General features: G+C 31.3%; 16 protein-coding genes and 5 non-coding genes across 27 annotated transcripts; 17 read left to right on the top strand and 4 right to left on the bottom strand.

The window, feature by feature from the left end:
* Window positions 1–17,490: 17,490 nt before the first annotated feature.
* Window positions 17,491–20,787, top strand: LOC107008575 (probable protein phosphatase 2C 34). The gene is made up of 6 exons (XM_015207673.2): window positions 17,491–17,735; window positions 18,458–18,746; window positions 19,000–19,296; window positions 19,790–19,907; window positions 20,021–20,244; window positions 20,487–20,787. Exons 2-6 carry the CDS (start codon window positions 18,495–18,497, stop codon window positions 20,697–20,699), a joined length of 1,104 nt encoding a protein of 367 aa, XP_015063159.1. The 5' UTR covers window positions 17,491–17,735; window positions 18,458–18,494; the 3' UTR covers window positions 20,700–20,787.
* A 1,050-nt stretch (window positions 20,788–21,837) lies between these two features.
* LOC107010612 (deoxyuridine 5'-triphosphate nucleotidohydrolase) lies at window positions 21,838–23,020 on the bottom strand. Its single transcript, XM_015209893.2, has 3 exons — window positions 22,681–23,020; window positions 22,498–22,589; window positions 21,838–22,311 (listed from the first exon to the last, which is right to left on the bottom strand). Exons 1-3 carry the CDS (start codon window positions 23,013–23,015, stop codon window positions 22,067–22,069), a joined length of 672 nt encoding a protein of 223 aa, XP_015065379.1. The 5' UTR covers window positions 23,016–23,020; the 3' UTR covers window positions 21,838–22,066.
* Window positions 23,021–23,855: 835 nt separating this feature from the next.
* On the bottom strand, window positions 23,856–35,077 carry LOC107012162 (phospholipase D zeta 1-like). Its single transcript, XM_015211931.2, is given in 21 exon segments — window positions 23,856–24,210; window positions 24,346–24,407; window positions 24,750–24,815; window positions 24,916–25,047; window positions 25,716–25,817; window positions 26,187–26,384; window positions 26,465–26,611; window positions 26,846–26,956; window positions 27,452–27,603; window positions 27,606–27,918; window positions 27,990–28,146; window positions 28,902–29,051; window positions 29,197–29,336; window positions 29,715–29,831; window positions 29,910–30,152; window positions 31,015–31,188; window positions 32,026–32,196; window positions 32,706–32,847; window positions 32,953–33,065; window positions 33,195–33,296; window positions 34,630–35,077. Coding segments are annotated over 21 exon segments (3,237 nt in total). The 5' UTR covers window positions 34,825–35,077; the 3' UTR covers window positions 23,856–23,960.
* Window positions 35,078–41,604: 6,527 nt separating this feature from the next.
* LOC107027555 (F-box protein PP2-B15-like) lies at window positions 41,605–43,619 on the top strand. The gene is made up of 3 exons (XM_015228693.2): window positions 41,605–41,985; window positions 42,055–42,173; window positions 43,019–43,619. The coding sequence occupies exons 1-3, from the start codon at window positions 41,728–41,730 to the stop codon at window positions 43,476–43,478; spliced, it is 837 nt and encodes a 278-aa protein (XP_015084179.1). The 5' UTR covers window positions 41,605–41,727; the 3' UTR covers window positions 43,479–43,619.
* A 1,708-nt stretch (window positions 43,620–45,327) lies between these two features.
* LOC107010981 (F-box protein PP2-B15-like) lies at window positions 45,328–46,682 on the top strand. The gene is made up of 3 exons (XM_015210271.2): window positions 45,328–45,734; window positions 45,817–45,935; window positions 46,088–46,682. Exons 1-3 carry the CDS (start codon window positions 45,468–45,470, stop codon window positions 46,512–46,514), a joined length of 813 nt encoding a protein of 270 aa, XP_015065757.1. The 5' UTR covers window positions 45,328–45,467; the 3' UTR covers window positions 46,515–46,682.
* Window positions 46,683–51,840: 5,158 nt separating this feature from the next.
* Window positions 51,841–53,674, top strand: LOC107028960 (F-box protein PP2-B15-like). The gene is made up of 3 exons (XM_015230218.2): window positions 51,841–52,240; window positions 52,377–52,495; window positions 53,089–53,674. Exons 1-3 carry the CDS (start codon window positions 51,968–51,970, stop codon window positions 53,564–53,566), a joined length of 870 nt encoding a protein of 289 aa, XP_015085704.1. The 5' UTR covers window positions 51,841–51,967; the 3' UTR covers window positions 53,567–53,674.
* Window positions 53,675–56,567: 2,893 nt separating this feature from the next.
* On the top strand, window positions 56,568–56,668 carry LOC114075798. Its single transcript, XR_003576186.1, has one exon. It is a non-coding gene; the product is annotated as a small nucleolar RNA snoR69Y (small nucleolar RNA).
* A 103-nt stretch (window positions 56,669–56,771) lies between these two features.
* Window positions 56,772–56,866, top strand: LOC114075799. The gene has a single exon (XR_003576187.1). It is a non-coding gene; the product is annotated as a small nucleolar RNA snoR69Y (small nucleolar RNA).
* An 86-nt stretch (window positions 56,867–56,952) lies between these two features.
* On the top strand, window positions 56,953–57,052 carry LOC114075797. Its single transcript, XR_003576185.1, has one exon. It is a non-coding gene; the product is annotated as a small nucleolar RNA snoR69Y (small nucleolar RNA).
* An 87-nt stretch (window positions 57,053–57,139) lies between these two features.
* Window positions 57,140–57,243, top strand: LOC114075800. The gene has a single exon (XR_003576188.1). It is a non-coding gene; the product is annotated as a small nucleolar RNA snoR69Y (small nucleolar RNA).
* A 94-nt stretch (window positions 57,244–57,337) lies between these two features.
* On the top strand, window positions 57,338–57,420 carry LOC114075805. Its single transcript, XR_003576194.1, has one exon. It is a non-coding gene; the product is annotated as a small nucleolar RNA snoR53Y (small nucleolar RNA).
* A 3,760-nt stretch (window positions 57,421–61,180) lies between these two features.
* LOC107008592 (glycine-rich domain-containing protein 2) lies at window positions 61,181–67,807 on the top strand. Of its 3 annotated transcripts, none has more exons than XM_027917400.1 (9): window positions 61,181–61,457; window positions 62,155–62,288; window positions 62,378–62,492; window positions 62,630–63,019; window positions 63,678–63,941; window positions 65,535–66,055; window positions 66,142–66,266; window positions 66,449–66,618; window positions 66,701–67,807. In XM_027917400.1, exons 1-9 carry the CDS (start codon window positions 61,416–61,418, stop codon window positions 67,241–67,243), a joined length of 2,304 nt encoding a protein of 767 aa, XP_027773201.1. In that variant the 5' UTR covers window positions 61,181–61,415; the 3' UTR covers window positions 67,244–67,807. The 3 variants fall into 3 exon arrangements, with proteins under 3 accessions (XP_027773201.1, XP_027773204.1, XP_015063181.1); XM_027917403.1 differs by having other exon boundaries at window positions 61,183–61,457; window positions 66,449–66,609; XM_015207695.2 differs by lacking the exon at window positions 61,181–61,457 and having other exon boundaries at window positions 62,113–62,288.
* Window positions 67,808–71,121: 3,314 nt separating this feature from the next.
* On the top strand, window positions 71,122–77,808 carry LOC107007469 (F-box/LRR-repeat protein 3). 3 transcript variants are annotated; one of them, XR_001455107.2, is made up of 8 exons: window positions 71,122–72,229; window positions 72,324–72,449; window positions 73,639–73,743; window positions 73,842–74,241; window positions 74,664–74,793; window positions 74,872–75,166; window positions 76,244–76,367; window positions 77,280–77,417. XR_001455107.2 is itself a non-coding variant. In XM_015206098.2 (7 exons), exons 1-7 carry the CDS (start codon window positions 71,600–71,602, stop codon window positions 77,523–77,525), a joined length of 1,932 nt encoding a protein of 643 aa, XP_015061584.1. In that variant the 5' UTR covers window positions 71,122–71,599; the 3' UTR covers window positions 77,526–77,808. The 3 variants fall into 3 exon arrangements, 1 of the variants encoding a protein (XP_015061584.1); XR_001455106.2 differs by having other exon boundaries at window positions 76,244–76,378; window positions 77,280–77,413; XM_015206098.2 differs by lacking the exon at window positions 76,244–76,367 and having other exon boundaries at window positions 77,280–77,808.
* A 251-nt stretch (window positions 77,809–78,059) lies between these two features.
* LOC107007481 (putative pectinesterase/pectinesterase inhibitor 22) lies at window positions 78,060–80,362 on the top strand. Its single transcript, XM_015206117.2, has 2 exons — window positions 78,060–79,333; window positions 79,476–80,362. Exons 1-2 carry the CDS (start codon window positions 78,376–78,378, stop codon window positions 80,144–80,146), a joined length of 1,629 nt encoding a protein of 542 aa, XP_015061603.1. The 5' UTR covers window positions 78,060–78,375; the 3' UTR covers window positions 80,147–80,362.
* A 3,100-nt stretch (window positions 80,363–83,462) lies between these two features.
* LOC107030253 (probable pectinesterase/pectinesterase inhibitor 20) lies at window positions 83,463–86,446 on the top strand. The gene is made up of 3 exons (XM_015231606.2): window positions 83,463–84,003; window positions 84,116–84,475; window positions 85,441–86,446. Exons 1-3 carry the CDS (start codon window positions 83,463–83,465, stop codon window positions 86,142–86,144), a joined length of 1,605 nt encoding a protein of 534 aa, XP_015087092.1. The 3' UTR covers window positions 86,145–86,446.
* Window positions 86,447–86,564: 118 nt separating this feature from the next.
* Window positions 86,565–89,767, top strand: LOC107014365 (pectinesterase). Its single transcript, XM_015214247.2, has 3 exons — window positions 86,565–87,794; window positions 88,001–88,765; window positions 89,124–89,767. The coding sequence occupies exons 1-3, from the start codon at window positions 86,786–86,788 to the stop codon at window positions 89,384–89,386; spliced, it is 2,037 nt and encodes a 678-aa protein (XP_015069733.1). The 5' UTR covers window positions 86,565–86,785; the 3' UTR covers window positions 89,387–89,767.
* A 1,651-nt stretch (window positions 89,768–91,418) lies between these two features.
* LOC107008542 (protein FAM133) lies at window positions 91,419–94,461 on the top strand. Of its 3 annotated transcripts, none has more exons than XR_003578725.1 (6): window positions 91,419–91,782; window positions 92,908–92,977; window positions 93,072–93,134; window positions 93,382–93,510; window positions 93,598–93,654; window positions 93,787–93,813. XR_003578725.1 is itself a non-coding variant. In XM_015207628.2 (6 exons), exons 1-6 carry the CDS (start codon window positions 91,577–91,579, stop codon window positions 93,877–93,879), a joined length of 531 nt encoding a protein of 176 aa, XP_015063114.1. In that variant the 5' UTR covers window positions 91,435–91,576; the 3' UTR covers window positions 93,880–94,461. The 3 variants fall into 3 exon arrangements, 1 of the variants encoding a protein (XP_015063114.1); XM_015207628.2 differs by having other exon boundaries at window positions 91,435–91,782; window positions 93,469–93,510; window positions 93,787–94,461; XR_003578723.1 differs by having other exon boundaries at window positions 91,584–91,782; window positions 93,056–93,510.
* A 1,104-nt stretch (window positions 94,462–95,565) lies between these two features.
* Window positions 95,566–97,086, top strand: LOC107029319. Its single transcript, XM_015230712.2, has 3 exons — window positions 95,566–95,725; window positions 95,987–96,319; window positions 96,543–97,086. Exons 1-3 carry the CDS (start codon window positions 95,620–95,622, stop codon window positions 96,842–96,844), a joined length of 741 nt encoding a protein of 246 aa, XP_015086198.1. The 5' UTR covers window positions 95,566–95,619; the 3' UTR covers window positions 96,845–97,086.
* Window positions 97,087–105,319: 8,233 nt separating this feature from the next.
* On the top strand, window positions 105,320–108,367 carry LOC107010644 (epoxide hydrolase A). Its single transcript, XM_015209931.2, has 3 exons — window positions 105,320–105,854; window positions 107,640–107,872; window positions 107,955–108,367. The coding sequence occupies exons 1-3, from the start codon at window positions 105,390–105,392 to the stop codon at window positions 108,199–108,201; spliced, it is 945 nt and encodes a 314-aa protein (XP_015065417.1). The 5' UTR covers window positions 105,320–105,389; the 3' UTR covers window positions 108,202–108,367.
* A 1,423-nt stretch (window positions 108,368–109,790) lies between these two features.
* On the bottom strand, window positions 109,791–112,461 carry LOC107006365 (60S ribosomal protein L18-2). Its single transcript, XM_015204940.2, has 4 exons — window positions 112,298–112,461; window positions 112,084–112,212; window positions 111,807–111,989; window positions 109,791–110,161 (listed from the first exon to the last, which is right to left on the bottom strand). The coding sequence occupies exons 1-4, from the start codon at window positions 112,388–112,390 to the stop codon at window positions 110,003–110,005; spliced, it is 564 nt and encodes a 187-aa protein (XP_015060426.1). The 5' UTR covers window positions 112,391–112,461; the 3' UTR covers window positions 109,791–110,002.
* A 1,502-nt stretch (window positions 112,462–113,963) lies between these two features.
* LOC107006374 (malignant T-cell-amplified sequence 1 homolog) lies at window positions 113,964–120,179 on the bottom strand. Its single transcript, XM_015204945.2, has 8 exons — window positions 120,001–120,179; window positions 118,140–118,221; window positions 117,955–118,022; window positions 117,768–117,865; window positions 116,150–116,286; window positions 115,993–116,060; window positions 114,419–114,482; window positions 113,964–114,276 (listed from the first exon to the last, which is right to left on the bottom strand). Exons 1-8 carry the CDS (start codon window positions 120,009–120,011, stop codon window positions 114,259–114,261), a joined length of 546 nt encoding a protein of 181 aa, XP_015060431.1. The 5' UTR covers window positions 120,012–120,179; the 3' UTR covers window positions 113,964–114,258.
* Between the last annotated feature and the right edge of the window lie 4,245 nt (window positions 120,180–124,424).

Below are 124,424 nucleotides of genomic sequence, written 5' to 3'. Positions count from 1 at the left end.
TATATAAACTTAATATATACTAACTTCAATAATTTGTATATAACTACTAAAATATACAAATTATAATCATATATGAAATTTTCCCATCTGTATAACTAAATCCAATTACTTTTTATATATGTATACAAAAACAAAAATAATAAGGAGCCTTTAATATACAATCCGCTACTACCACTATTAAAACTTAATATATTATTTATCATACATAACTTAAAGTATGTATAAAGTAATCAAATCCACAGACACATACAATAATTAAAGGAATATACAACTATATAACTAAAACATGTGTGTACTAAACATCCAATATACTATATACAATTACGTGAATACAAAATTTACTTAAACAAATAATTTTTTGTATATTGACACCTAAGTAACAAAAAATTGTATCTAAAGTTGTGTNATTATGATGTTCTTCAGATCCGTCAATTTCATATGCATTTTCCTCTGAATCAATGTTTACTGCTTTCCTCTTTCTTCCTCCTTGTACAATTTTAATGCCTCTAGCTTTGGCATTGTTAAGAACTTTCTTGAAATGCCGTAGGGTCATATTTTTTCTTTGATCTCAATTCCATTGTTTGTTCATGTTGAACTTGTTTTGATTTTACCATAGACCCTACATCAACCCCAAAATCTTGAGTTAAACCCATTGAAAACGATGGTAAATTGTCAACAAAATTGACATGCAATGGAATACCTCTGGTAATCCTCATAGATGAAGATGATTCATTCATTGTGTGACCAATTTGAGATCTAATATGAACAAACAATCGATTATTTCATCAAAAAATATGAAAAAACATAAGAAACACAATACATATAAAAATGTTGAATAAGGAAAAAAAAAGGAAAACGACTAAAATTTAGGAGTACTTACGAAAATTGAATTCAACTTCGGGAGGGAGTAATTGAATTTTGGACAATTTGAAATTTAAATCGGATAGAACTATTAATTGTAGGAGAAAAAGTTGGAATATGAATAGGAGAGAGAATATTGTTTTGTAAAATTATATACAAAATTAAAAAAAAAGGTTTTTATACTATTAGTTATATATTAGGTAGTGGACCCCATTAATTATAGCAAAAAAAAAATTATAATTATTGAAAGTAAATAAATTAAACTATACCCCTATTGTATAATTACTTATGAATGTTTGTCATTCCATATAATTTTCCCTAATTATTATAGTATCTTTTAATTGTAAACCTAGTAAATTAAAAGTCTAACTGAAGCGTAAGAACCCAAAGTAACCAGATTAAACCTAATTATTTTATATTTGAATCCTATTAAATTTAACATATACACAGTTATACACTTCAATATATAAGAAACAGAGGATCCTAGCAATAGTAGAGAATTTATTCGTTTTGCATTTGATTTGTGGGCCCTCAAAAAATTGAGAGCTTCCAAAAATTGGCGGGCAAGCCCACCAAAGTAGGGCGGGCCTACTCGCCTAGAAAATGTGTGTTCGTTTCGTGGGTGTTGGCACGATCCGCCGGTCTCTATACGATCATAAGCGAATCGCCTAAGCACCCCCGACAGGACGAGTTGAACGGCACTTTACATACGTCTCCAGTTAAATAATTAAAGTTCACACTGCCAATTCGTCCTTTTCTCGATGTGGGATGAAAAAGGAACTATATATCCAAATTCCATTTTCCAAATATTCATCACTTATGTTGTTGTATATATAGTAACAAAACCTTAACGAGAGGACTTTAATTACGACTATCAATTCAAATAGAGAAGTTGAGTAGAGCATATCACAATTTATCATCCAATATTTCTCAGTTGTTGACATCTCTTTCCAAGATTAGCTTAACTTTAAAAGACTATTTTTGCATTTTCTAGTCCAACAATTTCAACAGAGGTGGAGTTAGGTAGGATTTATGGGTTCGGACGAATTTACTAGCTTTTTAGTAGATTCTATTTGTATTAAAAAAATAATTTTATTTTCTGCATATTAACTTATGAACTCCCGAACAAATTGATTTAGAACCCCCAAACTCCTAATCTTGGCTCTTCATATGATAGTTTGTTGTACTTATTCCCAAGTATAAAACTTAACCAAAATAAACCAATTTGACATTTCTTGTTCGACTATTTCTTTTTATCTTTAAGAGTTATTTACTGTATTTTCGTACATACTATTGTGGTCCATCTTCCAGTTAGTAACTTAGACTAATGGAAAATCATTCAGTGACAAATCATTATTTGCCTGTGAATGATGTTCGTTTACCATGGAAGGGGAAAGGATGTGGTGGGATGGATGGGGCTTGTGGTTTTTCATGATAATATCTATCTTGATTAGGTTCGAGTCCTAAAAATAAAAAGTCAATATATACATTTAAATTGATTTTATGAACATAATTCAAGAACGGAATAAATAAAGGAAAAAACAACAATATATTTACGGTGCAATACTCTCTCTCTGTTTCTTTTCCCTATTAGACAATGGTGTATGTAATGACCAGTCAAATACCTTTTACGAAATATTAGCTTATACATGAGACTTACTTACAAAATAAATTAAATTAGTTTTTATTATTATTTGACTTTCCTTAATACATACTATGTATTTATGCATATATAATTAAGTATCGTTATCCTTTTCGATCTTTGAATGTCATCTATATACAAATTAAATAACACCTATTATTGAATAATTTATAAAAAACACATGAGACTAATATATATTGCGATCCTTTTCTTTGAAAATATATAATTGATATTATACCATGTTAAATAACATCTATTATTGAGAATAATATATATAAATTAAATTGGTTGTTTTTCTTTGACTTTCGTTGATGTGTTGTGACTTGTGTTCATGTATGTCTACCGTTATCGTTTAATAACATCTATTATTGAGATGTTTTTATTTATCATATATTATTAAAAGTGTGAAGCTCCTAATCTCAAAGTTGAATTACCATTTTGTCCTTCATTTAAATAACTTTTTTAATGTACAAAATGTAAAAATGTATTTTAATAACTAATTAAATAATCAATGTTAAGTATTCAATTTAAATAATTGTAATTAAGATATAATGGAAGATTAAAGGTCATTCAACTGAATGAAATAGGTTATATTAATTTGCTAGGAGGAAGTTCAAACATTTCAAATGAAAAGAAACTGTTATATATTACAATCCTCAATTCTTCATCCCTAATTTGTATGTTTTCTCTTTCAGGTTTTCTTTTACCGACAATATTGTGTAGTTGAATTTGGTTTAGACAATGTAAGACTCTCATCTTCCTCTCCTTTTTTACATAAAATTCTATGGTATGTTCTTTCTTATTTTGTATTCCGTCTAATGTTTTAATTTTTTATTTATCATATAAATCATGCTCAATTCTTTAATTGTTGTCTAAGGATTTGATCTTTCACATGAAAATAAACCATTAAAATTTTGTTGTCACCATTTATGAGGTAGATTTTTAATTTCAGGGATAAATATATGATGTTTTTGCAGGCAGTTGAATCACTTTTTTGCTTCAATCTTTCATGATAAGTATTGGATATGTCTTCTTTATTTGCTAAATAGATATTTAGTGTTTACCTTCATTACTGTTAGGAACTTGAATTTATTATTTTAATAATTGAAGAATTTTTTATAATGTCTTTGTGGATTTTAAGAAGTTTATATTTGCTTCGTAAGAGTAACATACGCTTAAAAGTCAAAAGAATGTTAGACAAAATATAGATGACCGTTTTACTTCTATATTAAATTAAAATGTTTAACTATTTAATAAATTCGATATTAAATAGTAACTCATCACATTAGTCATGAATCAACCACCATAATGTCTATGAAATATATTTGTATTGATTTCATGTTGGAGTAAATTATGAAATTTTTTTGTTCTTTTTGTATTCCAATTGAAAATATGAATGGTTGTGTTTGTCCTCCAAAAAGAAAAAAATTGGATCTATATTATATATAGTTTTTATATATAAAAATATTTGTATTAATGTTCCACTAACTCTCCTTTATGTAAATATAATAACTTTCGCTAATTATTTTCATTATGATTTTTACTCCTACCTCTCATTCATGATCTCATATGAGTTAATGTCATATACATGAGCCATGACAACTCTTGTGTTCTTCGATCCTATCTATAAATAGTGACATTTGACACAAGATTGTACACACTCAAAATAGTTGAAAAAACTGTATAACTCTCTATGCTCTCTTCTGTTTATCTCTTTTTATTTGTTTTGTTTAATGTTTCGGTTTCTTTATTGTTTTCATTGCATAACATTCTATGTATATATATATATATATATATATATAAACTAAACATGGAAAGCTTCAAAATAAAAAGTTAAATTATCATTTTATCCCTAGACTTAATTAAAGTATCAAAAAATATATTTAAAAAATCTATTTAATTATTCCTTTAAAATCCAAAAATGATGAAGTTGAGTAAATTAAATTAATTATAGTCCAGTTTCATTTGACTAATAGTTCATTTACTTTTAATATGATAATGTTTTAGGCTTTTAGCATTCTCTTTGGATGTAGGTATAATGCATTAAGTTTAGAACTTAAATCTCTGTTTTAAATAATGAAAAAAAGACCATCTCATAATAATTTAGGTCTTTTCAACTACTCCAAACATCTTATAATAATGTGAATCTCTTTTATTTCTCCTAACATCTCATAATAAATTGTCTTTTCTACTATTCTTAAAATCATGTTATAAATAAGTCTTTTTACTATTTCATTTGGTTAAAATATTCACAGTTTCTTGAGTCTTTTTCTCCACCATCTTCGGCTTCATGTACTTATCAACCCCATCCCTTACACCCACCCCACCTTCTTTTTTCTTTTTTTGCTTACTTTCTTAATTTCCATATATTTGAATCAATACAAGGTTCTATGACTTTTAACCACATTTGGATTGGTCATGATGCGATCCTATATATCCAAGATAAATAATTTTTCATTACAATATGTATTTATCTTTAAATTAGAGTACTATATATATGTCAGAAAAGTACTATCGAATTTGCAAGAATTTCTAATCTCAACTTATGGACTTGTTATTTTTGTTTTCTATTGTATTTGATTTTTTTTTTTGGTAGCACATAAGAAGTCTATAGTAATATGTATATGTCATTAAATTTTATCATTTGTCATAAAAGAATTATTTTAAGTATTTTGGGATAAACGTGCGATGCACGTTCCCAATAACATATATGAGACGACTAATTACAAATAACTTAAATTGGTACTTTTGTTTATATTTGACCTTCCTTAACATTAATTTTGTATGTCCATGTTTATCCTTCGATTAGACAACATCTATAATTTGGGAGGGCAATCACTTAGCTCCATATTATTTTTTAAATTTCCAGAATATTTTATAGTAACAAAGTTTGATATGAATATTAGTTCAAGTCAACCTCCACATGGTTATTCTTTATTTAGCAGGGTTTAATTTTATTCATGCATGTACAAACTATATAGTTTCTTTTTATTTTGTTAACATACCATAAAATAAATATTGGTCCTTTTCATATCAATTGTTTGAAATTGTATATAATAAGTTGGTCACAAGGTAATTGTTGCAATAAATGTTATCTCTAGCTGCTCTCTTGCATAGTGTAGCTAGAAAAACATTAAAGAAGAAAAATAATTATTTGATGAGAAAATTACACCACTTAAGATAACGTGATTTTTAAAAATATTTAATTAATTATAGAAAGCTCATTTTCTTTCTCTCTTTACATCTAGATACGTCATTTCAACTCTATTAGATATGTTATACTTTGTTTGTGTATAATATATATGATATAAATATTATTGTTGATACATAAATCAATTAAATCAATCATAAATCAATATAAATCTGATGTATATTTATGTATTTGGTACATATAACTCAGATATATATTTTTTATATACAGGGTGAAGGAGCAATGTATTTGCGAGTTGTAAAAATTTTGATATTATTATAGTTCAGAAAACTTTTGTAATTACCATCCAAATTATTAGGGTTTTGGTACTTTTTACTTATTTAATTGCTTCAATTTCTTTCACATCACCAGCAAAGTAGGCCAATAATTATTCCCTCTAGCTAATGTGTCTAAGAGAGAAATATTGGATAGTAGTATATGAACTAAAAAGCTTCCATAAAAAGGACAAACATCTCGAACTTTCTTATAATATATAATAATAAATAATTAGTATATGTGCTATACATATTAATCTCCACCGTAAATCGTAATTGTTTCGTCAACTAGTCATCATCCAATTAAAAAACTTTATGAATACTTTGTCTTTGTTTTACGTTTTAGCACTTGTTTGTAATCATTATCTTTCTTCGTTCCGTTGCTATTAGCCTATTATGAATGCCATTAACAATAAAAAATATTTAAAGTAACTTTTTGAGCCAGCATACAGCCAATGACAAAAAATTCAGTACTCCGTGACATGTCAAGTATAAATAAAATATAGTAGTATGTTACTAAATCCATTTATTTGATTCCCAAGTCCCCACCTATTTATCTCATAAAATTTAGTGCTTTAGTACTCATTATACAAAATTATTTTACAGAAAAAGAATGGAAACTTTGTTCTCATGTACATAAAATATTTCTAGAAAGACCTAATCAGTCGAGAATTTACATTAAGATTTGATTATATTATTCGCTATTAATTTTGTCATATTATAAATCTCATTTCCTTAAAGACCGAAGAGTAGTCAACTTTAATTTAGAGTCGATTTACTAAAATTTTTATCACTTTATAGATCTTACAGTGGCCTAAGAAGCTAAATAGAATTTAATTTATTGAAAAAATTAAATCATCATCTTTGAACAACTTGACATTGAAAAGAATATTAATTCCTATTCACTTGGTTGTAATGAAGGGGTATTAGCTCTTGTCCAATCCAGCCATTTGGAAGAGAAATTCAACGAGTACAATTTTTCTAAACTATTGATTGGATAAATATAAATGCGAATTTCAATATTTAAACATTATAAATTTCATATATAATTTATTTAATTTTAACTTTTAATTTATTATTTGTATTAACTAAAATAATGAATTCAGATGAACCCAAAAATTTACTTTCGCTTTTGAGTTTGAGATGACCGTGATTGGTGGCTAATGCACACAGATAGTGAGGTAGGAATAATGGAATTTTAGAGACTGACTTGGTCCAATATGACCATAATGCATGGTATATGGGTGCACACACGAGGGACAATTTATTTATGATGATTGAACATTATAAATTCGAACTCACAACTTAATCTACTAGTTCAAATTTATTATATTAATTTTTATATATTTAATAAATTTTGAATACTTGCCTAAAATACAAAATTCAAATCAAAACTAATACTGTAATTCAGAAGATAATTCAAAAGTTGTACGCTATTGATCTGTCCTGGGACCCCCATAACCCATTAATTTATTTTAAGAAAGTATGGCAAAGGCTTCACAGGTGCATTGGCTTGGGTCATATATGTTCATGTCAGTCACGTCCTACTCCTACACTAAATTAAATTTATTTATTTTATATTTTGCGATAGTTGTGTGAAACTTCTTTTTATCTGCGAAATCAACATTCGGTGGCCGGTCAGAGGCTCGTGTCCAATCAGCTACAATGAAATGAGGGGCTTCAAGAATTTTCTTGTGTCTTATTATGTATCTATTGATACAGAAATTCAACCAATAAGTTATCAACTACCATGAATCGATAATTCCAATTATTGAGATCTCTGAGTCCTTTTTTCACCAAAAAAAAAAAGGGGGCTAATGGACAAAATATATTCAAAGTGCCATCACCTAATATTTACGTGTCATCATCTCATTTGTCCAAATTCCAAAATTCTATCACTACTTTGCACCGACATCAATTTTTTCTTTTGTTTTGGCTAATATTTTTATTAGAATCGAAATAAGCAGGTGTAAACGCGGAAGCTAGCAAAGCAAATTTCGAAAGACTACGAGTAAGAAGACAACGAGAAATATATCAAAAGACACAAAAATTTAACGTGGTTCGGTCAATCGACTTACGTCTACAAAGGAAATGAACAATCCACTATAAATATGAGAGTACAAAATACAGAGAGAAACAACCTCTACCAATTCACTCAGAATATATGAGAGGTTCACACAAGTAATAACATACCAAACTTGTGACCCATAAATTCTCCCCTAACTAAAACTCTCAAAGCCCTTAAAGAATACATTGTGAATGCTGATTAAGTTAGAAGGAACATTCCTCTATTTATACAGTCCTAAACCTTTTCCTACAAGAAAAGGACTAATCAATCCAAAACCTTTCCATAAAAGGAAAATCTATTTATGGTAAGAAATCAGGACAAATAAAACCCAACAATTTTTCCAATATTGACTCTGTTTTCTGTACTATTAATACAATTATCATTAAATATTTTTTTATAGGAATAAACATTTTGGCTGAAAATTTTTTATTACTAGGAAATGTTTTGTTATAGTGAAGAAATCTACCTTTAATTTGGGACAAGATGACTAAGAAAGTAGGTGGTCATGTGAGTCATTTTTAATAGCAATAATAATATCATTCTCTTTCTCTTAATAAAAAATAATCATTGATTAATTGCATGGGAGAAAAAGTGTGTACCATATCATTCACCTTTTTCTTCAGTTGCTTTGACACTGTTCTCCAGCTAGTGAAATTAAGTATATATATTTAAGCAACCATAATAACATTTGCAAACATAAGATTTGGTTTTAATTAATTAATTTATGAGATATTCGATCAGATCAGATCACGTTCGATGGTTACTTTGGGAGGAACTTGTTGACTGTTGTCTTTTCCATAAAAATATCAAAGATTGTGTAGCTTAAAGTCTTGCAAGTGGTTGTTTATTAACATACTAAAATACACATGAAACATTGCAATTTGTATTGAGTTTTTGTCTAATTTAGGTCCTAATAATAATATTATGTGCTAAAAGTGAATAACAATAATATCGTCGTTACTTTACGTTTCCACTCTTTTTTCATCACTGACTTTTCTTAACTTAAATGCTATTTTTCCTCAAGAAAAAAATACCTTGTGAACCATAGCATAGACTAATTTTTATACGAAAATCAGATATAGACTTACTGTTTTATTTTTTAAAATTGGTATACATAGATTATAATACTTCTTATACACGATCATACATATATTATACGTCCGCTGATTATTTTTATTCTAATCAGTTAAGTGAATAATTATTTAAGTTAATTATTATTTAAAAAATGCCTCACTAAATCTATTTGATTTCCAAGTTCCCCACACACTAGCTTGTTCAGTTTATTACCTTGCTATTAGGGAATTGTTTAAGAAAAAAAGGATGAATTTTTTGGTCATATAGTAACATATATAGTACTTAATTATGTATGTTCCATATAAAATTTGCGTGTGAGTTATAAGCAATCATTTCACCCCAATCTAACCAAATCTTTAAGCATTGTAATCAATTATGTAATCGGTGGAGGTATATAATTTTTAGTGTCCACTAGTTCATGATAATAGAATTTTTGTCACCGTCGAGACTCAAGGACTTAAAGAGTCAAAATATTCATGATTCCCCTTAAAAATTCTCCTACTTTACTCAAAAGTTATCTAAATTTGTATTTATGTTATTGCTCTTAGAAGCTAGCTAGGAATTTAATAATTTCAACAACTTTTAGCGTCATCTTTAATTAGATCAACTTGCAATTTTGAAGAAGAAGAATAATCACTTGGTTGTAAATGAGGGGTAGCTTTTTGATGATTATATAGTACTACTCCCTCTTTTGTAGTCTCATAAGTCATTAATTTTTTGACAATTAGTGTGAGAACTGTGGAGGCGTCTTTGAAATTTTTGAACCATATACGGTATACCTTAGAAAATTTAAAACCATATATAGAGAGAGACACTTGCTAGAAAATATGGAATTAATTACGGAATTTGTTGATTGGCCTCTCTTAGTTCATCGCTAAATGAAATAGATATAAAAATTTTTATATTTCGATAAAAATATTTATCTGTCATTAATTTCTTATTTTATAATAATAATACGGTGAATGATATAAAATAGAAGGGTCAAATTAAATCACACTTGCCATGATTTCACTTATTGTTTCATGCCTGCTCCCTTTACAAGAATTATGATGTGCGCGCATTATCATACATATAATGTGCTCTATTACATTTTTCTCATTGGCAATGATATATATAAGGGAATGGACCCTCTTTGACTAAAATTTCAAAAAGAAACTTTTAATGAATGAACAAATTAATTAAGATGGATCTAAGGTGGGGCTTACAGACTAAATTGATAACACGCACTATATTGCGGTGCTTATAACAACTTCAATTAATCTCGTCAAAATCAAATCAAAGAAGATTGAAAATAGAGAAAAAAGGGGCTTAGTCTCCGTGTTAGTCATATTTATCACCGTCCAAATTCCAGCAAGTTTTCGGTTGTGAATTGATCGATCGATGACTAATTGTTGTTGTCTCTAATAAATGGTACTGCATTGGTGGCCCAATTCATGGGGACAAGTCCCATCTCCATCGTCTTGGGAACACACTGGTTAACCATAGTTTATCTGTTCATTTTTATTTGTCCTTAATAATTCTTTCTTTATATTTTCTTTTTTAAATTAGGTCTTAAGCTTAACTANACACACTGGTTAACCATAGTTTATCTGTTCATTTTTATTTGTCCTTAATAATTCTTTCTTTATATTTTCTTTTTTAAATTAGGTCTTAAGCTTAACTAACACTCCAAAAGGTAGTTCAAAGAGAGATTGCTCAAGCCTTATAAGGAGTCCGCCCATCTCATTAACTACCGATGTGAGACTTCTGTCATTCTTTAACACCCCACCTCACGCCTAGTGCTTAGCATCTGCTGCGTGGGATATTTTTGTTTTTGGGGACCCCAACATTGGGTGAGACAGGTTCTGCTCTGATACCATGTGAAATTAGGTTTTGCGCCTAACTCACACCCCAAAAGCTAGCTCAAATGGAGAAGGATTGCTCAAGCCTTATAAGGAGTCCCCCCATCTCATTAACCACCGATGCAGGACTTTGTCATTCTTTAAGAATCGTGGTTAATGAGATCTGGATGGACTCCTTATAAGACTTGGACAATGCTCCTCCTTTTGAGCTAGTTTTTGAGATGTGAGTTAGGTTCAATACCTAATTTCACATTAACTAACATGAATATTGTGGTAAAAATAATACTCATACTGATTATTGGTTAAGTACGTGTAAAATCTAAAGTGGATAAATAAATGTGATAAAAGAAAGATGTAACTAGTATTATCTCAAAATAAATTATTCTATAACTGAAGTTTAGTAATTTCAATTGTTTTTTAATTTTATTATACTAAAAGAGCGTTGGAATACGTCGTTGGCAAAATGTATTTTAAGTATATTGTTTTTACATGCACGCGTCAAGGCGCTTCACACATTATTTTGATTATCCAACCCATAGTACGCACAATTAATTGCAACTCCTATCGCCGTGGCAGAAATTAAGTGTGAACTTTTGTCTTGGTCCAATAATGTGGGTGCATGCAAGGACCACCAACACACACAAAATAAAACTTTTTTGCTTTGGAGGACTCGTGATAATGAAAAAGAAAAAGTTAGTCGATGAAGGTTGAATCATGTATCCGAGTGATAGAGTAACTTATCGTAATTATACTATTTAAATTGAATTAGATAAAATATTGAGATTTAATTCACATCTCAAAAATTAGTTGAAATACAAGAGAATAAATCAAGCCTTTTAAAGAGATCACACATATATACTCATCAACAACCACCGTAAGACATCGATCTTTTCATTCTTCAACCTACATATATTAGAATTTTTGTACATATAAATTTTACATGTGTTGTAAAAGAAAGTATGGGTACTATATTACGTTGTCATTGTCTCTATTGTCTTTGATCCATATTGTGAGTCATTACTGCAGACGTATGGCCTTAGTATGGATAATATCCTTTAATTTCAATTTTGAGTCAAGTTCAACTTATATACTACATTCCGTGTCCATATATTCTTCTTCACTTTTAGGATATTTCACTTTATTAATTCCCTTTCATGTGGAAGTGATTGATGACCAAATAATGATCATTATCACTCCTATATAACTGACAAAATTAAAATTGTTGTACATTTTGCATTGGACCAATTTTTTTGCTTTATCATGAGGGCATCTTTTTGACTAAATTACGATTTTAGGTAACAATGTTGGAGGTGGTTTAGATATGATTTTTACTTCTTTTAGATTTGGTCATCCTAATGTGGACGAATTAAAATGAAAAGCTAATTAAAATCAAACAGACGAGTTATGAACAGATCAACTTAAGTTTGCGTTTAATTAGCACAATTATACTAATTAGAGATTTTTTTCTTTTTGGATACAATGTATCGTCGTACATTTGCGGTTGAGGAAAGCCTAATATTAGGCGTGGAAAGACCATGACATGGAATAAATAATCACAAAGAAAATGGAATTTTTAATTGAAAATTGATTTTTATCACTTTGTCCTTGTTTTGTTATTATATACCGTATTGATATGAAAAAGAGAAAAGGTGGTAACTCTACTAGGTAGAGTGAAAATTAATTTCTTGAGGTTTGAAACTTAATCTGTTACCATAAAAAAAAAATCTCATAAAAGTACTTATACACGAAAAACTTTTTAAATTATTGAAGTTGATACCTTTCTCGTAGTTTCATGATTCAACATATATAGTTTTTTCAATTGTCACGTGTTACTAACTGCACCAAGAAAAATGAGGCCTTAATTTTATTCTTAGATACGTGACATTGAAGGAAAAGATGAACAAAAATATGTCTAGAGATTAGGAAAAATGTTTAGAGTATGAAGCCAAATACTTAGTAGGAGCATTGAAGGGTCAATTTTGCAGTATTTTTTTTCTAAAGAGAGAAGTCAATAACTTTTCAGTGCCACTGCCGACCCACATTTGATTGTTGCAAATTTACTTTTCACACTCTCATATTTTCCTTTTCAAACTCTATTATTTACTACACCGACATCTATCAAATTTAACAATAAAGTTTATTTATAAATAATGTCATAACACTGGTAAAAATAATACTTAATAATCAAAGCTGTATATGATAACCAAATTAAGAGGAGAACCATACTATCATGAAAACACCAGCTTTATTATAGTGACAACTTGAACTGAATTATTAATTCGTTTTCACTCCTGATCACTTATATATTAATAAAATACCTTTATTAAATATTTTTAATTCAAGTTTTAGTTTATATTCTCAAGTGTATGTTACATAGCTAATTTAGCCTCGTAAAATATCAAATTTGTACAAATTAAGGCTGATAAATAAAATAAAAGATTAATTTAAAGTGATTAACTTATTTATATAATAATAAAATTTAAACAAATTTATTTAATGGGAACAATTGATGGTGTATTTATGTGATCAATTGAAACATATTATTGATTCTTAGGATTATTCTGGAAACACTTGTCATTATGATTAAGTAGAAAGTATAGTAAGCTAAGTGGGGTGATAATAATTTGTATTGGATTGTTACCGACCCAGAGAATCTAGTGAGCAATTAATTATAGGGTCCACCATAAAAGTATTAAATCATTGATAGGTGAGTGTGACCATCTAACCCAAATAAAATGGAATTAAATTTTCTAAGCTAAAAAAAATCTTTAATTGGTCGTCAAAGGAACACAAATATTTAATTAATTAATTAATAACTACTACTTACATACATTACATATATTGAAGAATTTAGGTAAAGTAAACACAATAGAAGGGACCCTCACTCCGACATTTCTATTTCCTCCACATATTTCTTAGCTGATTGGCATCACACTTTATATTTTAATTTAGTAATAATGTTTCAATGCCACACATTTTATATTTTCCCATTTGGTAACTAAAGTATATTTGTCCCTTTCTACTTATTTTATATATATTCTTCAAGAAATCATGTATATGGAAGTATCCTATTTAGGAAATACCTAATTATGAGTTCGTAGTGCAAATTTAGATTAAATGCCATCTCTCACCTTTTTGACACGAAACTTTCTTCTTCGATTAAAACTACTTATTCACCTTTGATTTATAAATTTGTGGTTTAAAATATTAGGTTCTTTCTTTATTATATAGTGATTTGAAGTTGCATAGTTGTTGTCAATTTACACTCTCAATTGATGATAGTATTGAAAACATAAAGACGAAATCTGATCTAAAGTCTTTATTTTTCATTTTCATTGAGACTAGCAAACTTTTAACTCGAGAAATATACATTTTTTGAATTTTATAGATTATTTATAATATCTTTAATATTGAAGTCTGCTTTTATGAAATTTGGATAATAGTCAAACATCATATATGGTGCATCTTCTAACATTATTGGTCCAAAATCACATGCTCAAAATAAAAGCACATTGAAAATCAAATCAATAATTACTAGAAAAAGAAAAAAGAATAATAATTAAGATGATTCAAGAAGAGGGTCCTATATGTTATTCTTGGATCTTATCCCCACACCATATCAAAGTTCAATCTACACCATGTGGGGATTAAATACATTTCAGTCCATAGACTGCCATTGTCACGTTTTTATTTTTTTTTAAATAATTTTTATAATTTTTTTTTACCCTATTTTGTTTTCTATTACTAATTATCTCCGTCTTTCTTGGCAGCCAAATAACTGGGATTTGAGGATAAGATTCTTTTTTTAATCTCTCAGCTGCTGTTTCGGATCCATTTTGAGATTTTGGCTTATTTAAATTTATGTTATCTTTTAAAAATCTTTTTTTTTTATCTGTTATCAAAATTTCAAAAGATCTAAACTGTGATGCTACTATTTAATTAGGATCAATTTTAGAAACTTTCTTTTAAATACTATCCTTATTTTAATTCTTATGTAACCGGATATGAAACTTATGATATTAATGTACGACAACTAACTACAGTTTGATGCCATTGATAATTGGATGCTTACATATTTTACAAGTCAAACCTCACTTTATATTATCCTTACCTATAAAATTGGCATAAAATGCTCAAGTATGCTGGATTATTAAGGTCTTAATCATATTTTATCCTACTTAACATGGAAGTTTATACATGAAGATAATGTATACTATCCTTTTGTCTTCTCATTAATTAACACAATTCAATTTTCTTTTCCCTAATTAATACATGTATTACTTGTATATATCAGAAACCTATACCAACCAAAGAGTTGACTGGTACTAACTTAGTTGTAAAAATATACAAGTTAATTACGGCTTTGTAATTGGACACAAAGAAGTTTACTTCTTAGTAGTAACGTACGTTATTTGCGAACTTAATAACTTTAGTTTAAATCCTATTCAATACGTATTATTTTAATTTAGAATCTTATAATTTAAAAATTAAAATTGAAAATGCACCGCCTCCGGTTAGTCGAGAATTTTTTCTCCTACCTATAGTAACTTTTACCTTTAATTCATCAAATAGTATTAGCCAACATTTTAATTATCTCTACGGATGGCATCTGGAGACAAACTGTACGTTTGTGTTTTAAATAATTAAAAGTTACTAAACCAAGAACTAATAATTAATCATATCAACATAATTGCGTTATCTAGGAACTATAATATATATAAATAAAATGTTATAAAAAATACTTCGCACAGCGATGTGGACCGCCTAGTTATTTAATTAATTAACTCAATGTTGTTCAACCTTCCAAATATATCCACGTCTTTAGTTTACTCAAATATTTTAATCATTATATTAGTTAGACATATCATTTTATTTTAATTAAGAGAAAAAAAAGAACTGTATAGTTTGACAGCTTACAATGTTTCAAAGAAAATGTATTTTCAGAGCTTACCTCACATGGTTAGTTGAATAACAAATTAATTAATATTTAGATAAATAATTCATCTTCATTAACTCTCTGAACACAAAAATATTTGACAACCAACATGATTCAATTATGTTATTAATTTAAAAATGAGATTTCCATTATTGTAAATGAGAATATTAAGTAAAACACAATAAAACATAATCTTCCAAAAGGCATCAGCTGTTCATACATGCACGATGCATGTCATATTTTGTCGTTAAATTTATTTAAAGAGGGTAAATTATTTTACTAATGATTGCACCAATTATTTTTAGTATTCTCACATAATTATGAAATCAATCAAACTATTCAATTATATGACATTATTATTCTTTGAAATTAATTAAATAACTCTCAAGATCTCAAATTCATTAAACTCTTCAAATTTAAACTTTCTATATACATAACCTTTTTCAATCTAATACTCCATATTAAATCAAATATATATCATCATGAAAAGGGGTAAATTAGTTGTTCATTACGTAAATTTTTGGAAAATGACCTAAAAACGTATAGGTTATAATAAGTTGTAACCATAATCAAGATTAATCTTACCTTTTCTGTCATTATGCTTTTTAAAATATACATTTGAACATCCATTTTAGCTAATAACAAAAGTTCCAAGTTTCTAATGACGTAAAAAAATGAAATTCCATAAGTCTACCAGGGGAGGAACTACCTTGTATGAAGGGATCCGAACCTCATTTGGCGGAAAATTATATTATTTATATATGGTTAAAATAAGTTATATGTATATATAGTAGATATTGAACCTCTTTCGGTTATCTCTTTTCACATTTTAAACCCCTTTATTAAAAATTCTGGCTCCACATCTACTTCTATCAATGCATGATATGAATCATGAGTATCTCCTTTTTCTATTTATAGCTTTTTGTTGGTTTGATTGAGAAGATCCACAACTTTATATATATATATATATTTGAAAGTTTTTTTTTTAACATTTTTGCTTTATTATTGAATATATGTTACAATACGAATTGATACGACATGTCGAAAACCACTAAATACTAAAGTTATTTTTGATATGTAGTTTCATGTATATGCCCTTAGTCAGTTTATGCGGTTGATTTTTATTTTTTTTTAAAAATGTCTTATATTTAAATACCATATTATATAAAACAAAATATAGGGAATAATAAATTTTGGAAACTTAATATGTATTCCTTCTGTTTCAGTTGTTTGTCAGGTTTTGATTTGAAATGAAATTTAAGAAAGTAGAATTTTTTTTGAATATTTTTATAAAAAGTTAAAATTAAATAATTAAATAAAATAAATTTTACTTCAATTTTGTAAAAAATTTATTGACTTCGCTTATTAGTACATGCAATTGTACTATTTCGTTCGAGTATCAACAAAATTTCCAGCTAAAAGATTCGAATTTAGAAATTGGTTGTTAAAAAAATAATAATTGCAAATTAATGCATGGCCAAAAAAATATCTCGACGAAATGGAGGGTAATATAGACATTTCGATATTTGAGCATATTTTCAGAAAATAATTAATACAGGTACAAAGGAAGTTGCACACCACATGTTTATTAATGTACGCACCGTGTATGTTAGTAATGTCACTGTACAAAAATAAAACCAAACTCTGTTTGTCTCCTTTTCTCTTTCCCTTTAAAGGATCATAAACCAACGTAATCTTTTTAATGGATTCTCTTCTTTTCTCTCGATTTCTCAGCTCACCCCCTTCGAGTTTCCTCATTTGCCGGCAATCTTTTTCTGATTTTCCGACCTGTTAATAACTCTCCGGCCATTTCTCCGACCATATTCCACCGGAAAGTTAAAACCAAAGGTGGTTCATTTAGTTCTTTTCCTTTTTACCCCGTTTCAGTAACATAAGGGTGTTATTTGGTTAAGCAAGTTGTGTTCTTTTTTTGGGACTTTTTTTTTACCAAGAAAATCAAGAAAAAGAGATATGGAGTAGTAAAGTTTTAAACTCTTTAGTGAATCTTGATAGGTTGTTTGACTATCTGAACTTTCGCCCCGTGGACGAGGGTTCAATTTTTGAATAATCTGTTGCAAAAGTTACTTGGGTTTTTTTGTTCTCAGCTAAATAAACTGTGTTTGGTAATTGAGAAAAATGGTAAAAAAGGGACAAGGTTTTTCAAGTGTAAAGAAGTTGTCTTTCTATGTTTATGTTTAAAAAATAGATGGTGGGAATTGTCTAGTGTTAATGGATTAATGGGTATCTGTTCATTCTTCTGACATTTTTTATGTTGTTGGAATTCCGAGTTGGAGTTTGTATATTCTCTGCTTTTCTTGTATAGTTAAAAGGTTCTTTAATCCTTCTTCAGATTCATCATTTTTGGATATTTCTGAATTTTTAAATCTGTTGATTCTTAACTTTCTGACTCGGATCACATCCCTTTTTACCTCAGCTAAGTATATCTAATTACTTGATTCATGTCATGGTGTGTGTGTGTGTGTGTTTCAGTTTATTACTAAATATGATATGCATATTTTTGGGGTTGTTGTACCTATAAATCTCAAGATTATCTTGCCTTTCTTCTGCAGGAGGGTATTTGGGTAGTTAAATTAAAGAAAGGTTGAAATGGGGCATTTTTCTTCAATGTTTAATGGATTAGCAAGGTCTTTCTCTTTGAAGAAAAGAAAGAACAGTTCTGGAAATGGGAAATATGATGGTAGAGATGCTGTTGAAGCTATGGCTAAAGAAGCCAAGAGAAATGACTTGATATTAAGGTCTTCAGGGACTGTAAATGTTGATGGTTCTAAGAATTTCGCTTCATTATTCTCAAGGAGGGGTGAAAAAGGCGTAAATCAAGACTGCTTCATTGTTTGGGAGGTATATTTCAATTACTTCCCTATTTGTGATCAATACTAAGTCACTAGTCTGTTGATCGTCTCTTTTGTTTTGAGCTATGTGATCAACGACGGATCTAGAGGGGCGTCGACAAAAATTTACACTGTATATATAGGGTAGATTTTCATCATTCTTAGGGATGGCATCATTTTTTACATTTTTATTTTTTGAACCCCATGAGTGAAATCCTAGATCCGGCATTGTATATGATGATGGATTCTTTGTTCCATTACAGGAATTTGGATGCCAAGAAGACATGACATTCTGTGGTATATTTGATGGGCATGGTCCTTGGGGTCATTTTGTGTCAAAGAAGGTTCGAGAATCGATAGTATCATCGTTGCTTTGCGTTTGGCAGGAGAGTATAGCTGAGGCTTCAGCTGATCCAGATTTGGATAAAAAGGCTCAAAGGTTTAACATATGGAAGGAGTCCTTCTTAAAGGCATGTGCAACTGTGGATCAGGAGCTGGAACACCATCCCAAAATTGATACATTTTACAGTGGAACCACTGCTTTGACAATAGTCAGACAGGTAATTTGCTTCAGCTATCTGGTAATTCTTGTCTTGTCATCCAATTTTTGCCAACTTGGCTTTGTAAAAAGTGTTCCATCCGTTTCAATTTGTTTGTGTGGTTTCATCTTGGCACAGAGTTTGTGAAAGTATTCCTTTTTTGAATCTGTTATCTTAAACTAAAAATACGTAGAATGTACAAAAATGCAACGTAAGATGAACAAATTAAAATGTAGTAGTAGACTAAACCTTGTTGTGTAAAGCCATATTGTGATTTTGAGTGTCCCCTTCAGTTTAATAGTTAACAGATTATAAGTAAAACTCAATGTAAGAAAAGTATGCTAAATTATTGAATGTTTAAAATGGAGTGAGTAAACTAAACCTTGGGTGAAGTAGAAGTTTGAAGCCTAAACTTTCTTTAAGTTTATCTTTTATATCTCTACAGAAATATGAAGTTCATAGTTCCCTTATCATCGAAATTTGCTTTATTATCTTAATGTTAAATGTGTTGCAGGGTGAAGTTTTATTTATAGCAAATGTTGGCGACTCACGTGCAGTATTAGCTACCACATGCGATGATGGCAACTTGGTACCAGTTCAGCTCACTGTTGATTTCAAACCTAATCTACCTCGTGAGTCCGTTATATACCTCTATCTTCCTCTCTGTGCTCCCCGCTGTACATGACACTCCAATATAATGGATATATATACGTGTATTTTAGTTTGATGTTTCTTTTTCTTGCAGAGGAAACTGAGAGAATACTTCAGTGTAATGGTAGAGTATTTTGCTTAGATGATGAATCTGGGGTGCACCGATTATGGCTGCCCGACGAATCCTCCCCTGGATTGGCAATGTCTAGAGCCTTTGGGGACTATTGCGTGAAAGATTTTGGTCTAATTTCAGTGCCTGACGTGACACAAAGGCATATCACAAGCAAAGACCAATTTGTTGTGCTGGCAACAGATGGGGTATGTTTAGCCTTCTGGATTGTCCCCAAATATAGTACTCTAAGATATTTCTAAATTATGCACATAAGAACAAAAGTAGGTACATCTAAAATGATAAGCATATGTAATTGATTAATGATTCATCGGTTCAACAGAAGGGGCCATGGCCACAACAATATTGTATTACATAGACTTTGAGAAATCTTCATTTTAAGTGTAATTTCCTTGATGATGACTACTAAAGTATAGTTTCTTAAATGCAGGTATGGGATGTTATATCGAATGAAGAGGCTGTAGAAATTGTATCTGAAACTCCAGATAGGGCAAAAGCAGCCAAGCATCTTGTTCAATGTGCTGTTCGTGCTTGGAAACGCAAGAGGAGAGGGATAGCTGTAGATGATATTTCAGCCATTGTACTCTTCTTTCATTCTAAGCATTTCTGTCAGCATATTTACCCTGTAACTACTCCAAAATAACACTTGATAGAAAACGCAAGTTTCTGTCACATGTTCTCCATCTACCTGCTTTTAGTTAGTTTATTGTTTCACAAATTATTCACGAAAATGGATTGGTATTAGTTTAGATACAAAAAAGGTTATTCTATTAAGATCAAACAAATCTTAGAACTAGGTGTTCTTTAAAGTACGCCTCAGTCCCAAACAAGTAGGAATCGACTATATGAATAGTCACTAACAATATTTCTCCATTAGAGAATACTTCCAAGTGGTGCAAAAATGACAAACTGTAGTAGGTAAAGTTCAATGAATGAAGCCTAGCTGCAATTGAAGGAGAAGTGTTGAATTTTCTGCTCCAGAAATTGTGGAGAAGTTTCCCTAACTTAGGACCGGAACTAAACAATGAGTTAAATGTACGTGTGGCTAAAAAGTCAGCCCAAGAAAATAAGATAGCAAAGGCCACTTTGCTGCTACATGTCAACAAGGAAATTAAGGCTTATAATTGTACAACTCAAGAAACCATTTCAAACGGCTATGAAAGTGATAGTATTTGACTTACCCCATTAACATAGACATTATTATATCGATGCATATTATCATGATTGTGAATTTAGAAAACTGAGATCTAAATATCACTACAATGAAAAATGCTATAATCATTTAACAACATTACATAAACGTCTAATGACATAACTGAAATCAAAACTCCATCAAAATGACATAATAATTTACAAAATTATAACAACTTAATAATACTTGTAGGTTGATTCCAAATGCATCATCATCAAAATAGAGTTGTGAGTTGAACATAAGACTGTTATGGTTTAATTTTTGTTCTTTGTCGAATAGATTCACGAACAGAGGGTTCACTAACAGAATCTAAATTACACAATATCATTATATTTTCTTTAAATTCCATTCATTTCAAAGCTCTTTATCTTTTCTCTCCATATTGAGTTGCCTCTCTGCAATTAACTTTGCCAACAACTCAATAAGCTAATTCCATTTGAAAATAATTTTCTCATAACAGATAATAAACCTTCATTGATCGTTGATGATGACATTGCATCATCTACAACATCCTCAATTCATGAAAATGAGACAAGTTTGGAGATGACCCTCATAAGCTGAAGTTAGTAACAAATAAAAACGTAGTGTTGCTAACAATAAGTTAGAAAAATATATTCATTAAGTACTTAAATATAGATCAACATGCACCGAGGCATTTAAAGATCAGTGAGATATACATTTGATCCAAAATACATTTCCAAAATCTCCCACTGCTTAATCTATAAACCAAGTACTAGGATTTTAGTAATACCATATATTAGTCAAAACCTACTAGATAATATTTTGATACTGCAATGTTAAAACTGATTTATTTTTTTTCACACACCGGTGGATCCAAAGCCACCATAGCCTCTGACAGTTGAGTCAAGATCATCAACTTGCTCAACCTCTGGTGTCACAATTTTCTGAACAATAAGCTGAGCTATCCTATCACCAGCCTTAACTTCAAAATCAACTTCAGAGTGGTTGAACAATACTACCCCAACAGGCCCTCTATAATCAGCATCTATGACTCCAGCTCCAACATCTATAGAATACTTCCATGCCAAACCAGATCGAGGTGCTATAACCAAATGAAAAAAACACCCCAAAATATAGCAATCATGAGATAACATAATCAATATGGACTAACACTTGTGTAACTTGCTTTTCTTACCCTAAAAAACTTATTTTCCCCAAAATATTTAAAATCATAGGGAACATACCCTAAGAAAAATCTTTTGATTTCGAAAAGTAAGAAAGAAATTACCAATACGAGCATAGGTTCCTTGAGGAACAGCAATACTGAGATCTGTGGGTACAAGAGCCTTGCCTCTGGCGGGAACTTTAGTCTCTGCAGCACTGTACACCAAAACAAAACAAACAATTTAGAAAAAAAAAATCGATCTTCCAAATAGATTTAACTAAAAAAAAACCTTAGTGAAAGTCTGACCTTGATAGATCATAACCAGCAGAAAGAGAAGAGGCTCTTGAGGGCAAAACAGCGTTTTCAGAGAGCTTCTTCACTCGGAGAAAGGGGACATTGCCGTTTTCAGGGTGGTCCAGTTTCTGAACCTTGGGAGAAGGTTCTGTGATCTCAGGAGAGTTGATCTGATTTTCTGCCATTTTTGGAAGAAGGAATATTGAAGACAAGTTTATGAGAATGTTAGGGTTTGTAGAGTGAGTGGGAGGTTTATGTAGAGGGGAACTTTCACTGTCAAAACTGAAATGGCGCCAAAAATTCCCGCCTTGTTCTGTATTGGGAAATGGGATATGGAAAATTCTCATTCTTTCCGAGGTTGCATTAAATGGCTAGTACATCAAAATATCTTTTAATAGTATTGTTTGAATATATCATGTCAAAATTAAAAAGCTATTAAAAAAATAAATAAGGAAATGATCATTCTTTTAAAAAGTAGATCAAATAAATTAAAAGAGAGAAAGTAATAAGGCTATGCTCAAGTCACTTATAATTTTATTACTAGTGTAACATAAATAGGTAAATAGAAGATCTGAACAGCAATATATTATTTTCAGGAAACACAAGGATATATTTGGACAAACTCAGGTAGTTCCAGAAAGAATAAGGTTGGTCTCTAAAATACCCAGGAGAGGCTCGGGAAGAATTGCAGTTTGGTATCTTCAAACACAACAATGTTTTAAAAAAGACGAGAGCGTGAAGCAAGACGTTTTATACCATATAGAGCGAGGCATAAGTCTCGAGACATGAGCATAATTCCATGGATCTACCGGGCATAGTCTCATGTATATTCAATTTTATAGTTTTATTACAACTAAAATAATCAAAAGTAAACCTTTCAATAATTTATGATTTTTATTTAAAATAAATATTAATAATCAATAACAAAGAAAAAAAGTATTATAATTACCATATGATAAATATTGTTGCACCAATTATAAAAATATGATGTAAAGCAAAAAGGGTTAAAAAACTAAATTAAAAATATCCGGGCATATGTTTTTACACCCAAACTTACGCTTTTATGCTCGGGAGTTACGCCTCAAATTTTAAAACTTACATCTTATAGATCTACGTCTTTAATTTACGCCCGAAACATTTTTAAAACTCGCCCAAAAACGTTTTTGAAAACATTAAAACACAAAAAGTTTCAGTCCTAAAATGCATTCCAACATATATACATAATAAGAACATATGCACACTTTCTCAAACACAGAGCCTAGATATATACATATCACAACTTAATTTGTAGCTTAATGGAACACTTGAGGAGAAGTATAAAACTCGGTCTCCATAAACGCCGGTCTCAAATCTTCCTCACGCATGAACTCCAAGGGGAAAGAAACAAGATGTCCTTTGACTGACTTTAACTTCTCTTTCGTATTCACTACATCTACTTCCCCATCAACCTGAGATTCAAGTTTATCAGGAGCAACACCTAGATCAATAGTAGTGTGCCCAAGCTTATCTTTCCAATGGTTCATACATTGTCGAAGTTCAGACCTGCATTCATTTCCAGGATGACATTAGATAACATAAGCAACTGAGCATGATCAAAAACTTTGCGCTACTGACTACTCTCCCCCTCCTCTATAAAAGAGAAAAACATGGTGGAAAGTCGATGTGATGGTCACGTACCTTGAGTGAATAACATCATTTGGGATGCAAGAGAATACGTCTTGGTAAATCGTGGCATTTGACTGAAACATAAGAGATACAAAGAGTTATTGATGCTCTGAGATGAAAATCTAAGTGACCAGATTGTGCAGTTTGAACAAGATTTCAGGCATGGCTACTAAATAGAAATGATATATATTTCTGTCAATGGACAGTTACATAAAGGCAATTAAATAACTAAACAAACAGATAGAGTGATAATGGAATTGCTGTGGAAGCTTTCTTTCTATGTTTGTGTAGTATCATCACCAAAACATGGGCATACGGCAGAATTATTTTGTGCTTCTTTCGAGAATTAGTATTATCATATTTTCGTATTGCTTTTCTTTGAAGGCAATCAACTAAATTAAGAACACCAATCTCACCTCTGCAGTTGCCATCCATATATCTTTGTAAGTAGAGTCCGCCACTGGATCTTTGATTTGACAAGTCTGGAAAAAAAGGATGGTCTTTAGTTGCTGTATTTTAAAACATATGTATAAATCCATGAGAGGAAATCTTATGCCATTGGAAGTTCGAAGCATCACTGACCTCTTCAGCATGCAAACCAAGGTGCTCTGCCCACAAAGAAACCCGAAGGCTAAAAGCAAACTTTCCAGCCTTCCAAGGTTTTCCATCCATGGTTGAATCAATGAAATCTTTATCTTCAATGACTACACAAATCTGGAACCACCAATTTTCTGTCAGTTCTTTTTTTGTAGTTTTTTTTAATCTATTGTTTAAAAGTATCTGCAGAACAAGATACTGCTTTTGGAGATGCGTAGCTGAAAGAATTCAATTGCAGATATCCAATGTAGAAACTGAAATGTGAAGCCTCATGATGTTGAAAAGCTAAAAAGTCATACATTTATCTTTCGACTGAGGACAGCTCTCATTCACAAGCAGCAGTGTGGTATAAGCAAGGAATACATGAACCAACTTATGAATCGACAGACAGAACTTGAAGGTGAAAATGGTATGAATCAACTGTTTCCTGTGGTAGATGAACCAATTCACTGACAAAAGCAAGATTTATCCAGATAAGTGCTGGATGTGTTTCTTTTTCTAATTTTTGTGCAGTGTTTGGAGTTTTGGTTCTACTAATATGTTTCCTTGAAAGAAGAAAAAAGGTCCACAGACTCACGAGCGACGGTTCTAGCAATACAACATAAGAATGTTTGCAAAACAGAAGTCCACAATGGTTCTAAATTTATTTGTATTACCATGTGAAAATAAATGAGCTATTCTCAGAAAGTAATGGCTGTGTCTCTTCTTCTCCGAAGAGAAAGAGACTTTCTTATAGGCAGAAGATTTCATGTTCTTCACATGCTAAAAGCCTAGAACAGATTTACCTCAGAGTCGCGAGATCCAAGCAAACTTCTGTCATTTATATTAGATGATCCAACCATGGCTATACGGTCATCCACTATCATCACTTTACTGTGTACATAGACCTATGTTAAAATTGCAGAACTTTTAGTGCAATAGAAAGCCAAATTTTCGATTAATCAACATCAAGTAAACTTGTGTAGATACAGGTTGCATGTTAGAGAAAGAAGAGCAAATATTGAGAGAAGATGATACGTTACATACTAAACAGTAGAATGAATTAACCCTTCAAGGCTTGGGAAAAGAATTTTCATTTTCAAACTACCGCCTAGTATATACATCAATTTTCTTGGAGGCTAAAGTTGATCATACAAATATTAGATTGACTGCTTCTTAGCCATTCAAAGACGGTCCATGCCAATGTATGGACCTATCTTACTAGTTAAGTGAGTTTCAGTTAATTGATTTATACTGTTAGATCTTCAAAAAATTACCTGACTCGTGAACATAGGGCCAACATCAGAAAGCTGTCCATACGTCCTGAGACCATAGAAAGATATGTAATCACAAGTTTTTGAACCCAATAGAGCATTAAGATTGTGCAGTATTGAAGTGTTGCCCTTGCTAATAGTCCGATATTGCCAGTGCATTAAGGCTCTCACAGTTGCTGCCCCAATGTCATCCAGGCCTCCCTGTAATTTTGAAGCTAGATATGAAACATGAAAACTCAAAAACCAACTTACAGTCTCCAACGTGAAGAGAAGACACCTACCTGAAAACCAGGTAATAGTGGGATGACTATTATAACTCTGAAACACTTATTTTCTTTGTGTGCTCGCCTTATACGTCTGTATATAGCATCAGCTACACGATTCTGTATAATATCATCTCCAGCAAGACCCGAGATGAAAAATTGATTCTGAAAGTTTTGCAAATAAAAGCATGAGTTTTCATTTGATAAGTGAGCTTTTTTACTATATTTTTGCTCATAACCGTCATAAAACAAATCAGAACTAAAAAAAAAAAAAACATTCAGAATTCAGAACAAGAAGAGTACACTTGTAACAGGACATTAACAACAATAAACCCGCTGAGCCACTGGTGGCAGTCAATGAACGCAAAGCTCTGACAATCAATTGTAATTAGTTCACACCTCAATGAACACAAAATGTTCTGCTTCCTCAATAAGAGAACAATAAGCTTTGTGAATGCTGTCTTCAGTTTGAGTTGTTCCAGCAGACCACTGGCTGACACTTCTAATGACCTATGACAAGTTAACCTTAAGAAATGTCAATGGCAGTAGAGAATTAACTGAAACATATGTGAAACTGAGTAAACAAGAAAATGAATTAAATTTTCAGGTCACCTAGGAAGTAGTTTAAAGGAATATTATGAACCTAAACAATATCAGCAGAAAGTATAAAATGTTTCAAGTATTGTTTGACTGGATGGCTGCAACTAATCCCTACCTTTATTAGTTCAATATCTTTATCCTCTAATGGTGCACCTAAAGGGGGAGGGGGTCCAACCGATACTTTCTCCTCCAGATTTATATTTAGAATTTCTTCAAGTTGTCTACTTTAATGGTTCTAATACCAACTCAAATGAACATTAATTTTCTCCTTGTTTTTATCCTTGAGCAATAAAGCCTAGATACTAAACAATGTCAATAATCATTATACTTTTATAAGCAGAATGTAAAAACTACGCAACACACCACCAAATGACATCCTCACTGTACTATATTTGTTTAGCTAACCTGACAGTGACAACGGGTTCGAGGACCAACATCTTCTATTTCATCAGTTGAAACCACTTCTGCTACTCGCTCTTGTGTCTCCCACCAATTATCTAGTTGATGAGTTTTCATTTGGCTTTGGAGATCTAGGTGATCAAGATCATCTGAAAAGATATCTTCAGACCTAATGACAGAGTGTAAACCAAAAATAAATCAAACTTAACTAATAGACTAGAGACCAGACCAGTCAACTTCTCGTCCGCACAGGAAACCTCATCACAATCAGCTTCCTGGGGTAAAAGTAACGGGATGTCTTCCGGTGGTGACCCAGATGGAAATGCATCTTGTCCATTCAGATCTTTCCACTGCAGCTCAGTTGTCTTACTTTCGACCTCAATTTCTCTGCTTCTGCCCATGTAGTGTGGAAGAACCATATGATGCTGTGGCATAAGCAGTGGTATAGTCTGTTCATTTGGAGCTTTGCTTCTCTGCATCAATGGTCAGAAATATTAGCAACTTGAAATTTCATCAAGAAGTACACTGAGGAGTAGAAAAGAACCTTAGCATGATTCCAGCGTTGAACGAAGTGTCTGGCGACATCTCGACAAGGTGGTCCCCAGAGAGCACAGTGGACATCATGCCATGGCATTCGGGGATATTTCTCCCGCTCTAGTTCATCTTTCATGGCATCTTCCCAAGAATTTGGCTCGGATTCTCTGGATAATAATGACAATTTAGATAATTAAAAATATTACATTTGCTGCAAAGTAGCATGATTAGACCTTCTTATCACTTTTTCGACTAGCTATAAACTTCAACCCCCCTTCTCTTACTTAGATGGAGAAATAAGTAAGCAAGACTTTCTACCCTGCCTTTCTTTTCTTAAAAAATTATGGGTTTGAGTGACTTCTACAACCAGTCAAACTTAAGAGAATGCTCTAATTCTTTTCACTCTCCATCTACAAAATTGATTTCAACTTGAATCATCTCAAGCTAAATTAGATATTCGTTTGTAATAAGCTGGACAAATATGAGTCTAATAGAACACCCACCAAACAAGAAACTTTGATTGAATTTCCATTAGTTTCCCTTCTTTTCCCTCATTACAGAAAAAGATAATACATTATTTTGCCTCAAATTGTTACATTTCTTGGACAAAGCAGAAAAATAGATAACTAAATTTTATTTAAATCCGTCAACGCAATTTCAACATGGAGATCAATAGCTATTTCAACTATGTTACTTATGGTGGAATCTTTTCAAAATCTACATATTCCATTTCTAACTTCAAAAACACATTTGTTTCATCATCTGAATGCTAATAGAGACCTGTTGTCAAACACATACTAACTGAAGCCTGTTAAGAAATATAATGGCGCCCATATCTATTTGCTTTAAGTTATAAATACAAACTTGACAAAGGAAATTTCAAGTTCATGACTGGGTCACATACATATCATAGCTAGCTTACCTTGGGTTATAGTAGTCCTTCCCAGGCCAAATAAAAGGAGGCTGATCAGCCAACTTGTGTTCTCTAGTGTCATACCGGCCAAAACATAAATCTAAACCTCCAATGTAACAAATCTTGTTGTCCACAATGACAAGCTTTTCATGGTGTGACCTGCATGTAGAAACCACGTTTTAGTTTTAATAAGCTTATCAAATTGAAGGAATTAATATACATAGAGTGTAGATAAAGATGGAAAATCTATTCTAAATCATGACTACATCAGAGTCTATGCTGTATTAAATTCTTAACTGCATACCACAAGTAGATCCCTGCGGAGAAATGGTTTGGATATCGCAGGACTTTAACATTTTTGTGAATTTTCAAAAGCCTTCTTTTGCTGTATAAACTGTTAATCTTCAAAGCAATAGAAACCTCCTTGTAGAGAAGAACATAAATCTGCATCAACATATATTTAGAAGTTAGACTGGATCTTAAAAAAAAAAAACATCGGAAGAATGTATTGAAAACACTTCTTTATAGAAAACACTTCTTTGTTATCAAAATTGCTGGATACACTTTGTTACATGTAAACGCTCTAGTTTCATTGTGTCTAAGATGCAAGACAAAATGCCTAGTTCCTAATCTTTATTACACGTGACTTGAGTAAATGTCTTTCAACAAACGTGTGGCTTATTACTGTTGGCAGGCATTAAAGCATAAGAATATTTATACATGTAAATTTTAATCTTTTTTTTTTTTGAGGTAAAGGTAACTAATTTTACTCAATTATTTATAAAGTTAAACATGTTAGGTAGATATCAGTTGCATATGCACCTGGACCCCTTCTTTAGCTTTAGTCTCAAGTAATGCATCAAGTCTAGAGGAGCTATGGTTGTGAAATGGACGTCTCAAGTACAGCTCAGGGCAAAGCCACCATCCGGTTATATAGATCTGCATAAGATTAAATTAGGTGGAACTATCTGCAGTAAGAAACTTTATGCTTGCTATGTAAAAAGTTGATAGATCAACCTCAGATTTTGCACTCTCTATTGAAGAAGCAATTGCCTCAAATGCTGCTTTCCCATCTACAAACCACTGAGCTTGAGCGGCATCATCAGTTGTCCCCCTCAATGGAGCAAAAGAACCAAAGCGGTGAGGGTTACACCAACCTTCTGGAGGTTTAAGAACAGCATCATTAATTGCACATATCCAATCATCGACTTTGGCATGGCTCGTGGTTCTAATCCTTATGCTACGGTTCCCACTACAAACCTTTCAGCCATTACAACTGTCAGTTTTATGCAAAAGCAAGCAAAACAAGATGCACTCTTTGAGAAGTAAATCCAGCAATAATGAGATAATTTACTAAATAAAGAATGAAGAGGTTAAATTTGCAACATACAACTCCACATCATGTTACACTGAACAACTATTTGATAAAGGGGGGGAAGAAACAGAAAATGGATTCCCGAAAGACTGCAATATTACGTAAAGGAAAAAAGTGGCTTCCCTACATATCTTGGTTGACCAAGAAGTTGCTGCATAGTTAAAAAGAAAATTCATTAGTTTGATAAATTTATTGGTCAGTGTCTACTTTTTCCTGAATTAAACTTCCTAAAATTAGTAGAACCGATCAACGCTACTTGAATGGTGACTTTATGGGAAAAAGAAGTAAACAGTGTAAACTTGAAACAAGCTCAATCATTATTTAATGTTACAGGGCAGAGCTGATCGGTTAAGGTTAAATCATCTCCTCCATTCCAGCAGCTAAAATCATTTACAAGCCATCATAGAGGTTAAGAATAGAACATCTAATTGATTAAACTTAAACTGCTACTTCAGTATGTGCACAAAATCTCTTGTTTGTACCCAGTCTTGCTTTCAAAACTAGATAATTTTCAGGTTCAGGCACATTCAGGTGAGTGCGCATGATAAGCAACTAAAATACACAAACTTTATTGACATACATCTTGAGTAATAATAGCACTCTGTAGTAGTAGACTACTAAAAGAATGAACATGTAATTATGTAACCAAGAAATAAGAAATCATAATGGTCAAAAATTGAGTTTAAGTTCCAGCAATGCTAAAAACACCATGAAAGAAATTTCTGCAGTGTTTGACTGGAGGCAGACCTTAAATGCATATTGCAAAGGATTTCTTTCTCTTATTTCCTCAGCTAAGTATACCGCATTCTCTCCCTTCACATTAGAAGTTGGAAGCACATCGAAAACAATTATGTCCAGTAATTTTGCATCAAAAGGATTGTTTAGTAAGGCCAAGTAACCAGGTTTTAAAACAGCCCAAACCTGCATGACATAGTTCAAGTAGTTAAGACAAGGAAGACAAAAACATTTAATAGGGTAAACCATTGTGGAGGACAGCTCATATTCAGACAACACTTATTCCACAGACAAGTTGATTGTTCAGGATAGCAGAAAAGCTAAACGGTAATCTTAGCCTTAGATCAACATTTACCTAATAGTTGTCTGCTACGTTGCAATTATTTTCATCAAAACTATACCTCCCACTTTCCAGTTAAAAAATGTTCATTCACGTGGCGTTAATAACTGGTTAAATCCAACTAATGGCGTTGCCTAGATTGGGCATGGACAAACTGGTATTGAAAGTGGACAATGTTAGAAGATGCAGGACCTGAAGGTTCCGAAGATGAGTTCTCATGATGCATATGTGGTTATCTATCTCGTAGTGTCTGACCACCTCTACTCATCCATAGCATGCCTTGTTCACTATGATTATTTGAGTTCAAAAGTAACAAGAGTGATTTTCAGTTCTGTTCATAACAAATGAACTGTCCATTCATCTTGTCACTAAAGAGGAAAAATGATTTTCAGGTTTCCATATTTATGTCTATCTCAAAGGAAGCTGAAGAAGGAATGCATATTCTGCATGTAATGACATTTCTCTAATCTGAATGCAACATAAAAAGGAATATCAGTCTTCATGTAAGAAAAAACCAGTTCTCATACCATATCTCTGTAAGATAGAATTTGTCAAGTAATAGAAGAATCAACAAGGCTTTCCAGCTTTCAGAAAGATAAAAGACCTTATGTGCAGAAAAGTTTGTGCATACAAATATCTCCACAAATGTTATCGGCAGACTATGCACTATGTTGGTCATTTACCTTTTGCCACTTACTCCTGCAACAGCCAGACCAATAACATATGCAACATCCCACATTCTCCTCCTCTATGGGAACTGTCGACAAATGCTTAACCATTACATAATTTTCTTTGAGCTTTGGGCCATATTCTGGTAAGAATGATAACTTGGAGACCTCCAAAAACTTGCACACCTGAAGTTTTAAATTCTCTATTTGTTACAACCAAGGAAAACAAACAATAGCAGAAAAAAGTCCCAAAGAATCAAATATACTGTTTCATGACTATTAAAACCAGAAATTGCTCCCTTGGCTGGGGTATCTAAGGAACTTTGTTTGGAGGAGAGGTAGAGTATCATCAGAAACAAGAGTATCCAACAGTACAAGTCTAAAGAGAAAAAGTAACATCACTTATAGGAGCACAGAAGCTAATTGCCTTATCGGAAGGAAGTATATGTTTCGCATACTTAATAAACTGGAAAAATATTGAGCTACAACAGATATTACAAGCTTTTCCCATGCTTAATTCAAGATTTTTGGAGAAATTTCAGCGATTAACTTGTCTATGACCTCCAAGACCTCAGTGAATACCCCTGCCAACAGTTAACTTCTACAACAACTGTCCACCCCATACAAACTTTCTAGTCAAAAGGTGTCTGTCTAAGAACAAACTGCTGGAGATTGAAACAGAATAATATACACACCTCTCGAGAATTTACAATGTCCAAATTCCCCATAAAATGATTCAGATACTCTTGCATAGCAATTTTTGCTTTTCTAGTGATGGTTTGCTGCTTGCCCAATGATGGACGAATGATTGATAAAGCAGCCCGGGATGGAACACACCTGCAAATATACCCACTGGTAAGAATCATATCTGGAATTTGCAGAATGCTATGCAAGGTCCAGCCTGCTAAGCATAACAAGATTCAAACAGAAACATGTTGACACCTATTTCTAATACTATCTTCATTATAAATTGGCAGTGCTCCATCATCTTCATCATCGTCATGTGTGACAGCTGTTTGTTCTCCTATACCAATGTGGTGAAGCCATTCTTTAACCTTTTGACAAGTATTTGAGAATGAGATTAGGAAAACTTTTAGACAGTGGTCATTATCAAATTTGTTTAATGAAGAAATAACAAAAGCGTAGAAATGTCTCATATATGTGAAGCAGAGAGAGAGATGAACCTGCTCTTGTTTCTCATGGAGTTCCTCAATTATTGCACGTCTCCTCAATGCAAAGTGTAAATAAATAACTTGTGAGGCCTTCTTCAATAAGCACCACTTGAACTGCTAAATGGAAAAGTAAAGCGGAGATGGTCATGTAATTTGAACACATGAGCTTTTTATAGAAACTAAAGTTCATTGACTAGCTTCTATCAGAATGGAAGCAAAAACAAATTCAACATTTCTTTACCCCAAAAAAAGAGGCTAAAATAAATAAGACTTCAAAAAACGATTTCCAAATTGCTAAATGCTCAATCTTTTCATTATTTTAGCATAAAAGAGTGAAGGGGAAAAGGCTTAGCTAGCAGAAAGGGCATCTAGATAGGGTCACCTGAAACTGTATTATCGAAAGGAAAAGTTGATAGTAACTTTAGTTTAAACCAGGTAGAAGAGCCTAGTGCATGATATGGAATAGCCAGAATACAAAATATGATTTACTAATGACCATGTGAAGAGAAACTATAGCAGATTCCATCACATTTGTCAAAAGTAGGGAAATCCAATACCTAAAAAACAATAGTCAGATGTTAAATAGAAAATGATGACCTGAGATTAGTATCAAGAAACCCTGCTTACATGCTCTTTTTTACCCGGTCAACTGTACCAGACATAAAAAGGTGTTGTATGTGAAGGTTGTACTTCTTTTATCAAATGAACTGAGCTGTTCATAATCACCTGTTGAACCTCAATACATCCAGTATCATAGGCTTCATGACTTTCTACATCCATACATTCCATAGCATATCCAATTGGACATTCTCACCTCAGTGACCTCAGTGAAGTTCTTTGTGACTCTATACATACACACTCATGGTCCCTTCCTCCATAAAGATCTATAGCCTTGCTTTCGCCTTTCATCCTAACCACAACGGCCAATCATAACAGTATTTATGAGGCCCGTTCCAATAATTACATCATTAGAAATGATCTAAAAACTAATCACATGTTGCCCTTGATCACTATACATAAATATTTTTCCAATGTGCCTCCTTAAACATGGGGACAGATATATAGCATAAACCACCGGGTCAAAAGCATATTACATATGTACAGAAATTAAATTCTGAACCCAGCAACTCAAATGGCTAGTGAATTCAGTTTCATTTCGAACTCATCAAATTCAAATCCTGAATCGACTCAATTGAACCAATAGATACATATTCTAAAACGCTGTTCCCAACTTATATATAGAATTTTCTTAATCCAATTAAACCTCTTCTGCTTCATAGACCAATATAAAATCATGTAGTATATCATGAAAAGAGAAGTAGAAACACACAAATTGGATCACAACATCCAAAGCTACTGCACATGGTAGTATTTAAAGTAAAAGTTGTGATTAAGAAAAATACACTCCGCATAAAAATAAATTTGACTACTTAAAAAGAATTTTCACCAGCTTGTACTGAACTTCAATGGTGTATGACAAAAGCAGAGGGCTTATGTCACTAGCATCTGGTCTTGACACGCCAATAATAGTCGCCTTTGGCAATTCCTCGAAAATAGTCGCTGGTTCGGTGTAGTATCGGAGCGAATGCGTCGATGACATTGCCGACGCCGGCGCGTTTTCTATAAGTTTGTCCGTCGACATTGCTGGCTGCTGCTGTTTAATTCCCACTTGAATTAAGTGGACTTATCTTCTTCTACCGTCGAAACAATATCTCCAATTTTGCATTCCCGGGAATCAGAGAAAAATGTACGAATATTCTGTTGTATGAAATATAGTTTATGGAGAAATTCAAGTTGCTGTTGGTTGGAAGTAATTTTAGTTTTTCGTTTTTTCTGACGGAAACAAAAGCGCAACACAGTATGTCTGCCTATTGTTTCGTATTGTGTTGCGATGATGATACTATTATTCAACACAGTATGAAGTGTTTGACAGAAGAAAAAAAACTTAAAATATATCAGAAACTAAAAATAGATCTCTTCCTACCTTTTAATTTTTACTTAAATGTCATTTTAATTTCACTTTTTATTATTGAGTTAAAGCTATTTTTTTTTAATTCAATTCAAAACGAATAGTTTTGTGTCTCATCTGTATAAGCGAATTTTTACCNTTTTTGTGATTATATAATGAAATTGGATTAAAATAGTAAAATTGTTGATGATGTAGTGAATTTAGGTGGTGTTGTAATAGCAATAATTTGTAAAATTTATTTTAAATTTTTTTAAATAAATCATCGCTGCCAAGGCAGCGATTTGATAAATGATTTTTTAAAAAAAAATTAAGTAAAATCGCTGCTAAGGCAGCGATTTACTTCAAAATTAAAAAAAAAAGCAGAAATCGCTGCCATAAAAAAAATTAAAATAAAATAAATTTTACAAATCGCTGCTACTATAGCAATTTTCATTAACGCCAGCCACCTAAATCGCTGTATCACCTATAATTTTATCATTTTAATTTAAAAATATTTTATATATCCTTTGAATATTTTTATCAATATCTTTTACGTATTAGGCTCACGACTATTATATGTAAACATTGCTCCTATATCATCATAATAATTGTTTTTTACCTATTAGGCGTAAGGACTATTATACGTAAACATTGCTCCTATGTCATCATAATAGTTGTTTTTTTTTCATAGAAGAAGTGAAGGTAACATCACGGAAACATCTTTTTAATCATGAATTTAATAATAAAATTTAAATAACACTGCCAGATCATGTATTTCGCGTGAAAAGATCTCCTGAAATGGTGACACGTATATGTAGGTCATGGTGACGTGTATCAGTTTTACACGTGGTGATTTTTCATTTGTTGGCAGTAATGATTTTGGTGCTGTGGTGCAATTTAGAAACGGATGGTGTCACGAAAAAAGGTTGGTCGTTACTCCTTAGTTCTTAGTAAGAAGTGACAGAATTACCCCTAGGCAAAATTGTGATTAAGTAATCATCATATGATTTTATAATTTGTTTTTGTTAATATAAACTCTTTCAGTTTTCTTTTCATTCTTTATTCACTTATAAGTTGTTTGTTATGTTTAAGATAGAGTTGGCGTTACTCGGTCGAATCAATCGGAGGCAATATGATTTAGCTTGGTTAAACAAATAAATCAGAGGACATAATTGTCATTTCAGAGCCCATAAGAGAATAAATATTGGAATATCCAAGTTATAATTGAGTATATGCTAAATTAGCCACCAAACACTTGTCAGAGGTATCATCGTCATATTCCACAGATTATTCCTAATATAATCAAGACCCAATTGTTAGGACCAATATTATTTAGTTATTTCATATCAGTGTTGCTTAGCTGGGTAATCGAACGGTCGCCGTCAAGTACAGTGATAACCTTCGTAACACACCAGATTAAAAGATTTGATAATGAGTTTACCCGTTAAAATTGACTTAAAAATCGATCAAATTTATTTTTAGATCAGTTTTTCATTTTCAAAAGTGTTTGATAAATATATAAGTTAAAAATAAGTATGAAGTGTTTGACAGAAAAAAAAAAAACTTAAAACAAATCAGAAACTAAAAATAGATCTCTTCCTACTTTTAAATTTTTACTTAAAAGTCATTTTAATTTCACTTTTTATTATTGAGTTAAAGCTATTTTTTTTAATTCAATTCAAAACGAATAGTTTTGTGTCTCATCTGTATAAGCGAATTTTTACCTATAATATCAAAGCCATTTGAAAATTACTTCAATCCTTTTTAAAATATTTAATATTAAATTATAAGAATATCTACTATGGTAAATATTACTTAAAATACTATAAAAAATACTGACACTTCGCATATTAAATTATTTTTTGAATTATAATTCTTAAATTAATCTATTCCTTTTGAAAGGTTGATAAAAAAAATTATAACTTTTAATGTGATCTATAAAGCGAAATATCACATAATTAAATTTATATCGATGTTTTAAAATTTGACGCTAACTCTAACAAAAGTGAGTATACCTATTTTCCTTACGACAACACGCCTCGATATATAATATTTAGATGGGCTTAATGTTTTATACAATTGTGTTGTTGTTCCTCTTTATACTATCGAATTTAGTACTTATAAACATAAATAAAAATACATAAAAAGGTCATAATTTTGAATATTTTTCATCCTCTTTTCTTCTTTCACGGTTCAGTTAATACTATTCCTATAATTGTTTTTTCTATCTCAATTGATGTGATATAAAATATAATTGAGATTTTAAAATTTAAGTTTCTAAATTTTATCTGTTAATTTGAACATAAAAGGCGAAAAAAATCTTCTTTTTTTTTTAATTATTTTTTTCCATCTCAGTCTTTATTGTTTAGATAATGAGATATAGAAACTGTTTTTCTTCTTCTTGGATTTTGAAAACAAATTAAATGTCAGTTTTTGTTTATCATCGGAGTTGTGTTGCCGCTATTATATGGTGCGAATCAAAAGGATCTACTTTTTGATTTCGTTTGGTAGCTAGTGAATTCTAAAGAGGTCATGGGCTAGAGAAAAGTGGGCTTAACATCATATATGGGTCCTTAGGTTTTCAAGGGATGAAAAAACCAAACTCGAATAACATGCTGGTGGAAGATTGAGTATAACAAGCTAAAAATATTAATATTGAAAAATTCGTCATTTGGTGATGATAAGTATAAAAATCGACATTTAAATAATTGTCATACCATGCATTTTGACCAGCAATACATAGCTCAAGTGACACTGATGGGTTGAAGGGGAAAAAATTTGTCAAGTTGATTAATATGAAGTGGCTAAACATTTAAATACTTCATATAATGGCTATATCTTAAAGAGTGATCCTCAAAGCAGATATGCGCGCACTTGGACCTATTATACCGTAGAAATTTCATATATCGCAAATTGAAATTAAGAAAAAATATTTTATAGATATAGTTTACATAATTATGGTATAGTTTAGTTTGTTATGTAGATTTTAATTTGTATAAGAGTTTCTTTTTTACAAACAAAATAGTTTTTTTTTATATATAAAATATTTTATTTTTTCAGTGCACAGTAACAGTAGGGTTAAATACGATAACAAATATTTACATAATCCCATGATTTAAGTTAAACATACAAAATCAAATATTTTACCAACGAAGAAATCTATAGCGATAGAAAGATCATACAAACTTGTTTCCAGGAAACTAAACTCTTTAATGTATATAAAGTTTATATACGAATGTAAATAAAATGAATATAAATTATTTGATTTGTACCAAATTGTAAAGTAATTATTATATACATATACAAGTAGTTATATATGAATAAATAAAAATATGAATATAGTACTTGTATATACACAAATCCCTCAAGCAGTTTTGTATATAATAACGTAAAATAAAAAAAATTATAATTATAAACAAATTATTACACAAATAATTGTATCAGATTTTTTAAAAGTAATTACTTATTTACATATATAACTAGTTGAATATACAAATAAATGCATATGTACAAATAAAGTTTATAATACGAATGCAAATAAAATGAATATAAATTAGTTGATTTGAACCAAATTGTAAAGTAATTATTATATACACATAGAAGTAGCTATATATGTATAAATCAAAATATGAAAATAGTACTTGTATATACACATATCCGTGTATATCCCTCAAGTAGTTTGTATATAATAACGTAAAATATAAAAATATTGTGATTTAAAACAAATTATTATACAAATAACTGTACAAGATTTTTAAAACTAATTATCTATATACATATGTAACTAATTGAATATAAGAGAAAAAAAACTTAAACTATGAATAACTACACAAATACCTTGATCACTTTAGTATATAATAATCAAATGTACAAACAATACTATATACATTACATTCAAGCAGGTAAATTCATATATAATAACTCTGTGTAATGTGAATGAATATAGACACATAAAAATGAAAAGAAAGTGTAATATGGCATACATTTCACAAATCTTATAGATAGAGAGGAATCATCCATTTTGATTTTGAAAGACTTGTAATATGATAAGTAATAAAATAAAAAATAAAAAAATGAAAAAATAACAAGCATACTAGATGTCTAATTGTTGAAGTAGGAGACATGAAACCCCCCAAAAAAATAAATTCACCCACAAAATTGATGGTTACCTGCAAAAAATAAAATTACTAATGGAGGGAGAAGGTCAAATTTTCCCAATTTGAAATTCAAATCAGAAGTAGAGAAGTGATTTTAGGAGGATATGGAATGAGGATAGGAGAGATAAAATTAATTTGTATAAAATTATATACAAAATCTTGAATGACTTTTTTGATTCAATATACAAATAAGTAGTGAGTCCCATTAATTATGGCAAAAAAATTGAAACTATATTCAGTGACAGTAAATAAATTAAATTATACCCTTATTAACTAATGAGTAGATTTTACAAATATTTTATTGTGTTAAAAAGCTAATTATTATATTATATCCCTACTCTTTTTTAAATTATAAAAATTCATTAAATATGGTGAAATTAGGATGCATCCAAAACGTCTTAATACATCATATTTCGATTTTGAATACATCCTGATATATAGTGTCTTTATTTCGGATAAATCACTCAAAGTCATTGCTTACGTCCCGATACATAGCATAAAGTGGTATATCCGATCAATAGATCACGTAAAAGTGATGTGTTTGACTAGTACATCGCGTAAAATAATATACTGATTCATCGTACGTCCCTATACACCACGTAAAGTGATATATTCGATGAAACATCGTGTAAAATAGGAATTTTTAAAAAAGAATTTCAAACAGTAGAAAATTTTAAAAAATACAGTAAAATATATTGTGTATTTAAGTAATTTTTCAAAAAAAAAAGTAACAAATTCAAAATTTAGCTAAAATAAAAAAGACTAGTTAATTCGTTACATACATCCTAGCTTTTGTGGATAAAAATTATATGCATTCCGTAAAATTAATCAAAATATGTAAAAAGTTAGATCCGAATAAAAAAAAAGGGGGTCTCTATCAAATTGTACATTTCCTTCTTCTTTCGTTTTCAGTGGTAGTATAAGATTGAAAGCAAGTAATTGTCCAACCGGTTCAAGTGGCAGTCCTATAGCGCACACCAATTAAATGTTCGTCTGAATAGACTTTTAAATTTATTAAATTGACTTAAAAGTTAATTTTTAATTTATAAAAGTGTTTGATAATATAAAAATAATATAAAATAAATTTAAAGTGATTTAGAATAAGCGTAAAGTTAAAAGTAGGGTGATTATTACTTTTTATTTTAAATTAAAAGTCGTTATACTTTGATCAAATATATTATTTTATTACCCTTAATTGTTTTGAATAATTTTCAAAATTCTTTGATAATTTGTACATTTAAAATTAATTTAGATATTAAGTTATTGAAATTTAATTAAAATATAAATTAATTTTGTTTAAATTTTTCTTAGAAATAAAAACATTATATTAATCAACTTATTATTATGCTAACAATTATAAAGGTATTTCAGACATTTGGTTTTAAAAACTAGTGTTAACAATACTTATTGGTCAAACGCATCAACAATTTTTTTCAACGGTAACGCTTTTAACCAAACACATAACTACTTATTTTTAAAATAACTTTCAACAATTTAAAAAATCATGTTTTTTAAGTTGATCAAAACGGATTTTTAAGTTGGTCAAAAAGGACTCTAAGTCTGTCAATGTGAGTATGCATCAAATAGCTTTGTCTTCTTTTAAAATCCGATAGAGAAGAGACCAAAAGGCAAGTTAAATTCATATCATCAAATCCTCCTATCGATAAAAGGCTCCATAGAATACGCGTCTTTTTCACCTGTCATGATTTCGTGCTCTTGGATTATGATTCTGCTAACTATCAAGTTGTAATTGATTTTTAATTCGTCCAAAAATAATATACTGACATTTTTATAATATTACACTTTTTTTTAGTTAGTTAAAATTTTGAATATTTTGAAAAGTCCTATAACAACCCAAATTGAACACTTATTCCAGATGTGGATTAAAGAAAGACTAGTTGATGTGTGTATACACGTGATTTTATCTTTACCAGTAGTCATCATTAATGAACAAATTGAGATTCCAACTGTAACATTGGGTTTGCATTGTTAATTTCAAAGAAAATTGTTAATGACACAGAAGTTGACCAATTTGCAATGTTGAAGTCATCGGTGCAATTTGACCACTTTGGACATGTCATGCGAATAGCCTTTTCTACGACTACCCATAGTGGACCAGCTTTCTCTGTTCTAACTCTCTTACTTTTACATTTTTTTTTAGTTTTTCAATTTTAATATTAAACAAAATTAAGATTACGAGATTGAAAAAAATTATATGCATATTTAATATAAAATTATAATTTTTTTTTATACTCGATCAAATTAAGACACGCAGGTAAAGAGAGACCAAAAGCATGCGACTTACCAGGTGAAGGAAACTTCTACCTAAGGACCTGCTCCGTGATTTCGTACCCCAATCTCTCTCTATATTTATTATACCGTGTATGTCACTTTTGAAATATCTATATTTATTTGATTACTTCAATTGGTTGTTACAACAATGGAGCACTTATATGATCTGCCAGAAGATTGTATTAGTAGCATAGTATGTCTCACTTCTCCACCTGATGCACTAACACTGTCACTGGTTTCTTCAATTTTCCGGTCAGTGGCAGAGTTGGATTGTGTTTGGGATGCTTTCTTGCCTTGTGATTGGCAACATATTGCTACAAAATCAGTCACGCCTTTGAAGTTTTCTTCAAAAAGAGACCTTTTTATATGCCTATGCAATTCCATTCTAATAGACGATGGCGACAAGGTAAATCATATCTCAATTCTTATATATGGGCAGTCAGTGTACAAAACTTAAATCATATTCATATTTCAGAGCTTTGCTTTGGATAAAGTAACGGGGAAAAAGTCATATGTCATGTCTGCAAAAGAGCTCTCTATTTTATATGGAGATGAACTAACTCACTGGAACTGGAAAGCTATTCCAGAATCAAGGTAATTAAATTCCCTTCTTTTTAAAGCATTTTCCCCTTACCATCATTAAATATAAAAGTTTGTCGAAAATCTGAGTAAAATATTAATCGTGTGCGGTTTAATGTTGCTTATCAATGGTATTATTTTTTAAAAATTATTTTCTTAGACTTTGATTTTATCTTTTATTATTATTTCTTAGCTTTTATATTAATTCTACATTCTCTTCGAATCCCACGCAATCACTAGACATATTTTTTAAGTGATGCTTGCTGAATGTAGCATTCTAATATTACAAAATTAAATGTGCTGTCATGTCTTTTAATTATTCATCTTTCACCATCATTGCGACAGAGTGTGGTCATTGGTGTTTTTATAACTCTAATTACCTTTTAACTAACTATCTACTCATTATTTTAACTCAGGGTATGCCTCGTTATTCATATAACCTATAATTCATAATTTTTCTATTTATCTAGTCATATTATTACCCCCACTTTCTTCTTATTCATTACGCATTGAAAAATTATTTATCTATAAATTGTGATGATTTTATATTATGTTCAGGGTTAGAAAAACTATAAAGTGCATAGAAGTGAATCTATTTTTTCTTTAAATTTATCAAAATAGACGTTTATCATATGGTGAATAGGCAATTATTTATCTTGGTGTAAGGCTCTGCTCTGATAATTAAAACATCCGTAGAAAAAAAATTGTTCAAATCTTATAAGAAGTCCAGTCATTTTATTAATCAGCTATGTATGACGTTTTGTGATTCTTTAACATGTAATTTAGCCCAAAGATAATTTATTTTCTTTCAATTGTAATTGAATGCTAAATAGGAATTTTTAATACTAATGGTTTTGCAGGTTTGCAGAGGTAGCTGAACTGAAAACAATATGCAGACTGGAAATAGAGGGGAAGATGAAAACAGGGGATCTATCTCCAAACACAACATACGGAGCTTATCTACTCATGAAGATTTCAGATCGATCATTCGGGTTGGATTCAATTCCGTCAGAGGTCAGTATTATAGTCGGGGATCAAGAATCCGTCAACAGTACTGTGTATCTACGGCACCCAAGGAGCAAGAAGCTAGAGTCTCTGTTTTACAGAAACAGAGTGGAAACATTAAAAGCAAGAGTGAACAAAGGGGAGGAAAAAATGGTTGGTGAAAGAGAAGATGGGTGGTTAGAAATAGAGCTTGGAGAGTTTTTTAATGGAGGATATGGTGATGAAGAGATCATAATGAAATTAATGGAGGTGAAGGGCTATCATAGTAAGGGTGGCCTTATCATTGAAGGCATTCAGTTAAGGCCTAAACACTAGGCAAAGATGAGACCTTTGTAGTTAACTAATTTTGTGGTTTTAAATGCTTTTTGTCCTGTGAATAGATTAAAATTATATTTTTTTAAATACAGAGTATAATTTTTTTTTATTTTTTTGTATGTAAACGAACATATGCTTTTATTTACGTTCTTCTTTTTCAACTGAAAAGTTGTTAATTAAGAGTTAAACAATGCTAGTGAAAAAAAAAAGGTTACTGCCAAATCATTTAGACAATAGTTATTTATAACTATTCAAAATAAGTTAAACTAGTCACAGTAAATTAAAACAAATAATTTGCTGTAATAGATTAAAATAATTTGATAATGTAAAAATAAAATAACAAATGTGAGTATATAAGTTAAATAAATTTGGCAGAATGTGGTTGATAATAATTTGCTCTGTCTTATATTTTTAATGATGTTTTAAAACTTTAAACTTATATAATAATATTATTTTACCTAATTATTCAATATTGTCAATAAGAAGAAAAAACAATATCTCTTAATTTTTTATAGATTAAACAAAGTAAATTTAAAACAATTTTTTTAAATATAAAACAAACAAAATTCACTATTATAATTTGTAATAATATATAGAAGCTAAATTCTTTAGTCCGTAAAATTCAAGATGTTAATTGTTACACATATTAAACGAGATCCTAATAACTTATCCTTTATTCAAAACTAAAAAAATATGTGTAAATTTTATCTTTTGAAATTGTTACTAGTATTTGTGGACATCCTCAAATAGTAGGAGTCAAATAAAAATGATGAAAACTAAAGAGAAACCAAAATTGACTGGCAATTTAAAGATTCACACGGTTTCTTTTCACAGAAACTTCCCTTCTCTTTTGTGCTGTTTTGCTATTTGGTTAATAATTATACCTATGCTCTTAATTTGTTATTTTGTTGGTCATACTTCAAAGGAAATTTCCTCTAATTTTAATGTTATACTCTTTGGTGAGGCCTTATGAAAGAAAGTGAAAAGTACTTCGATTCAGCCTTTAAGAAGAGATGGCGATAGGATGGAGCGGATGCGGGACAGTGTGGTTAAAGTTGTATGTAGTGGGGCGGATATAAAGTAAAGTTTTTCAAAATTAGTGCGAAAATAAATAAATTACAGATATATATATATAATTTTACATCAATTTAATTTTAATTTTTTAAATGTTGACATCCCTAACTTCAAGTATCAAATTTCAATTCCATCAAAAACCTTTCCTATAGATTCTATGAATTCGACCACAAATCATTAATTAATGGGAAAACAAAGGATGATAACTAAGTTAGTATTTTACTACTTATGAGTTATGACACAACTTATATAACAATTTTTCTAAAAAAAAACTCTATCTAATAAAAATAATACTTTTTTATCTTTCAATTTATATCTTTATTTTTGTAGTCCATTTTAAAATAGCTCTGATGATCTATCTTCCTTCTCTTAGGCCCCTAGACCATGATATATTAGATCGAATAATTATTTCTTTTGTGACAACTCTTTAATTTTAAATTTTCACATATAAAATTAAAAAATATTTGGTTACATTTTACGGCTCTTTAGTTTAAAACTACAAGTTTAAACTCTCTACCAATTCACAATCAGAAAAATAAAATAAAAATAATAAAACATTTTTTATATTTAATAATAATTAATAACAAATTTAAAAATATATTAATATAATATCTAGACAAACAAATTCTATATCTAGTCTAGAATAGAACAGATGGAAGTTTGAAATATCTGCCCGTAGATATTTTATAATAAAAAGTGTATTTGACGAGGTTGAAAGAGACAAATAATTCTCCTTCACATATTACTTTTTAGGCAACATCAACTCATCCAAATATGAACGAAACTTTCTAAAGTTGCACATTATTCCACTATATATATAAAACAACCAAAATTCAACATTTATCAAATAATCTCACTCTAATTTCAACAAAAATTAGCCCAAATCAAAAAAAAAAAAAAGGCAAACAGTAGATAATGGTAGGGGAAGATGTATTCAATGAATTACCAGAAGATTGCATTTCTTCAATTCTTTCTCTTACTTCACCTAAGGATACAATTAGCTTCTCTTTGGTTTCATCCTTTCTCCGATTAGTGGCAGCGTCTGATTTGGTCTGGCAAACATTATTACCTTCTGATTATAATAAAATTATTGACAAATCTGTCATACCCTTGAACTATTCTTCTAAAAAAGAGCTTTTTATTCGTCTCTGTAATTCGATTCTCATTGATGGTGGTAAAAAGGTATGTATACAAATGAGTTGATCTTTCAATCTTCCATTTTAAAAGGGTTCATTCTTATAATTGTTTGATGTTATAATTGTAGAGCTTTGCCTTAGAGAAATCAAGTGGAAAAAAATCATTTATAATCTCAGCTGGAGAATTGTCCCTTTTATATGGGGAAGAACCAGATCATTGGACCTGGAAATCTGTGCCAGAATCAAGGTTTTGATCACTCATTTCCATTTTATTTTAGCTTGTAAATAATGGGTATTCAATAATTCAAGTAACTAAATTGAAAAAAATTCAATCTTTTCTAACATTCTTGAAAAATTTAACATGCTCTGTTTTTTTTTTCTTTTTCTTTTTTCTCACAGGTTCTCAAAAGTGGCTGAACTGAAAGTGATATGCAAATTAGAAGTAAAAGCAAAGCTGATGACAAGTATGCTTTCTGCAAACACGAATTATGGAATTTATTTCATAATGAAAATCTCAGATCGTGCATTTGGTCTGCGTTCAGTGCCGGTTGAGACTAGTGTAGAAATTGGTAATCAGAAAGATGTTCACACGGCGACTCTGGATCACCGGAAGGACGAAAAAGATCTGCCGGAAGGAAAACAGAGGTATGAAAGAGTGCCGTATAAAAGGGAAGATGGATGGATGGAAATTGAGTTAGGAGAATTTTTAAACAGTGGAGATGATGATGAAGATGAAGAAGTTACAGCGAGTTTAAAGGAGGTGAAGGGATGCCATGTAAAAGGTGGACTGGTCATTGAAGGCGTTGAAGTTAGGCCTAAACACTAGGACTAAAGAAAATTCAAAGATTGTTCTCTGTTCCCTCGTAAATTTCATTGATCTTTTTTTCTCACTGTAATGATTTATTTGGTTCATGTAAAAGTCGGTGAGAATACAAGAAAAAATAAAAATTTGATAATGAAATATTACAATATACTGGTTTTCTTTGAGGGATTACTGTTTGATATCTTTTTTTAGTAGTTTAAAACTATTGTTAACAATATTATTTTTTAATAATTATGTCATATATTTAAAAGTTAAATCAGATACATAAATCTATAAATTGTCAATGTCTTGTATCTGATTTTCTTATTGATGTATCTGGAACGTATATAAATCTGACTATGGTGAAAATAGCTTCACAAGCACAATTTTTATCTGAAATAAAAATGACTATTGGGAAAATAAAACATAGACCAAAATTCGAAAAAATAAAATAAAATTAATGAAAAAGAAGATTTTATACACTTTTAACTTTTAAGCCTTTAGGTCTGAATCTTAGTCATTCAGATTCAGCCCATTAATTGCGTTTGATTTTTAGGGCTCATTCAGATTAAGCCCATTAATTTCATTTGTTTTAATTTTTAGAAAACCTATTAATAGCTCTGAACGAATCAAATCTGTAAGAGACTATTAACAACATTCAGACTCATTTGATAAGTTATCAAATAATAAATCATAACTTCATTACTTTGGGCACGTTTTTTTATCTCGTAACTATAGCTTCTCTACTTTAGGATGTGTCTTTTTTATCTCATAACTAAAATTTTTCTTTCTCTTTTTTTCTCAAATCAAACATCATTTTTTCCCAACTGATAAGTTTTCATAAATCCTTTCAAGTATTTCTTTTTATATTAATAATTTTCTTATTTTGATATGTGTCAAGAACATTGGTTGCAATAAAATTTTTGATGTATTGTTGTTTATTAAGATTTTTGAACGAAAAATAGTACTCCAAATCATGATTATTAAAACTTTTAAAACTTTTTTTTAATCAAAAGTGATATATTTTGTTGAAATTAAAATTTTATATTGAGATATTGAAAATAAACAACATTAATTATTTAGTGTTAAGATTTAGAAACCACATCTTAATATTCAGATGTGTATTCAGATCAAAACACTTAGATCTTAATGCAAATCTTAATATTTAAATGTGTATTTAGATTTAGACCCCTTAATCTTAATAGAAACAAATAAGGCCTTAGTATTTTTTGAATAAGAATGAACAAAATTCTATATTTTTGAATTTTTTTTTGAAGTTATTCTGTGCAGATCCTCAAATGTAGTATGTGTGGTTTAGTGAAGTAACATTGTCTAAAATAACAATTTTTATCAGTTGTAGCAAAGAACGAAACTTCATAAAAATCAAAATAGGAAAAAAAATAAAAATGCCTGGCAACTTTTTTCTATGGATATAAAGCTTTAATTGAGAGAGATAGAGAAAGCACTGTAAAGATCAATTAGTTAGGTTTTGGGCCGATACAATAATACTACGTACTTATCTCATGATGTGAGATAAAAATTAGGAATTAACTTATGTAATAGAGTCGATCCACTAAAGTCTTGAGCAGCGGTGTAGCATGACTCATGGTAAATATTTGAGTTCAAAATTTATATTCACCGAGAGTGGACAAGAAAAATTACAGTATCAACTCATTTTTAGAAATATTTATATTTTAAAATGTATTACTTATTATTAATATTTAAATAATAATAAAAAGGTATTATATGATAACTTGAACTCTAAATTAATTATATAACTTTGTTTAGAATTATTCTTGATTGCCAAAGATAAGAAGATATTTTGCAGTGTTTTCTTGTATTCATTATTTTTACCTCATTCCCCATCAACATCATTGAAGCAATTTAAGATAATCATTGTGGACAATCATCAATAGTAATTTTTTACTTTTTTTTTTCTTTTTAAAATCTAAACTAATTGATTTCATAAAAAAAATTATGCATAACTTATTAAGTCTTCTTTTTAACATGAAAAAGTTTTTGGATAAATGTTTCCATTGCTTCAACTTTTCTCTTCTTAGTTCATTTTATCGACAATACAAAAATTAATTGAAAATAAACTTTGATCCATATACCTTCATATGTATTCCGATTTATTTAAGTAATATTCAGACCAATTTATTTAAGTAATACTCAAAGTCAAAAGTATAAAATATATTTGAACATTAATTCAAAGCAATCTTAAATTTATCGAGGGTCTTTAAAAAGAAGAAAAGAAAAAGAGAATTTAAAAGAATCATTAATTTTTAAATATGAAGATATGATAATTAAATTAAAAGAAATATATAAATTTTTCTAATCCACTGTCAGTGGATATAAGTTAATCTCTTTCTAAAAAGATCAAGCGACTTTTACTTTTATTTGTCTTAATAAGTATTTTTTTGGTCCATCAATTTTGGATCGGTTTTAAGTCAAAGTAACGAATGCTTCCGTCGGTTATCGACTAATAAAATGGCTTTGCAAAATTTTATTATTTTCTAAATATATACTATTGCCTAAAGAATCAGGTAGACCACTCTGTGCCTAATTAGCAATCACTGACTACTCATTAGCTTTGCCAACCCAATTTCCTTCTTGTTAAAGTAATATCAATAATTAAGATGCGGTTTGGAATATGTCTGCATCCTTAGAGCATATCGTGTTTGTATATATTCCTAAAAGGTTTAATGTTATAGCTCACAACGTAGCTAAGTTCTCAATTTCTCTGTTATTGGAATTTTCGTGAGAAAGACAATTCCCAACTTGAATCGTAAAAGATGTTGAAATTTTCTTTGGACATACTATGTCCAACATGAATTAATATATGACAATTTTTGAGCGAAAAGAATAATAATCTAGATGCAATTTGACTTGCTTAAAAATAAATTAAACCAATTAAGTTGATTTTTTTTAAATCAACCAAACTAATATTGAGTAATTAGTTAATTATACAGCATTACGATACAAACATATTTTTTTCTACTTTTCTACTATATTAGAAGAATGAAATAACAAATGGTATCAATATTTTAGTATTTTATCTTAAAAATTTGTATTTAAGGGTATTTTGATAAATTTATATGTACTTTATTAGATGTTCTTTTTTTTTCTTTTTAGATTGATCTCGCAAATCTTTAGGTGAAAATCATATAGTATACATCTCCTTTAAAAGTAATTTTTTCTTTTTATTATAAAAATTGACATTTTCTTTTTTTATTCCATGCAATGTGTATTTTATTTTTTGATATTTTCAATCTTTCGTATGTATTACATATAATGTATATTTGTATTTCAACACTAAATCTTAAATTTAATTTTTCTAATCCTAAGCTCTAATTTTCTACTACATCAAAGAAAAGATTTTCATGTGTGTGAATTAATTGAGATCATGCGATAAAAATTTTTAGATTGAGACTTCTTCCTAGATGTTCACCAAAATATAATGATAGATTTGTGAGTAAACAATAATTAATTTTTCGTAGATGAAAAAATATTAACTAAATATTTCAGGTTTCTTTGGTATAATTTCATGAAAATAGTTTGTTATGCTATTAAAGAATGTGATGCAGTGGATAAAATTGTTTCTTTCTTAATTAGAACTTAGAAGACTCGAATTCAAATTTTAGTTATAAAAATAAAAAGATGTTGTGATTATTGTTTGGCTCGTGCTTGCGCGGGCTAATTCTATCTAAGTATATATAGTTAGATTTGCATTTTGCCCATGCCTAAAGACTCAGGTTGCCCACTCTACTGGAATCTAATTAATTAACTAACTTTGCCAACCCAAATTATGTGTTGTTAAACTTTGTTAGAACTTAGAAACACAAACAAATTTTTCACGTAACGTCCAAGCTTAAGATAATTTGGTCCTAGTTATATGTATACCAAATAATTTGTACTAGTATTTCAAAGAGTTTGATAAATGGCAATAAACACCAAGCGTCTATTCCATGCCAATTTCAAATTTAAAAAAAAAATAAGGTAGAAATAATTTGGAATCTTTTATTTATTGCTTTAGTGGCCTATTGAAATTGAGCTGGACTTGAATAGAATCCATATGAAAGTTAAAATTGCTTACCTTTTTAGTTCTTTGATGGGAAATGAATCGTAACCATCATTTTTTAACCTTAGATCCGTGGCAAGAAACAAACATTATATTGACATTATTGGAAAATATTTTACTAGAGAGGACCCATTTCCATTATTTAACGTTGACATCTGTTGCCTAGATAATTTGACAAATTTATACAGTAATTAAATAGAAAAATAATTTAAATTTCATAATTATAGAGAAATAATTTCGTAATTTTAAACGATGTTTATCATGTTCGGGCAAAGCACATATGAGTTTACAAGTAACATGTAATTGTAAATATTTATTTGTATATGAAACACATAAATATATAATTTGTTAATATGACACCTAATGATATTCTGCTATTTTATTTATGAACTATAATTTATTTTTTAAATAATTAATGATTTTTGGGAAAAGAGTCTGATATACCCCTCAACTTTGTCATTTAGAGCTGACATACCCCTCAACTTTGTCATTTAGAGCTGATATACTCCTTGTTATGAAAGTGGCTCATATATACCCTTACTTGTAAACAAATGGCTCACATATATCCTTTTCCTCTAACAGAAAAAAATAATAATTTTAATCTAAATTTTTATTTTTTTTAAAAAAAAATATAATCCCATATGAGTAAATTTAATCCTCGTCAAACATAATTTTTTTTGACTTTTTTTGTTTCAATGACTAATATATAATTATTATTTTGATAATCAAATTTATTTATGTTTCACTAATATTCTTGTAAAACTTATTGTAGATGACCAGATTTTTTCTTCGAATACGAAATTAAATTACAATAGACACAAAAAAAACAATTTAAATTTTTTTTCTTTAAACTAAGGAATGAAAGACAAAAACAAAATAAGAATAAGAAACACAAATAATTATAATAAAAGAAGTCAAAAAATAATTTATGTATGAAAAAAATTAAAATATACCTTGAACTTTGATAGAAGAAAAATTAGAAGTAATTAATATAAATTTAAAACTAATTTTTTAACTTCCGTGAAATGAAGGGTATATGTGAGCAATTTTGTAACGGCAGGGATATATGTAAGCCGTTTGTATAACGGTAAGGGCATATATGAGTCACTTTTATAACGAGGTTGACGGGTATATCAGACCCTTTTCTGATAATTTCTAGAAATGATGGAATTTTTTTATTTTGTCAATCTCATGTGGCCAAATCTTACAAGTTAGAATTATAATAAATTTGTCATCATGTGTTTTTCCGAGTCCATGTCCTCATATGTTAATTACATGTCGTCATCTTGTAGAAAGCTATATCATTTTTTTGCCCTTATAATCTCTCATTACGTACCTTAGCTTCTCCAATATTTAATTTCTAAGTTTTATATTATACACTCAAAAATTTCTCACGATGGCAGATAATAGAGAGATGAAATTGGACCTCTTGCCAGAAGATTGTATTGTTCAAATCCTATCGTTCACATCTCCTCATGATGCTTCTCAATTGTCTTTGGTTTCGACTATGGTTCGTGATGCAGCCCTGTCCGACTTGTTATGGGAGAAATTCTTGCCCTTTGATTATCGCGAAATCATCGAAAGATTCGTGTCGCCAATTGCCTTTTCGTCAAACAAAGAGTTGTTTCTTAAGCTATTTAAGCCTCTTCTCATTGATGGTGGTAGCAAGGTATGTGCCTAACGTGATGATTTATAGGAATAATATGTCCTGCTTAATTACTTAATCAAACCTTAGAAAACAAATTTTTATATTGAGCGTGTCCTGATCTCATTTTTCTTATTTGTGTTGAAACATATATTTCCAGAGCTTTTCAATAGACAGAAGAACAAGTAAAAAGTGTTATATGTTGAGTGCAAGGGAGCTATCAATTACTTGGTCCACCAATCCTCTCTACTGGTGTTGGAAACCCCTCCTTCACTCAAGGTATCATATAATTCCTTCTTCCTAATTTGTAGCATGATTCATTTTTTGTTATAGTCTGTCATTAAAAAAAATGATGATTATATTTATTTAACAAATAATTTAATAATACTTCAACATTTCATTTTATTTATTTGACAAGTGTTTCCATATATCTTACATCACATGAATCGAGATTGAGACGGAAGGAGTGGTTCTTTTTTCCTTTTGCTTTTCTATATTTGTTGCAAAAGTGCAAATTTCTAATGAGTAGATTTGTTAATAAAATGATTATAGATATAAGTTTACTCCTAGATGACTGCGCAATCCCAGATATTAGTTTTTTTTTTAATTGACAAAATATCAGTTCACATCACTATTAGATATTGAAAAGGACTTAAACAATTCTATATGGAGTAGTTCTCACAATTACAGCTACAAAAGATTAAATAATCATTTTAATTTTCATGATCAAGCTAAAATGTTGTGACATGAACATGACTTGATAGTAGAATACATATGTTTTCGGGTAATTTGACTCTAACTGGCATTTATGCTATTCAATTTTGGTTGTGCAACACGTCCAATATTTGATCCAATTCTGTGTGTTCCAACAGATTTCCAGAAGGGGTGGAGCTTATTATGGTATGTTGGCTAGAAATAAAAGGAAAAATAAACACTCGAATGTTGTCTCCTCGTACAATATATGGAGCTTACCTCATTGTCAATCTCGCTGGTCGTGCTTTCGGCTTAGACTCTTTACCATCAGAGGTCTCTGTCAAAGTAGGTGACCACGAATCGAAAGGAATAGTATATCTACGACATAACAATGACAACAAGAGGAAACAAGAATTGGAAATGGTGATAATGAGACACAGGGTAGAGACATTGAGATCAAGAGTTGATAGAGGAGGCCAAGAGCATGTTTTATGTGAAAGAGATGATGGATGGTTGGAGATTAAATTGGGTGAGTTTTACTGTGATGGAGTCAATGATCAACAAGTTACAATGTGCCTTAGAGAAATTAAAGGTGAACACCTTAAAGGAGGCCTTATTATTGAGGGCATTGAGCTAAGACCCAAACTAATTTATTAACTAACTTTGTTTCTTCTCTCTTATTGGAATTTGTTTACTTATGTGTGTCTATCGAAGCTGACCCAGAAGTTGGGTATATACCTAATTTAAGGACAATTATTGAAGTCATAGCCGAATTATCATTGGTTTAGCCGTTCAGAAATTATAATTGACTCAAACTATTGAAACAAGAACAATTACATCTGCTGATCGCATTAGCTCTTATAAGTTTTCTTTAACAAATCTTTTGAAGAAGAAGTTTGTCAATTTTTCTACATTTTATTAGAAAAAAAAATTTGAATTTAAGTATAAATTGGCTACTAGGTGCAATTGCAATTGGTACATAAATAAGTAAGAGCATGTTTGGATGGGCGTAAAAGTTGGTTAAACTGATTTAAAAGTCAGTTTTTGACTTATTAGATTGTCTAACAATTATTAAAGCGATTTATTTTAAGTAAAAAATGACTTATATAAAGCCAAAAACTAAAAGCTTAGGTGAGGAGTGTTTTTTTTTCAACTTAAAAGTCATTTTATGTTGATTAAATATTATATTTTTGCTTTTAATTCTTTTTTTTTATTATTGTTATTATTGTTATTATTATTATTTTTATTATTATTATTGTTATTTTTATTATTATTATTGTTGTTGTTATTATTATTATTGTTATTATTATCATTATTATTGTTATTATTTATTATTATTATTATTATTATAATTATTATTATGATTATGATTATTATTATTAATTTGTGATAATAAATAAATATGTGAATAATAGAAAATATTATTACTTATGGATGTAAAATATAAATTAATTTTGATTTAATTTTTTTTTAGTATAAAAATCTTAAATTAATCAATTTTTTATCATGTTAACAACTTTAAGGGTATTTCAGACATTTAGATAAAAAAAAAAAGTTTACCAACACTTATTTGCCAAATACGTCACCAATTTTTTTTCAACTGCAACACTTTTATAAAAACACATAAGTACTTAATTTAAAAAGGAAAAATGTATTTACAGTCCGTAAATACAGTTTCAATTTTTTTGGCATAATTAATGGGACCCACTACCTATTTGATACATGATAAAAATAGTTATCAAAGATTTTTATATAATTTTATTCAAGATCAAATTTATCTCACCTATTCACATTCCATATCTTTCTCCTAAAATTACTCTTCCCTTCAAATTTGAATTTCGATTTGGAAAATTTTGACCTTCTCCCTCCGATGTTCTTTCACTTTTCGCAGGTAACCGCCAAATTCATGGCTTTCAATATTTTTTTCTTGATTCCTTCTTCAACAATTGTATATGTAGTATAATTCTTAGTTTTTTCATATTTATTTTAAAAAATCTTTATTACTTATCAGATTACAAGTCTTTCAAAATCATAATGAATGATTCCTCCCATCTATGAGGATTACAGAGGTATGGCATTGCATGTCAATGTTGTTGATAATCCACCTTCGTTTTAATTGTGTTAACTCAGGATTTTGGGGTCAATGTAGGGTTTATGGCAAAACATAAACAAGTTCAAGTTGAACAATCTATTGAAGAATTGAGATCCATGAAAAAAAATGACCCAATGACAATTCATAAAGTCATCAACAACGCGAAATCTAGCGACATTAAGATTGTTGAAGGTGGAAGTAAGAAAAAAGTCTTAAATATTGATTCAGTGGAGATTTGATCTGCCTCATCAGAACTGGACAAATCTGGAGAATATCGGGAACATCAGGTAGTGTAATTTATATACAAATTACAAAGTTATGTATATAGTTGGTTGTATATTAAGGTAATATATAAAAAGTATTATGAGACAGTTCTTAATTGTATGTTCTATTAGTTGTATATCAATTACTAAAGTTAGGTATATAGTGGGTTGTATATTAAGGTAACATTTACAAAGTCTTACGAGGCAATATCTATTTGTATACAATTATTTAATTTTGTATAAAATAAATTTGTTAAAATCACTCTATTATACATATACAAAATTATAAAACATTATACAAATTCGTCGATATATACAAAAAAATTATGAACATAATAAAATATTGTATATACAAACGTTAAACACTCAAATATACAGACAGATTTCAAGCTTACCATATATACATTTAACAAACGAATATTATACAATCAGTTTAATCATTAATAATTTTTTTTTTTTAAAAAAATGAAATCACAAATGCACATATATAACTATAATATATATATTATTGTACATTATACAAATTCCTTAATATATACAAAAAAAAAATAGGAACATAATAAAATATTACATACAAACAGATTACCCAAAAAAATTAAAATAATACATATTATGATGGTCATATACAGTTAAAACACAAAATCAATTACACAAAAATATTGTATAAAAATTATATACAATTTCTCAAATATATACAATATAATCTCTCTCTCTCTCTCTCAATATATATATATATATATATATGTCTTTCTATAGCTTTAGAATTCTTTTTTTGAGAAAATATTTTATTTTAAATGGTTTGTTTAAATCATGGGATTATGTGAATTTATTGTTATCATCTTTTGTGCTATTGTAACCATTTATTGAAAAAATATTTTTTTGTATAAATTTAATTAAAAAAAACATTTTATTCAAATTTAAAGTCACCTAACAAACTAAACTATACCCATGGAAAGTAATTTCATAAAATCCTTTTGCCATATATGAAATTTTCCCTTTTAAAAATAAGTTCTAAAACATTTAAAAATATTTTTTAAAAATTACTTTTTTTTAAAAGTCAATCCAAACGGGCTCCAAGTCAGCCTAACTTTAGATTACATGGGCTTTTGTCCTCTTTGAGCCCGTATAGAAATGTAGAAGGCCCAAGAAAGCACAGCTGAACTTCAGTGAAACCCTAGCCCCAATCTATTTAAACCAGTTGCCTCCTTCTTGTTCCATAGCTACAACTGCCTCTGCAGCCCTCCGATATAGTTCCGGTAGATGTTGTTTCTTTTTAGTCTATTTTGTTGTTTTAGTATTGTTGGGCGATTGCAATGATGATAACATTTCCCAGCTCATTATGAGACCTTATGTTTAAGGTCTGGGAATATACTCATTTTCCAACATATATATCTGAGCTTCGCCTTTCGTTTCTTTTTTGTTGATTCTCTCAATGCAAAATCATATATGATGTGTTTTTTTTGTTTGCTTACTTTTGGATTCTGTTTAGTCAATTATGTTTCAATTTGGCAATTGCAATGATGTTTACCTTAATCCCAGCTCTATGAGACCTTGGTCTTGGATTAAACTTGGTTTCCAACATATATATAACTGAGCTTTGCCTTTCTTTTTGCTATGTTATGGCATCCTTTTGGTTTCTATTTAGACTTTTTTGTTATGATATTTTGTTTATTGTGTTGAAATACAGTGGCGATTGCTATGACGCTGACATTAATCCCAGCTCTATGAGGCCTTAAATTAAGGTCTTGGATTAAACTTTGTTTCCAACACATATATCTGAGCTTCGCCGTCATTTTCTCTACTGTTCTGAATTCAATACAAGGTTATGTGTCAATTTTTTATTTGTTTTAATTTTGTTGATTGTCTAAAATTAGTGGCAATTTTGCGATGATGATACATTTTTCCCAGCTCATTATGAGACCTTATGTTGAAGGTCTAGGAATATACTCCGTTTCCAACACACACATCTGAGCTTTGCCGTTTCTTTATTGATTCTCTCATTTCAAAATCAATATCAAGTTTTGTATTACTAGTAACTTCTTTTATAAATTTTCAATCTGGAAAATTAGGTTTGTTCCCTGTGATGTAAAAATGACCATGCTAATTCTGAATATTTTTTCTGAAGAAAAGCTTTAAGTTATTTATCTGAGGGAGCATTCTCGAATGTTTATTTAGCAAACAATCATGAAATTTATTCAGACTTAAAACCATATATAGATAAAAATTGTGGAGCTTTTGTAGGTAGATCAATATATAAATGCATTCTGAAAAATGGATACAATTAAATTGGGATATCTAATGTACTGATTCATTTTGAAAATGGATACAATTAGAGAACATTCAAAATATTTTCAAATAATTTTGTGAAACATAATTTAATTCTTCTTCGTCGCTTTGACGGCCGGTCAGGCGGAAAATTCATTCTTCATTAGTTTGAACTTTAACTTGTTCATCAGCATCTTCAACACCTATACCTCTCATTTTTTGAGCAATCCTTGAATAATACATAAATCAAACTGAGGGAAATTTCTCAAAAATTTGAATATTATTTTGGATACCTTGTAATTCTCATTGAATCGGATATTGTAATGATAGTCAGATGCTTTTCAAAACATAAAACACTTTGCTAAATTACTACAATCTACTATATCTTGAATATCAAAACAAATCAAAGAAAAATCAAACATTACAGTTTAAAAGACGAAAACTTTGAACTACGTAAAAGAGCAAAATTTTAAAAAATACTTGGTGATAATGTATTTATAGATTTCTAGAATAAAGTAAAGAATTTCGAAGAAATGATTTTCTTAGACAATGTAAGAAGAGAAAACTGGTGAAAAAAAGGCAAGAAAGAGAAATGAGGGATTTGAGGTAAAAACCTAGAACAAGGGAAACATGGGTATTGATTTTTCTTTTTTTACTTTTTGGGTGGTATTGAGGTAAAAATGAGTTGTGGGACTGATTTAAGAAATAAAAGGAAAGTAAATTAATTATATATAATACAATTTATTTGCTATACAACTAAAATATTGCTACTTTTAATAATTATTTTTACTAATTATGTTAAGAATTTTGATTAGATAGCTAATAATTATTTTAATGTATAGTTTTTTTTTACTAAAATTACGCTATTTAAAATTAAACATTTTGACTGATATTTCCTCCAAATAAAAAACATTAAAATAATATAATTACATCCCTAATTTTAGGGATCGATATCCCTGAGTGAAATTAGGAAAACAAAAGAATTGATTCAGAGTCCTACGTAGGATTGATATCCCTTTGATAAATTGGCAACAAGTAGACACACGTATAGTTATATATAACTATAATTATTTCATTTTCGTTATTCACTTAATGGGCATCTCTAAAATAAGAATTTAATTAATCTCATACGTATATTTGAAGAAATAAAGCATGTGCATAAATACGTTGTGAGGTTAAAAAATTATTTTAATAGAACCTCTGGATAATATCTAAATTGTAAATTTCATACCTAAACTATAGGAGAAAGCCTAATAATTTATGCCATGTATGCCCAAATAATGTTGTGATACGTCGAAGTTATAATTCTATTCAATCTTAGAAAGATACTTTCTGAAAGAAAAAAATCAATTATACGAACACACAAAAATGTCATTAAATTACTGGACTACGAAACAAAATTGATCGATGGTGCTGGTGTTGATCAACGTGGCCAGTTTAATGGAACATTATTTGATTATATTCGAAGTGGAATGGACCACCACATAGTTGATTGGAGGTATAATGTGACATGTACTAACAATAATTATATGTGACATTCTAATACATGCAAAGTGCAACAACACAAATACATACATAGAGCTTGCTGTTCACCTAATCATGGCTCTGAAAAAGAATGCACACCATGTGTACATTACACACTTTTTTTTCTTATTCTGGAGGATTTAATTTCTATGGCTTTACTTTATGCCAAAATGGAGCAAGAGTTCACTTTATGGTGTCAAGAGAATATCACATGACGTTATTTAATTATGTGCTACTTAGTATAACACTAGTATGTAAGTGTGACATTATTTGATTAAGATAGCGTGAAATAATTTTTCTTTAAAGATTTACAAAATCTTGAATGACTTAAGGAAGAAAAAGTACAATAAACGCTTATTAATCCGTATTATAATTTTTTTTTTGGAGTAATTGTAGTTCAATGAATAAGTATAAGTAGATAAGATTAATATTGGATTTAGGTAGAATTTTGTATTTTTGCTTTTGTTTAGGGAACAAAGGAGTAACTATTATGGTGGAGGAATTGAATCTTTTGGAAGTTTAGATTATGTTTTAATCTAACTAAGCAAAATTCAATGGATAGAAAAACATGAAACTACATTAAACCCAAGTACAGAAGAGTTTCATTTAATTAAAAAAAAAAACAGAAGAGAAAGGATAACTGTGGCTTAGACGATTTGAACATATCTTAATTGGGAGGATATAAACATAAGAAATTGGCATCCAAAAAGACCATTGTGCAATATTAGAGAGTTGCTGTAAAACAAAGGCTTAATAAATAGTTACCGTCCGATTGAACACCTCAATTTCTAATAAAGTATTTTAATTAGATATTTTTAATCTAAATTTTGAAAAATATATACCTATTTCTTTTATGTATAATATAATTAAGTTAACCACATAAAATATATCATATTCTTTAATTATACATATCAATCTTAAGTACAAAATATCTAAAATATTTTGATTTATTGAGATAAATATGTATAAATAATAAAAGAGAGACATTTTAGAGGGTTAAATTAGCTACCTAATAAAAGACGAGAATAGACACAATTTTCTTCTTTCAATTATTAAAAAATAAAGTATTCAATTGAAACACAGACTTAGAGCGAATGTATATATCTTGATAAGTTTAAATATTACTCTCTTTATTTATTTATTTTTAAAAAGGATTGATCTATTTTTGTTTTTAATTAAAATAATCATTTTTTATTGTTCTTTAATTTCAGTTTTACACACCGATATGTTTAAGGTCATAACGATAAAATAATATTTTTAATTAATTTGATATAACTTTAATTTAAAATTATAAATTATTTTTTTAAAAAAGAAAATGTAGCCAAACTAAATTATTTTTTTAGAAAAACCAGGGAGCATGTATTAAGGACTACTTTGGTAGGAATAATTAATTAGAATAGCCATATATTAAAATATAATCCATTTAACACAGTATTTGATTACTCTATTTAATTTAATTCATAGATTGATTATACATAAGATATAATCTTATTTTATCTTTAGAAAATCGAGGAATAACTGATTTAAATTTTAACAATTTTTGGGTAAGACCCTAGATGATTAAACCATCCCCTATTTCTTTTGCAATTTGATTTCCTTTTTATTCATACTTAAAATATATAGTTATAAATGTTAATTTTAATTTTCCAAAATCATTTTTTGTAGTTTGATGAATTTACTTGTATTTTTTCTCCATTTCTTTTTTGATTTATTCATTCAATTCTCGTCTATTAATCACTTGATTTTTTTTTTTAAAAAATAAGTTTTAGGTATTGAACAATTTAAATACCCTTGAATATGTGTTAAATTTAAGATATGTTTGACCAACAAAAAGTTAAAAAATTCTATGCTATCAAGGATCTCCATAGTGATACATCAAATCTCAAAATTAGTAACGATTATCTGCCTTCACCCAATAATATAAAATAAACAATTTTATAATAAAACGAATATATAATAGAAAATATTTTTTTTATAAAGCTTTAAATCAACTAAAAGATTAAGTAGGAAACAATGAATCAAGATACTGATAAAAAATAAATCAACTTTACAATTTTTACATTAATGATCTATATATTACAAATTCAAATCATTAACCATATTTGTATCAAAACACGTAATGTAAGGTTAAAAAGATATTTTATTCGTCGTCCTTTGTAAACATAGGCAAAGCAACAAGAGTAGCTAGTGGTCTCAGCCAACAACAGTGTTCTTTGGAACATGAAAAGTTCAAAGCTTACATTCCACGTTTCTCATTATAAATGGCTGCCCATTCTTCATAAAATAAAAAGCATAGTACTCTAATTGCCACCGTAGACATTTTTCCATTTGTATATTTGATTGATGAGCAAACAATACAAGAATGTCAACTTCGGATGTTGCTTCCATGAGAAGCCTAAGTGAAATTTCTGAGGAAGAAACTGTACGGTTGAGTATCGATCTTGTAGCTGCTGCAAGACGAAATCTTGGGTTCTTGAGACTTGTAACAGAGTCTCAATGGCTTCAAGAAAAACCCACCATTCTTGAATCTATTAGAAGGTTTATTATTACACTTTTTCATCTTGCTATTCCTGTTTTCTTTGTTCTTGTGAGTCCTGGAAATCTTGATGATGATTTTTTTTTTGTAGGTATGATCAGCTATGGATGCCATTGATATCTGATCTTTCTAATGGGTCAAACCCTCCAATGATTCTTCCTCCTTTTGATATTGAATGGGTTTGGTACTGTCACACCTTAAATCCGGTAAGAAATAATGAAAATAGTATACTTAATTTTACTTGGTTTATGAGAAAATATTCGAAAACAAAAGAAAAGGTGTTATTTTTACCATATGATTTTTTTTTGCTTCTAGTTCATGAAAAGAGTAAAATTACATACAGGTAAGTTACAGACAATATTGTGAATCAAGATTCTCTAAACTTATTGGAAAGGCAGCTATTTTCAATGAAGAAAATGGAGAATATGCATTAAACAGATGCAAAGAAATTTGGGTTCACAGATATCCAACAGTGCCTTTTGAGAATGAATCTGATGACTCCAATTTGCAGAAATTNACAAGAATGTCAACTTCGGATGTTGCTTCCATGAGAAGCCTAAGTGAAATTTCTGAGGAAGAAACTGTACGGTTGAGTATCGATCTTGTAGCTGCTGCAAGACGAAATCTTGGGTTCTTGAGACTTGTAACAGAGTCTCAATGGCTTCAAGAAAAACCCACCATTCTTGAATCTATTAGAAGGTTTATTATTACACTTTTTCATCTTGCTATTCCTGTTTTCTTTGTTCTTGTGAGTCCTGGAAATCTTGATGATGATTTTTTTTTTGTAGGTATGATCAGCTATGGATGCCATTGATATCTGATCTTTCTAATGGGTCAAACCCTCCAATGATTCTTCCTCCTTTTGATATTGAATGGGTTTGGTACTGTCACACCTTAAATCCGGTAAGAAATAATGAAAATAGTATACTTAATTTTACTTGGTTTATGAGAAAATATTCGAAAACAAAAGAAAAGGTGTTATTTTTACCATATGATTTTTTTTTGCTTCTAGTTCATGAAAAGAGTAAAATTACATACAGGTAAGTTACAGACAATATTGTGAATCAAGATTCTCTAAACTTATTGGAAAGGCAGCTATTTTCAATGAAGAAAATGGAGAATATGCATTAAACAGATGCAAAGAAATTTGGGTTCACAGATATCCAACAGTGCCTTTTGAGAATGAATCTGATGACTCCAATTTGCAGAAATTAGTTTCCACTGTTCATGAAGAACTGCTGAAAGAAGTATCCAAACAAAGAAATTATTTATGCACAAAATTTTCTGAGCCTTACTATTCAGAGATTGTGTATTTGATAGCAGCTCGACAACGGTATAAGGGCTTTCTGTATATGATGCATAAATTAGCAGATAGTTGTTCTGTTTTGGTCCCTACTTCAGATATCCTTCTAATGTGGATCACTCATCAGGTAAAGGTCTTTCTTTGAAGTTTACCTGATAAAGTTTTTGTCTATGGAGAGATCTTTAATTTTCTGTTCAATTTACTTTTGGGGAGCTTGAATATGACTTCTTAAGATAAGTTAAATAATTCAATATAATGGATTAATGAACTTTGGTTTGATTGTTGTTCTTACAAAATACTTTATGTTTTCATTATCTAAAAGAAGAAAGCCAAAAAGATCATTAGTTTACCAAGAAGATAAGATCCTTTAGGCATCTTCCTGGTCATTTTCGTTGGTCTTCACGCTGCTAGTAAAAGATTTCTAATTTTAATATTGCCTAAAGAATTAAATACTTAGATACTTTATTCAAATGCATAGCACACTACCAATTTTATTCACCTTTTAGGTAGTATGGTGTTGAGCATTATTGTAATATCCAAAGTGTTTGTCATAACCTTAATGTCATAATCCTGGTGTCTGTTCACCACGATTCATGTCTAATCGGTCTACTTGGATTTGTACTATCTGTTCACTTAAATATTAGAGTAATATTATTATTTTTTCTCTTTCATATGAATGATTCCATCAAGTTGAGATAAGTTTATTGTCTATTGATCAATAATGACTAGTGCATTGATGCTGATGCAGTTTTTTTTTTTGTTTTTTTGTGTATTTGATTAAACAGAGTTATCCTACTGCATACACTTTGGACACAAAGGGGTTGGAGGAGGAAATGAGAAAAGTAGTTGGAGGATGGGAGAATGTGAAGGAAGCAGATGTTGAGAACACGAAAAAACTATGGGAAAGAATATTTGATCAGCCATATGAGAAAGCTGGTGGCTTGGCCATTGGAAAGGCTGTTGATCTCAAGCCACCAATATACTGGGAAGTCACAGATACTGATGTCAATGCAAAATACTCATCCATGTTACCACGGTTCTTGCTTGAGGTTGGTTGGCTCTTATGCTTTAACGCTTTGCAATTCTCCACTTGACAATATTAAAATTAGAATATATATTGAAAATGTAGTCACGGGAGTGTAGGGACTAATTATTCTTTTCCCTCTCTCCAACAGTTGCAGTTATACTAAACTCAAGTAAGACTTACAAAGTTATATTATTTTATATCCAAGTTGGTGTCCTATCATCATCTTATTAGGTCACATTTAATTATTGATGTTTCTTTTTTGGATCAGTTCTACTTTTCCTTTCTTTTCTCTTCTTCCATCTATTATTTTATGTTTTCATGTTTTTGGTTGGGATGAGTTGTCTTCATGTATGCATCAGTAGATAAGTCTGGTGTGTTGCTTTCATCTTGAGAATTCAATTGCTTATTCATACACGCCTACTTGCCGATTTAAGAGGGAGGTGCTAAAGCAATTTGTTACCTACACTTTCATTAGAGTGGGAAGTAAAAGTTGAAAAATATAAACAAAATATGGCGAACTTTTACTGCTTTTTTTGGCTTAGTAATTGACTAATTGCAGATCAAAGCAATGTTCGGAGATGCTTGTCATATGACTTGACAATTTTCAAAGAATCAGGAAAACAGAGTTAAACAATTGTACTAAAGTTGCTTCTCTCTGTAATTTCTGAAAATAATAAATAAACTAAATCTGTCGTAAGAATCTGAAATAATAGCATATGGAATGTATAATTGAACTTTGTAATGTAGAGTGCATGGCTTGTTTCCTCCCATTGAGACCTCCAATACTTACCCTATCACGGTTTCACGATAAACTGGTAAGCAAAAAGAAGAATAAGTTTAAGGATTTCATGCTTTAGAAGATAGATGAACTTATCTTGTTGGAATATATTACATCGATCCTGCTTATTCGTTGCTATACCATGAGGACTTTTTTACTTTGTTTTGTTCTTTCTAGAACTAAAATTAGTATGCTGCTTGCAAATCAGCAAAAATCATGCTCCTTTATGCATGATCATATAACTTCTTGCCTTCTCTATTGCTGGATTTTTGTGTGAATCATATAAAATCATTGATGCAACGAAGAACAGAAATAATTTGGGGTACCTAGTTTACAATTAAGTAGTTTTGTAAATGGTCAATCCACCAAAAACTGCAACATATAGTTGGTTTTCCTCAAACATGGTTACGAAGCAGACCAGTTCAATCAAACCATTATACTATGAGGGATTTTCCTTTGTCACTGTCACACAGGCAGAGACTAGGTTCCATGATAGAGCTTTTCTTTGATCATAGAAATTATTCCTAGATTTCTGATTTATTAACTTGGATGAACAAAACTTGGGCAGAAGTACCCAAAGGGGGTTAATTTATGTTGCCTGATTATAACTGTATGACATCACAAAAACTGTTACTTGTTGAATCCTGTGGTGGTTGAGCTCAAGCATAGTTCTATCAGAAGCCAAATCTAGTTAGTTAATTTGATATCGGCGACAATCAGGTTTATCATCTATAGCTTCTTCATGTTTTTTTTTGGTTTGGAGGTGGGGGGAATAGCGTTGCAGTAGTATCTAGAAGGAATAATAAAAGGTTGGCTGTCCTATGTTTTGCATTACAGGTCTGTTTAACAGTGAAGCTAAAACCAAAAATGAAACCTTTGAGTTGTGATGCGTCAAAGGAGTTCTTACGTTTTCAGATGGTTAGATGTCACAGGGAGCTCAAAATAGATAGACCATTCAGTAAATTTACGTCTCAAAGGTGGCAAAAAGCTTTGCATCTGTATTGTGAGTTTGGAACTAAAGGGATGGTTCTTGAGGTTCGCCAACGTGGTGGTGGCTGCATCAAAGGAAGTAGCTTGAGAGAGAGTGTAACATTTCTTTGGAATGATTTGTTACGTGCGCCTTCTCTCAATTTTGCAAAAGAAATTGACCAAAAAGTCAGGGTAGCGACATCAATAACTCCTCCTGTCCAAGCCTCCTACTTGTTGAAATGTGTACCTGATCGAGTATCAGATGATTCAGGTGCTATGATATCTGATGTTATTCTGAGGATGAACCAATATCATCCCCAAGAAGGTAGATGGTTATCTCGGACTGTTTTGGATCATGCAGGCAGGGAATGCTTTGTGATTCGTTTTAGGTAGTGAAATTTTTTATGTTGTCTAAGTGACAATCTGCCTCCTTGTGTTTTATCTGCTGATCTTGTGTTGTTGACAATAATGCTAGAGTTGGAGGTGGTTTTTGGAGGAGAGGAGCTGAAACTCCTTCAGCTGTGAAATGGGAGGACCGTATTATAGAAATACGTGAAGGTCGTTGGTCCTACGTTGCTGGTTCCATAGGTAGAGCGCCTGGTATGTTATAATTCCTCTGTCTACTTGACTCTATCTATTCTCTGGCCAAACATTCATTTCAACAGTCTATTAGTTATCAACTCATAGATCACGCTGGTTACCACTTTCCAGTGGATGTCTCCTATTCTCGGTTTCCTACCTAATTTGTGGTGTCATTTGCTCGTGTTTCTCATCTAGTACAGAGAAAGTGGTAGGTATTGCAAAACCAAAAGATCCACCAGAAGGATGGCATGCTCTTTGGAATCTTTCAACAGGACATGAGCTATTAGTACAGTGGGAATCATCAAGATCCACTTCAGGCTTAAATTTCAGCGTAATAAACCAGCAATCAACTGATTCAGTGGTACTGTGTGTATGAACTCTGATTTGATCTCAGCAGGAATTCTATAGAGTGTTGATCATCTGAGTGATACTTAAGAACACAATCCTTGCAGGTAAAGTTATTGGAAGGGCGACAAATGCAGTATGAAGTCAAGAAATCTGGCTTAGGTGAGGAGATAGAACATGTGCCAAATGAAAAGTTAAAGCAAGTTGAAGACAAAGAAGAAGATGGATTCATAACAGTAGTTAGGTTCTCTGAGGATAATCCGGTTGGAAAAGCTACAGCACTTCTTAACTGGAAGTTAATGGTGGTGGAGTTTTCACCTGAAGAAGATGCTGTATTCATACTTCTTCTTTGCATGTCAATTATCAGAAGCATATCAGAAATGAAAAAGGAAGATGTAGGAAGCCTGTTGATTAGAAGAAGAATAAAAGAAGCAAAGCTTGGTGACAGAGATTGGGGCTCAGTGGTTGTCCACGCTTCTTCATATTCTCCATCGATCTCTTCACCTCACCTTCAGCCTTGGTATTGGAATGTGCAAGCAGTGATGGGATCGCAAGGTGTAGACAATATCCCAAGACTACAAGCTCCAGTATTGACTTATACACCAGCTGAAGGTGGCGACAAGTTGTACAAGCACGGGATAATCAATTAGGACAAACTACCATTTCCTAATAACACGAAACTGAAGAAGTTTATCAAGCACAGATTCTGAAACAGTATGTACACTCCACCTAAAGTCATTCTGTCACCTCTTTATATGGTATAAGCATTTCTTACCAGCAGAGTTACTAATTAAATGGGTAACGAGTATCATCATGTCTCCTGTATACCAAATGATTTTAGAAGGCTTAGTTATGTATGTGTACATTAGGCCAGCTACACCAAGACTTTATGCTAGAGGGCACACCCTTGTACAGAAGATGCGGTCTTGGATTTAAACAAAGCCTTAAATCATTTGTCTAAGATTAAGCTTGCTTAGCGCGATTTGACCAGGATAGACTTGTAGTGATTTGTTTGGAAGGTCCAGTTTGCTCTTTCTTTATGCAGTTCTAATGTTTTGAATAACATAGTGGCCTGAGGGATAGACTTGTATTGAAAAGCTAGATTCTCGGCTGAAGAAAAAACAAATAGAAGAAAACAGTAATTCATTTACATGATAAAGAAAAAAGACTTTTATAGTGAATGGGTTTAGTAGAGAAGCATCTTCATTACTTGACTTCCTTTCTTTTAGTCAAGTTGTTGTACCTTAATGTAGTATAAATTTTGAAATGTGGACTCTAGTGTATGGAATTTTAAAAGAAATTCTTTTTATTCACCTATTAACTAATATATGTAGCTAAATTGTGAGAATAAAAAGGGGAAAACAAGTAAGTAATAATTTAAGATGTCCAACTTGTATTAGATTCTAAATTTGTGTTAATTTTTATAGGATGGTCAAAAGAACAACGTTATTCTGATGTTAAAGTCTTTGATCCAGTTTTTTATATTGTTATTATAATAAAGAAATGCCTCTCATTGGATCTACCTACTCTTTATGACCCACTAATTATGGAATTTTGTTTGTCTATATGAAATAAAAGTGAGATTAAGTGTTGGTCACTCCGATTCACAATAATTTTTTTTAATCTATTCAACTAGAGGTGTCTTTGCTAGTGAGGAAAATATTTCCAATGTTACCTTAGTTTAATCTTTTTTTAAATATTTTCTAAAACAATAAGTTTAAGAAAATTACTTTTCTAGATATAGTAAAGAATATAAATTCCATAAACGACGTTTTATATCAGTGTGGCCTTAAGGTCAAGTCACTAACGTGAAGTTGCTTCCCTTTTTTTTTTTTTAATAATTTGGTGATCAGTATCTTGCTTTAAATTTTTTGATTTATTTAATTTTAAGACACTTAAAGACCGATAAAAAGGAAACCGTTCCCTACCAAATTATATAAGACTCAATTTTATAGGTTAATTGTTCTTTTAAAAATATAAAATAGAAACAATAACGTCTCTTGATAAAGTTGACCTTGGGTCACTGTTCTTATTAAAAAACTCTTAATTCTATATTTAATGGAGAAAATGTTTGAAATATATTTGGATTTAATCGAACTTGTTACGATATCTCTGTGTCCACATGGGCATATACATATACCTTTAAAATACACTATTAAATAGTTTAGAAAAAAAAAAAGATTTTTCATAAAGTTTGATATTATAACAAGTTTGGTATTAGAACAATAATTTAGGTCAAAATTATAATATTTTTCAGATCATTTTTCCCAAATAATCTTTCCTCAATTTCTAACACACCTCATCTTTATTTCTACTCGAGAAACTTCCATCCCTATCATTCTTCACCCTAATTCCCATAGTATTTAATTTCTATGATTGAGTAATACAATTATTTTCCCTTTAGATAACTTCGTTAGTCGACTCTATAAGATCATTCCATTTTTATTGAATTTATGGTGCAGATATGGTAACTAACAGATATGTACGGTGACTGCACGTTTCGGTCTTTTATTGTCCTATAAATTTGCGTTATTACAAGGACCCACCACGAGTGGTATGGGCACGAAAAGAGGAAAAATAGACTTTCGAATTTAATATACATAAGAATAATTAATCAACTGCTGTGGTCTTAATTATACAAAACTAATTACCAAAATTAAATCGTTACATTATTAGTCCCTCAATCTAATATTTTTCTCCCCAATAATAATTGTCCACAATTGATTTGACAATCCCCTTTAAAAAGCTATAAATAGAAAAAAATACCTTTCAATATAATAAATATAATGTCTTGAAAAAAATATCATATGAAGAAATTACTATAACTAATAATAAGGATATAATTATCCACTGAAATGTACAAATATTGTTGGACATTCCAAAATAGTGGACAACTATTGTTAGATAGAGAAAGTAATAGTTACCCATTATACTATTTGAAATTCTAATAATATTTGTCCACTTTATAAAATTAATGAATATAATTTTATACTTAGTTCTTAATTTACCTTATTATTAAATATAACCATTTTTTATTATTTCAAAAAAAATATTATATTTATTATATTCAAAGATTAATATAATAAAATTATTTTTTTATTTATAATTTCTTAAAAAGTATGTAAAGTTAACATATAGTTAACAAATATTATTGAACTAAGAAAGTATGCACTAAAATAACGGGAACTATTATGGATGTCATGTTGACCTGTCTCTTCAATGCAATAATTTTAAATAATTGATCTTCATAAGTTAAGTATAATAGATCAACTTATTTAAATTTGAATCATACAATTTTAATTAGGAAACCTAACTCAATATATTTTGACCCAAATAGAGGTGAACCTTGGATAGGAGGTCATCAATACCCAGTAACTTCAAAAGATATATATATACATATTAAATAAGTTACGTAATGTTTTAAAAAAATGTGACATTTTTTTTTGTAGTTACAGACTTATATGTATCAATTTCTTATTTTGTTGGTTTTTTTCTTTTTCGTTTCAAATTTAAACATATTCATATCAGATTTTGTAGTGTCTACGTTATATCAAGAAACACAATTAACGTATCTATATTAAAAGGATTGATACTTCCATATTTTCAATTTTTGGATCCGCATTTGAATCTATTAGATTAGATAGAGTTAGAAACACTATAAAAGATAAAAAAATGTGGTTTGTTATTTTAGCATTTTACAATGTAATTAAAAATATGTTGGAGGTTTAACTCAAACAGTCCTATAAAGGTAACTGTAAAGTTAAATGCTCTTTAGATGTATTGATTTGGTTGTTAATGATAATATTTACATTTGTTACCAAAAAAAAAAAATCTTCATTGAACCATTTCAAATTTTAAATTTTAAATTTTAAATTTGAAATAATATATTAAAAGATAAAACTATGAAATAGTATAAGAAATATTTTAAAATTATATCACATTAAATATTTTTATGTATAAAATAAATTTTAAAATAACATATATAATATCAGGTTAGTTTTTTGGGTTAAAACCAAACCAACCCAAATATAATCAGATTTTTTCAATATCAAATTAAATCAAACCAAACCACCAATTAAATTTTTCTTTAAATTAATTTGATTTATAATTTTGTTCGATTTTGTACACTCTATTAAATGGTGAGTAAAAATGAAGGTGGGAATATTTTATACTAATACAATTTGTTCATATGTTTCAAAAATATAAATTTTGTGGAATGGTTCTTTTTTAACACCCATGTTACAACATAATTATTTTTTTGTGAAAATAATCAAGTGGGCACTAGGCTCTCACGTGAGATGCTTAATTTTTGGCCACTTATTAGTAGGCAACTATCGCAGAGTTTACAGATAACTTATCAATGAATCCATCTCCAACGCCACTCCACTTATCTTCTCAATCCTTTCTTTCTCTCTCACACACAACTTGTCTTCTTTTGCCCATGGCTCACCTGTGGTCATAGCACCTCGGAATTTCCGATACCCACCTGAAAAACATCGCCGGAGAATCAGGCATCCACCATGATCCNTCTTCTCAATCCTTTCTTTCTCTCTCACACACAACTTGTCTTCTTTTGCCCATGGCTCACCTGTGGTCATAGCACCTCGGAATTTCCGATACCCACCTGAAAAACATCGCCGGAGAATCAGGCATCCACCATGATCCTCTTTATCTGCAAGACCCGTTTCGGTCTTTCTTGTACTCTTTCTTTTTCCACCCTTCAACCCCTTCTCAACGCTCGTCTCCTCTTCCTCTTTGTCCCGACATAATACAGTTACGAACCTTATCTTGTAGTTTTTGGTGGGAAGAAGAAGATCCAAACAGATAGTATTGATAGTTGAGATTTTTTTTTTTTTTACAGAGTATTCAAGATTTGTATGTCAAGCGTATTGAATGTCAAAACGGATTCAAATGGGCCGAAAGGAGTAGTTAAAATTCATTTAATGGACCCAAGAAACTTGGGATTTGAGGTTTAGTACAAGTAGTTTTTGTTTCGTGTAGTTTTCATGGATTCTGCTCTGTTACTTTCTGTTCTTAACGAGGATCTTCTTATCAGAATTCTTTCCTTCATTACCCATGATTCCGACCGCAAAGCTTTCCGTTTGGTTTGTAAAGCATTCCTCCGGGTTGACTCTTTCCACCGTACCCATCTCCGGATCCTTCGTCCTGAGTTCATTACAACCCTTTTCTCCAAATTCCCACGTATTTACTCCCTTGACCTTTCCGTTTGCCCCCAAATTGATGACGGAGCTGTTTCCATGCTGCTCGGTTATGGATTGCCGGATTGGAGTAGGAGGTTGACGAGACTGGTGCTGAGTCGAACCACTGGGTTGAAATCAGCCGGGTTAGAGATGTTTATGAAGTCTTGTCCTGTTTTGGAGTCTATTGACGTGTCTTACTGCTGGGGTTTTGGTGATAGGGAAGCTGCGGCTTTGTCTTGTGGTGGGTCTTTAAGGGATGTAAAGCTGGACAGGTGCTTGGGTCTTACTGATGTTGGTTTGGCGAAAATAGCAATTGGGTGTCAATGCCTAGAGAAACTTAGCTTAAAATGGTGTATTGAAATTACTGATCTTGGGATTGATTTTTTGTCCAAGAAATGTACACAACTGATGCAGCTTGACATTTCATATTTAAAGGTTTGTTTATCTTACTATCATTCTTTTTTATGGTAGCATCTATTGTATACGCCTTTACTATGTTTGTAAAAATGTGGATTTGGTGTTGTTTCAGGTTACTAGTGTGTCACTGCATTCTATAAGCAGTATGGAGAAGTTGAAGCTTTTGACTATGGTCGGGTGCAGTATTGTGGACGATGAAGGACTACATTATCTTGGAAAAGGGTGTCCTTCGCTTCAGGTGATTAACACGTTTGTCAAACTATTTTGATCAATTGTAGAAAAATATGAGATCATATAGCTGTTTTGGAGTTCTTTTCTCCTCTCTTAAGGTGACCTTTACCATGTTGCTGTCTGGTTTTTGCCGATTTTAAGCACAGGTAGTTTCATTTTCTTATAGCTTGTGCATCTATATTTATTTATCATATAGTGAAGATGGGCTTAAATTATACTCTCAGTTCCAATTTATATGACATAGTTACTCGGGATTGAGTTAAAGAAGAAAATGGGAACTTCTAATCTTGTGGTCTTAATCATGCCATAATATTTGTTGCTATAGAAAATTTGGAACTGGTTATCTTAAACATGCCATAACATCTATGCGGCTGTCTTAAACATGCCATAATTTGGAAATATCTATGAGTATAGAGTGAGAAGTTTTAAGTTAAAGTTGGTTCAATTGGCAAAGGTTGAGGGACTTGTGTCTTATGTCACAGATTCAACCCCTGCGCCAAATGAATCAACTCCGGTATTTAATTGGAGAGGGGTAGAGGGGCAGGCCCATCATTCCCGAATGTCAAAGGCTGTGGTTGGCCCAAAATATTGGCTCCATATGGATTTCTCAGTCACTAAAAAATTTATATCCAAATATAGATATGTGTCATTTTTTTGGAATAGACAAATCCGAAAATATTGTCACATGAAAAGGAACAGAGTGAATGACTCGTTTCAGGTGTCATGGATGGAATTTGAGACAGTTAGTGCATATGACATTTTCCTGGTGACCAGATTATGCAGTAAGCACATGAATCTGGAATACAGGAAATGCTTATTGGAAAATATGATTTATGTCTGGTGATATTTCCTGGTATTTTGACTGTAGGCGAACAAAGACTTGATGCTGCATGATCTAGTTCTGACCCCTCTTTATCTATCTATTTGTATTTTTTATGAATCCCAATTTCAGCTTTTCTAGTGATCTTTAAGCATACCAGCTGCATTCGTATTTCTTCTTCCTTCAAGTTATATTTATAGTGGAAAACAATTTTCCATCTATGAATATCTGAAATTAGTATTCTTAGCTCAAGCTTTAGCATTTTATGTGGCTAATTTACCTCTTAGAAGAATTGGCCATGAAATTTTCTTCAGTTAGTAAGCGCACATAAGTTTCTCGGGCTGCCATAACTATTCAGAAACTTGTATTTTTACAGGCACTGGATGTATCAAGGTGTGACAGACTAAGCTCATCTGCCTTAGCTTTCTTGATTAATGGACATCCTTCAATGCTACAAGTCTACGCTAGTCATTGTTTCCATGTGAGTAAATTTGTTGTTAGAACCTACATTTTGAATAATTCCTTGGCGAGTTTTTGATGTTGGTTCTGCAATTTAGATTGAGAATCTTGATGCACCAGGAGTTTCCTACTGAAGTCATCCAAGGGCTGAAGGACCTAAAGAATCTGGAAACCCTCATACTTGATGGAGCACCGGTTTCTGAATCATTCTTCAAGATCATTAATTTCAATTGCAAGTATTTGGTCGAAATAGGGCTTGGAAAATGCAAAGGAGTGACTGATAAGGGCATTCTCCAGCTGGTATCAGGGGGTGTTAATTTAAGTATCTTGAATCTCACATGCTGTAGCGAACTTACAGATAATGCAATATCAGCTATAACAGATTCTTGCCGGAGTGTTTTGTGCCTCAAGTTGGAGTGCTGCAACTTACTCACAGAGAAGAGCCTATATCACCTGGGATTACATTGTTCCTTACTTGAGGAGCTTGATCTTACTGATTGTTTTGGAGTCAATGACACTGGTGAGGCTCAAGCCATCATTCTTTTGTTTTTATTAACGTATTTATTCTGTCTCCATTAAGATAAAGGTAAATTTCCATTTATTCTGAATGACCCAGAGCAAGACATCTGATTTTCCCTCGTCTCATCTGGATTCCTTTCCATTTTTTATATTCTTCCAAGTTTTGGGATTTTGAGTTAACTTCCCATTTCTCAAGAGCAAGACATTTGATTTTCTTTTTCTACTTTTCTTTTTCTTCTTTTAATGACATGTGAAGCTTTGTGCATTCATGTCTTAAAGCTCCTCGTGTTAAGTCTTCGATGATATGGTTACTCCAAAACTTGTGCAGTTGGTGACATTCCTTTAAATTAAGCATTTCAAGCTAGGAATTCAGCTATTTTTTAGGTCTGCGCTAATATGTGTTGCATCTCATCTCTTCTGCAGGACTTTATTACCTGTCTAAATGTACAAAGCTTATATGCCTAAAGTTGGGATTATGTACTAACATTACTGAGAAGGGACTGTACTGTGTGGCTAGAAATTGCAGCGAGATTCGCGAACTTGATCTGTACCGGTAAGGTGATTGCCCCATCTAACTTATCCTGTGAATTTGAAAATGTTTTCTCATTTATATCTTGAAAACCATTTGCAGGTGCAATGGAATTGGTGATGATGGACTCTATGCTTTATCAAGTGGTTGCAAAAGAATGCAGAAGTTAAACTTGTCTTATTGCAGTGAGGTTACTGATAGAGGAATTGAGTGTCTCAGCCATCTACCAGAGCTCTCTGACCTCGAGATGCGGAGTCTTTTGAATGTCACAGGCACTGGTTTAACAGCACTTGCTATGGGGTGCAAGAAACTTGCTGAGCTGGATGTGAAAGACTGTACTAGCATTGATGATTCAGGTTTCATGGCGCTTGCTTATTACTCTAGGAATTTGCAACAGGTATAATTTCTCAATCTTGAACTACTCTCTACTTCTTTTAATTTATGATGCTGTTAAATTTGCTTGGCATGTGCTTTCTGCATTACCTGTTGATTCGTAATGGTTAAATAACTATATTACCCTTGATCAGTTTTTATCATTTCTCGAAATCCTGAGAACAGTAATTGAGTTATAATCCTTTCTTACAACATAACTCCCTTCTCTTGGTCCACAATTACATTTATATAAGTTCCTGGAATATATTTCCTGTAGAGTTATGAGCAACTCTTTAACTCTGATTTAGTTGGTACAAGAATCTGTGCTCCTTGTATGTTTTCAACTCCCTTTTGAGAGTCTAACAAAACTTCTCGTGATAAATTAGGTTTTAAATACTTCAACAGATTTTGGCCTCAAGTCTTTCATAAAACTGAATCAGGTTTTATAAAAAGACTGTTTGTTGGGATCAAGCAGTCCTGGTTTTCTTTTTGTTCGAAGTTCAAAATAGCGTAATAATCATGGCGGTGCATAATGGTTCAAGTTTCACTTGTAGATTTGCTAGGTAACTCTTTTTGTATAGTTTTCTGGACCCGTGATAAGATATGTTTAGAATTATGTTTCTCGCAACTATATCCACTTTGTTGCCTTCGGAGTTCGGACTTAGTGGACCATTCGTCAGGATTGAGAAATATTATTTCACTACATGCACCACAATGAAAGGACTCAGAATTTTGCATTAACCTTAATCAACTGGTTAATTCTTGGTTGTAATGCTAAAAAAGTTCAGAATACCCTTACTTTTTGGATATCAATCAAAGTTTTTGCAAAATTATCAACAACATTAGGACTGGTCAAACTGGATATTGAGTTTACCAACTGAAATAATCAACACATACACTTACTCCATTTCCCCTTTAAGGTTTATTAGCTTCAGATATGTCATGTCACTTAATATTCTTACCAGCAACATCGTATCAGTGATGTATGAACTGGTAGTGATCGTACTTGAACTTTTGAGTTGATTTTTTTTCCTGCATACTCCTGAGGTTTCAAATTAAGACCATCTGAGGATTAACTATATTTTTTCAATATTAATCAAAGGACAAAAGGAATCACATGGAATGAAGTTGTCTTGAAAGACCTACAGTTCTTTTGGAACCTATGCAGACTTAGCTACTGATAGAGCAAAATGGAAGAAAAACATCCACAATAAGGGATATTTACAGTTGAGAACAGGTTTTACCTTATAAATTTATATGACAGTCAAAATATCGAGAACTTCCATTATTAATGTTACTATTATTCATATATTTAACTCATTTTCAAAAAAAATTATATTTGGTATGACAATGACATGAGTTGAGTTTAAATGGAGAAACATGGTCAGTGAGGATTCATATAACCAACCCCAACTTGTTTGGTATTGAGGCTTAGTTGTTGACGTTGTTGTAAATAAGGTTCAACCATGACGTCTGTTTTAACACCTTTCTCACAGGCATCTGTAGGATGGTTACTACACTTTTCAATCAGATCATCAGTTAGAATCATGTCATTGTTTCTTGAAAGTTGTAACATGCTTGGTTGAATTTTATTATTTTTGTCTCATGTCTGTTCAAAAATCAGATGTACTTGACAGTGCATTTGTTTAGTAAGTCTCTTAAATTGAAACGAGCATTCATCAGATCTAATGATTGCCTTGCTGTTGCTCTATGTTTTTATGGTTTAATGAACAATCTCTTATGAGTTTAACTGGGTTATATACTTGTTTAAGTTGGTCAAGCTGACTGAGTTCAATATGAAGGTCATAACTCATAACCATCAAGTGTAATACAAACATTTTGCCGTATAAAAAAAGATACAGACATTTTAATGTCAATTTCACTAAGTTCTACTAGTCGGAATTGACTCAGTTTGTGCAAGTATGGTTAAATTCACTATGCATTCGGACTTGGTTAAGTTATGCATGCATTAGTATAAGCACCAAATTTTCTTCTTGAAATTTGTTGTTAATCCTCATGTATTCCTAAATAAAGTACATTTAGTGTGATTCATACCGTTCTTGTGTCCTTGAATAACTAAATGGGAATAGAGGCTTATGAATTTGTCTACAACTGCTGAAATAAATCTTTGATGGCAGATTAATCTGAGTCATTGTGCAATCTCGGATGTGGGCCTGTGCATGGTGATGGGGAACTTGACACGGTTGCAGGATGCCAAGCTCGTAAACCTTCACAACGTGTCAACCAATGGCTTTGAGGTTGCTCTTCGGGCTTCCGGTGTTCGGCTGAAAAAAGTTAAGTTGATTGCCTCCCTGAGACTACATCTTACGCCGGACATAGTTAAGACATTGAGGGCAAGAGGTTGCAGGATTAGGTGGGATTAAGGTACAATATTCCATCAGTACATGCCAATGTGTGTTACTATACCCCCCACTTGCATGAATACCAATACATTTGAGCTGTTCAACCTAAAACTTCTCCCATCATATCAGTAAGCAGAAATTTCCCATCATATTGTTTTGTAAGTCCACCCAAGAGATTTTACGTGATTCTTCACTTGTGTAAACTTCTCATGTACCTCTGCAGTTTGGAGATCAACTATATGAACGATAAAACATCATATCAAAGGATCTCTAAAGTTGATGGCAGAGAATATCTTCTTATTAATCCCTTTGCCATTTTGTGCCTGCTCCTTGAGCCGAGGGTCTTTCTCAAAAGATCTTTCCCTTGAGCCGAGGGTCTTTCTCAAACGATCTTTCTACCACCCAAAATAAGGGTATGGTTTGCAAGTATATTACCCTTGTGGGATTACATTAGATATGTTATCTTGTTAATGTTAATGTGAACCAGAAAACTAATTAGTAGGAAGGAAGGAGGAGACCAACATTTTTTTACAAACCAAAAAGTATATATAATGGAGCCCACACACTGGAGAATCTCACTTTAGGTATCCAGAAATAGCCTACTTAAGTTAGCTACCACGAGAAAATTGACAGTTCATTGTAAAAAAAAAAGGAAGGAATTTTGCAACCATGTCATACAAGGCATGCAGGATAACTTGAAAGTTGGAAAGAGAGAAAAGCATATATTTCCATGTTTAGAATTTTTTCTTCCTTTTCTTTCATGACAAACAATTCTCAGTTTGTATTCCCTTACTATCAATCTTTCTTTTAAATTGGCCATTGCAACCATTCCCTTTTTCCAATCTTCATCCCAAAAAAATTAAAAAAATATATGGGGATCACCAAATTTCTCTTTATTCTCATTCTCTTACCTTTCTACCAAGTTCTCTGTCAATATGAATATGAAACTTACCATCCATATCAAAGATCCCCTACTCTTGATCCTCATGCTATGATCATTCAAGCTTGCAGCAACATCCAAAACCAAGCTTTATGCCTCTCACACATACAATCCAATCTTGATGATCCTGTCCACAGGGACCCCAATTCAATCCTCAAAGCAGCCATTCAAAACTCCCTCAATCAAGCAAAGTTAACCATTCAATCCATCACAAAATTTAGCACCTTATCAGCTTCTTCCAGGGATCAAATGGCCATCGAGGATTGCCAAGAACTTCTCGATTTCTCAGTCACTGAACTAGCATGGTCCTTGGGTGAAATGAGAAAAATCCGAGCTGGTTCAAAGAATGTTCATTACGAGGGAAATCTCAAGGCATGGCTGAGTGCTGCATTGAGCAATCAGGACACATGCTTAGAAGGATTTGAAGGCACAGATCGACACCTCGAACATTTCATCAAGGGAAGTTTAACACAAGTAACACAACTCATTAGCAATGTTCTAACTTTGTATGTTCAATTGCATAGCCTACCATTTAAACCACCAAGAAATGACAACATAACATATGAAAATCAAAAGTATCCACAGTGGATGACAAATGGTGACAAAGATTTGCTAGTTTCTAAACCAAATGGAATGCATGTAGATGCTGTTGTATCCTTAGATGGAGGCGGCCGTTATCGGTCGATTGCACAGGCTATAAATGAGGCTCCAAGCTACAGTAACAGGAGATATGTGATCTATGTGAAGAGGGGAATTTACCATGAAAATATTGATTTGAAGAAGAAAAAAACCAATATCATGCTTGTGGGAGATGGCATTGGAGCCACTGTCATTACTGGTAACAGAAATTTCATGCAAGGATGGACAACTTTTAGAACTGCAACTGTTGGTACGTAGTTTTCTCATTGTTGACTTCAGCTGACATTTATGTACTTCAACTTTAGATATGCACAAACTGTATAAAGTTAAATAAATAGACACATGCATTCTACGTGACAACTAGTTCCTTTCTCTATTGATTTATTTAACAGCTGTTTCGGGCAAGGGATTTATTGCAAGAGACGTAACATTTCGCAACACTGCTGGGCCTAAAAACTTTCAAGGTGTGGCCCTTCGTGTGGATTCGGACCAATCGGCCTTTTTCAGGTGCAGCATGGAAGGATATCAAGACACGCTTTACGCCCATTCACTCCGTCAATTCTATCGAGAATGCAACATTTATGGCACCATAGATTTCATTTTTGGCAATGGTGCTGCAGTTCTTCAAAACTGCAAGATTTATACTAGACCTCCACTTCCTTTACAGAAGGTAACAATCACGGCCCAAGGTCGAAAAAGCCCAGATCAAAGCACTGGATTTTCGATTCAAGATAGCTACATTTATGCCACTAGGCCCACTTATTTGGGCCGGCCCTGGAAAATGTATTCAAGGACTGTTTACATGAATACTTACATGAGTGGAATGGTCCAGCCCAGAGGATGGTTGGAGTGGTATGGGAACTTTGCTTTGAATAGTTTGTGGTATGGTGAGTATAAGAATTATGGGCCTGGATCATCACTTTCGGGTCGGGTTACATGGCCCGGTTACCACATTATCAAAGATCCTTCATCGGCTAATTTTTTCACTGTTCAACATTTCATCGACGGCATGTCGTGGTTGCCAGCCACCGGCGTCCAGTTCTCAGCTGGTCTTACTAAGTAGGCTGCAGTAACGTATAGTTATAGTTTAATTGTTTTCATTATTTTATATAACATTTTTTATATTATTCAAAATGGCATTGTATTGAAGAGCAATAGTTATACCCTACCACACATATTTTATGCAGTTAAACTGCAATAAAAACTACATTGAATGCTTTGGAAAACTGCAAAATGTGTACGCTTTGAGTTTTAGAAACATGCCATTACTTTTTATTAATATATCATACAGCTGTCTATGATTAAATATTTTTGTGTGCTTGAATTTATCATATGTATGTATTGATCGATCAAAAAGATATAGAAGATCTGTTTTAAGTTGACTTATGTTTAGCTGTGTTACGTTGTCAAATTGCATAGATGAGGAACAGAATGCGCTGGTGGATCGAATGTTTGACATCTCCACAGCTTGGCACGTCTTAATTTGGTTATGACTTATGTATATTTATTTATATATATTAGCGATGTATATAATTTAAATTCATGATTTTATCCTCATGTCTAAAATAATTGAACATTCATTGAATTGGAATACTCCTAATTGGTGACGCAAAAAAGATGATTTATCGTTCACAATCTCCTAAAATCATGTGATTACTATTTTAATTTTGTCTTACCATGTGCGTAATTTGACACGTGAAATATATATATTGAACAATTATTATTTTTTTAGACTTTTCAATTGCTTAATGCAACCAGGGGCAGAGCAACCTTCACAGGGTTTATCTTAACCCCTTTAACGAAAAATTATATTATTTATATATGATTAAAATAAATTTATATATTCAAAACTTCCTTCAGCTATTTATTTTTACAAATTTTAAATTTCCTTATTGAAAATTCTGGCTCCACCTCTGAATATAACGTAGTCAATAATTAACGTAGTCAATAATATGTTCTGGCCCTTTATTTGGTACAGGAAAACATTTTCATTTCTACCTCAGACCCGCGGCCCCCTACCAGCTCTCCCCTCAAAATAAATTTAAAGATTTTTTTTCATCTCTACCAATGACCCCCCCCCCCCTTTCCCCTCTCTAAAAAAAAATTAAGTTTATTTTTAAAAAAATATTTTTACTTTAAATTTTTTATTTTTTTACTCCTATTCTCGACTCCCCAAACCCCAAAAAGAAATTAAGTTTTTTTATATTTATGATACAATAAAACTAAATGAAGCATTTTCAACATATTTTATCTTTAAAAAAAAGACTAAAATATTTCACCATGTTGAATTCTTAAATAGAGTACTATTTACTCATGAAAATATGGGTAAACTAGTATTTACTTAACCCATTTGTTACCCAATCCATTTTTGTCCATATCGAAAGAACAACTTTCACATATAGCACACACGAAATGCATATTTGTATGTTATAGCTATAGTTTGCATAATTCCGCTCCATAACAAACATGTTATGTCTATTTTCGCTATACATATATACAAAAGAAGCTAGGTTATTTTGCTATACATATATATAAAGAAGCAATTGTATAATTCGTTGGCGTCTCTTCAAATTTGTATAATTTCGCTGGTGGGTCATTCGTATAAATTGTTGGCAGCCTCTCGTTTGTATAAATAGTTGTCAGCCTCTCAATTCAATTTTATGTGTTTGTATATCTGTATAAAATTTGAATTTGTATATAATTGAATCAAAATAAAATGTTTCTATATCAAATATTATTCTCTCTCTCGCTTTATACAAACATAATTATACATTGTATTTTGTATAATCTGTGTTTGCATAAAGTGAGAAAGAAAGAAAGGCAAAAGAGAACTGCAGGGAAATATTTGTATTCTTATAATTATAGTGTATAGGACGAAGAAATAAGTATTTGCATGTGTATATATAATTTTCTCCCGCTATATACAAACAGAAACACAATTTGTTACATTTCTGATTGTATAAAGTGAGAGAGACAAGCGACAGAGGGAGCGAACGGGAGAGTGACGAGCGAGAGTTTGAGGAAGAAAGACAACTGACAAACAGTTTGCTATATAACACAATTAAATCAAAGTGTGGTTAGAACATTTAGTTTGAATTATTAATTTGTCATTATATACAATTTTCCCTATCAATATAGACGAATTAAATTATTATCCATTTTATCTTTGACCAATTTTCAATCGGTTCAAATTTAATGCAACCAGCACATTTGCCTTCCGTATTCAAGATAAAGGCAACATAATTTAGTCTTTGTAAGTTGTGCCGATTCGTCCCTGACCTTGTACATAAAAGGACAATTCTTGACATTAATAATTTATTAGTACAAAACTATCTCATACATGATCCATCACTGGTCAGTAAAACAAGGGCCAATTTTATTTTTGTATTTTCCAGAGTTGTTCTCCTACCTTTTGTGTGGAATGCACTTTTATTAAATCTTTTCGCTTTTATTCGTAGCGGAGAACCTGTTGCACGTCTATGACAAAGCTTCATAAATATATATACCTAGCTGAAAACAAAGTTAGCTACTTATGTAACTCATGTAAGGTGCCTTTACAGGAAAAACGTCTCAAAGCAGCACATAATAGCATATCAAGCTAAGAATCTATCTCTTTAGATTATTTTAGCTCAATAGCTCACACAAAAATTAATGATTTAGCGAGATGAGTATGAAGATGGTGTGTGATTGTGTAGAACTTTTTTCAGTGTCTTTTGCTACCTTTTATCTCTTTTTTTCCACTAGTTTCTCATTAGTTATCCAGTACAGAACCCGACTAAATTTGAATCGTGTTTTGAATNTAAATATATATACCTAGCTGAAAACAAAGTTAGCTACTTATGTAACTCATGTAAGGTGCCTTTATAGGAAAAACTTCTCAAAGCAGCACATAATAGCATATCAAACTAAGAATCTATCTCTTTAGATTATTTTAGCTCAATAGCTCACACAAAAATTAATGATTCAGCGAGATGAGTATGAAGATGGCCTGTGATTGTGTAAAACCTTTTTCAGTGTCTTTTGCTACCTTTATCTCTTTTTTCCCCCTAGTTTCTCATTAGATGTCCAGTACAGAACCCGACTAAATTTGAATCGTGTTTGAATAGTTCCAACCCAACAAATCCTTCCTAGTTCAAGATGGAATTTAAATACTCAGGCTTGAAAGTTTAAAAGTTCACTAGGTACAGCTTGATTTTGCTTGCAAATCGATGTGTAAATTTTGCATGATAACAAAAGTATTGCAACCCCCGAGAATCAGATATTACCAATATAAAATATAGCCCACTTTTCAATACCAAGTTGCACCATGATCAATCAATCCAACTATATATATTATTAAAAAAATCACAATTGCTTATGAAACTTAAATTCCTATATAAATGCATGTCTCTCATATAAGCCTAGCTAACCATCTGCTTGCCATGGCACTCACACATTCTATTCTTGTATTCTTCATAATTCAGTCCTTTTTCACTGCCTCTTATGGACTTGATCTCTCTTCTGATGGAATTTGCAGCATCACCCCTTTTCCTAATTTTTGCAAAACTTTACTCCCTCCAAACAATTCTATTGACATTTATGACTCAGGAAGGCTCTCCATTCAGCTTTCCTTTTCAACAACTAATCAGATTATTAACTCAATTATTGATTTCCTTAATCTAAATTATCTATTACTCCCTAAAAGCACAGTGTCTGCTCTCCATGATTGTCAGTATCTCCTTCGCTTAAACGCTGATTTATTATTAAATGCTGCTGATGTTGCTAAGAAAACGAATAACTCACTTGAGAATTCAGAAGCTAATGATGGTGAAACATGGCTTAGTGCAACTATTACTAATACACAAACTTGTTTGGAAGGTCTTCTAGATGCGCCTTCTGTTTTACCGGTTGCAAACCTGATTACACCTTTAATTTCTAAAGGTACGTCGTGTTGAAGTTTGTAATCATTTTTATTTGAAAAGCTTAGAGCTTGTTTTGTTTGGAGAGAGCTAGCATGATTAAAGTTTACTTAATTATATTATGTCTTTAACAGGTAGTATGATGTGTAGCGTGTCACTTGCACTTTTTAAGAAAGGGTGGAATCCAGGTTCTGGTGTAGGTGATTTTATAAGTGTGAGTATGCTGAAAATTAGACAAAAAGTGGTGGTGAATCCAGATGGAAGTGGGAATTATATTAGTATCAACGACGCGATCGCAGCTGCGCCAATTAATAGCATAGAAGAGGAAGGCTATTACCAGATATATGTGGTCGCTGGTGTCTACCATGAGTACGTTTCCATTGCTGCAAACAAGAAGTATTTGATGATGGTTGGAGATGGCATTGACAAAACTATAATCACTGGGAATCGAAATGTACCTGATGGGTGGACAACTTTTAATTCTGCCACATTTGGTAAGTTTGGAATATTTACCAGATCTTGAGTACTAGTGCTAACGAGTATAATTTATTTAAGATTTTACAGAAGAGGAAAAATCGGCCATGATAAATTTCTGTGCATATTTAGTACACCATGCAGTTCCCATGTCCTTTGTTTAAGGATTATATATTTCCTAGACGTCATATACTCTTATTTAAGCTTCTTAAATAACTATGTATATTCTAGTTGTCTACTCCGTCAGCCAGTCCATTTTTAATTGTCATGATTTACTTTTTCTAAGTCAAACCTTAAAAACTATGTTCAACAGTTTAAGATTTATTTTTTCATCATATTGATATGCAATATTTTAAGATTTAAGATATAGTATTTGAATATCTAAATTTTTTGTTTAAAATATTGAATCAATGTAATTTATTTTAAGCTTGAAAATTTGTCAGCTTGACTTTTGGAAAACGTAAGTGACAATTAAAAGTGGAGAAAGAAAGTATATATCATAACCAATAAAGCTTATAAAGGTTGAGGAATATTTGAGGTTTGTTAGAGTGGAAAAAGTTTCATATTGGTTGGGAAATGGACTAGTGGTATCCTCAATCCTCCCTTATAAACTAGTTTTTGAGATTGAGCTAGTCTCAAATATCATATCTTTACATAATAGCAGAGTCAAATCCATTCTTGTTTGAACTGTCGATACCGGTAGTCTCCTTATAAAGAAAATGGACGGATGGTCCATATAAAGGTTGTTTGGGGGAAGACAAATGGGGATAAAGCCTACTTAATAAGCCCTGCAATTATAGGGAAAGAACATGCAAACTTTCTTTTTAAATTGTATTACACATGACATTGTGAATAGACTAGTGCAATTAGGCTGTTATAGTAGCGTATTTCATTACGAGTAGCTATTCCTTTTACCATTGTTAAGGCACATAACTTCATTTAGTAAATTTATTTTTTTTGCATGAATCTATAATGACTGATGCAGCTGTAGATGGGCAAGGATTTGTAGCAATGAACATTACGTTTAAGAACACAGCAGGAGCAGCAAAGCTCCAAGCTGTAGCCGTTCGGAATAGCGCTGATCTATCTGCATTCTACTACTGCAGCATTGAAGGCTACCAAGACACACTTTACACACATTCTCAGAGACAATTCTACAAGTACTGTAACATCTACGGGACTATAGATTTCATTTTTGGGAATTCAGCTGTTGTTTTCCAAAACTGTAACATATATCCGCGTCTTCCATTGCCCGGTCAGTTTAATGCAATTACAGCACAGGGCAGAACAGATATTAACCAGAACACAGGCATATCCATTCACAAATGTACCATTACTCCGTCTATTGAGTTGGCCTCCTATAGTGGAACTAAACCAGTACGGACTTATTTAGGAAGACCGTGGAAAGAGTATTCGAGAACTGTTTATACGCGATCATTTATGGATAGTTTTATTCATCCTGATGGTTGGTCGATTTGGACAAATGATTTCGCGCTGAGTACGTTGTATTATGCAGAATTTAAGAACGATGGTCCAGGATCGGACACCAGTAAAAGGGTCAGATGGCGTGGTTATCGCGGTGAAATTAGTTATATGGATGCATCTTCTTTCACTGTCTCTAATTTCATATTCGGGAATTATTGGCTGCCTTGGACTGGAGTCCCTTACACTGGTGGTTTATATTTATAATAAGCAAGAATTTTTTTAATTCTTTATTTGGTTGTGTTCTTCAGCTATTTTCCAAGTGATCACTCTTATCTAATTCATTATGTATTTGTTTTTTCACCTCTAATATTATATGTGATGCATTCATTTCTTGGTTTATTTAGGCTGTAAACGCGTAAATAAAGGTGTTCATATGATATTTATAGTTATTGTTAATGTTAAATAGAACTGGTGTGTTTAATGCGTGTAGAAAGAATGGATTAAAAGTTGCCAACGGAGGATGATTAAACATCACTGTTTTATCCCCGTAAGTTTAGGTTTTAAATATTGATCATTCAAAAAATAAGGAGTTAATGGATGGTGTTAAAAATCTCCTAACTTTTTGGAAGCTATAATAAGACACAAATGAACAAGTTTCAATTTTATCCTCCGTCAATATGCTTGTTTCCCTCTAAGCTTCTTATCCAGAACAGAACAATGTTTGGGGAAAAGCTATAACTTGTCTTTAATCTCATTCGTTCTTTTTTCAGCCATTTTGAGGAGAGGGTCAAGAGCAATCCTCCAGGCCCTTCTCCGTTACAATTTGGTGAGTTGCACGTTAAGCAGTAATATTTCTAATTATTTGTTTTACAATATCAAATACATTTTAAGAGTAGAGATCAAGCATGGCGGGAAATAATCGTAAGAGGAATTTCACCATTATTGGTGTATGTTCATTAATCTTGGTGGCTATGGTAGTTGCAGTAGTCGTAACGATGAATTGGAATGATAAAGAGGCTGAGGCTCAAGATGTTACGAGTACGAAAAAAGCTATTGAATCCATATGCCAGACTACACAGTATCAAACTACATGTGTTGAGAGCCTTGAGGCCACGGGTGAATCAAGCTCAGATCCCAAAGAACTTATCCAAAAGTCATTTCAGGTGACAATTAAGAAAATTAAGGAAGCAATTGACAATTCAACATTTATGCAAAAGCTTGAGAAGGATCCAAGAGCAAAAATGGCCCTGGAGAACTGTGAAAAGCTAGCGTTGCAAGCCGTTAATGATCTCAATAGAACACACCTCAAATTCGAAAGTTTTGAGTTCAATGACCTGAGTCATTGGATTGCTGATTTGAAGATTTGGTTGAGTGGTGCAATTACATATCAAGAATCTTGCTTGGATGGCTTTGAGGACACTACCGGAGAGGCGGGGGAGAAAATGAAAAAGGCACTGAATGTTTCTATGCAGCTAACTAGCAATGCCCTTTCAATGATCACCGAGATTTCCGATGTCTTCACAAGCCTCAACGCTGGCTCCAGTCGTCGTCGTCTCCTTTTCGATGATACCCCTGTTTTGGGTCATGGCATTGAGTTGTTACCTGATTGGATTGATGTGGGAAGGCGCAGACTTCTTGCTGTTAACGTGTCTAACGAAATCAAACCCGATGTGGTTGTTGCCAAGGATGGATCAGGCAAATACAAGTTTATCAATGACGCTCTCAAACACATCCCAGAGCATAGAAACCAGACTTATGTTTTGTACATTAAAGAGGGTGTTTATGATGAGAAAGTGGAGATTCTTAGCACCATGTCGAATTTGGTGATCATTGGGGATGGTCCAACCAAGACCAGAATCACCGGAAACCAAAGCTTCAAAGGTGGCGTTCCAACCTATCAAACTTCAACTGTTGGTAAGTCTCGGTACACAACAAATTACTTATACATTAGTTAAATACGAGTTAGTTACTCCCTCTGTTTCATTTTATATGACATTCTTCTCTTATGGTCTATTCTTAAAAAAGGAAACAGAGGGAGTTTATTTCATAACACTACATACATAATTGTTTCATGTTCTCTTGATTGTGATTTAATAGAAGAGTAACTGTGACTATTGTAGCTATAATGGGAGATTATTTCGTTGCTAAGGACATTGGTTTCGAGAACACTGCTGGTCCAGATAAACACCAGGCCTTAGCTTTGAGAGTGGCAGCAGATAAATCAATCTTCTACAATTGCCATATGGACGGTTACCAAGACACTCTCTGTGCCCACACCTATAGACAATTTTATCGGGATTGTACGATCAGAGGCACCATCGATTTTGTTTTTGGGGATGCTGCTGCTGTGTTCCAGAACTGCACTCTCGCGGTACGAAAGCCTATGAAAGAACAACACTGCATTGTGACAGCACAAGGCAGGACAGATCTCCGCCAGCCATCGGGAATTGTCTTGCAAAACTGCAGTATTGTGGCTGATGAATCTTATAATGAGGTCAAGGGGGAAGTCAAGACATATCTTGGGCGTCCATGGAAACAGTATTCAAGAACTATCATAATGGAATCTAATATAGATGATCTGATTCAGCCAGAGGGATGGTTGGAATGGAACAAAACATTCGCTTTTGACACACTATTCTATACTGAATTCAACAATAAAGGGTCAGGATCATCCAAAGCAGATCGTGTAACATGGTCAGGTGTTAAAGAACTTCCTATGGAACGTGTTCAACGATTCACAGCATCAAATTTCCTAGATGCGGATTTGTGGATACCATCTACTGGTGTCCCTTATACCTCAGGATTTCTCTTATCGCCACCACAATCTGATTCTTCCATCGTATACTCCCCAGTGAACGACCAAGAAAACAAAGACCTCGCCAGTGGTAAATTCAAAACTTCTTATGAATCTCCGCATTAGACAGTTTTAAGAATTAATTACTAAAAGCGTCATAAAACATTTCTAAACAACTTCTTAAAAAGAAATAGTATCTTTTTATATAAAACCAAATGCTCGTACATGTCTATCTGCCATATGCAAATATACATACACACATACATCTAAACAAAACTAGAAACTACATTGAATTTGTAAAACCATCAATCAATAATAGAACTACCACACTCCAACTTGCTGAAATTGTTTTTCTTTTTTTAATTTCTAGTCGGATAAATTGCTTAGAAATGTAAAATTGAATTAAAAACAAAAAAGAAGATTTTAACCTGTGAACGTTAATGCAACAGAGGGTGGAGCTGCAGCTCCGGCGTCAGCTCCCGCAGAATCCCCGACCGATGCTCCTGCAGACGCTCCGGAGTCAGAATCGCCAGAGAAATCTCCCTCAGAATCCCCAGCGGGATCCCCGTCACAGTCTCCGTCAGCATCTCCACCAGAATCTCCGGCAGCAGATACAGATGAATATAAGGCGACAGCACAAGCACCAAGCTCAGCGGAATCTCCGAGCGGACATATTTGGCTGCAGGGTAGTGGGAGTGACGGCAGCTCCTAACAAGAAATCAGGTGATTGGGGCCTAATTGGCTTATAAGCTTTTGATGAGAATATTCATCTTCTTTGATTGGGAATTTCCTTCATTCAAATCCTTTCCAATCAACAATTTTTGCTACTATACTTGGAGATACAGGAGACCAAACTGTTGCTAACCGCTCAAACAAATAAAATCTGTGTATAGGAAAAGAAAAAAAAAAACAAAAACAAAAACAAAAAAAATTCTTTTGTTGAAAAAAAATATATTTTTGATATTTTTCTCTGTCATAATCAGACTTGTAATTATATTCCTTTCTTTTTAATGTCTTTGAGTATATTTAGGAATTTGTTGTGATAAATGCTTGAATACTTGATATTAGGTGAAAATAGTAAGATAATTGGATTTTCTCTTTCCCAAGTCTTTGTTGATAATTTCACAAATGAAAAAATTACGTGAATTGGTATATTTTAATAGATAATTACTAATTTTATTGATATTTTTTATTTATATTAATTATGGTAATATTATGTTAAATCTATCATATGTATTAAAAGTTAATTATGTATGTAATAAAGATAAATTATAATTATTTTTTGAAATATATTGTATTTCTTTGATAAAAATTTGACACATTATATTATAAGTGTATTAAAATGTATAATAAATGTAAAATTCATCATTAAAATTTGTATTATATTGTGAATAATAAATTATTCTTTGTATATGTATTAAATTTATATTATAAAAAAATTAAAAGTGATCAAATAAAAAATTATTATTACTATAAATAACAAATATTTTTTTATTGTAATATAATTTATGTAAGTTTCCCGAAAAAAGTTTATGCCAGCGTTATTGTTGGTTTAGAGGCATCTCCCTGAACTCAATTAATCTAAATTTACATTTGTAAAAAATTATTTAAGATTTAAATAAAAGTATTTGTTTAACTATGAAGGAACATATACCATTAAGTCAAACAAAATAATAATAATAGCGTCATTAGTTAATGTATCTGAATCACTCATTGCCGTTTATGTTTAATTTTTATCATATCTAATTTAAGAGTTTATTTGATTAAGCTTTTTAAAATTGATTAGTTTAAATTCATCAAAGCTTCTTTAGAAAAAAAAAGTTTTTTGAAATTGTAGCAGTTCCTATTTTGTCAAATTAGGAAGCACTTTTATTTATATTTAATCAGTCTTTTTAAAATGTGATTTTAAAGTTGAAGATATAAATAAGTAATAATTCAGTAGAAATATATATTCTAACATTTTTCAAATATAATTACAACTTAGGTCCTAGATCTCTTGTGACAATTCAATTTAAACACATAAAAAATGACATCATAATTTATGTTGTTAGGCCCGTGCATAGCACATGCAATACTCATCTAGTTATTTATATAAAATCTCTTAATGGAGTGAATAAATGTGAATAAGATTTGTAATCTCTATGAAAGTAATACTTTCATCAATTATATTTATTTGTTATTACAATTATCGTTCATCTTTATTAATTATTGTCACTATCTTCCACCATTATCAATTATGTTCCACCACTTATTATCCTCAACCATAACTATCATTATTAATAGCCATCATTTACATTTATCATCGCTAAACATTATTATCATAAATAATTTCAATTTTATATTCATATCATATAAATACATGCATGTCAAGTAAGGCCTATGAATATCCTTTCATTATTAAGGATAACTTCTATCATATAATGTCTTAAAAGACCTATAAAATAAATTAGATGAAGATCATTTGTCTATCCAGTTAGAATTTTCATATTGTATTTAATTTTCTTAAATATAATATCAAATACGAAATGTTTGAATTAACTTATTTTAAATAATATTTTCTATTTTTGCAATACTTAAAAAAAATTTCTTTAAAAAAAACCTTTAAAACAGTAATTCTCGTATATCTAAAAAGTCAATCCAAAGACTATGAAATCTCTCAAATAATACTTTTATTTTTCTAAGATAAAAAGAAAAACTATAAAAGCCTTTGTCAAACAAGCCATAAATTTGAAGTTTAGAGATTTTACTTTTATCGAATGGAATACTAGCATAATACCAAGATTACCCTTTCGAGAAACGTAAAATCCAAAGAAACGCCAAGCACATTCAACTTGCACCAGTTTGTCGTTTCTCTCCTCACAAGGGAAAAAAAAAAAAGCGGTCACCTCATCGGTCGATCTCCATGGCCGCCTCTTCGTCCTCATCGGCATCGGAGTCTTCATCTTCTTCAGCTCACCGGGACCGTAAGCGTCATCGGCGCAACCGCAAAGACAAAGATAAGGACTCTCTCAAGATCCGCAAGAAGAGCCGCTCTCGCACCAAACGTCGTCGTAGCCGTCATTCATCGTCCGATAGCTATTCTTCTTCCTCATCATCCGAAGATTACAGGTCTAGTTATATATAATTCTTTTCTTATCGAGAATGATTTTAGGGATTTGACGATCTTGCTTTATGAAGTTAGGGTTAATTAGCCGTGTAAATTGATTCGAAGGATCAATGCTAGCTAGATATAATTTATTCAAATGATTGCTTATTTGAAAACGGTTTTGTTGGCCTAATAAGTATTGTGAGCTGCAGTGTGTTCTTCACGAAGATATTTGTCACCTTGTCAATATAAATAGATAGTGAGGTGTTCCGTAGCACCTTATCTATACCCCTTAATTCACTGTTAATTGCCGAAAACTGGATATTAAGAGTCAGACAAGTAATAAGTTATAATCAGTCAAAGTGTTCTTTAAGGGTTATGTAATGTTGGATACCTTGATTTTTTTCTATTTGAGTTAGGAAAGTTGCTTGGTGACTACTTGTAGCAAGTTGGCTTGCGATTTGGAAAAGAATGTCATCTATTTCTCAACCAAGGGAAAGAAAGTTGCTGAACTGCAGCTTGCAGTGATGTTAGCTTAAATCAAGCACCAATAACAACTCCGTTTTTCTCAAACTAATTGTGTCTTCATCTATATGAATTGTCACTGACCATTTTACTCCTTTATACTCATCTCATGCTTCATGGCAATATTATGCTTATACAAATATTTTTTTATTAGAAATGTATTTTTCTCTTACAATTTGTTTGGGTAGAAGGATATAAGGGGTTATGAAATTGGTTCCGTGCTTGGCTTTGGGTATTAGCTAAAACAGGAAAAACTCTATACCAAAATTGCAGAATTATAATTGGGACAACTTTGTTTTGAACTAAGTGACCCTTAAAGGTTAAACTACTACTAGAAAGCATAAAACCTATAGTAAATTGCTACTTTGGTGAACTGTTTAACCCAGGAATATTATCCTAAATTAGTATTTACACTAACATGTCAATTTTCAAATGTGATTGTTTTATATTGTGGAGGGCTCCTCTTGCTATCCTAGTAACTGCATGTCATGCTATGTCTCTGTGTTCTGCAAAATGCTTATTGATTCTAGCCTGCTGTTAGCGGGAGGTCTCAAGTCTTTATCAATTAGATGGATGCTTCCTTTTTCCTTGTAACCATCTCGTTACAACTCTTTTGCCGACAGTTCTTCAGACAGTGAGCGTGAAGCAGTCAGCAGTTCAAAAAGACACATACAGAAAGATAGAGGCACAAAGGTGGTTGCTTCAGAAGATCTGATTATTATTCATTCAAATTCAATTACATGTTTTGCTTGAAAGTTGACATATTACCAGCTTGTTGTCTTTTTAGAAGAAGAATAAAGAGAAAGGGAAAAGTCACCGGCAAAAACGTCATAAGAATAAAATTAAAGAGGTAGATTTTTGTTCTCATAATCAAGCAGTCTTCATCTATTCTGCCAGATTGCCTCTGCATTTTATGTTCTCATGTCTTACACAATTACACTGAGCATATAAAAGTTAAGAGTGTACAGTTTCACAGTCCATATGAAGTTATGAACTTCTTAGATTTCAGTTATTGAGAGTAAATGCATTTGGTTACAATATGAGATGCTTATAGTATTTTTCTGCCTGTTGTTTTTTACGGCTCTTCAAAATTGGAGCTGTGGACATGATGACTGTATGCTCGATAACTTGCATGGTTTTGTTACTTGTTTGTGGATTATGGTGGCAATGCGAGCCATATGCAGAAGCAGCAGGTGGAAAGTAGTGGCCCTGTGCAGCTCTCTAAGGTTTTACGATTTCATACTTAAAATTGTAGTTCTCTTTTAGGAATTTTCCCCCTTCTTTTTTTCACATGTGTAATCTACCAAATCCAGTTTTTAGGTCGTGACAAAGATGATGGGGTCCGTCGCAGTGCTGTCTCTGGAAAAAAGGTATGTTCATCTTTCTGGGGAACATTTCTACTAGTGTTTGTTAATACCTTGAAACATGGGTGGCATTAAAGCTGTGTTGGTTTTGTTTCTTATTGTGGAATGTCAGTGGTGTTAAATGTTCTCATTTTGTAGATTCTCTTGAAGCTAGACAAGACAAAGGAGGATAAGGAAGCAGAGAGTAAACGAAATGAATTACTCAAATTCCTGAATGCAAGTTATGATTGATTATTGAAGCCTAAAAGTTGGTACAAGTTCCCCACATGTCCAAGCAAATGTTGAAGCAATATATCAAGTGTCAATGTTCTCATTGTAGAACTTGGATCATTTTGCCTTTATTGGTGAGATGGGTTCGGTTGAATTCAGCCTCCAGTTGTAGTTCAGTACCATGCTTGTGCATTTCTGCTGCTACCAGTGTGGGAAGTTTGTGAAAACATCATAGCATTAAGCTCTCATATATGGTTTTACAATACCACACAATGTGATGTTAAATTATTGAAGTGTTTTGGCTTATCATTGGTGACTTTTATGGGACGAAACCACCGTTGTTTTCTGAGGAGAACCAACTTGCAAACTCAGCTCCGTCTAATTTCAGACACCATGTCTCGATTTTTGATATATGCTCATATTTGACTAGTACAAATTTACCCCCTTGTTTTACCCAGTGTGATTAGATGATTGAAATTAAATTTGTGCTGCGAAATCTCTCTGCCTTATTGATTGAGGCAGAGCGTAGGAACTCATATGACCTTGCGTAGTGAGTAGGTTATCTCCTGTGATTTTATTTATATTAAGCTTCATTTGTTCTTATTGTATGAGGTCCATCTTTGAAAAGTACTCAGGATTCTGGAGAGTTTAGATGTGTTACATTACTTACTGCAGAACAAGAAATAAAATGAATTGAAGGTACCATTGCTAGTCTTAGCCTGACTATTCATATTATTTCATAAAGGATATAATTAGAACGAAGATACTGGAAATATATTTATTGACATGGATATAGTAAACTACCTGAGCCAAAATCTACTGACGTTCTTAATGATAGTAAATCTATCTATATACAACATTCTATCAAAGACACCTTGTTATTTAAAAGAAGATTCGAGATTTAATCTTGATGGATCGTTCTTAAAGGTTTTTAGTACTGAGTTTAATGGTTTCTAAAGGTTTTTAGTACTGAGTTTAATGGTTTTTAAAATTTTTTAGCAAGTATTGATTTAAAAGTTAAGTGGATTTTCACGCATTTTGGATGAACATGTTGCGTAAGAGCTGCATAAATCTTTGTAATTGAAACTTGGCTTATTTCTGATGAATATTGTGCCAAAATCAAGTTTAGCTGAAGGTTATCTTTTCTTCCTAATCCTAAACATAATAGTTGTTGATATGAATACCCAGAGTCCCAACACACATAAAATCCCAAAATTCGACTGCGCAACGCTCATCAACCAAATATTGGCACTACTTGAAATGACGAAAGGAGGTCATTAATATTATTTGATACATACAAACAACTAAAGAAGAAAAATGAAACTTACTAAAATTAGAAGAAACAAAGTTGGTACTTTTCTTTCTTTTTTTGCATAAACGTAAGCTCTCTCTCGTGTTACAACTCCACCTAGCACAAAAGACAAACAGCCAGCAAAGAACGGTGTTACGGTTTGCTTATCTTGAAGACTTGCTCTACCTAAGCTCATCTTTGTACTTTCCATAGACAATGACAATCTGCCAGCAACTTCACATTATTCATGCAACCTTATAATAGTAAAAAAAATATATATTGATCAACCTTTTCTTTTGGACATGGTCAGTTTTGTAAGGTGAATGTGTCCTCATTATTTGGAAAACCAGTTGACTACAACCATAAAAAAAAAAATAGTTTATTTTGACTTGTTAGGATAAAAGAATTGTTTATTTTGACCCTAGGAAGTTCTATATAAACTCTCACTTTCCAAAATTATATTCCCTTCAATGCAAACACAATCACTGTCTCTTCCTTCATATCTTCTTCTGGAATCAATCAATATGAAGTTCATACTCTTCTTTGCTTTATCCCTCTTCCTTCAAGGAGCTCTTGGTAATATCTTTAATTTCTTCTTCATCCTTGATACTCCCTAGCTCAGTTTCAATTTATTCGTTTGGTAACTCTTTATATTCTAAATTGATATTTTGGTACATTTTAAGTATTTTTAGTTTAAGACCACAAAATTCAAAAAAAAAAATTGACTTTGTTAACTCTATGTCAAGTTAAAATCATACAAAAATCGAACCAAATGGAGTAATAACTAACTAGCATAGTTTTGTTAATATCAACTTGATATAATGAGTTATCTTTCAGGTGAGTTGCTATGCGAGGAATTACCAGTTGAAATGTGTGCGCTTTCAATTGCATCGGACGGAAAGAGGTGTGTGCTGGAGAGTCGTCCGTCTGAAGAAGGAAATATTGAAGTGGAGTGCCAGACTTCAGAAGCATTTGCAAGTAATAAAATGTTGCAGGAATATATAGAGACAGATGAATGCGTTGGTGCATGTGGTGTTGATAGGCAATCTCTTGGCCTATCATCAGACGCACTTGTTGATTCTAAATTCGTTGCCAAACTCTGTTCACATCACTGTTACAACAATTGCCCCAATATTATCGATCTTTACTCTAGTGTCGCTTCTGCTGAAGGTGAGGTGTTTGGATGTTATTTGATTGGAAGGCGAAAAAATAAAGTATTTTAAGTTGAAGTTGTGTTTGAACATTGAAATTTTGAGAGGGAAAATTAGTACTTCATTTGAAATATTTTTGGCCAAATTTTGAACTTGCAAAGTCATGACCTAGTGATGATTTCAAATCTTCACATGATTAGTATTCACATGGCATTTGATTTATTTGATACACATATGTGCAGGATTATCTTTGCCCAAAATGTGCGCATCTCAGAAAACTCGTCCACGCCGTGGAATGTCTCAGTCCGCATTCCGAAGTTCAGGTGCAGCTGCTCTGGTCGGTTATGGCGGTAGTGCTGGTCCAGTTTCTTCCGCAGATCCACCTGCCGGCAATGATCCAGTGACCGGTGCAGCTTCTCCTGCCGGCAATGATCCAGTGACTGGTGCAGCGTCTCCTGCCGGCAATGATCCGGTGACTGATGCAGATTCTCCTGCCGGCAATGATCCAGTTTCTGATGCAGCTCCTCCTCCTTCTCAATATTGAGTTGATTATATATTGTGCTACTAATAAATGTGTAGAACACATGTACACACACGTATTTACGTTATCGCAATATGTATATCTATCACAGTCATCTCTCTGATGATGTGATAGATACATTTATTTCTTGTATTATAAAGAGTCACTTGTTTATGCTATGGTTGATTGTATACCTGTGTAATTCCCTCACTATAAAAAAAAAAAAAAACTCTAATAAAGCAACTTGATATATATAGTAGTAGAAACAAACGTGCAGATAATATTAATGGACCTCTTCTCTAGTCATTCACCAGGTGCAGTTGGTCCGATTTTCTTCTCAAGAATTGGGCTTTCACAAGTAAATAGTACTATGAATGAAACACTTTGATTTCGCTGGAACTTCAAATGGTATTAAATTCACATAATGTCTTAATCCTATTGATCAAAATCATGAACTTACTACTCCCGCCGTTTCTATTTATATTTTGTCATTTTTTATTTCACGTGCATTAAAAAATTAAGTAAGTTTACTATTATATCCTTATTTTAATTTATTTTGGAAGTTAACTTTTCAATCAATGAATATGAATTAATTTATTTTGATTAATTAATTTGATCAATGAACATGAATCATTCACTTTGTTTTTCCATGTTGATCAAATGTAAATTTTCAAGGCTAACAAGGGCAAACTAGGAAGAATATTGTAATTTATGAATTGAATTTATAAACTGACAAGTATTATGGAACAACTATTTGTAGTAAGGATGACATATAAAAAGGAATGAAGAGAGTAATTTTTTAGAAAAAATTGAGTAGAATTGTTTGGTATATATTATCCTACTATTACACAAATATTATGATATACACGCCAAATTTTACTTGTGTATATTCTAAATATACAAAAAAATGAAGGTAAGGAAGCCAGGCGGAGCCACCTTAGGCGAAGGGTGTTCCGATACACACCTTTCGTCAAAAAATTATATGGTGTCCATAAATTAAGTGTTATTTAATATGAGTGTATATTTTATTTTATACTCATAACACAACTGAAAGGAAAATTGTACACTCTTCACCGAGTTTCTAGCCACGCTCAAGCCATTGAAGAAATGATTTCGAAAATAAATTGTTTCATAAGCATAAAGACTTACTATTAGCAGGGGCGGATCCACGTTGTGTGTTATGGGTGCTCGAGCACCCATTAGCCTCGACTCGAGCTATGCATATTTAAGTAGAAAAATAGCTATATTACTATACATATAATAGCGAGCACCCATTGAACATAAAACTGGATGGTGTCTCTGGTTTACAGCCCGAAATGAAGGTGTTTTTAGTCCCTATATTTAGAGGGGCAGGTGAGATCGATTCCCCACCAAAGCATTTTTTCCCTTTTTTTCTTCCTCATGTCTTGCTCTTTTACTTTGTTTTCTTCTAACATTCTCCTTTTAGCTGTAAAAGTATATTGCTTCTCTTTTTCTTTTTTTTTCTTGGGCCATCCAAATAATATACAAGACGTACGTAAATATTAACACTTCAAATTAAAGTGACTTTTAGTTCATAATTTCGCATTATATAAAATATCAAAATTTAAAGTAAGAACTTTATTTCTCTTTGTGTTACACTCGTATAGTTATTCATTACATTATTGTGTTGTCGGGTCAAATTTATTAGAGAAGTCGTATATTTATTTTCTTATTGGTTAAACCGAAAATCAAACCATTAAGTACCAAAATCGATAAACCGAAAACAGATAAAAAATCTCTTTTTGGTTTGTTTATTTGTTTAACGTATTTAAAAACCAAAAATCACAATAAACTGAATCGATAATATATATAATAAAATCGAATCGATCAATGCACACCCTTAGTTAGCACCCATAGCCATAAAATTCTGGATCCGCCACTGACTATTAATTTTAATTTCTTTGGAATTGTCTCTAGTCTTGTATAACACTATCAATTATCATCGTCTCACTAAGGCCCAGCCCACTAGGACCAGGTAATGGGATTGAATGGACTTACCCGTTTAGAAACCGGCCCAAAATCCCATTCATAGGTTCGTCCCACCCCATTTAGTTTTGGAAAAATTACATGGATAGATGCCTTTTAATAAATAATTACTGATTTTAGCGATACTTTTAATTTATTACAGTTTATAGCAATACTATGTTAAATCTGCAATATGTATTAAAAGTGAATTAAGTATACAATAATATGTATTATAACTATTTTATAAAATATATTATGCATGTTTGGTAAGAAGTTGACACATTGAATTATAAGTGTATCAAAATGTAAGATAAATGTATTATTGAATTATAAGTGTATAAAAATGTGAGATAAATGTATTATCCATCAATAAAACTTGTATTATATGTGAATAAATTATTTTTTGTAATATGAGTTAAAAGTGTATTATAAATGTATTAAAGGTGATAGAATTAAAAAAATATATTATTGCTATAAATGGTAAATATTTTCTATTTGCAAAATATTTATGTAAGTTTCCCTTTAGTTTTTAATTTTCTTTTTAATCAACACAAACGAATTTTCTTTACTTGGACATCCTTCGTTCAAAAATTATACAATGTCTATAGAAAATCATATTAAGTATATATTCTAACCGGGAAGAAAAAAAAACTGTTTTTACCGTCGTGTGAAATCTTTTTTTTTTTGGTAATGTGCTCACTGCTCTTATATCTGCTCCCACATATTTCATTAATCACAATGATATTTATTAGGTACATATATTTGCCAGATATGTCATATTTATTTTTGCTGTATGTATAATTGTAGTTTTCTGCAATCATTAAGGAGGACCATATGATTATGAATTAATTATGGCGTGTTTGAGTTAAACAAACTGTTTTTCGGTTCATTAAATGGCTTACTAAATGTCTTGATGTTATTTTTAGTTCAACACTATTTTAAGTTCAACACTTTCTAAAAGCAAATAGCATCAAGATCAAATTTTACTTTCTCCGTCCACTATTAATTGTCATGTTTTTCATTCTTAGAGTTAAAATATAAAAATTTTGATTGATATTTTATCATATAATTTTTCATCATATTGTTATTCAAAAAATTGTAATGTATAATTCTTTAATATCTATTTTTTTTTCTTCAAAATATTGAATTAATGTAATTTAATTTAACTTTGAATATTAGTCAAATTCATTTTTATAAAACGTAACATAACAAATAAAAATAAACGAACGTCATTTTTATAAAGGAAAAATCCTTTAGGCCATAATGGCCAGAATAGTGCATTCACACTATAAATAGATTTACTTTTTGATATTTTTACCTTTATTTAAATTTAAATTTATTAATTATTTTTTAATACATAAAGAGATTCTCAATGCATGGGGATTAGACTTGTTCCCACATTCTCATAATTTCATAATTACATGTTAATTTCAATTTCTTTTAAAAATACTACAAAATGATAGACTTAATAATTTGTTTTATTCTATGTACTTTCCAATATAGATTTTAAAGAACACAAATTTAAAATTTGCAATTAAAAAATAAAATTTAAAATTTAAATGAAAAGATAAACACTAATAATATTAAATTTAAAATAAATTTATCTCACAAGCAATTCAAATTAAAAATTTATAAAATAACTTAACAAGTAAAATTAATAATCAAAAGTGTCATATATATTGGTCATTTATATAATAATAATAATAATAATAATAATAATAATAATACTAATAATAATAAAATCATAATAATAAAAAAATTATAATAATAATAAAAATAATAAATTATATTTCTCAACTTTGTGATTTAGAGATAATATATTTTTTTGTTAAAAGAAAGTGGCTCACATCTATTTTAATTGTTACATATATAACTTTGATATAGCTAAATCTTTTTTAGCTGAAGGAAGTCAAAAAATAGATTCAAAATTATTTTTTGATCGTTTTTCGCTGATAAAACTGAAAAAATTATTAGTTTTCTTTAACAAAATAAAAATATAAAAGGTATATTTGACCCTTCTCGAAATATTTCGAGTTATATTTGATCTTCTTCACACATGAATTTTTGTATTTTTATTTTTATTTTTTATCTTCTTTAATTCCATGACTAATTTTGATATACTATGTTGATGATCAAATTTAATTTTTCGCTGATCTTCTTGCAAAGTCTATTATAGATGCATCAACATTTTTACAACTACAAAATAAAATTCAATATAACCGCAAAAAATAATTAATTTTACTTTGCTTTTTTTAAATTTTTTTTTATTTCGTTCACTATTTTTTTTATTTCTTTTTGATTTTCATGTTTTCTACACTAAAGAATGAAAGCGAAAAATTAAACATGAACAACATATTCAAATAATGATTAAAAATTAATTCACAAGGGAGATAATTAAGACCCAAATTAACCGTTGAATTAAAAAACTCAAAAATAAAATCACATGAAAACACTATCTTATTTTCCTCTCTGTGAATATTGTTTGGTTAAATAACTAAAAATAATAAATTTAAAATCTAAAATTTAACTTTCGTTAGTCAAAAGAGGATATATGAGTTATTTAATTTGTTCGTTTAACAATAAGTGTATATGTAACCTTTTCTTTATGGAATATATATTATCTCTATATCACAAAATTAAAGAGTGTATCAAATCTTTTTTCTCCTAATAATAATTTAACATAATCTGCACAATACCACAAAAATATAGACTTCATATATATTGTGATAATCAAATAAGATATAGAATATTTTTTACATTTCATTACTATACCACATTGTTTGCTTGTCATTTAAATTTTAAATTTTATTTCTTAATTGTAAATTCTAAATTTGTGTTGTTTAAAATTTATATCGGAAAGTAGAGGGAACAAAAGAAATAACAAAAGAAATTATTAAGGCTATCATTTTGTAGTATTTTTAAAAGAAATTGAAATTAACATCTTATGAAATTATAAGAATGTGGGAACAAGTCTAATCATCATGCATTGGGAATCTTTTATGTGTTAAAAAATAATTAATAAATTTAAATTTAAATAAGGATAAAAATGTCAAAGTAAACCTGTTTATAGTGTGAATGCACTATTCTGACTATTATGCCAAAATTTTCTGGAGAAAAGAATTTTTTTTTATTAATTTAATGTTTAATTATGGAATCATAAATAATTAATGTCATCAATTATTTTCAATGCATTGAAAATCTAAATGAAAAATATATTTAGTGTTTGAGTTAAAGACAAAAATATTTAAAAACAAACTAATTTATAATGTAAACACATTTTTAACCATTCTGACCATATTATGATTAAACTTTTCTGGCCAAAGAAATTTTTTCCTTTTCGTTAACATTTGTAGAATTTATCATTTATTTCTTTGATGAAGGTGATACATTATCTTTACGACAGGAAGGAGATTAATTAATTAAGAAAAGACGAGAAATAATAAATGATATGGCAATAATAATAAGGTTGGTGGGCATATGGTGGTTTATCTACTTCCCTCTATTATTACGAAGTCGTTAATCACTAAATTACTTTATCCATTCATTTTTATTCATTTATATTATCAAAAATATATTTCCTTCGTTCTATTTTAATGTTATAACCTTTTATAAATAGTTGATTTATAATAGTACTTGTCATTTCATAAATCAATGCACAAGTTATCATATTCTTATTTACCTTGTGAGTTATTAGCCTTGAAAATATACGGTTGATCAACTTAGAAAAACTAAGTAAATGATACATGTTCATTGATTAATTAACTAATCAAAATAAATTAATTCATATTTATTAATTGAAAACTTGAATTTTAAAATTTTTTAAATAAATGTAAAAGAGTAAAATTACATCATATCTTAATACGAGTGTAAAGTATGAGACGAAGGGAGTACTTGCTACCTTTATTTATCGGCCAATCTCAAAAATCAAGAGACAAATTAAAATTTTGTGTCTATTTATTGTTACTATTAAGTATTATTCATTTTTCAATATTTAGATGACTTATACTCACTCTATTCATATTTACTTGTTAATTTTTAAAATAGATTTTTATTTTTATGTGTCTTTTGTGAAATATCAAGAAAAGACAATAATTTTTTTCTTTATATTTCACCTTCAAAATTAAATACTTATTTTTCAAACTATTATTTAATAAGAAATAATTTATAAATACATTCAATAATTTTTTTCTATATGACTAGTCAAATGTCTGACAAATAAAAATTAACAAAAGATACTAATCAAATAAAATCATCCCAATGTTCATTATATTTTTAAAAAATAACAAAATCAAACCTAATCAAATAAATAAAAATATTGCGATATGATGCGGGAATAAGTACTTCTGAAGATATAATTCCATTATCACACTTTGTGGACCCCACTCTTTCATCTTTCTATATAATCCCTTTTTTTTCGAATATATAATTAAAATAAAATATTAAAAAGGCCCATCACTTTTGTAAATCAATATTTTCAAATCAAATTTGTCTCCACTAGAAAATAAAAAAGTCAAACTTAGCTTGTTATGGTGAGATGACGTGCCTTAGAGGTATGGCCTTTCATCAATACAAAATCAGTATAAAGTTTGATAGATGCAGTCTATTCATGGGACATGTGAATATAATACTTAAATTAACCGCAAAAGGTCTAAAATGACCTTCACAAAATATCAAAACGAACAAATTTATGCAGTCTATTCATGGGACACACACTGTCATTTCCACCAGAAAAAAACGTTTGCCTAACACTTATTGAGGAAAAAGTATTTAAAAATTTCGTTTAGCCTAACTCAATCTAATTCATCAAATGATGATCGTTAAAAATTATGTAAATAGATTAATTTTCTATCTTACATGAATTTTAATGTGGGATAACTCAATCCCTTCCTCAACCCACCCAAATCTCTCCTACGTTAAGTCTCAATTCGAGTTCTTAACAGTTAACACTGATGACATGATAAAAAATAAATTCTAAACCCTAAATTAAGTTAAAAAATAAACCTCATAAAAAGAAAATTATTTTAAAATTCATTTAAAGACACCGAACTCCCATCCCACTGCTCAACACATGTTTGCTTTGCATCGTCAAACTAAAAATACAAATTTTAGCTTTTCAACTACTTCCAACCAAGAAATAGATGGGTATGGATCCTTTCCAATTAAATACATAACATGGATTCTAATAATTTGAGTTTCCTGTCTACAAGCATGCAGTCGCAATTAAAAAGAATTATTTCACGTTTCGATTGTACTATTGTAGAGTGCCTAACATTTCAACGACAACAATTAAAAATTAGAAACCAAACTAATGAGTACGTATTACCAAGGGAAAAAGGAATTAACATAAATGGGAGTCCATTCGTATTGCTATATCAATTGCTCCTATGACATAAAGTTTATATTCATTCTCAATGAATATTGGTTCTCTATACAACCACCCCTTTCACAAAAAGGGGAAAAAAAGTGGACGGTTAATATTTAATAGGCTGGTACTCATATTATATCTAAGTTCCTTTTTAAAAATAAAGGGAGTCTATTACTGGGCTATTGATTATTTCTTTTGTTCCAAATTACATTATATTCTCTAAAAATTGATAGTTCATAGTACTTTCTTTGTTCATGATATGACCTTCTACTACTCATGTTATATCATACGCTTATATATCATTAAATTTACGCCTTAAATTTTAAAACATATCTTATAAACCTATAGCTTTATAATCATATAAATATATAAAAATTAACATCATAAAATTTCAACATGTACTTTTTTTATTCTTAAATTTTCTATATAATCAAATATTAATATTAGTACTCATAATGCCTTTCCTTAGGGGGCATATATCCTATAAAATAAAATGAAAAAAGACTCGATTCCCCCACACCCCCACCCCCCAAAATTACATACCCTGCTAAATAGTTGGGTGCGTTACAAGGCACTAGCGTGGCATTCATATCATATAACACATAGATATAAACTTCTCGAAAAAGAATACATGACATTCAGACCAAACAATTTTTAAACATTATCAACACCTCATTATATAAGAAAGATCATACTATCAAAGACATAAAAAAAGATAAGTAGTCAAACACCAGTTTCAATTAAAATACGTACACTATGTCCCTAATTACTTATTCGTTTTTAAATTAATATAACTAATAAAAAAATAATTTTTGATATAATGAATTTATTATTTTATTTCTATTAATTATATAATAAATAAATTAAAAAACTTAATAAAAAATAATTAATTGAAAATAAATAGATTAAAAAATTATAATTTTTTTATTTGACAAAATGAAGAACTAATTAGAAACATTTTTTTTGAAATAAGAACAAGTAATCAGTATCTCGATAAATATTTTGAAAAACACCCATATAATATAGTTAAGCCGCCTGGTTCCAATGCACCATTATTTAGAGCCACGATAATATTATGGCAGGCGCATTTATTTACTTTCATCAGTCACCATCACGCCTTCCTCTTTTACTTTCCTTATAACTACCCTTTAAATATACACATAACATACGACTCCTATCATTAAAAAACAAAGCAACTGTCTACAACAAAGAAAAGAAATGGAGGGCATTGAGCACAGAACATTGAACGTTAATGGCATCAACATGCATGTTGCTGAAAAAGGCAAAGGCCCCGTAGTTCTCTTCCTCCACGGCTTCCCCGAGCTATGGTACACGTGGCGCCACCAGATTGTAGCCTTGGCTGACCAAGGCTACCGTGCGGTGGCGCCCGATTTACGTGGCTATGGGGACACGGACGCGCCTAAGGAAGTTACGAGCTATACTTATTTTCACGTAGTGGGTGATTTGGTTGCGCTTATTGAGTCGTTAGGTGTTGAGAGTGTGTTTTTAGTGGCGCATGATTGGGGTGCTATGATCGGTTGGTACTTGTGTTTGTTTAGGCCTGATTTAGTCAAGGCATATGTTTGTCTTAGTGTGCCTTTTAGGCCAAGGAATCCTAAAATGAAGCCTATTCCTACTATGAGAGCTTTCCTTGGAGATGATTACTACATGTGCAGATTTCAGGTACGATTCCTCGTAATGTTTCTCTTTGAATTAGTACTTAATCATTTTGATTTGATTGAGCAGACGATATCTCACTGAATTAATGATAACATCTGCATGCACTCTAATGAGATTTCATTGGAGTCGGTTGTTGCTTAATTGTGATTGTCGTTGCATGTATGATTACTCAAATGATATTGTAACCGACAGTGCGTACAAATAAAGGACTACACAATTAGTGAAATTTAACCAATTATGAAGCTTATTTGTCTTACTTTCACGTTCTCAAATTCACTATTCATAGATCATTATTTATAATATTTAAACAATAAAATAAATAATGTTGTATACCTTTATTGCTGTGCAAGCAAAAGTTAAAGTTTAACAGATATTTTGTTTAATAGCTTTAATTCTAAGCACATCCGTTTTTCAAAAAGAAAAATCTTGTTAAAAGTACTTTACTTGATTAGAATATGTTCTGTATCTTCTATTTTTTCCCCCAAAGTATTGATTTATACTTTTCTAGTACTTCCTTTGAACTTCTAGATTTTTTTAAGCTTCTAAAGTACTGATGACAAAAGAGTAGTTAAAAGAAATTTGTTTGTTGTACATTATTGACTTGTTGTTTTCAAGAAAGAGCAGTAGATCCAAATTAAAGTTCCTTGTTAAATAGAGAAAGTAAAGTTGGCACTGACCACTGTTATTGTCAAATCTGGCTATCCAATACAGTTCTCTTATTTTAATACAGATCGGATCAAAATGGGGTCCAATTATATTTGCAGCACTAACATAGAGTGATTAGTTGCTGGTGCAGTGGATTTTAATGTTGTAACGTGCATTGAGTGTTTAATTTGAGGGTGTTAGTTTATTTTGATTAAAACAAAAATAGCTTTTAACTTTAATGAATATATACACCAACTATTTATTAATTAATTATCTTTCTAAATTATTTTTTATGCCGTGTTTGTTCGTTAACATATATAGACAAACATATAGATTTTCTGGTACAATTCTTTTTTGGTACCTCATCTAAACTAATCTGTTAATTTAACTTACCAATTTGGAGAAAGTTAAGTGTCCGTGGATCGGAATAAACGATTAAATCAGTGCACTTACGAGTGTCTATTTTGTCTTAATTAAATTAAGTAATTTTTATCGCACAACTTGATACACTATATGTATATATCTTTTTTAGTATTATTCCCTAAATACTTAGAGTATTATGTTCTTTATAAAAATGTCAGATAGATGTGTGTTAAATATTTCAAAAATATTACATTTAAAATTTTAAATTTCAGAGAGTGCTGTTCGATAGCTCATTATATTGTCAGTAAAAGTTTTGATAACTTCATATGAAATTACTATGTTACTTTGTCGTGTACATCGCTGATCTTATCAGATAAAGTTGAAATTAAGCCAAGTGGGGTGACTGATGCTGGCTCATAAATGCTTCCTCTTCTCGTTAGAATTATCACGTGAATATATCTTGCTATAATTGGTTGGTTAGGGCGGTTGAAAGACCTACCTATATTAATGACTCCCACTGCTTTTTATGGCTTCCCATTTTATATTTATAATTTATAGAGTTCGTGTTTGAGGCCTAACTAAATTTTAATTGCTGATAGTATGGTTTGCTTTGAGTGGTGATCACTTGAGACTATTGATTAAGTATGGAGCAGTCTCATCAATACACCACATCTCATTATATTGCTATTATTATAAAAACTGATACGAAGTGATAAGTCTAACCTTAATTCTGTGATTTGATTATGTAATGAGGGCTTAATGTAAGATTTTTGATATTAGGACCCAGGGATGGAAGATGAGATAGCCAAATACGGCAGTGAAGCAGTACTGAAAAAGATATTGATAGATAGAACACCAGGACCACCTCGTTTACCCAAGGAGAACCCCTTTGGTATTTCCACTAATGATAAGTTGCCTTTATGGCTTTCTCAAGATGATCTCAACTACTACACTACCAAATTTGACCAAAGGGGCTTCACTGGAGGACTAAACTACTACCGCGCTCTTGATTTGTACGTTCCATTGACCCTAATTATATTCTAATTTGAATGTGATTTAAATGTTTCTTAAACCGTAATGTTGAATTTTGGGCAGGAACTGGGAGCTGACAGCCCCATGGACAAGGGTGAAAGTGAATGTTCCTGTGAAATTTGTGGTTGGTGATTTGGATGTGGTGTACACAACACCAGGAATAAAAGAGTATGTGCATGGAGGAGGTTTCAAGAAGGATGTGCCCATGTTGGCGGATGTTGTTGTGTTGGAGGGAGCTGCCCATTTCATTAATCAAGAAAGAGCTCAAGAGACTAACTCTCACATTTATGATTTCATTAACAAGTTCTGATCTAAATGTGTTACTCCTTTTGTTGTTTCAACTTATGATGTAGTACTGCTTTTTGATCACTTGTGGTTACTCAATTCGGCACAATGTTGGTTTTGAAGTTTTATTTGAGTGGTTGGTCACAATTGTTATTCAACGTCTGTGGTTTCATAAATTTTAATTGTTATGACTAGAGCACTCCCTTTCTCCAGCATAATAGATAGAAATGGAACGCTCAACTCAAATTATAAACGTCACGGCTGCTGAGACTTCTGTCTAACTTATACAAAATAAAATTCAAATAAATAATTTTTGATAGATGAACAATGGGCGATGACATGTGACATGTAGTTACAAGTGGTAAACTAAAATCTAAGATCTATAGTTTCCAACCTAAGTGTTAGTTTCACGTTTATTCACTAAAATATACATTGCAAAGTCTGTTCCAATATTGAACAACCTGATTTTATGAATGGGCAACGGTAAATGATGGGGAAACTTTCACATATAACCACTTATTAATTGATTAATCTTCATAGCTATAGCTTGATAATTACAATTTGTAGCTACATGTTATATGGAGGAGAGAGGCGAGAGAGGGGAAAAAGAGTGAGAGAAAGGTGAATTGTATATGTATATTGGTTAAATAATTGTATATTATACATATGTATTTGTGTATATAGCAAAAGAGATTGGGAGAGAAAAGAGAGGCGAGTGAGACTGAGAGAGAGAGAGGAGAGAGGCAGCGAGATCAAGAAAGTGAGGAGAGAGGCGAGCGAGAGAGGGTAGAGAATGGGAGAGAGTTGAATTATATATGTATATAATTGTATACAAATGTATATTATACATATACATTTGTATAAATGGCTAGCGAGAATAGGAGAAGAGAGGCGAGCGAGATTGAGAAAGGAGGAGAGAAGCGAGCGAGAGAGGTCAGAGAGTGGGACAGAAGTAAATTGTATATATATATAAGTTAAAAATTGTATTACATATCTATTTGTATATCCTAGCGAATTATACATATACAAACACGATTAATTATATAAACTCGAAGTCAACCCACATAATTAATGTATAATGTTAGTCAAGTAGTAATTACAGTAAACTATAGCTATAATGAATAATTAAATAGTATAAATTTGTTTATCCGCGTAATTTTCCCTAAATAATTCCACCACATCGCTTGTTTATCCACAAAAGCAATTCCAAACAGACTGCCGTCACCATGAATATTAAGCAACATTTATATATATCAACAATGAAACTTCCGAAGCAATATAACAGCACATCTGAAAATGGTGTTATATTTATCAATTGAATATTATCAAAACATCAAATTAACACATAATTGTACAGTAAATACGAAAGGTAAGGATGTACCACCGTAATAAACCTAAAGCCAGAGTATTTCAGTCAAGAAGCAAAAGACGTAGGGAAGTGGTCGTTGATTTCAGTGACAAGAAGTGTAGCAGGTGCAGATATACTATTGTAAACCGAGGCTTGAGGATTGATCTATAGCTTAGGAAGAGAAAGCCAAACAAACAAATGGAATCCCTACGTTTGAGCTGGCAATTCCAAACAACCCAATCCATAGAACATGAGGATGGGGAATGTGTAACAACTAGTCATATTATATGACTTTTGCTCAATAATAAACTGATGCACCACAATCATTTTAAACTAAAAGTTGGTTTCAAAGTAGATAAAAATAAAGTATCCTCAACAAGACGGGAGCAAACATAAGCAACTGCATACTAGAGTCTGCAAAACTTGTACTGCCACGATACAAATAACAACCATTCTGAGATAAATAATAGAAATCAACTTAAGCCTTGTAACCCCTGCTCTTCCTCTTTCCTCTAGCTCTCTCAAACTTTCTTCCCTTGGCACGGACATATGGTTTGGTATGGCTGTGTGGAACACCTGGAGCTGGACCAAAGTGCTTCACTGCTTCACGTGCATTCTTAGGACCTCTGAGGAGAAGCTGCAAATCAATCAACAACATCAGCATTCAAACAAGCTGGGACTTAAATAAATACAAATGAACACAGTAAAGATGTTATTATAGACTATCTATAAAAAAAGATAAATAGCATACTAAAAAAGATAAATAGCATACTTGCAAGTTACTATCACAGAACAAATTAAACCTAATTCCTAAATAATTTTTCTTGTTACGTTGGGCTTTATGTGCTTTCTGTTCCATCCAATATCTGGTTTGGTTGAGAGGGTATCTCAGTCCTATTAAAACTTGCTGCCATCCAGAAGACTCAGAAAATATACATTACATGACAATTATTTGGAAGAAGAGAAGTGTAATCCTGATACATTGAAGCACATATCCATCGATTCAATTAGGAAAAGGCTTAAGCAGATAGGATCTTTTACTGGTTTTGCTATATGCACAGATAAAATCTTTGAAATCATAAAAAGATTTCCAAGAAGAACTATGTGCAATACATGAACAGCTAAGGTCCTCTAAAATTTTGAAGTAATCCAGTGAAAGTAAACGGTTTCATGTTACATTAACTTTCGAATCAAATATCTAGCTAATCAAGGAGTTGCATTTTTCATCTTGAAATATGCAACCATACCAAAAGAGACCAAATAATTGTTAAAAATGTAATCCCAATACATTGAAGCACAACTCCATATTTTAGTAAGGAAAAGGCTTAAGCAGACGGGATCTTTTCTGGTTTTCTATACGCACAGAAAAAATCTTTGTAATCATAAGAAAATTACACAGAAGAGTAATGTGCAAAAATGAGTAGCTAAGTCAATCTTAAAATTTTCAGACTTATATTAGCCTTCAGTGCTTTTTAAAAAAAATATTTAGATAAACAAGAGGATATGTTGTTCTTAAAATCTGCAGTCATTCTGAAAAGAGCTTCAACAATTATACAACATACTAATTTTTGAAAACAAAATGTAATCCCAATACATTGAAGCACAACTCCATATATTCAGTTGGGAAAAGGCTTAAGCAGACAGGATCTTTAAAAGGTTTCTATACGCACAGATAAAATCTTTGAAATCATAAGAAGATTTCCAAGAAGATCGATGTGCAACAAATGATAGATGGGATCAACAAAAAACATAGGATTCAATGGGTAAAGCAGATGCCATTAAAAAATAATATTCAAAATACAGATGACATAGCTGAATTGCTAATTAAAACAACCGATTGGAAAGAATGGCAATACAATGTCAAATTGTCAATGGGTTAACATGAAAGCATGTGGACCTTTCACTGAGAGAGTAAATGTTTTACTAGACTAGACCACCATACTGAATTATACAAACTATTTCACAGGCATACTATCATTAATCCACATAATGAAAGACACAACTGTTGGTCACCTATAGCATAACATCAAAGCCACTCAGATATGTACAGAGAATCAAGATATCAAATGCTTTTTGTTCAGTTAATCCATGAAAAATCAAGTACGAAACATAAGTAGTAATATCAAAAAGCTGAGAAAATACTTCCCAATTTAACAAAACACAATAAAAGTGCAAATATATTACAGATCGCACATAGCTACAAATCAGACAAAGCTAACAAAGACACATGAAACAAAATAATGCAAGTAGCAAAAAACTATTATAAAGATCTAATTCAATACCGTGTTCTGTCCAAGTGGAGCCCTAAGAGCCAACTGATCGAATGTCAAGCATTCGCCCCCAGCCTTCTCAATCCTTGCCCTGGCTGTCTTTGTGAACTTCAAAGCACACACCTTCAATTTTGGAACTTCATAAGCCCTAACATCGTCGGTAACAGTACCCACAAGGACAACAGTCTTATCGCCCTGATAAACAAGTATCAAAACCATCACTTTAACAACAAACAAAATATATCTAAATCAACAAAACAAAACACGAAAAAAGCCCTAAACAATATACCTTTCCTTCAGCATAAGAAATCAACCTCGAGAGAGAAAGTGGAGGCTTGTTAATCTTGCTCATAAAGAGCCTCTTAAGAATCACCGCATTGAACTTGCTTCCGGTCCTCCTTGCCAAGAATCGGTAAAGCTGTTAACGCACATCAAACAACAAAGTTAAAGCCATCAAACAAGTTGAAAATTACATATAAAAAACAAAGAGAATCTAAATATACCTTGACGAGGAGCTTGAGGTAAACATCGTCTGACTTAGGGGCGGTACGCTTAGTCTTCTTACTCTTACCTCCGGCCTTCAGATCGATACCCATGGCTGGCTGGACTCTGCTGAGAGAGATGGAGAAATGGCTGCAGGAGGCGCCTCTTATATTAATATATCAAGTGAAATGAGGAGGCTAGGGTTTTTAGAGAGGTTTGTGTTGCCCTTGTGTTTTGTGTGGTTGAGGTCTACCATAAACTCCTATGCACCTTACTTAGATGTTTGACACGTCTTCATTTACTATGATGCATCTTTTGCTCTTCTCTCCCAGTTAGGGTTTTGATTTACAGCCCTCATTTTAACATTTAACCCCTTTTAATAACCTTTATCCATTTAATCATTACACTCATATTAATAAACATCCAACTCAGATTTGGTGGAGAAAATTAGTAAGACACAAACATAACTTTCACGTATAACAAATATAAAAATCATACTTACGTGCTATAGTTATAATTTACATAATTGCGCTTCATAGCAAATATAAATATATAAAATTCGCTATATATATACAAAGAAAGCAAATATATAATTCGTTATACATATACGAAAGATCAATTGCATAAAGCGAGAAAGGGAGAAAGACAAAAAAAAAACTTGGTTGTAGAAGATTATATTTGTATAATCATAAGTGTATAAGGCTAAATATATGCATTTATATTTGTATACATAAATTTCTCTCGCTTTATAGAAACACAAACGCAATGTATATATTTCCCTTTGTATAAGTGAGAGAGATGAGCGAGAGTGACGACTGATATCTGGAAGAGGAGAGATAGAGAAAACGAAAATATATGAATATATACAATTTTCTCTCCTTTTATACAAACACAAATATATTTTATATTTGTGTTTGTATACAAGCGAAAGAGTGCCAAAAGGAGAGTGGCAAGCGAGATTCTAGAGACAAAAATAACAATAATTAGTTATAGGATAAATTAAATCAAACTATATTTATAGCATTTAATTTGAATTAATAATTTATTATTATATATAAAAAAAATTTCATTAATTGAGATGTCTTGATACAAACAGAGTGATAATTTAGATAACTTTAAAAAAATAATGGATCAAATTGAGTAATGAGCCAGGGCAAAGTTAGAAAAGGCTGTAGGGTTCCTTCATTAGAAAGTACACCATATGTATATTAAAATTACTATTTTTATGCGTATATAGTAGATGTTAAACTTCGTTTTAACTAAAAAAAAAGTGATATATTAAGTATATTTTTTAACCATTATGTTTTATATTTTCCCACTTTTCCAATGTTTGATTTGGAAAGATAAGTTGACAATGAGCAATGTGTAGTATTTTATTTATTATGTTCCAACATTTTTATTTGTCAGTTCTTAATATACAAAAAATGAAGGTGATAAAGCATTTTAATTATTTTATCTTCCTATTTTCCTTGGTCATACTGAAAATTTTGAAGGAACACTTATTTCTTCCAATAATAATCACTTTAGTTTTATAAATTTTCTGATCTCCTCCAGTTTCCAAGTTCATAATAACCACATGATCAGAGCTTGCTATTCTTGTAAAAAAAGAAAACTTAATTAACACCCCTTTGACAAACATTTACTGTGTAACTAGATTACATGTTTCTATGTTAAATTTCATTGGCCTTTTTTTGTATATTTAACTTTTTATATCTTGATTGTCCAAAGTTAAGATTCAGACACAAACACCACTCATGTTCCTTTGATCGAGCGGATAAAGAAAATTTGTAGTTCCAAAACAATAATCATAAATTGTATAAATCCCCTAAAACTTGGCTCCCCTTCATTAAATTAAGAAGCTTTTGTTCAGCTTGCTCATTAAAATCTGGAGAAACGAAATAACAGCTGCATAAAAATGAGCAAGTCTTTGCTATTTGCAGCAGGTAAACATTGTCCATCTAGTAAAGATGCCATTTAAAGCTCAATCCAGACGCTCCATCTGTCAACAAGAAACGGATAATGAAAAAGCTTTCACATCACTTACAAGTGCAAAGATTAGTCATGTTCAATCAACAAACGAAATGCCCTAGTTATAAAACAGTTCACAGCTCAAATAGGAGTCATGACAGGATAGTGAGTACCTTCCAGAGCCCATCATTAAGATAATGCATGTTATCCACACCAATTCCTTTGTTGATTGCCTTTCTGCAAAGGTGGACATGATTTTTCAGGTGTTGATACATACATCTCAAACATGAGAAATATAAATAACAGAAGTCGAAAAACTGGTTTTCCCCATAACATAAAGTGTCTTCTCCATACATACATAGGGTTGGAGATGTAATATAATCAAGAAAATCTATCTTCACTAACTTTTTTTCTCACATCTGAGGAAAAAAAAACAATCAAAGAAGTTGAAAGAAAGCAAGATCTCATCAGTGCCGAACATGTGATATAATACTTCTGACAAGAAGTATGTCTGACAAGAGGAGGACAATCCAATATGCAGTATACAGTAAATATACCAAAACCAAAATGACAGTTGAGATAAAATGATGATCAGCTTCAAAGGCCATTTATAATCTTTACATAAATAAATATTTTGAAAAATCAAAGGCCATTAATCTTCNCTGAGGAAAAAAAAACAATCAAAGAAGTTGAAAGAAAGCAAGATCTCATCAGTGCCGAACATGTAATATAATACTTCTGACAAGAAGTATGTCTGACAAGAGGAGGACAATCCAATATGCAGTCCACAGTAAATATACCAAAACCAAAATGACAGTTGAGATAAAATGATGATCAGCTTCAAAGGCCATTTATAATCTTTACATAAATAAATATTTTGAAAAATCAAAGGCCATTAATCTTCAAAAAGTATAAAATACTTCTTGATGTTTAGTTCTCTGCATCAGCTCTCTAAGGTACGGGGAAATCTACCATCTCCCTTGTAGTTATGGAAACCCACTGCTCAACCGTAACTATTACCTTGTAGATATATGTTACAACATGGATCCTTCCACCAACTCTAAGCTGATATTTACCACTAATTATATCCAAAGAAACCTCAAAATATATTTCTTCCATCCCCCTTTGATCTTGGCCAACATGACAGTCATCTTCCCTACCCAGAACTTGCCAGAATATCCATCTCTTGAAGAAGATGGAATGCTATTTACAGCATCCATCCTTACTTTCATACTATTTGTGTCTCTCACCTCATACAAAATTTATGCGCACACAAGAAAACATTCAGAGACAAATACACTATATTGATGCCCAACAGAAATACTCACAATATTGAAAAAGTTGACTACTACATAACCTCAGGATTTCCAACTGAAAATTCAATGACAAAAAAAGTGGCATTTCTGCCATTTTCAACAACTCACTATACAGAAACTGACTAAATTATTCAAGGTCAAGGAAAGTTGAAATAGATACATTTAATTTTAGAAGGTGTCCTCAGCAGATTACCTTGACACAAAGAGGTACATGTTAAGTTCAAATAGATACATCTTGCTCAGGACAATTGAGGCAATAAATTGTTACGGAGAATTCACATTTAGGGGCATTAAACAAATTAGATAAAGGAAGGGCAGAACATATTTAACCTAAAAGGTAAACATCTCAGTTCTATCACATGGGACCAGAGGGGCATGTTTTAGCATACAAACGAAACAGAAGCCGAGCAAATATTTACATAGCAACTCACATATCCTTTGCCGACATCTTTGTAAAGCCAATAGCTAGAGCATGTTGCTTCCCTTCAGCCATAATAGCCTAAAAACAAAATGTCGCACATTAAAATTACACAACAAAGTTGTAGCAACGACAAAAATATTATAGCATAAGATTGCCCTTATTCATACCACGGGAGTTTCTGCCCCCACTTCAACATCCAAAGCACCCCCAGGAGAAGTAAGACCTGGACACATTATGTTGGCTCCAGAGAGGACAAATTTAATTGCGCCCCTGTCAACTTGTAGTTTTTTCATTATATTTGGATCTGTACAATTGGAAAGAAGAAGGTAGGTTATACAGAGCATTGATGTCACAGAGTAAATCAAATCATCAACAGATTAAAAAAATAAAGTTCATCAATGGCATATATTGAAAAGTACCAAATCACAACCATTTGCGTGCTCATACATATATATATGACGATAAGTCAATCAGAAGCCTGCTCGCTCCACCTCAAAACTGAATATTTTTTTCACTTGATTAAAAGTTAAAACACTATTGTATGATTTCTTTAAGGCACAATACATAAATGTGCCCCTTAACTTGACCTCATTTCACATTTATGCCCTTCAACTTTGGGTATGCAAAATTAGGCACTTAAACTTATATAAACTTGAACACGTAGACATATGAGTCATATGTGGCACAACACACGTAGGACAAAAAATGCCATGTAGGATGTCATGTAGGACATGTGTGTCTATTTGTTCAACTTGATACAAGTTTAAATGTCTACTTGTGCACACCCAAAAGTTCAAGGGCATAAATGTGATTTGAAGCCAAGTTAAAGGGCATATTTATATAGTACGCCTTTCTTTAATGTGTGTACTTACTAGGACCAAGACCCAATTAATTGAATGAAAGAACCACCATTGAGTTTTGGACTACCCACATCCTCTCCAAATTCAACCTCAAAGATGCACCACTAGTATTATGCCCAACCCCCTCTCAAGAAATCAATGACCACAATATGGTAACTTATTTTCCTTGCTTCAATTTTAAACCAGATTGCCTGTCAGTCTATTAGAAGTAAACAAATGCTTGACTACTTGACGGTGACAGCTAATTTTATTGAATTAAGCAGGTGTGTCTTCTTTAATTTAGTATTCAGTCAACTAATTAATGTTATGGGGAACTGGTATAGTACACACGCTTTAAATAGTACTACTAGTTATGCTGTTATGAATATGAAAGGAAAAGAAAAATTAAGGCATTAAGATATCAAGAGCCTTCTAATCAGTTTCCTGATGTGAACCATATATCCTTTTAATTATTGCTTGGTTATTTATTTTCATATGCTAATCAGCAGCATTCAGCTGGCGTGAATTATTTGTTGCGTCAGTCATAGCCATTCCATGTTTAAGCATGATATATATCATCGTGTTTGGTTCATGTTCAATTAGAATCTCCAAAAACTCCATAGATGAGAAGTCCACTATCTTTCTTTACATTCTTCAGATTTGTTATGAAGCTATCGTTTTTACTCACAGCCCATAAGGGCCAAAATGGCTGCATATTGAGGGAAATACATACTGCGAACAAAAAATGTCCTAATAGTGACCCACTCTAACCAGCCCAATTTTTTGAAGTGATTTCACTGGTAAAAGATTTATCAAAGTAAAACATCGAAAGGTTGAAAAAGGTATGCCACAACACTCGGAAAGATAAGCAAAAGAAAGGATGAATATTGATTTAATGGAAAAGATAAAACAATGGAGGAAAAAAGATGAAAATCGGATAACTTACATTGATGCAGAAGACGTAAAGTAGGCATATAAGGTCCATCACGTATGTTGAAAAACAGGGGTACATTGTTTACCACAACTAAATTCAGATGATTTTGACTGCAAAGAAAAGATGAAAGACGGAAATATAATGTCACTAAAAGAAAGAAAAAAAGATAAAAAACTGCATTGAGATAGCTGAAATCAACCATTTTGCAACAATGAGAGGAGACTTCTTTGGAAGCAGATCTTCCAACACTGGCTCTAGTAGTGGGTACTGCAAAACAGAATTATGTTAGCATTATTAACACATTATAACCGCGTAGAATGAGGGAAATCCTTTAGCTGGAATAAAGAGTAAAACAAAGTAAGTGGCTTGTTGCATAGTCAGGACCTCTTCTGCAATGCTTTGACGAATTCTACGCTGCACAGATGCCTTGACTTGATTTTGTCCAGACACTTCTTCAGTTGAAAACCTACATTATTAACAAGATTGAGTTGCACAAATTAATATAGCTCAGTTACAAAAACTGCAGTGGGCCACTGCAAAATTGATAAATTTGAGCAAGAGAACTCAAGATATAAGACCAATGACAAACACATTCTCCTTTAGAGAAATCTGGCTTAATGATATTCAAGGTTAAGGGCCTACTTAGTTTGAATGATTTTACCTGATTAAATCAATTACATAATAATTGTCAATTGATTGGTTGCAATACCAAATGAAGGTATATGTAATTCATTCTGGATGATTAAATGTAGTTTATATCAATCAAGTAACTGGACTGCTGAAAGCTTCCACAAGTAAGTCTGAGGGGCCAAAGGCAGTTCTTTGCCCCTGAACATGTAGGTTATGGGATCAACTACCACGGGGATGAAATGCATACTACCAAAGACATAGGCTAACAAGACAATCAATCATACAACAACTGATCAAGTAGGCCTCAATCAAAAATAGGTCGGCTATATGAATCTTCCATATCCATTCCACTCTATTTAAGCATGTAACATATCACATTGCAACATTAGATAATTTATGTTTAAGGAAACTCAGAGATTCTTCACAACTAGAAATCTAGTTTTAATCTCACATATTTCTCGACATGGATGTGCAAGTTATTAAACCAGCGTAAAGAGTCTCTCGCAAACATCGGACATAATGTAAAAACAACAACTGTGGCTTGGGTCATAACTGGTAGCTATTGTTTATATAGGTCATCTTCTTCATTATGTTATATTCTTGGCAAAATCCATAATGAATAATGAATTCTAAGAGATGAAAGCTTCTTTAAGATGAATTCTCCGAATAATTAGGTCGATTGATCTTATTTCTAGTTGACACCTCCTTCAATCACCATAGGGTCATACCTACGACCTGTCCATATGGTGGTCTACATAAAACATGATCAAATCACCAGGTGACGATTTTTCATTTTGCCAATGTATATCATGCATAACTTGCGGCTTTTAACTTGTCAATCGACTAGTGAAGGGAATCAAAGCATAGGTGAGTAGGAAGGACGAGAGAGCAAGCTAACTGAGTAACTCGTGGAGACGCCCATTTTGTACATTGCTGATTCAGAAAAACACCCATCATGAACCAGCTATGAATTGCATTCATCAACAAAAAATTCTAAAGTTTAGCATGTCACAAGATGGCAGCACATTTAAATCAAACAAGTGAACGGTTCAATTCTTTCGCCCACCTCTATAGATAAGGATCTGCTAAAGTACACATCTATCCATTGCTCAATTCCCTTTGCAAGAAATACCTATGCCAACATTACTTGACTAACATCAATGTTTTTATTATACTTTTAACATACATAACCTAGAGCCTGCTTACAGCAAACATACTTAAATCTTAATCACTTCCAACAAGGTAAAAAGGGAAAAAGGGCATATAAGTTCAGAATAAATCACCCATTGCTCAATTCCCTAATCTTAAAGAGGATGAAAATTAGGGGATTTGGAAGTCAATCAGTGGTTAGAATTGGATCAAATTTCTCAATTCAAACAGCCAATTAAGCAACTTATTTTCCCAAAACTAAAGAAATTTAATACAAGAACAAAACTCAATTTCTCCATTGCGATCGAAAAGACAAACCTAGTTACAAAATCAGTTGCAGATAATAGTACAGAAAAAACAAAACACTAATCAGGTTTCGAAGGTACTACCAATGTAAGAGAATAAAATATGGCGAATTGAACCTTAAATTAAGAAAGAGAGTAGAAAAAAGGCAAATGCACTTTACTTCTTGAACATTTTCACGGGCTGACGCTGAGCGATAGAGAGAGAGGGGGGGGGGGTTAGGGTTTAAGCGATGAATTGACAAATTTGGAAATTGAGTTTTCAATTTTATTGACAGCTACCGTCCCTGTGTACCGCGTTGTAAGAAAGCTAACGCCTAACGTATCTCAGATTCTGAGTTCCGACTCTTTAATCATTTTTTGCCCAAATACCTAAAATACCCCTTTAAACTTGATGAAGTTTATCAGTTTAGATACCTTAACTTTTTCACTAATCATTTAGACATCTATACTTAACAAAGTTTAGCCTTGTCTAGTCCATAACTTTTGATTTTTAAAAATGTGTAAAATTGTTCTTTGTGAATCATACCAATTACCAAACATCAGATAAAAATGTTTATTATATATGTTTGAATTTGGGTTCGAAATGAATAAATTTGTCAAAAGAAAATACTAAGTATAAATTAAATACTATTTTCATGTCATAGTAGATGGATACTTTTTATTTTACATACTTATTAAGAAATCGTTGATAGATTTATCAATTTTATTATTTAGCGATTTATTCATATTAATTAATTAACCTCTTAAAAAAAGAATCTTAGATCTTCAATATTTATTTAAAAATTTAAAAGTCATATTTAAAAGTGATGTGATTGTTTAAATTTTTGAAAATCAGGTGCCAAATGTGGTTGGATTAGTGTCAGGGTCAGCACAGCTAATTATTTACATAATGTATAAGAAAAAACCTTCACAAGTGATGAACACATCAGTAGAAATGGTTGAGGATGGGTGCAGCAATATATGAAGAATAGAAGCGCATAATTATCAAAGCGTTCTAGTTTTAAGCAAATAATGGAAAATCTCTCATTCAATGAGCAATCTGGATCACACTCTGCTTATCTTTTGGTTCCATAAGGATGATAAAACTTAATTAATTCATTCTTTTAATTTATTTTATAGTAATAAATGTTCAAATAGGTGATTTGGATAACGACTCACAATGGAATTCAATCATTCAAAAATTGGCTTCATGTTTGGTCTGTTTGGTCCATCAAAGAGAACGAAGAGGTTGTTTGAATTGACCTAATAGTTGGTTAAATTTACTTTTAAATTAATTTTTTCATAAAGTGTTTAACAATTATAACAAAATAACTTAAAATAAGTTAAAAAAGTGTTTTGAATGATAAAAAAAATGATTTTACATAAATACTCATCTTATTTTATTGAGGAACGTTCACATATAGCAAATACAAAAATTATATTTTTATGTCATAGTTATAGTTTGCATAATTGTGCATCATAGAAGACATAAATATGTATATTTTGCTATACATATACAAAAAAAAAGCAATTGTATATAATGTTTCTGTTTCGGTATACATATAAAAAGATCAATTGTATAATTTGGTGTTTGTATAAAGCGAGAAAGAGAGAAAGACAAAAGATAAATAGATATGGAAATATTTGTATTGTAAAATTATAAGTGTATATGACGAAAATATATGTATTTGCATGTGTATATACAATTTTCTCTCGCTTTATACAAACATAAACACAATTTATACATCTATGTTTATATAAGCGAGAGAGGCGAGAGACAATGGTGAACGAGATCTGGGAGAGGGGAACTATATATATATGATTTTCTCTCGCTTTATACAAACACCAACATATTTTATACATTTGTATAAAAGCGAGAGAGGCGAGGGAGAGAATGAGAGTGGCGAGCGAGATTCACCAAAAGAAAGGCGAAATAGCAACAGTTTGCTATGGAGTACAATTAAATCAAACTATGGTTATAAGATTTAATTTGAATTGATTAGTTTGTTATTGTATACATTTTTCCCTATTTTATTTTACCATGAAGAGATATCAAACATGATTTTTAATTGTTACCGAACATAGCAAAAATATATATAGCCGCTCGAACAATTGGTAAAAGATTTTGAAACTTCTAAATAAAAATATGATTTTAACAAAATAATGAATTATTAATTAAATGATCTAAAACTCAATTCATGATGATGTTCTTGTGATGTCCACTATAGAATAGTTAGTATAAGACATGATTCATCGTGTAGCAAATATAAATCTTAAGTTGTGTTAAGATGAATGATATCTAATTATAACAAGCTGCTGAGTCAGCTTTATTAGTTGTAAAATCTGTTAGTTTGTTACATAACCAATTAGTGGAGTAGTTAATTTCTGAACTTGCTTAGTTGTATATAAATAGACTTCCATCTTCAATAATAAAGTTCAGTTTTTCATTCTCTAAAGATATGTTCACATTATGAAGGATACCAATAGAGCTTGTATCAATGGAGGAATTGTGAATTTGACAAATTGCACAAAAAACAAAATAAGTAAATAACAATATCATGATTTTATATGACATAGACCTAAAGATAAGGGTAGTTCAACTTTATTAACTTTAGAGAATGTTTTAAACTACAAAATGCTGTCTTTTGTGATGTTAGGTTACTTTCTGTCTGCCAATTTAGTTATTAGTCAACAATGGAATAATTCAAAACCAACTTAATTTCCTTGTTAGATTAAAACGTCATCAAATTAAACACAAAATCCATAAAACAGTATTAGCAGCACGTGTTCTAGGCAAAGCAATTCGTCATTTAATCGAATTTTAGTTCTAATTGTAGCTATTTTTAATACCTACTATCAAATACTAGCAATTATTTTTAAAGCTATTTACATTTAGGCTGCGTTCGGTTAGGAGGAAAATACTTTTTTTAACTTTGTTTAATAAGTTAGGTCAAAATTTTTGAAAATAGTTTTTTATAAATTTTTTTTTTAAGAAAATGACTTTCTACAGTGAAAATAGAGAAAATAAGTTTCATTATTCCAACACACTTTTTCTTCACGTTATCTTTCATGATCACCACTTTAGATCCTCGCATAACGGTTCTTTTTTGACACACGAAGTTTTGAACAAACATATTGCAACTAAAACAAGGAACTCAAACAAACGATGCTGGAATTCAAAGGATTAATAAGAGGAATGATTCACGTGGTTAAAATTTTTGTTGGAGTCTGAAAATCAAGGAACAATTATTTGCAAGTTCAAACAAAAAAATAATTTATACAGTTCAAACTTTTATAAAAAATTTCATATCTCAAACAAGAATACTAATTAAATTCGAATTTTATTTCACACGAGTGTGGCTTATTTCCCTCTTACTTTTCAATGGTGCCTAAAGACTCACCCAAAAACTAACCTTCCCACCTAATTTTTATTGTTATCACGAGACTATCAAAAACAAATTCAAATGCCCAAATTAACATTCCATTAAACTTGTAGATTAAGTAGAACGACTATCCATATTACGTATGTAGAAATTGTTACCCCCCCCCGAAAAAAAGATCTTGTCCAAAATCTCTTAATTAGAATCATGAAGTAGAATAACAACCATTATTTTGTTTGAGATAAAAGTTTGGTTACATAATGAAAAGAAAAGAAAAAAGTAACATAATAATCAAGAATTGGTAAGTAAGCTGAGAAGGTGTAACTGGTGGTGCCAACAGGTACATTTATGGGAAAGACTCTAAGTTAGTGGCTGTAACATTCAAACTTTTTTCCCCAATCAAAAGTACTTCTATTAAATGACGCAACTTCTTCAATCATGTTTCTCTTTTTCTTTAAAAAATATTAAATACTAATTGATTAATTAGTTTTGATTAATTGTTAGGTGAAGCATGGTAATTCACGTATTAAGCTTTTCTCTTATATAATACAAGTAATGATTTTTCTTAGAGGAAACAATAATCCTCTGCCTTATATTTATTCAAGAAATAAACAACAAAGCTTAATGCAATGAATAATATGTCGCAGAATTGATAAAATTTGATCATGTAAACAGATATACTATCTAATATGCAGTGGCGAGCCGTAAGTTAGGGGTTCGGATACTTTTAGCTGAAAATTATATTATTTATATAATTAAAATAATTTTTTTAGTTATATATAATAGATTCGAATTTCTTCCGCTACTACATGTGTCTATTTTTTCAAATTCTAAATTTTTTTATTAAAAATTTTGATTCCGTTAATGCTAGTTTGCATTGGCACTTAAACACAAGATGGCAAGCGGGCCGAACCGACTCTAACGCGTTTCGTCTCGCACTATTTTTATGATTCAAACCATAGTCTAAAAGTTTGAATTGAGACGATGTTGTGTGCGGAAATTTCAAAAATAATATAGACAACAATTTAAAGTGGGATATAGATTCTTAAAACCAATCGTCCCATGATATACGTACACCCTTTGATGGACTTCAAACATAACACATGGCTAGCTACGTGTTTACCAAACTATAGACCATAGTAGTACTATATGAGCATGCATTATAAGATAAAGTCGCAATAATTAAATGATCAGTGGTAATTCATACTTGGTCATACTAAGAAACT

Source organism: Solanum pennellii, chromosome 1, assembly GCF_001406875.1.
Source record: "Solanum pennellii chromosome 1, SPENNV200".
NCBI lineage: Eukaryota > Viridiplantae > Streptophyta > Magnoliopsida > Solanales > Solanaceae > Solanum > Solanum pennellii.
Note: the sequence above shows the minus strand (reverse complement) of the source record. Positions and strands in the feature narration are given on the sequence as shown.

Coding starts and splice junctions, on each gene's coding strand:
- LOC107008575 (XM_015207673.2), top strand. CDS start 18,495: ATGGGGCATTTTTCTTCAATGTTTAATGGATTAGCAAGGTCTTTCTCT. Junction 19,297..19,789: donor CTTTGACAATAGTCAGACAG/GTAATTTGCTTC, acceptor AATGTGTTGCAG/GGTGAAGTTTTATTTATAGC. Junction 20,245..20,486: donor TTGTGCTGGCAACAGATGGG/GTATGTTTAGCC, acceptor TCTTAAATGCAG/GTATGGGATGTTATATCGAA.
- LOC107010612 (XM_015209893.2), bottom strand. CDS start 23,015: ATGAGAATTTTCCATATCCCATTTCCCAATACAGAACAAGGCGGGAAT. Junction 22,590..22,680: donor GCTGGTTATGATCTATCAAG/GTCAGACTTTCA, acceptor TTTGGTGTACAG/TGCTGCAGAGACTAAAGTTC. Junction 22,312..22,497: donor AGGAACCTATGCTCGTATTG/GTAATTTCTTTC, acceptor ATTTGGTTATAG/CACCTCGATCTGGTTTGGCA.
- LOC107027555 (XM_015228693.2), top strand. CDS start 41,728: ATGGAGCACTTATATGATCTGCCAGAAGATTGTATTAGTAGCATAGTA. Junction 41,986..42,054: donor TAATAGACGATGGCGACAAG/GTAAATCATATC, acceptor TTCATATTTCAG/AGCTTTGCTTTGGATAAAGT. Junction 42,174..43,018: donor AAAGCTATTCCAGAATCAAG/GTAATTAAATTC, acceptor ATGGTTTTGCAG/GTTTGCAGAGGTAGCTGAAC.
- LOC107010981 (XM_015210271.2), top strand. CDS start 45,468: ATGGTAGGGGAAGATGTATTCAATGAATTACCAGAAGATTGCATTTCT. Junction 45,735..45,816: donor TCATTGATGGTGGTAAAAAG/GTATGTATACAA, acceptor TTATAATTGTAG/AGCTTTGCCTTAGAGAAATC. Junction 45,936..46,087: donor AAATCTGTGCCAGAATCAAG/GTTTTGATCACT, acceptor TTTTTCTCACAG/GTTCTCAAAAGTGGCTGAAC.
- LOC107028960 (XM_015230218.2), top strand. CDS start 51,968: ATGGCAGATAATAGAGAGATGAAATTGGACCTCTTGCCAGAAGATTGT. Junction 52,241..52,376: donor TCATTGATGGTGGTAGCAAG/GTATGTGCCTAA, acceptor ATATATTTCCAG/AGCTTTTCAATAGACAGAAG. Junction 52,496..53,088: donor AAACCCCTCCTTCACTCAAG/GTATCATATAAT, acceptor GTGTTCCAACAG/ATTTCCAGAAGGGGTGGAGC.
- LOC107008592 (XM_027917400.1), top strand. CDS start 61,416: ATGTCAACTTCGGATGTTGCTTCCATGAGAAGCCTAAGTGAA. Junction 62,289..62,377: donor ATTCTTGAATCTATTAGAAG/GTTTATTATTAC, acceptor TTTTTTTTGTAG/GTATGATCAGCTATGGATGC. Junction 66,267..66,448: donor TTCCATAGGTAGAGCGCCTG/GTATGTTATAAT, acceptor CATCTAGTACAG/AGAAAGTGGTAGGTATTGCA.
- LOC107007469 (XM_015206098.2), top strand. CDS start 71,600: ATGGATTCTGCTCTGTTACTTTCTGTTCTTAACGAGGATCTTCTTATC. Junction 72,230..72,323: donor TTGACATTTCATATTTAAAG/GTTTGTTTATCT, acceptor GTGTTGTTTCAG/GTTACTAGTGTGTCACTGCA. Junction 75,167..77,279: donor ACTCTAGGAATTTGCAACAG/GTATAATTTCTC, acceptor CTTTGATGGCAG/ATTAATCTGAGTCATTGTGC.
- LOC107007481 (XM_015206117.2), top strand. CDS start 78,376: ATGGGGATCACCAAATTTCTCTTTATTCTCATTCTCTTACCTTTCTAC. Junction 79,334..79,475: donor TTTTAGAACTGCAACTGTTG/GTACGTAGTTTT, acceptor TTTATTTAACAG/CTGTTTCGGGCAAGGGATTT.
- LOC107030253 (XM_015231606.2), top strand. CDS start 83,463: ATGCATGTCTCTCATATAAGCCTAGCTAACCATCTGCTTGCCATGGCA. Junction 84,004..84,115: donor TACACCTTTAATTTCTAAAG/GTACGTCGTGTT, acceptor TGTCTTTAACAG/GTAGTATGATGTGTAGCGTG. Junction 84,476..85,440: donor TTTTAATTCTGCCACATTTG/GTAAGTTTGGAA, acceptor TGACTGATGCAG/CTGTAGATGGGCAAGGATTT.
- LOC107014365 (XM_015214247.2), top strand. CDS start 86,786: ATGGCGGGAAATAATCGTAAGAGGAATTTCACCATTATTGGTGTATGT. Junction 87,795..88,000: donor CTATCAAACTTCAACTGTTG/GTAAGTCTCGGT, acceptor TGACTATTGTAG/CTATAATGGGAGATTATTTC. Junction 88,766..89,123: donor AAACAAAGACCTCGCCAGTG/GTAAATTCAAAA, acceptor TTAATGCAACAG/AGGGTGGAGCTGCAGCTCCG.
- LOC107008542 (XM_015207628.2), top strand. CDS start 91,577: ATGGCCGCCTCTTCGTCCTCATCGGCATCGGAGTCTTCATCTTCTTCA. Junction 93,511..93,597: donor GCCCTGTGCAGCTCTCTAAG/GTTTTACGATTT, acceptor TACCAAATCCAG/TTTTTAGGTCGTGACAAAGA. Junction 93,655..93,786: donor GTGCTGTCTCTGGAAAAAAG/GTATGTTCATCT, acceptor CTCATTTTGTAG/ATTCTCTTGAAGCTAGACAA.
- LOC107029319 (XM_015230712.2), top strand. CDS start 95,620: ATGCAAACACAATCACTGTCTCTTCCTTCATATCTTCTTCTGGAATCA. Junction 95,726..95,986: donor CTTCCTTCAAGGAGCTCTTG/GTAATATCTTTA, acceptor GTTATCTTTCAG/GTGAGTTGCTATGCGAGGAA. Junction 96,320..96,542: donor TAGTGTCGCTTCTGCTGAAG/GTGAGGTGTTTG, acceptor ACATATGTGCAG/GATTATCTTTGCCCAAAATG.
- LOC107010644 (XM_015209931.2), top strand. CDS start 105,390: ATGGAGGGCATTGAGCACAGAACATTGAACGTTAATGGCATCAACATG. Junction 105,855..107,639: donor ACTACATGTGCAGATTTCAG/GTACGATTCCTC, acceptor TTTTGATATTAG/GACCCAGGGATGGAAGATGA. Junction 107,873..107,954: donor TACTACCGCGCTCTTGATTT/GTACGTTCCATT, acceptor AATTTTGGGCAG/GAACTGGGAGCTGACAGCCC.
- LOC107006365 (XM_015204940.2), bottom strand. CDS start 112,390: ATGGGTATCGATCTGAAGGCCGGAGGTAAGAGTAAGAAGACTAAGCGT. Junction 112,213..112,297: donor ACCTCAAGCTCCTCGTCAAG/GTATATTTAGAT, acceptor GTGCGTTAACAG/CTTTACCGATTCTTGGCAAG. Junction 111,990..112,083: donor TTTCTTATGCTGAAGGAAAG/GTATATTGTTTA, acceptor CTTGTTTATCAG/GGCGATAAGACTGTTGTCCT.
- LOC107006374 (XM_015204945.2), bottom strand. Junction 118,023..118,139: donor GTCAAAGCATTGCAGAAGAG/GTCCTGACTATG, acceptor TCTGTTTTGCAG/TACCCACTACTAGAGCCAGT. Junction 117,866..117,954: donor CCTCTCATTGTTGCAAAATG/GTTGATTTCAGC, acceptor TTTTCTTTGCAG/TCAAAATCATCTGAATTTAG.